The 144,179-nt window shown below is 44.6% G+C and overlaps 1 long non-coding RNA gene across 2 annotated transcripts; it reads left to right on the top strand.

Moving 5' to 3' along the window:
- The first annotated feature begins 34,482 nt into the window (after nt 1-34,482).
- On the top strand, nt 34,483-82,339 carry LOC146340060 (uncharacterized). 2 transcript variants are annotated; one of them, XR_014784457.1, is made up of 4 exons: nt 34,483-34,589; nt 44,408-44,557; nt 65,702-66,087; nt 81,993-82,339. It is a non-coding gene; the product is annotated as an uncharacterized LOC146340060 (long non-coding RNA). The 2 variants fall into 2 exon arrangements; XR_014784456.1 differs by lacking the exon at nt 81,993-82,339 and adding an exon at nt 67,239-68,316.
- Nucleotides 82,340-144,179: the final 61,840 nt, after the last annotated feature.

Here is a 144,179-nt window from a genome sequence, read left to right as displayed (position 1 = left end):
GAGTTCGTTATTATCCGAGGAAAGACCAAATTCACCTGGGTTAAGTTCACTCATCACTACACAGAACTACTCCAACACAAAACCATTGGAAGCACTTGTGACATTAAAAAAATTCAATCTGTCTTTGGAAAATACGTTTTATGAGTTGCAAAATGTGTGTGTGTGTGTGTGTGTGTGTTTGGGTACTAATAAAGAAATATATTTGATTCAGTTCACCAGTAGTGAGCTCATTGGTAGCTCATACGAATTACTGTATGAGAAGCATATCTCCTTCAGCATCCATGCCATAGGTGATTGTTGTTTATTCATTACATTTGTCTTGTGGTCTGTCTGGAGCCAACCAGCTACTTCTGGTACACCCAAACCAATATATTCTTACAATCTCACAAGACTACAAAACACATTAGGCAGTAAGTCTGCACTGAAAGCATTCATGCCCCAAAGGCTTTGAACCCATTACCGGAGGCTAGGAATTTATAATAGTAAACAAATGGCAGCATGAATGCAACTAGGTAGAATTCAAATGCGGGGCTGGATTTTGGTAGACAACCTCTGCTTCAGCTCAGGAAAGCAGATTTTTTTAAAAAAAGAATTCCTTCTGTGCCGTTCAAACAAGTCTCTTCTGATTTCTGTGGAGGTATTCTTAACATTATATGTAGTTTAAAGTACACCATATACTAAATAAATGTACTAAACAAATACAAATGTACTAAATAAATAAAATATGTCTTATCAATTCCTGTGCTTTTTATTGTTTTGCATTACGTTGTATTTTATTCTTTTAAAATAATTGTATTGTACTTTGCATTTTCAACTGTGCTTTTAAAATGGCATTTTAGGGGTTTTTTTAACTGGTTGTAATCCACCCAGAGAATATTACTTACTAGGTGGATTAGAAATGTCCTAAATAAATAAATAAAATAACGAATTCTTATCAAAATAAATTGCAACAAAACCCTTCTTACTGATAGCACTGCATGTGTTTTCATGTAAAAAAATGGAAAATATATTTTCAAGGTTGTAGCAATTTAAAGGCTTAACAGAAGCAATTATGCCAGGTCTGAAGTTCATGGGAGATCAACACTTTCAGCTCACGGACACAGGCAGCAAAGTTCCCAGATGTCTCCAGTCTTACATAAACTGAACTTCTCTTACAATTTAGTTGAGATTAATGAGACAAAAACACACTGCCAGCACCAATGCTGACACCACCACCATCATCTTAGTGGCTGGAAGGGTGAAATTCACCATTTGCTTCCCTTAAACTAAGTGTTCTTATTGTACAAACAGGCCATTACAAAATGTGTCACACGATTATAATTATTTAATTACAATGGCAAAAAAGAATATATTTCAAAGATCCCATGATGGATAGAAGTACTTATATGTGAAATATACACAAATATATCCCCCCTCTCTCTTTTTTGGCTCTTCTGCTTCCCTTGTTTTATTGTTGCCAGTTTGTTTTTATTATATTTTACTTATATTTTGTTTTAACATATCATAAGACACCTTGAGCAGGCATATTTCCTAGAAAGATGAGATAGAGATGTTAATAAAATAAATAAGGGGCAAGGCACCAAGAAACAGCTCAAAACACTATTGCGAGCAGAGATGGGTCAAAGAAAAGTCAGACAACGAGGCTTGGGTTGAAAATTGGGCCACATTTATTGAAATATCTGCAAAGGGGAACCTAGGACAGGCATCTGACTGTGCCAGCGACTAGCTGGCACTTCTCGGGCAAAAGCACACCCAGCCTGAGGGGTGGCGTCGATCTCGCCACCCCTCCGGACTGCCCCTTCTGGGGGAGGTAGACCTTCCGGTGTCACCCCCAACCCGGTGCCGTACAACACCTGGGTGAGTGAATAGGGTTGGTCTCCCAGGCAACCCTTATCCCCCCGCCGAGCCGCACAACCTGTTCGGGGGGGCCTCAGGCATCACCTGTCACCATAAAGTGCCTCTGCATGCACACCATCCCTAATCCCTTTCTGCTTTTGCCTGTCCTAGCCGCCACAGGAGTCACAAGCCTAGTGCTTGTGAACTCCCCCCACCTGTGCAGAAGAACTTCCCACAGGCCCCTTTGCAGATCAGACAGAAATATGCTATTCCCTACATTAGACAGGTGGACACCATCCTGCCTGTAACGCTCCCTCCTTGTCCAAAGAATTTCCTGTGGGTGGTGCATCCATCACCCCATTCACATAGGCCAGAAGCCCTTTCTTCGTTCACTTTCTGACGCGCCCTGCCAATGGCAACGTCGTTCCGAGCCTTCCAACTGATCCAAGTAGCAGTGAGAATCGTAATGGCTACTTCCGGCCAGGTATGCCGGACCACCTGCACATTCATCAAGGCCCGTTCGATCGGGTCCTTGCCCGGCTTACAGCCCAAGTCGTTCCCTCCAGCATGCAGCACCTGGACCTGCAGAGGAAGACTGACCAAACCTTGGTGAAACAGGGTAAGGAGGGGGGGGATCTCCCACGGCATGTTCCATCTGCTAAGCCACTGGATCGTAGTGTGTTGGGTAGCGGAAACTAAGATCCGAAGGCTGGCGTAGAACCATACGTGCAGCCCAAAACACCATACTGTGCCCGCATAAGAGCACCCGTACCAGCGTACGTCGAGACCGGCCGTCTGAGGAAGAAAACATTAGGGCAAGCAAAGTACATTCAATTGGCACTTGCCCCAATGTGTACAGCTAGGTGAATGGGGAAGGACTCTAGAAGGCTGGTCCTGACAAATTCCAGTGGTGGCCAACTCTGAGGCTGCTGCCCAGGGCACCACTAAACCAGCCGTGTGATTCTGAAACTCAGGGTACCAGCGGCACCCGGTAAGATCTGCGGGTTGGCATTGAGCATTAAAATCCCGCAATATTGAAGCCGCAACCGCATATCCAGACGCACAGCGCGAGTGACCTTGATCCGATGGTGCAGCCGCTGCAGTCCCTGTATTGTCGAACAGAGCCGGCACAGGAAGGCACGGCCAGGGGCCACTACCCTACTGGGAAGATTGAGAAAATTGCCCTACAACTTCATACAAGGGCCCCCGAGGGAGACCCTAGGGAGATGTAAAAAAAAAACCACCTGGAGTCGGCCTGAAGGCCAGAGATTTGTCCGGCGGGGGAGGTAGAGAACATTGCCCAAGGGGATCAAACTTGATTGCCCAGAATGTAATGCGGCATACAGGCCCACTGTCCTGTGGGCGAAAGTGACACCGAGGTCAAAAGGTAAGGGGACAAATGCTTTGATTAAGTGAGAACACTGCCCACGCTGCTGTACCCCATGTAGCAACATGCCCAGCAGGGACCAGGGGTCGGTCTACCAGACCGAGACAACCATATCTTCGGAAGAGGTGTTTTGAACAGGGCCCAGACACCCAGGGGGTCTCGTCAAGAACGGGCTGGCTTACAGGAAAGAGAGGCTATGGAATAGCCTGGACTCCCAAAGGGATGTCATGGGGAGTAGCATTTTAAAAAACCGAAGGAGTGGCACCCTTCTGACCAGGCTGGGGCACATTGGGAGGGGCAGTAACCTGCTACAGGCTTCCCGCAGTCTTGCCCCCCCCCCAGGGGGACCCTGCCACCCCCGGGCTATTGGACAGGAAATGGATGGGTGTGATCTGCTACCAAGGGAGCACCCCTGATGGAAAATGGCAATGGTTTGGGAGCATGTGACCATGGGGCTCTACTCACAGCTCAGCATGCAGTGCCGCATCACTGGGCCCGCAATAGGTGGAGGCCACTGTCAGACCTATTGCTGCAATCCGGCAGGGAAGGAGACGTAACTAGTAGCCCAAAGGCCCTGGTCTCTCAAGTCCCAGAGCATAGAAGGTTAGTAGCGACCCTTCCACAGACGACCTCGGCATAAGGCAGCTGTGCCACTCCTAAGGTGAAGGCCAATTGCAGAAGAAGCAGCCTGGATGGGCATTGCTCCTCTCACGGAATTAGCGAAAGGACCTAGCATTGCCACGTATGTGGGCATCTGGGCGTGTGGGGGTAGGGACAAGAGATCCTAAGTTTAACCCTGCAGGACTCAGCCGGACACTAACGAAAGGGGCATGAAGTGCTACTGAAGATATGACTGACGGAGCCGCATGTGGCCCAGGAGTCATATATAGGGGTGTGTGGTTGTCTCACCCATACCCGGGGCAGCCGTGCCAGGGTCCCTTATAAGTAGGGGGATGATGCCGCTAACGCTGCTAACAGGATGCCCCAGGAGGGTGAACCACCTCAAATGGTGGTGTGCCGGCTGGAAGACCCTGCGAAGACGGGGCGTAGCCTCGATAGTGTGCAGGCGCAATGGATCGGGGGCCGCAGCGCCCTGGTCCCCAGAGGACAAGATGAATGATGCTACTTGCGTCGCTGCTGACGGATCTGCCTCAGGTGGGTGGGCTGCCTCCAGCGGTGGTGTGCTGCCAAGGTGAGCCTGCGAAGAAGAGGTGGAGGCCGCAATGGCGCCCAGACGCGCTGCAGACAAGGTGGCTGGGTGATGCTTCTATGGCATCCAGATGCACTGAACTCGGGATGGCGGAGAATTTCTCCCCGAAACTTCGGGGGGCCGAGCGCCAACGTGTTCGGCTCCCCGAAGAAGTTTCGGGGAGAAATTCTCCGCACCCCCCCACCCCCCCCGGGACGGGACTTACCTTTCCCGAATGTCCCTCCCGGCGGCGGGTCCTGGCGGCGGTTCGTCAGGTCTTCGTCAGGGGCGGGGGAGGCAGCTGGTCTTTCGACCGGCTGCCGCCGCCGCCATTCCAATAAAAGTAAAAAAAAAAAAACGCCCCCGTGACAGGCTACGTGATGATTAACGTAGCCTATCATGGCTAGATTTGCAAAGTCAGCCATGATAGGCTACGTAAATCGTCACGTAGCCTAACACGAGTGACTTTAAAAAAAAAAAAGCGCGTACGGCTAATGGCGGCCCCCATAGGGAGCCGCCATTCACGTTCCTTATTTGGTCGCTGTAGTCTACGTAAAGATTTACGTAGACTACAGCGACCAAATAAGGAACGCGAATGGCGGCTCCCTATGGGGGCCGCCATTTGCGTACGCGTTTTTTTTTTTTTTAAGTCACCTGTGATAGGCTACGTGACGATTTACGTAGCCTATCATGGCTGACTTTGCAGATCTAGCCGTGATAGGCTACGTTAATCGTCACGTAGCCTATCACGGGGGCGTTTTGTTTTGTTTTTTAAACTTTTTATTTCGCGGCCGGGCAAGGCGAGGCGCCTCCTCCCCGGCCTGAATTTCGGCCGGGCGAGGTGGGAAGCCTCCCCCCCGGTCTGAATTTCGGCCGGGCGAGGCGGGAAGCCTCCCCCCCCCGGCCTGAACTTCGCGGGGAGAGCAGCGAAGCGCCTCCCCCCCACCGCGAAAAGCTGCGAGACCAGGTAAGTGGCTTTCGTGCACTCCTACACTGAACCCACTGTGACCAAGTTCTGATCCCCAACCGGCAAAGTGGATGGCGTCGCTTGGGTGACGGGGGATGAGGAAATCGCAGGAGAAAAGAGCCCCTCTGGGGGCAGTGGGCTCTCGAGAATAGCTGGTGAAGAGGAGGTGGAAGCTGCAATGGCATCAGACGTGCTGAAATAGAAAAATAGCAGCGTTGGGTCTGTTGACGCATCCTTTCGGATTGGACCGCCGTGGTTTTCCTAGGCCTGGCCAGGGGAGGGGGAGGAATTCCTGAGGAATGCTCAGCAGCCTCCAGGCGAGCAAGGATTAAGGTCAGAACTGGGCCCGCCTCTGCCTCAGACCAGGGGTTGGGCCCAGGCTGAGGTCTCTTGAAGGCGGGCCCTACCCTTCCCCCTCCTTGCACCATGGCCCTCCTTCTGGGGCATGATGCAAGAAGGTGGAGTCCAGGGTCAGTGCTTGGTATCAGGCTGCCAGAGGCCTAGCACCAGGGAAGATAACAAGGACCTAGGTCCCAGTGCAATACTCCAACCACTACTCGGCCAATCCCTGAAAGCACAAACGCAGGCAGGGGCGTAAACCCACAGGAGTCGAGATCCTAGAGGGCTAACCAGCAGGACCCCAGGTCAACCAAGGCAGCACCTATAGCCTTTTACTGTAGGGCGGAGGCAGGCCCAGGGTATGAGTGGGCCAAATGCCTGGCAAGTGCAGGCAGGTCACTGTCCACCACCCTAGGTAGGGCAACGCCAAGGATGAACGGCCAGTATAACTGCCAGATATGAATGATGGGGGGGATAGAGAAGGCATGCGCTGAGCACGTTGCTCACGGGAAAAAGTATTGCATTATATATATTTAGTAATTATCATTATTTATTGCATTTATATGCCCCCGTTTACCACTTACTAGGAGCCCAAGGCAGCTTACATTATCCTCCTCATCTACAATTTCACAACAACCACCCTGTGAGGTAGGTTGGGCTAAGAGTCTGTGACAGGCCAGTGAAGTCACTCAGTGAGCTTCCATGGCTGTGTGGGGACTAGAACTAGTATCTCCCGGCCCCCCCGGCAAATGCACTCGCAGCTACACCGCATTGGGTCTTGTTCGCTAATGCCCCTAGAGCAGCGAGAACAGCTGCTGAAAGGAGCAGGGGCCATGCACCGCGGAAGCCAGCGGGCGGGGAGGCAAGGGGCGTGTGCACTGCCGAGGAGGGCCAGCAAACCTGGCAGTGCGCAGCGAGCCGGAGGCAATGGACAGGCACAGCGCAGCAGCGAGTGCTGATGCCCCCGGAGCCGCAGCCAGACCCAGCGAGAGGCTGCGCCTCCCACCGCGCTGAAGGCGGGGGGCGCGGGCGCCGCAGCCACGAGCGTCGGCGCCCCCGGAGGCGCACCAAACACCACTGAGAGGGCCGCCCCTCCAGCAAAGCAGGAGTGGAGAGGCGCGTCCGCCGCTGAGGGAGGGGCCGGCACACCCGGCAGCGCAGCAAGAGGGCCGCGCCTCCCGGTGAGCCGGACGCGAGGGGCGGGCACAGCAGCGAGCACCGACTCCCCTGGATTCGCTGCCAGACCCAATGCGGGTCCGCGCCTCCCGGCGAGCCAGGGGTAGGGGGGGCGCAGGCGCCGCAGCCGCAAGCATCAGCGCCCCCAGAGGTGCAGCAAGCACTGGTGAGAGGGCCGCCCGCCCAGCCATTAGGAGGCGAGGGGCACGTGCGCTGCCGAGGGAGGGGCCGGCGCACCCAGGCGGCACGGCAAGAAGGCCGCACCTCCCAGCGAGCCGGAGGCGAGGGGCAGGCACAGCGCAGCAGCGAGCGCCGATGCCCCCGGAGCCGCAGCCAGACCCGGTGTGGGGCCGCGCCTCCCGCGAGCTGGAGGCAGGGTCGCGCGCGCCATAGTCGCAAGGGTCGCACCCCCTGAGGAGCGGCAAATGCCGGCGAGAGGGCCGCCCTCTGAGCGAGCCAGAAGGGAGGGGCACGCGCAACACAGCCGCGGGCGCCCCCTCCGAAGACGCGGCAAGACCCAGCGAGGGGCCGCGTCTCCCGGCAAGCCGGAGTGCCAGAGCCCCCCCGGGGGCGCAGCAACCGCCGGCGAGATGGCCGCCCGCCTGGCGAGATGGAGGCAAGGGGCGCGCCCGCCGCAGCATTGAGCGCCAGCACCCCCGGAGGCCCAGCAAGCGCTGGCAAAAGGGCCGCCCCGCCGGCGATCCGGAGGCAAGGGGCGCACGCGCCACAGCGGCGAGTGCCAGTGCGCGCGCCACAGCAGCAAGGCCGGCACCCACGAGGCATGTGTGCCGCACCGGACAGGCCGCAGGCGCGCCGGCTGCAATCTCGGGGGAGCGACGGGACAGTTCTGCTGACAGCCGGGAGTTGGTTGTCGCTTCCAGGTCAGCTGCGAGAGCGAGAGACCTGGTTTGGAGGGGGCACAGAGCTTAAGAGGGCTCTGCTGACTCCTCCCCTGCTTGGTGGTGCCATGGGGGGGCACCCAATAGGCAGCAGCCACCTCTTCTCACCCCATCCGCCCACAATGTGTCCCCCCCCTTTTGCCAGACAAGCTGGCGCCGGGGTTAGGGTATTTGTGGGCAGCAGTACCCAGGGAAGAACCTCTGAAGCCGATCTCAGCAATCAGGCACGAATGCATTGATTTACGATGAGGGAAGTACGGACTGTGTAAAATGCGCTCCCTCTGTGTTTTGCGGATTGTCAGGCGCCTTTTGTTCCATCATCCACTCACAGATGGATGCAAATATTTTTTTCGCCATGCAGAAAAAATACGTAAATAATTATGTAAGTATTTACGTAAGTATTTACATATTTTATCTTGGTACATAACATTTAGCATATCGTCCCCCATTCCATTCAACAGTTTCTCTGCAGGAACTTACCTATTTTCCTATTAATTTATATGTGTAAATTTCAGGAAAGGAAAAATAATCATCCGAAAGTCCACAGACTCCGTGCGGCCTGAGGGAGTCGATCCGCAGCAGACTCTGCAGGTCAGATTCTTAGAAATCCGAGCTCATTTTAGTCCACCTCTAATTTCTCCAGCATCCCTATTTAGAATGGTATGATCCTGAGTTGCAAATACCTCATTTAAGTGCTGCTTTAGCTAACAATGTATATTATAAATTGTTTTAATTTGTAACTGTTATAAGCTCTGAGGGGCTGGTATGCCTGCACATTTCCTCCAATTCCACCCAAGAGTAAAAACGTTATAGCCATTTCAGAATTTCCCCTGGCTGACAGTCAATGGGAAGCACGCACCAAGTATCAGATTTCTGAACCTCAGCTTGGGCTTGATATGGAGTTGAAGCAGACCAACCCCCAATTGGTCTGAGCAGAAGTGGGCCATTTTCCAAAGCACCAAACTGGAGTCTGAGTCAAAGCAGACAGTCCATTAACATCCCTAATTGTCTGGTGGGCTCAGTTCCATTGTCCTTGTCAAGTGCCCAGCCTCAGGTCTCTCTTTGTGACTGATCAGAGAAGTTGAAGTGCAAAACAATTGCTTTTATAATGCAATTATAAACTGCAATTTGATCAGTGGTGCCTCATGTTACAATTGGAATCCATGAACAGCTGCAAAGTCTCTAGACAGCTTTGCATAACGCAGGACCACTTAGGCTACAGCAACTCCCTTTGCTTAATGCACTATGTTAGATAGTTGCAATGAAAACTGGTGCCAGCCATCTCTTGGACAACCTGAATGGCTGGTTAAGCCCCTCCCTTAGGTGGGTCTTTCCAGAGGGAGCTTCCCTGCACAGCCACCCTTTTGGAATGCCTTACAAGTTGACGTTGTTCCTCTCACTTAACCCAACATCTCACACTGGGATCTTGTACTTGTAACTCCTCCCCTCCTCCCCCTGCTCTGGCATTCCCATGAGGGCCCTGGATGGCTACTTTACAGCTGATTAGCTTGCACCTGGACAACCTCCATTTTGGGACTACCAGTCTCCTGCAACCTTGATGACTCAGCAAACCTGTCCACTGCCTCTGCCTCCCCCTTCAGTTCTGAATCACCCATGTCTTTTGGGATTGCCTATGCAGAGGTGCTGTCTAGCCACAAAAGCAGAGCAGGAGAAGCGTGGAGGAGATGATCCCCTCCGTGCTTCTCCTGCCCTGCATTGGATAGGTGGTCACCTCCGAGTTCAGAGGCGGTGGCCTATCCCCATAGGATTGTGCCCTAAGTCAAGAGGGAGAAAACCACCCATTGCATGAAGAGTGGAGGACGGAGTGAAGGGGAAATTGTTTTCCCAACTCATTACCCATGTGATATGGCAGTGTAACATCTTCACCAGCCTGGTGAGAGATAGAAATAAAGTGACATGAAGCAAGGAGAATGCTGGTCTGAATGCATTATGAATGCCAAGATTTCCCACGAAGAATGTAATACAATGCAAACTTTTTTCAGCTTAATAATATATGGCGAAATTACATGAAGATTGAATTCCCTGTGATAGCTCTTCCAATATATTTGGGTGGTTATACAAGTACATATTTGCTGAGTGGGAAGATGAAGCAATATATCTAGTCCTTTAGTTTACGGTCCAGCTTTTTCATTGGCCAAAACAGAGAATCAAAGAAGAGGCGAGAAAGGAAACATAAAGGAAAGTCCACTTCTCTGTTAATTATTAACTGCAGATGGCCAGCCTCTACAAACAAATTAGCCTATAGGCAACCATTTTCAAATTCAATTAAACGTGAATCTAAATATTATTTAGGATTTAAAAGCAGAACCTAAATATTAATTAGGATTTAAAAGCAGAAGCTGAAACCTCATGAAGAACATGGCACTGAAGCCCTGGCAAATCCAACTGCTGAGCCCAGAGAGCTCCGCTGAAATGCAAGGAGTTCATCCATGTGCCACACTGGGATGGGTGAGCTCTCCAAAGCACTCCTTGGTTTAACTTGGAAATGATCTGCATTCTTCCCATTAAAAATCAGAAGAACTTGGATCCCTTATCCTAAAGTTATTTGAGGGCTCAGGAAAAAATGCACCCCTGCCAGCCCCCAAAAACCTTCCATGCAAACCCCAGCTCTCCAAAACACGCTTCCCCTTTCCCAAGGCCAGCCTTGCCATCAGGCCAGCCTTGCTACTGTGTCTGACACAGGTAGGTGCTAGGCAGAAAAATCAGACAGATGTGGTCACCAATAGGCTGGAAGTCGAATACTGAATTAGGAAAACAGGAAGTAAAGGCCAAGGCAGGAGATATGGCCATGGACAGGTTGGAAGTTAGACACCGTATGAAGGTGAGTCAGTTTGCATTGTTACTCAACAAAGCACTCAGACTGAGAAGCTGGCTTGGAAGGAAAGGTTTTATAGGACCCGGTGTGGCTCCATTAGCTTGTGAGGTCAACTGACTATCTTCGGGATGTTGGGTCAGCTGGCAGCACTCATGGCACCAGGTTGGGGGACACTGCTGTAGATTATTCTAGGATTGTTCCAAAAATATCCCAGGCAAGTCTCCCCTCGTTTTAAAGCATTTATTTATTTTTCATTACATTTATACTCTGCCTTTTTTCCTCTTGCAAGGAACGCACAGTGGCTTACATTGTCCTCATCCTCTCCATTTTGTCCTCACAACAACCCTGTGAGGTAGGTTAGGCTGAAAGTCAGTGATGGCCCAAAGTCACCCAATGAACTTCATGGCTGAGTGAGGACTAGAACCTGGATCTCCCAAGTCCCAGTCCAACACTCTAACCACCACACTACACTGGCACTTTCTTCTGATACATCCAGTTCTGCGCTGAAATTCTTAGTTCTGTGAAGGCAGAACTTTTTCTTTGTTCAGGGTGCTATAGGTGGATTTAATAAATGTCTGCTTCATGCTATATTTTATTTAAGAACAAGTCAGGTGTGTTTCCAAAGACTAATGGTTCATTAAGCTCTACATTAATTTGCAGGAGGGTAAATGGCAGTTTTCTCTGGAGTACAGACACAAACGATGATGTCTTGGCCATATTCTGAAGTGGTAATTACAGTCTACCTAATTACATTTCCTCTACTGATTACATCTCTCTCCCTCTCTCCCTCTCCCTCCCTCCCTCTCCCTCCCTCTCTCTCTCTGAACATATATGAACGTATATATTGTGCAATATAGTTCTGCACTATTTAACTGCTGATGAGGTTAGAATAATTCAATACATTAAAAAAAACTTAGACATTGACAAAAAAAGTTAAGAATAGACTATTCAGTTTTCAATGAAGCACCAAAAAGCAGAAAAATTGTGAACCTTACAACCTCACAAACCTTAACACCTAAGCAGGAAGAAAGTGCAAGTGAAATTCTCATTCTCCCAAAGCAGATAAACCATGCGGGTAGGATGAAGAATATGATATGCACGAGTGACTGTGGGATTGTGGAAAACTGATGACAAACACCTTAGGGAAACCTCCTTCTCTTGGTTTTACAGCATCCTTCTCCAACCTGGTGCCTTCCAGATGTGTTGGACTGCACCTCCCATCATTGCCAGCCAGCATAGGGCATTGGCATCCTCTTTTCTAGAATTAGGATAGAACATATGCAATCCATCAAGGAACTCCAAAACAGGTGCAGCATCTTAAGGAGACTATCTGAAATCAAATGAGGAGAAAATTATGAATTTTGAATACCTATTCAAGACTGTTCTAAGGCAGCCTCTTTAAAGCACTGCACTTGTTTTAGAGTTCCTTGGTGGATTGCATATGTTCTGTCCTAATTCTAGAAACGAGGGTGCTCTAGAACAGCCATCCCCAACCTGGTGTTCTCCAGATGTTTTGGACTTCAAGCATTCCTGACCATTGGCCATGCTGGCTGGAGTTGATAGACATTGATGGCACATTTGGGGGAATGCTCACAAAAATGCATATGAATTTTCATGCGAACAGGAAAAAAAACCCAAAAGTTTGTGAACTGATATGGACATGAGTCAGAACGAGCATTGAGGTGGAATCTGAAAAATCTCAATGAGCTTGGATCTTGCTGATTCACACATCCTATTGCACCCATGAGCACTTATTGTGCTCTGGATAATGGTTGTTTCTAGAATACCAGTATATGATGATATCTAAACATTTAACTATGAAATTCAGCTTTGGCTGAAAATGTTCAGTTTCCATGTTGTAAGAAAATGTTTTACCAAGTGTAATGATTAATCTGTCCATTTGAGCTAACTGAATTATTGAACTGAATAATAGTATTCAGATACATCTGACTGGTTCAGTCTCTATTAATTTAAATAGGTTAAAGCAGGATAACTTCTCTTTCATTTTGTCAGCTTGCGAAATAAACTTCTAATAGGTACTGGACATTGCCAAACAAGGTGGATGAAACATCCAAATGACTAACTGAAACATACTGAAAAATTACATCTCATTGGTTAGGGTAATACTATTACCTGATAGGGTCCAATGAAGCAGTAACTCTATTGCAGAAGATCAAAAAGATGGTATGAAGCTGGCTAAATTTTACTCTGATAATCCATCAAAGTATCAAAAAAGTGCCCAAAGGTGTCCAAAAGTCAGTTGTAATACAATCTAATTTAAGTAAATAACTTTGGCTAGGTCACTCTTTCTTATTGAAATTTGTGAAACTGCTAAATTAGCACAAACATGTCTACTCAAAACTATGTCCCATTCAGTTAAATGGGAGTTACTTCCGCCTTAAAAAAATTAAGGTAATTTTTAGGGTCATTTTTCAATGTAAAGGCTAAATGTAAGGTGAGGATCTAAATGCAAAGTGTTATGAATGCTAGCCTGGCCATATGTTTTATCAGGAAAATTAATTATTAATTAATGGCCATGGAAATGAAAAGGAACAGAAAAAACATCAACCTTGCAGTCTGAGGCAGAGATGCAGAAGCACAGTGATAGGAAGGCATCTTGAGGTGATGGGGTGTCTGTTTTGATTTATCTCACTTTCTCAATCTTAAGTTTGGTTCATCTTTTTAAAGTATGCATAAAAATGTGTACATATTTCTGTGCACATTTCTTCTAATATATGCATTTTGGCCTATGTACACATTTTTGTAAGCAATAAATAGAATGCATTTACCCATTTTTGTGAGCATTTCCCCCTAATATGTGCAATTTTGTACACATTTTTAATTCAAACAATCAATCTTTATTTACAGTCAACAGACTTTAGTACATCATATTGAATATAAACCTATTAACAAAACACATATTAGTAAAATGGAGGAATACAAAATCTGTAAAGGACTGAACAGAAAATTTGTCTCCACAAGGAGTATAATCAAACAATCATAAATGGTCTAGTGAGGATAACCAGATTCAGGAATTTAGCCACTTGCTCAGTAATTAACTTGTTGTTACCCTGGAGCAAAATAATCATAAGGGACTCAAAAGTGCAGCTAGGGAAAAACTGTGCAATAGGATATATTGGGTCTTTTCTAGCCTCTTGATAATAGCTACAATGAAATAGAACATTCAAGATGGACTCTACCTCAATGTTGTTACAGGGGCAGCATCTGTTATTCATTGGAGTTTTGTTAAATCTGCCCTCTAATAGTTTGGAGGACAGAACAATAAACCTTGCCAAGGTGAATGCCTTCCTATATTTAGGAATAGTTAGGCATTCTAAATAGGGCATTCCATCTTTACAGGGGAGGCATGACAGACCCCAAAACTGAGGGCAACATGGTCCCCAAGCTGCTCCTTGGAGCTCCTGATAATCTATGTCTGGTAGTCTCTGTTTAACAACTGATTTGGCACTTTCTAGGTCCAGAGATAACACAGTGGAGGAGTGTGTGATAAACCTAGTGAGGTGACTTTTTTTTAATTGGAGAACTCCTCTGCAAAATTCAGTAAAGTACCAATTTCAAAGGATAACTGAGCTTCAGTTCGTGTGTTGGTTCAAAAGTGCTAAATTAGATAAATTCACATTAAAATGTGAGCCAAGTGAATTTCTGCCCCATCCCTAGTCTCTCTCAAGATCTGATGTGGAGCAGTAGATGTGGTGCTTGTAGAACCATATGCTACCAACTATTCTCTACTTATTCATTTTTAAACAAATCAAATATTACAAAAAAAACGTGGATTGGATCCAGAATTTGTCATACCTAGAGCAGACTCATTGAAATCAATAGGGCCTAAGTTAACCATGATGAGTAAGTCCAGTTTATTTGAGTGGGTCTACTCTAAGTATGATTCAATCTGGATCCAACCTCATGCCTTCAGTGCTGTCTCCTGCAAAAGAAACCAAACCTGGCTAAGCAATGTCCCTACCTGACTTTTTTCACCATCTAAACAAAATATTCTTTGGCTCTACAGTTAAACTGTACAATTATTCAAGCTGAGTCTTGTGATAATCAGGTAGAAAATCGGTAATTGATTTGTGCTTGTTTTACAGACTCCAAATAAACCCACAGTATTTCCTATGTATCTCTCTCCCACACATTTTTTGTGCACGTTCTCTTTAGCCATTAAAGAGGCTATTGCACTTAAGTGGAAAATCAATAGGAAACCAGAGAATGAAACACAAACCATGTGGAAGACAGAGCTGTGGAATTAATCTATATAGCAATCTTCTCACTTGTTATATAGATGTAGCGATATAACATTACTCTAAAGTCAGAGCATGTTGGAAAAACATACTTCTTTTTATTCCAAAATGGCAAATGTACACCACATTCCTATACATGTTCACTTAGAAGTAAGTCTCATGGAAGTCAATAGGGCTTTCTTCCAGATGTGTGCATGCCTGTGTATGCATAGGTTTGTAGCAATACTCTAGCACTGACATTAGTTGAGTTTCACCTAGGAGACGTGAGCAAACCATAACAACACAGATCACAAAGTATTTCTCAGACTAAACAATTGAACAGTATCTGCTCTAAATTTAGGAGATTTTACATGAAGGTGTTCAAACAGTGCAGGGCAGCGGTGTGCTCACCTGAAGAGTAACTGAACCAGTTCTCCAGTTTCCCAGCTCCACAGTGGTTTGAATTAGGGGATCCTATTTAGCATGCTAGCTACTACTGGCCCACATGTAGAAGGAACAACACGTAGACCAAGGATGTGAAACATGTGGGCCTCATGACATTTTGGCCCACATCTCCCATCATCCCTCACCATTGGCTATGCTGGCTAGGGATGATGGGAGTTCATTTATTTTATTTATTTATTACATTTATATCCTACCTTTTTTTTCTCCTTAAGGAACCCAAGGTAGCATACATACTACTATTACTCTATTTTATCCTCACAACAACAACCCTGTGAGGTGGGTTGGGCTGAGAGTCAGTGACCAGCCCAAAGTCACCCAGTGAGCTTCCATGGCTGAGTGGGGACTAGAACCCAGATCTCCTATCTCCCAGTCCATCACTCTGGCCACTACACCACACTGAGTTGTAGGCCAAAACATCTGGGGGACCACAAGCTGCCCACCCCTGCTGTAGAAATATCTCTTCATAGCCATCCCAACTTTCCCCAGTTACCATACATTGAACATTCTACTATACAATGTCTGTATGGCTCATGTAGAATGATATGTAGAACATTGTCCAGCCTTTAGATGAGAGGCTGAGCTGGATTTGGCCTCTGGTCCCTTCCAGCTATACCTACTTTATTATTATTTTCCCTCCCTCAGGTCAGAAACTACACATTATCATGGCACAAACACATGTTACTAAATCCACATTTGTCAAGATGATGTGAATGAGGAGATGGGCACCCAGAGAAGGAATAGGTAGAGGGGAGAAAAGGGCAATGAACCTGTCCTATACCCACTGAAACTCCTCTGAAAATATCCATTACCCCGAAGCCATTTTTTTCCAGACAGTGGCGTGGAAATGACTTCAACGTGATTAAGCATCTCCTCCTGCCTACCAATTACAAACAGAGTTGGCACAAGACATTTTGCTCCCTGAAGCAAAAGATAAGATGGTGCCCACTTCCTCCTCCTCACAGCTCCACATTCAGAAGCCACATTCAGAGGTGGTATCCCTATGTACACAAGTTCCTGGGGAACAAAAGGGGAAGAGTTTTATTGCACTCATGTCCTACTTGTGGGTTTCCTGTGCGCAGCTGAACAAAATGCTGGACTAGATGGACCCTTGGTGTGATCCAGCAGGGCTGTTCTTGCATCCTTAAGCCAATCGGACTGGTATTTGAATCTTACTTCAACACTGGTGATGGAATGATGCTCCCTGCACTGCACCTTAGGGAAGCATGCTAGCTTAGGGGCTGTAGGGCAGGCTGTGTGGAGGAAAATGGGCAGTGGAGCTCAGGAAGAATGGCTGGGGTGGGCTGCTATCGCTGACTCCCAAACCCCTGCATCTGACACCTGAGGCAATCACCTCCCTCTGCCTAGGAGGGCCAGCCCTGCTTGCAAATACCCACATTCCCTTGCAATGTGTCATTTCACCCTTTGTCCATTCTTTTGCCCAAGAAATTTGAACCCACAGTCACAATTCCCCATTATTATTTTTAATTCATTCAGCAGAAATGAAAAATGTCTCAAAATACTGTTCCACTATGTTAAAATATATATCTATTTATTTAAATTTATTTTTAAGCCACCTTCAAGGGTAAAAATATACATGGAATGCATGTATAGGTCTGATTATATTTCTGGGAAAGCAGGCCACCATGTGAAATTTCTCCCATATAATCTCAAGTTGGGAAGTTACTACTGAGGAAAGTTTGCTATAAGACAGGCTATTTAAAACACACACATACACATACACAGTGACTTGTCTAAATAATAGCTTTGCCCACTTCTTTGAAAATTGTTCTAATTTTCATTTCTGTCACCCAAATGTAACAAATTGCATAAGCAATCAGTGGCAAATAACTCACAGAAGTTGCCGGAGTGATAAAGTTTCATTATTTTAACAATATCTTCACTGTGGCAGCTATACTGATATGTTCATCCAGACCCAAAGGGTGTTATTCAGTGATCACTTACACTGCAGTAATCGCTCTAGAGTCAACGGAAGTGAAAGTAATATGACTGCAGCAGTGTAAGTGATCACTGATGAGCCCCTTAAGAGTGTCATGCGCAACAGAACATTAGACATAGTTCATTTCCCCATGATTTTGATTCTAGATACAAAATATATTGGCACAGGGGTGGGATCTAATATTTTGTTGAAAGATGGCTCATTTCAGGAATGTACCAGTACATTTGTCAGCATGGAATAATGAAAGATAACATTCCTGTCTCTATTATTGTGAAAAATGTGGCACTTTTTGTTGCAGTGACTGGGAAATGTAGGTTTCAGGTCACAGCAGAGCAGGTCTTATAGACCTTGGGGGTAAGTCACACTTCATAGCTTGCACTCAGGTCTGGATCCCTGAGTACAAATGTGCAGTGTTTGTCCTGTGAATAGTGCATGCCCATTTCATTGGTTGCTTCCCTCTGAAACCAATAGGCAAGTGGAGGAGGATTCTTTCCATATTATTGTTTTCACAAATTGCAAAGAACAGCAATCACTTAAAAGTGCATGTGCCATTACAAATGCACATGAATGTTCTATCCAGGTATCCATATGTGAGTACGCAAAATTAAAGTGTGAATCATCTTAAAAGATTCAAGGTGATGATTTGCAATATTTTGTGTTCTGTAACCCTGCCTTGCTTCCCCTAGTTAATATTTGGACCTGGTTAATATGTTCAAATGTGTATTTATTGGGGCTATGCAAATGCCTCAGATGATGCATGAATCCAAGGCAAGTATCCCTGCTTAGGTTTTGAATTGCTTCCAAATCTAAAGTGACTTGGATCTGAAGTGGTCAGGTGGCATAGTGGTCAGGTGCCAAGTCATTGGTGGTACAATCTGATTTTTGAACCTCCCACAACTTCTGCAAGTTCTCCTCCATAAATGGAAAATGCCAGGCAAGGGATGGCAGTAGGGATGGGCATATGTAGCACGGTCTGGGTCGCGTGCTACTCACCAGACCCCCACCAGTCACCTGCCCCGGCTTACCACCCACGGCAAATCACCAGGTGATCCGCAAATGCCCAGTGAGCAGCACACAGCTGCCCAATCCCTCATCGAGTCATCATTTTTATGCAAAATTTGCATAAAAATTTTATGCAAAATTTGCATAAAGTGGCCATTTACATCTGTAATCTTGGGTAAATGGTGGCTTTATGGCTGCCATTTGTGTAAAACTTGCCTTTATGAAAATGGCCAAGTTGCCATTTTGCAGCTCGGCAACAGATCAAGGTTCCCCGAATCTTGCCCAACTCGGCACACGCCAAGTCGGGCAAGCACAGAGATGTGCAGATTGGTGTCCAGGCAGCCAAGCTGGTAATTTCTCGGGGGGGGGGGAGAGAGAAGAAAAGGGGGCTGTAGCTTTGCGACTGACAGTTCTAGCTTCAATCAGGGCTCTTCAATCACTTGGAAGGGATGTTGAAGGAACAGAAGCTGTTTTAGCGAATTCTCTACTCTTTGCAAGTTGTGGCTTACAAACACAAATGTACTATTGGGACTTTCTTTCTTTCTTTCTTTCTTTCTTTCTTTCTTTCTTTCTTTCTTTATAACATTTGTATCCTGCCCTATATCATTAAGATCTCAGTATACAGATGGTGGGTAGAATCCAATGTTTACTCCTCCACCGATTCCATTACACTCCACCAACTCCTGACCACAAGGAGGACCCACCACTTGTGGAAGGAAGATTTTGTCCTTCTAGGACAACTGGAAACAAGCAAAAATGCTCATTTCCAAAAAGGGGCAAGTCAGGAGAGCTCACATAAGGGAGCTCGGCCAACCTGCCCCAATTGAGAAATGAGCAATTCCATTTGTATCAGAGCTTCCTCTGGAAAGCACTAAATTACTGTTGCACAAGTGGTAGGTCCCACTCACGCAACAGAATCATCAGGTTTCAAGAGAATCAGTGGAGAGTAAGTGCCCCATTGGATTCTGCCCTCTGTGTCCCACTTAGGGATGGATGAGAATTTCATTCAGCTCAGTTCTTTATAAGAACATAACAAAATCCTCATATTCCTGAATGAACAGGCCAGAAAGAACATGAGATTAAAAAAAAAATGTGGGACCAACCAAAGCTGACAGATTCATCTATCCAGGCGCAGGCTGAGTGCTCAGCTCTTTAAAATCTTTCCATCTCTGTATATTTAACCATGTTAGTGCTTAATTAAGGTTGCCCCTCTTTTTTCTGACATGCTCCTCATATTTAACAGCTGTATGGCAGGCAAGGCGGGTACAGCATAGTCCTCTCTGTGCTGCAAATAGCTGTATCTACTGAATTTGGCTGCAGATGGGTGAAAAAAATTTTTTCCTTCATATTTTTAATAAGACTTTACCAAACTTCAGAAATGTCTTCATATACAGGATGGAAATAACTTGAGATTATAAAACTTCAAATTAAGGAGAAAATGAAATGGATAGATTTGACCATGGTAGGCGGCAGTACTGCAACTGAAACTCTCCCCACAACCTGAGTTCAATCCCAGCAGAAGCCGGGTCTCGGGTAGCCGGCTCAGGTCGACTCAGCCTTCCATCCTTCCGAGGTCAGTAAAATGAGTACCCAGCTTGCTGGGGGAAAGGTAGTCATGACTGGGGAAGGCAAGGGCAAACCACCCTGCTATAGTCTGCCATGAAAATGCCAGCGCAAGCAGCATCCCTCTAGGGGTCAGTAATGACCCGGTGCTTGCACAGGAGGAGCCTTTCCTTTCCAATGTCTCTATTGAATGATCAGTGGGTGGCTGACTCCTAACTCCTCCCTCCCTAAACCTGGCTCTCTGTTGCTCAGCCAGCCTCTTGAGTAACAGGTATGTGGGGTTCCATTGAATCCCTCCATCAGGGTTGGACAACTTGTGGCCCTCCAGATGTTTTGGCCTACAACTCCCATCAGCCCTAGACAGCACAGCCAAGGGTGAGGGGTGAGGGGAGTTGTAGGCCAACCATCTGGAGGGGCACACATTGCCCACCCCTGCCCTGAGAGGGCATTTGGGTGTGCCTGCTCCTCCCCAGCAAGCTCAACAGGAGTGTTGCTGCTTATTGATCGGGGACCAGTGAAGGCTATGAAAGATCTCCCCCTATTGCCCATGGAGACTCTGCCCATGAGGGGTTCCTCAAGCATCCTGACCCAGTAGGCCTTATTCCTCTGGCTGGTGTCAAATGCCATTATTTCCCCTCACATCTGCAGTCTGAGGGCAACTGGCAGTCGGAGCCAAGTGTTCGTTATGGTAGGGAGGGGGAAGCTGCTCTTTCTCTGGCCAAAGGATGGGGACAGGCTTGTATTCAGCCTGCCTTCATATTCTTCTTCTTAGGAAGCGCAGTGTGCAATCCTCCAGTGGCCCTTGGTTCCCTGGCCAATGATAGACTGTGCTTCCCTCCAGCTCTGCAGTCACATGACAACTTGTATGTATACACCATTCTTCTATTAAAATATTCAAAGCAGTTTTCCTTTGAAAAACAACCCCATAAAACAGGGATGGGAACTTCTGGCCCCACTGGGCCAGCAGCTTCTTCCCATGGCCCCACTCTCTCTGTCACAGAGGCAAAAGCTCTTACCTCTGATCAGCAGCTGATTGGAGCGAAGTGCTTTCCCCTGCTTAGTACTGAAAAAGGCTCCCTCTCTCAGCACAGGGAACAGTGAGTGGTGCTTCCTCCTGAGCCTTGTCCTGCAAAGGCCTGTCCTTCTTACTTCTGAGTAGTCATGCAGAGCCTTGCCCTGCTTACTTGTGGGTAGACATGGTGTTCATGCTTGCTTTGAGTAGACATACAAGGGGTTGGTGTTTGGGATGCTATTTGAAAGTGCTGCTGAGTGATTCTTTCCTGCTTACTTCTGAGTAGACATGCAGCCCTGGAGGTCCTTGCCAAGGGAAGAAACATGGCATGTAATAAATAAATAAATAAACAAACAAACAAACATTTTCAGCAGAAAATCAGTGACTGTTGGAAGTGTTCAGTAGCCTTATCTCCCACCTACCTTTTCATATTGTAAATTAACTCTGTGTAATAAAATAGTAATGATGAACAGATCTATTCACTTCTTTGTAATTTGAACTTTTATGTTCTGGAAACACTGGTACAGATAACGGACAAATAGTAGGAATACATTTGAAAAATGTTTACCAAATAGAACAGAAACAAAGACAAAACTATTAATATGCACAATCTCAAATATTCTAATGGCCAAGAGGGAATGAAATATATTAAGTTAAATATAGAAAGGTAAGAATTACAATTCCAAATAATATGAGGAATTGATTCATCCCTCTTATTGATTCTTCAGACTTAAACTTTGCTGCATACATCAATATGCATCTATAGTTACTCCATTCTATCCTGTTACCTTTTCTGAATATAGAAAAAGATTTCTGTCCTGTCATCCAGTTTTGCTCTGTTGACTTTGCACACAGACTCAGAGATTCATACAAATAATGCTGAAATAGAATGAAATCTTCTATTCCAGAAGCCTCATTATGTTTTTGTAGTAACCCAATGCTCCCTACTCTTCAAAGCCAAGTTTAGTAATACTAGTATAGGCAGTAAAAATGTTGCTCAACCCTTAAGTGCTGATCAATTTAAAAAAGCATTCAAATGTTCTCTTCATTTTGCACATCCCTCAGTTGTCCCTATTATCAGTTCTGCTGCACTGTCCTCTATCACAGAAGTGACCTTGATTGATTCCTCCCTTAAAGTTCTTTACTTCAGCATAAAATGCCTCACTTTCTCTTCTGTATGCTGTTGACTTAAACTCTATATCATCCTTGACAAGCACTATTTTTTCTCTCTTGTTATTATTCTACCTGACTCACTCTTTGCTCCACTTGAGTCTGAATATTGCACCTCCACTAGGTTATGACAATGTAAGCAATAGCATATATAGAATGAAAAGAATCTTCACTGACATATACCAATGGGGCATGTGCCTTAAAACCTGGGGATCTCTACCTTGACAGGGAAAAGTCTGCTTCACATGTAACAGAAGGAAGGGCTGCATCACATCATCATGACAGCGATACCATTTCAGTTTTTGGAGGTGAGGGAGATCCTCAGCACAGGTTGAAGGACTACTGTTGTTGGATATCTTCAAGATTAAATTTCAGAACAACAACGGTATATTTGTTGCGGTTATTTTTAACACCTAATAATTAAGTGATGGGCAAACATACCCTGGTTGAATTTGTTATTTCCTCAGATAATAACAAACTCACTCATGTAAGCTTGGATGAGAGTTCTCCCTTAAAATGAACTCTCTGTAAATAGGGATGTTGGAGAAATCCACCACGGACTCCAGTGAGGCTGGATTCTTTGGAATCTGCCCCACCCCGAGTCCGTGGCACAATGGACTACCCCCCCACTGCCACCCCATGAAACCCCCCAGGACAGACCCTACCTGGTGGTGGATGTTCCGGGTCGGGTCGTCCTCCTTCCACAGCCGACCTGTGGAACGAAATGGCGGCCATCATAGTGGCTGCCATTTGCGTCCCTGCCCATGAAATGGCTATGTAAATATTTACATAGCCTATCACGGCAAAGAGCAGGGACGCAAATGGCATAATGGGTGCCATTTGCATCCCTGCTCTTTGCCGTGATAGGCTACATAAGTATTTATGTAGCCTGTCGCGGCCTAAGACAGGGATGCAAATGGCGGCCAGCGTAGCGGCTGCCATTTAGTCTCCAGCACGGAAGCAGCGGTCAGAAGTCCGGCTGCAGCCGGCCAGGGAGAATTCCAGAGGGGAGGGATGGATCACCTCCCCCCGCAGCAGATGCCCCAGCCAGAACCAGGTAAGGGATTTTAACATCCCTATCTGTAAATGATCTTGGGAGCTATAGTTTGAAACTTTGTAGTGTGTAGAGATGTACAGATTGTGTAAAATCCATTCCATCTGTGTTTCGTGGATTATCAGGACCCTTTCATTCCATTGCCCACCCATCAGATTTCTTTTGTTTCTGAATTTGCACAAATATGCATTTGTGCAAATGCACATTGTACAATTTTGCAAGTGTGAAAATGCACAAATTCCCTCAAAATGTGTATTTTCATGCTTTAGCCTATGGGGGAAATATGCATTTTTGGTTGGGCTTTTTCTATTTTGCATATTTTTCTGCAACCAAATTTACTCAAAATTCAAGAAAGTTAGAAATTGGTCCATGAGTCTGCAGAATCCACCGACAGGGAAAAAGCTAGTCCTCTGTGGAATCTGCGGGTCAGATTCATGAAAATCTGAACTCATTTGGTTCCATTGCAGATTTTTCCTACATCCCTGGTAGTGTGTCACCACATTATGTAGCCCCTTCCTGATTGGTTGTTTTCACATGGCCTTCCGGGAGATGTTTACTCACCATTGCTGATCACTAATATATGGAGGAGATAAGAAGAGAGACCCACAAAGTCCTTCCCCTTGTGGAGCCAAAGCTGTGATGATGGGAAACAGCAATGGGCACACCAGATCATTCAAAAGTTAAACCAACCAACTCAACACATGCACAGAAATGGCACTGTTTAGATAGAGATTGTGCATGCTCAGGATCTCGTGATCAATTCCAGACTTAATAGCGAATTAATAAACACTGGTCCAGGCTTGTTAAAAAGGTGAGTATTAAGAACAGCCCCTTCATGGATCACTGCCTTGTTGTGGCGAAGGGGCTTGTGTAACTTAGTGAAGCCATAAGTTATGGCGTGCAGGGCCACCCAAGACTGACAGGTCACGGCGGAGAGTTCTGACAAAATGTGGTGCACTGGAGAAGGAAATGGCAACCCACTCCAGTATTCTTGCCAAGAAAACCCCATGGAACGTATCACAAGGCTAAAAGAGATGACGCTGGAAGATGAGCCCCTCAGGTCGGAAGGTGTCCAATATGCTACTGGGGAAGAGCAGAGGGAATTTCCAAGTAGCGCCAGAAAGAGTGAAGCGGCTGGGCCAAAGCCGAAAGGACACTCAGCTGTGGATGTGTCTGGTGGTGAAAAGAAAGCCCGATGCTGTAAAGAACAATATTGTTTAGGAACCTGGATTGTCAGATCAGTGAATCAAGGTAAGCTGGAGGTGGTCAAACGTGAGATGGCAAGATTGAACATTGACTTCTTGGGAATCAGCGAACTAAAATGGACAAGCAAGGGCAAATTTAATTCAGGTGACCATTATATCTACTACTGTGGGCAAGAATCCCTGAGAAGAAATGGAGTAGCACTCATAGTCAACAAAAGGGTGGGAAAAGCAGTACTGTACAATCTCAAAAACGATAGAATGGTCTTGGTATAAATCCAAGGCAAACCATACAACATCACAGTAATTCAAGTCTATGCCCCAACCACTGAGGCCGAAGAAGCTGAGGTTGATCAGTTCTATAAAGACCTACAACACCTTCTAGAACTAACACCAAAAAAATATGTCCTCTTCATCCTAGGGGAATGGAATGCTAAAGTAGGAAGTCAAGAAATCACCGGGATAACAGGCAAGCATGGCCTTGGTGTACAAAATGAAGCAGGACAAAGGCTAATAGAGTTTTGCCAAGAGAGAGAACACGCTGAGCATAGCAAACACTCTTTTCCAACAGCACAAGAGACGACTACACATGGACATCACCAGATGGTCAATATCGAAACCAGATTGATTTTGTCCTTTGCATCTTCTCCAAAGATGGAGAAGCTCTATACAGTCAGTAAAAACAAGACCTGGAGCTGACTGTGGCTCAGATCATGAGCTGCTTCTTGCAAAATTTCGGCTGAAATTGAAGAACGTAGGGAAAACCACTAAACCATTCAGGTATGACCTAAATCATATCCCTTATGAATATACAGTGGAGGTGAGGAATAGATTTAAGGGATTAGACCTGATAGACAGAGTGCCTGAGGAACTATGGACGGAGGTCCGTAACACTGTTCAGGAGGCAGCAACTCAATCCATCCCAAAGAAAAAGAAATGCAAGAAAGCAAGGGGTCTGTGTGATGAGGCTTTACAAGTAGCTGAGGAAAGAAGGGAAGTATCCAACTGAATGCAGAGTTCCATAGAATAGCAAGGAGAGACAAGAAGGCCTTCTTAAATGAACAATGCAAAGAAATCGAGGAAAAATAGAATGGGAAAGACTAGAGATCTCTTCAAGAAAATCGGAGATCATGGCATCTGACCCCATTACTTCCTGGCATATAGAAGGGGAAGAAATGGAAGCAGTGACAGATTTTACTTTCTTGGGCTCCAAGATCACCGCAGATGGTGACTGTAGCCATGAAATTGAAAGACGCTTGCTCTTGGGGAGGAAAGCTATGGCAAACCACAGCATAGTAAGAAGCAGAGACATCACCTTGCCGACAAAGGCTTGTATAATCAAAGCTATGGTTTTCCCAGTAGCAACGTATGGCTGTGTGAGAGCTGGACTATAAGGAAGGCTGAGTGCTGAAGAATTGATGCTTTCGAACTGTGGTGCTGGAGAAGACTCTTATGCGTCCCCTGGGCTGCAAGGAGGTCAAATCAGTCAATCCTAAAGGAAATCAACTGTGACTGCTCATGGGAAGGACAGATAGTGAAGCTGAAGCTCAAATATTCTGGCCACCAAATGTGAAGAGAAAACTCACTGGAAAAGACCTTGATGCTGGGAAAGATTGAAGGCAAAAGGAGAAGGGAACGGCAGAGGATTAGATGGCTAGGTGGCATCACCAATGCAATGAATATGGACTTGAGCACACTCCGGGAGAGAGTGGAGGACAGGAAGGCCTGGTGTGCTATGGTCCATGGGGTCATGAAGAGTCGGACATGACTTAACAACTGAACAACAACAATTACGAACAGGCAAAGTTCAACCAGCAAGCTGACTAATTATTAGGGATGGCGGAGAATTCCGCATGGATTTCAGTGAGGCCGAATGCACTGGCATTTGGCCCCCCGAAACCTGTGGTGGAACGGCCTCCCACCCCCCACCACCCTGCAGAATCCCCCCGGGATGAAGCTTACCTGAGGCAGATGCGGAGGCGGTGGCGGCTCCGCCGGCGGCAGTGGTGGCGGCGGCTGGTCTCTCAGCCGGCTGCTGCAGCCGCAAATGGTGGCCGTCGTAGCGGCCGCCATTTGCATCCTGCCAGGCTTACGTGATAGGCTACGTAACTATTTACGGAGCCTATCACGGCAAAGAGCAGGGACGCAAATGGCGGCCACTACACAGTTTGTGCCCCCTTTCTTTGCGTAAGTATTTACATAGCCTATCACGGTAAAGGCAGCCATGCAAATGGTGGCCACTACGCCATTTGTGTGGCTGCCTTTACTGTGATAGGCTATGTAAATACTTATGTAGCCTATCACGGAAAGAGCAGGGGCGCAACCGGTGTAGCAGATGCCATTTGCGTCCCTGCTCTTTGCAGTGATAGGCTACATAAATACTTACGTAGCCTATCATGGCAGCCTGGCAGGACGCAAATGGTGGCCGCTATGAATGCCGCCATTTGTGGCCGCAGCAGCCTGGATGGAGCCGCCATGGAGCAGAGCCAGCCAGTGAGTATTCCGGGGGGAGGGATGGAGCACCTTCGCCCCCACCGCGGATGCCCCTGCACAGAGCCAGGTAAGGGATTCGTACATCCATACTAATTATGAAATTTGGCAATATCACTACTCATAACAACTGTAGTAACAACAACTCAGAACCATTTACTTTAAAAAAGAAGAAACAATTTGTGCCTTTGTCTTTGACATGCACACCTAGTAGATAAGTTCATGCATCTGTTTATGTTAATAGTCATTCGGTGTGTGGGACCAGAAATACAGTTTCTATGTGCTCTGAAACACAGAAAGGGTGATGATATTATAGGAATGATACAGTGCAGACTCAGTCATGCATATGCATGCATACATCTTTAAATGGGAGGGTATTATTCCTCTTAACCTTTCCATTCTGCTCTGAGAATGGGGCTATGGGGAACCAGGGGAATGGGGAACCAGGTATTCCTCAAGTGAGATTACTTGTTTCCTTGGGAAGGATGCAAAATTGATATCATGATTGGCTAGTTTGAGTAAATTTCAAATTGGTTAGTTGGGGTTGTTGTTCAGGACTTAATTAATTAATTGTTAATGGTGACAAACCCCTCCTTCATTTCCCAGCTGACTGAATTTATTTTTTATAAAGGTTGTGTTTGATTCTGTAGTTCCCCTGAGGCTAGTAGGGAAAGCTGGTAGTATCCAAGAGCAGGCAAAATGAGGCAAAATAGAAAATAGGACCTTGGAGAGTTCCAAGTGGGCCCCTCTGGCTGGAACACTCTCCTACTAAAACAATAGGATGCTGTTGTCTCGGCAGCGAGTTAAAGCCAACTGAAGGCTGACAACACCTGTAGTGTGGTCACCTCCACACTTCCTGGATGAGCTGATTGGGTTGTTAAAGGGTTCTCTCTTGATTTTGTAACCTGAGACTTCTGTGAGGCTGTGGAGATGGAGATTCTGCTGGGGACGCATCCTCTGAGCCAGAGAACGATGGCAGGGCTGTGTCCTCTAGCCAGCCTGGCCCTTACTGTCCTACTTCTAAGTAAATAGCCTGTGCCTTGTCCTCATCAGAACCATCTACTGCACACGAGAAGGCTTGGGATTATGATGGTTTGACTGTTTACATGACGGAGATGCATGCCCTGCTGTTCAGGCATGTGTGACTCTGCTGGGCTTTCATGTGAAAAGGAATAGCCAGGCCATTTAAACAAATCTTAGGAAGGAACAACAGTTGTGAGTGAGGAGTTCAAAAAGTAATCTAGTTCTGAGCATACACCAACAACTTCAGCTGTCCTTATCTGATCAATGCCACCTACGTAGGCACAGAAAAGGAGCACCAACTCAAAATGTCTCATAATTCATTGAGAATGGGATCTGAGCATTTAGGTGTGGGATATGTACATTACATTTTTTTATTTTTAGTATTGTGAGCAGGTAAAATTTGCATTCTGAGTGCATTGTTTGTGAATCTGGTTGACATCCCTAACCCAGATAAAGCTTACAATGGTACAAAAGACTGGGAGAGGAGAGGCAAGATATTACTAGAGCATAAACTTTAGTGATTCCTTGTTACAGACTAGCCCCATGAACAACTGTAAATCTTCTCTGAAGAATCTGTGTAATGCTGTGTTTCCCACATATAACATTCTGAGGGCCTTGGATGAACATATATATCGTTGGAATTACAAACATAATAAATAAAAAGAGATACAAAATGCAGAATTTTGTCCTGCCTTGTTGGGGGATCTGCCAGGGACTCATCCTCTGAGCCAGAGGACAATGGCAGATTAAATGGCCATTAGCTGCTTTCCACTGCTATGAATCCATATGCGACATCTAAAAGTATAAATAACATTTCCTAATATCATGTATTGCGAAGAGGATCTAAAGAGCCTCTTGTTGAGGGTGAAAGAGGAGAGTGCAAAAGCTGGTTTGAAACTCAACATTAAAAAAATGAAGATCATGGCATCTGGCCCCATCACCTCCTGGCATATAGAAGGGGAAGAAATGGAAGCAGTGACAGATTTTACTTTCTTGGGCTCCAAGATCACCGCAGAAGGTGACTGTAGCCATGAAATTAAAAGACGCTTGCTCCTTGGGAGGAAAGCTATGGCCAACCTAGACAGCATAGTAAGAAGCAGAGACATCACCTTGCTGACAAAGGTCCATATAATCAAAGCTATGGTTTTCCCAGTAGTAATGTATGGCTGTGAGAGCTGGACTATAAGGAAGGCTGAGCGTAGTAGAATTGATGCGTTCGAACTGTGGTGCTGGAGAAGACTCTTACGAGTCCCCTGGACTGCAAGGAGGTCAAATCAGTCCATCCTAAAGGAAATCAACCCTGAGTGCTCATTGGAAGGACAGATACTGAAGCTGAAGCTCCAATATTTTGGCCACCTAATGCGAAGAGAAAACTCCCTGGAAAAGACCCTGATGCTGGGAAAGATTGAAGGCAAAAGGAGAAGGGGACGGCAGAGGATGAGATGGCTAGATAGCATCACCGATGCAATGAATATGAACTTGAGCATGCTCCGGGAGAGAGCGCAGGACAGGAAGGCCTGGCGTGCTATGGTCCATGGGGTCACGAAGAGTCGGACACGACTGAACGACTGAACAACAACAACAATATCATGTATTAATTTGTTTGTTTTAAGTTACCCATGCTCTCCAATAATATGACAATTTACTATGTCTTCTTTATCCTTCCATCCCAAAACCATGACTCAGATGAGGAAAACAGCAAGATAGCATCCATAAATTGAAGTATTATTGGTGCTGCTATAATTGATTTATTGGTCAAGTGACTGATTGCAAATCCAATTCTACTCTCTCAGCATATCTCAAGACATTTCTTTACCAAATCTCTGTGCTGCGCCATTTTGTTGGCTCTGCATTCTAATACGTGTGCCGTTTCTGTATTGGCAATGCCTTAACAAACAGCAAGTTGCTGGGATTTCTGTAGCAATGTTTCAGGAGGACTTTTTTAAAAGAGTGAAATATTATTTTACAAGTAAAAGAAGAAGGAAGTTAAATTTATGGCTAGCTTTATGCAAAGTCATGTACCATGTTCTGCTTGTATAACTTTATGCGTATTATATGGGAACCATAAAAATTAATCAATTCCCCCCTTAACGTTGACAGAACTTGGAATTTCTTGCAATTTCACACGTATTTTTTAAATGCTCTTTGTGGAAGCAGGTGTCAGAAAAAAGCCATTGTGAGAAAATATAAGGGCAGGAAGAGGAAGCATTGTACTTGTATTACATTGTATTTGTAATGCATGTATTTGTAATGCATTACTTACATTGCTTACATTACTTACATTAAGTAATGCATTACTTACATTGTATTTGTAATGCATGTTTTTTATACATGCTCTGGTGTGCTGAATATTACTAGAATGCAAGAAATAAAGCATTTTCTGGGTAATATGAGCATGCCAAAAGCAATGGTTTTACTTTCTGATCATTATTTATTACTTCTTCTAAGAAGTTATTAAAAAATATATACTCTGGCATTTGGACTCCATTTCGTCTCCTTCTGGTCAATTTGTTAGTGTCACTTTAGGTTCTGATCATTGACATACTATCTTAGTATGTCAATGAAAGTGCAAATGTTTAGAAAAAGTACACATCAGTATCTCGAGTGTACCATCTCAGAGTGTCATGGGGAGGCTGTACATCAACTTTTTCTCACGATCAGCATTGTTGTTCAGTCGTTCAGTTGTGTCCGACACTTCTTGACCACATGGACCATAGCACGCCAGGCCTTCCTGTCCTCCGCTTTCTCCTGGAATGTGCTCAAGTCCATATTCGTTGCATCGGTGATGTTATCTAGCCATCACATCCTCTGCCATCCCCTTCTCCTTTTGCCTTCAATCTTTCCTAGCATCAGGGTCTTTTCCAGTGAGTTTTCTCTTCACATTTGGTGGCCAGAATATTTGAGCTTCAGCTTCACTATCTGTCCTTCCCATGAGCAGTCACAGTTGATTTCCTTTAGGATTGACTGATTTGACCTCCTTGCAGCCCAGGGGACGCATAAGAGTCTTCTCCAGCACCACAGTTCGAAAGCATCAATTCTACTACGCTCAGCCTTCCTTATAGTCCAGCTCTCACAGCCATACATTACTACTGGAAAAACCATAGCTTTGATTATACAAGCTTTTGTTGGCAAGGTGATGTCTCTGCTTCTTACTGTGCTGTCTAGGTTTGCCATAGCTTTCCTCCCCAGGAGCAAGCATCTTTTAATTTCATGGCTACAGTCACTATCTGCGGTGATCTTGGAGCCCAAGAAAATAAAATCTGTCACTGCTTCCATTTCTTCCCCTTCTATATGCCAGGAAGTGATGGGGCCAGATGCCATGATCTGAGTTTTTTTCATGTTGAGTTTCAAACCAGCTTTTGCACTCTCCACTTTCACCCTCAACAAGAGGCTCTTTAGATCCTCTTCACTTTCTGCCATTAGGGTGGTATCGTCTACATATCTGAGGTTGTTGATAATTCTCCCGGCAACCTTAATTCCAAGCTGTGATTCATCCAACCTGGCATTTCTCATGATGTACTCTGCATATAAATTAAATAAGCAGGGTGACAATATATACAGCCTTGTCGTACTCCTTTCCCAATTTTGAACCAATCGGTTGTTCCATGTCCGGTTCTTACTGTTGCTTCTTGACCCTTGTACAGGTTTCTCAGGAGACAGGTAAGGTGGTCTGGTACTCCCATCTCTTTAAGAATTTGCCACAGTTTGTTGTGATCCTCACAATCAAAGGCTTTAGCGTAGTCAATGAAGCAGAAATAGACGCTTTTCTGGAATTCTCTTGCTTTCTCCATGATCCAGCAAATGTTGGCAATTTGATCTCAAGTTCCTCTGCCTCTTCGGAACCCAGTTTGTACTTCCGGTAGTTCTCGGTTCACATACTGCTGAAGCCTAGCTTGTAGGATTTTGAGCATCACCTTGCTGGCATGTGAAATGAGCGCAATTGTGCGGTAGTTTGAACACCCTTTGGCATTGCCCTTCTTTGGGATTGGAATGTAAACTGACCTTTTCCAGTCTTGTGGCCACTGTTGAGTATTCCAAATTTGTTGGCATACTGAGTGCAGCACTTTAACAGCATCATCTTTTATTTGTTTATTTATTTATTTATTTATTTATTATTAAATTTATTAATCGCCCATCTGGCTGGTCACCCAGCCACTCTGGGCGATGTACAACATACAATAAAACAGTTTAAAACAATAAAATTCTACAATAAAAACATTTCCTAAAATACCCTAACCCACCCCCAAATGCCTGCCTGAACAACCACGTTTTTAATGCACGACGGAAGCTCATTAAAGATCTTAAATAGCTCAGCTGGAATACTGTCATCTCTGCTAGCTTTGTTGTTATTACTGCTTCCTAAGGCCCACTTGACTTCACTCTCTAGGATGTCTGGCTCAAGTTCAGCGACCACGCTATCATGGCTATCAGGGACATTCAGATCTTTCCTGTATAGTTCTTCTGTGTATTCTTTCCACCTCTTCTTAATCTCATCTGCTTCTGTTAGGTCCCTGCCTTCTTTGTCCTTTATCATGCCGGTCTTTGCACAAAACATTCCCTTGATATCTCCAATTTTCTTGAAGAGATCTCTAGTCTTTCCCATTCTATTTTTCCTCGATTTCTTTGCATTGTTCATTTAAGAAGGCCTTCTTGTCTCTCCTTGCTATTCTCTGGAACTCTGCATTCAGTTGGATAGATCTTCCCCTTTCTCCCTTGCTTTTCACTTCCCTTCTTTCCTCAGCTACTTGTAAAGCCTCCTCAAAGCCACTTTGCTTTCTTGCATTTCTTTTTCTTTGGGATGGATTGAGTTGCTGCCTCCTGAACAATGTTACGGACCTCCGTCCATAGTTCCTCAGGCACTCTGTCTATCAGGTCTAATCCCTGAAATCTATTCCTCACCTCCACTGTGTATTCATAAGGGATATGATTTAGGTCATACCTGAATGGTTTAGTGCTTTTCCCTACGTTCTTCAATTTAAGCTGAAATTTTGCAATAAGAAGCTCATGATCTGAGCCACAGGTCTTGTTTTTACTGACTATATAGAGCTTCTCCATCTTTGGCTGCAAAGGACATAATCAATCTGGTTTCAATATTGACCACTTTATGATGTCCATGTGTAGAGTCACCTCTTGTGCTGTTGGAAAAGGGTGTTTGCTATGATCAGCGTGTTCTCTTGGCAAAACTCTATTAGCCTTTGTCCTGCTTCATTTTGTACACCAAGGCCATGCTTGCCTGTTATTCCGGTGATTTCTTGACTTCCTACTTTAGCATTCCAATCCCCTATGATGAAGAGGACATCTTTTTTTGGTGTTAGTTCTAGAAGGTGTTGTAGGTCTTCATAGAACCAATCAACCTCAGCTTCTTCATCATCAGAGGTTGGGGCATAGACTTGAATTACTGTGATGTTGAATGGTTTGCCTTGGATTCGTACTGAGATCATTCTATCAGTTTTAAGATTGTACCCGAGTACTGCTTTTCCCACCCTTTTGTTGACTATGAGTGCTACTCCATCTCTTCTAAGGGATTCTTGCCCACAGTAGTAGATATAATGGTCACCTGAATTAAATTCGCCCTTGCTTGTCCATTTTAGTTTGCTGATTCCCAAGATGTCGATGTTCAATCTTGCCATCTCATGTTTGACCACCTCCAGTTTACCTTGATTCATTGATCTGACATTCCAGGTTCCTAAACAATATTGTTCTTTACAGCATCGGGCTTTCTTTTCACCACCAGACACATCCACAGCTGAGTGTCCTTTCGGCTTTGGCCCAGCCGCTTCACTCTTTCTGGCACTACTTGGAAATTCCCTCTGCTCTTCCCCAGTAGTATATTGGACACCTTCCGTCCTGAGGGGCTCATCTTCCAGCGTCATCTCTTTTAGCCTTGTGATACGTTCCATGGGGTTTTCCTGGCAAGAATACTGGAGTAGGTTGCCATTTCCTTCTCCAGTGGACCAGATTTTGTCAGAACTCTCCACCATGACCTGTCCGTCTTGGGTGGCCCTGCACGGCATAGCTTATGGCTTCAGTGAGTTACGCAAGCTCTTTCGCCACAACAAGGCAGTGATCCATGCAGGGGCATGATCAGCATGCAAGATGCTAACTCCATGTCTGGGCTGTACTGTCTGTTTCACACTGCAGCTGGGTGTCCACATGATAGAATGCTCCTCCACAAAGAAATTCCCTTTATTATACTACTCCAGAACCCTATTCCTGACATCTAGTTTTCAGTACACAGGAAACATTTTGGGATGAAAGAGAATTTAATCATGTGAACCCCCCACATGCAACCTGAAGTGGTGCAGCCAAGCCATGTATTTACCACCTCTGATTCAAATGATTAGAAAAGACATGTAGCTCAGACCTCACAACACCATACCACCTCAAAATTCCACTTCATTTCTCCTTTGAGTTACCTGTATTTTGAAAAACAACAAAGTCATTGTGAAGGTTTGAGGCCTACAGAAGCAAGGGGGGAAAAGGTCAGACTTAAGAGGCCTGGAGTTTTCTGTGGGGAACGGGTAACCTGAGAGGAGTATTTTCATTTATCCAGAGTAGCATCAGTTTCATTTCTCCACTTTAGTTTCATTTCTGCAGGTCTGAAGCAGTACTTTGGGTTTTGAGGGAGGAGGGTATATAAAGAAGGGAGAGAGCCAGTAAGAAAGGAGAAAGACCAGGCTGCATCTGGAGTAAAAGCAGCAGCAGAAAGAGCAAAAACAACAATAGTGAGAGCCTGAAGAGAGAGCAGGAAAAAGCAGCCTAGAAAAATCTAAGGACAGCTAGGGTAAAGGAACTTGCATTTTGCAACTTTTATTCACTTTTAAGGCCTTTTGTATCACTCATATGTATTGTGTAAATACCTTTAGTTGTAATTTGTTTGCTTTAAATCTACTAGTAAACTGTTGCAGTTAAACCCTGTATCTAGAGTGTCATTTACCCCACGTCTACAGCCTAAACCCTACATTACTTGGAAGGGGAAGTTTAAAAGTAGGAAGGTGGGACTCTTAAGGAGGCAAGAGATCCTTAAGGGGTTGCTCAGGGGGTCCAGGTCATAAGGGGAACCTTGACACTCATCTGTTACTCTTATGTCCATGTCACCATGCTTTAATAACTTAAGTCAGTCATATAACTTTTTTCTTTAGCAATCAGCACTGAAATGATGGAATGCATAGATGTGCAGATACACAACATAAAACCATTATGGTTGAGGCCAGGAAAGCTGAAAGACCACTTCCTCCCACATGAGGCTGCCCATTATTTGTGATCTTCATCAGAGGCTCTGTTGTATGGCTCACCACAGAGAAAGGCTAGGCTGGTGTGTGCACGTGTGTGCCTCTTCCATATCAGCACCCTGGCTGTAGAACTACCCACCTACGGAGGTCATGTTGGCTCCACCTTTAGCGAAGTGTAGATGGGCTGCAAAAACTGCAGTGTTGTGTCAGGCCTGTGATCGCAATGCTGCTCTCAGGCTTGTTTTCAAGAAGGTTCCACTTCTGCTTATCTTTTGTTGCAATGTTATTGCATTGCTCTTCTAAACTGCATTGCTGTGAGGGCCCTGGTGGGCAGAAAAGTGATTTATAAATACTTTTACTACAATTAGTCAATCAGTAATGATAACCAAAGCATCTGTGGCTGGAGAAACAAACCCAGGGCTACATCCTAGGGTAATTTCTTCACCCTCCACTACAGTAACGTTACAAAAATTGTGTTCTATCCGTGCTGGCACTCATCCAATTCATTTACCAAGAACAAGAGGAGGCAGAGATCTGGTCCAACACGATTTTGTTCTGCAGAACAAGGCAACCTTTGGGGCTAACACTCCAACAAAGATCACAATCAAGTAATGTGATCCAGAAGTGTATATAGGCAAAGTCTTTGGGGGCTGTCTTACGCTTGTGCTCTATTAATCTCTTTGTCTAGCTGAGAAGGAGACAGGAAACAGGCAACGTCTTTCTCATACTCAGGCATGCGCAGAGAGAGGTAGCCATGTACTCTAACGTATATACATTCTTGGCATTCCTTCATCTCTGATAAGCCACTGTGTCTTTGTCTGGCATGATGGTCTCACACAAAGGTAGAACAGACATAGCCTAGCTTATAAAATCATGGGCTAATAAACATATTACAACTGAAATTTCTATAACAGTAACTCACCCCTTAACAGAATAATGTGTGTGTGGGTGGGGGTGGTGGGAAGGGTATTTCTTTCCTGGCTGCCAGAGTGCTTTGAGGGGGCAGTGGAGGCCACCAGCAAGAGCAGGCAGTGATAGTGATGGTCATAGAAACAGATATGCCTGGCCCCACATTTTTTCCCATTTGAAGCTGAACGTAGAAGCGCATAACTGGGTGGCTACAGCAGCTGTCATCCTAGCACCACAGGGGGATGCTACATTGACATTTGGATCCAGAAGCATTTGGGAGAAAGTTGTTGGTGGACGCTACAGCAGCCTGGTCCAGCACTTCTCTTATCAGTGTGCAGTTGTTGTTTTTCTTTTTAAACTGGGCCCCAGCACTTGCCCAACTATGTCATGTGACACCTGAAGCACTTTGCTTCACCCACATCACCTTTGATATGTGCATGTGTATCCCATGCTAGTTCTACATTTTTGTGGACCCTTTGGCTAGACACCCCTCATTGGACCCCTCTCACTGAGTCTACCTTCTCACCACCATTATCACCAGCTGCTGTCACTCCTCCTCCTCTCTCTCATCATTGCTGCCACTTGCTTGCTTGACAGGCAGAGAGCCAGTGAGCAAGCAGGCTGTGGCATCTCCTGCTAGTCCTTCTCACCCCCACTGTTGTCTGGGTCAGAGCAAGAGGCAGGTGAACAAGGAGGTCGCCATGGTGAAGAGGAGAAGCAACTCCAGCGGGCTCTTGTCAGTGGGCTTTTTCTGGATTGTGGGCCCTCAGCAAGTGCCCAACCATGCCTACCCTGGACACCGGCCCTGTCTGTATCTGCATTTATACACACATACGCATTGCGACTCACTTTCACTATAGATTTTTGAAAAAGGACTTGTACATGCTCTAGACAGCTTTTGCTTACTTCATGGTTCACTGAATCACAACATTCACAGTGCGCTTTGTGCTTTGATGGAACAATTCTAACAACTCAGGCATTTCTTGCTTTGTTAATTGGATAGGGAAGCTTTAAAATAAAAATCAAGGTGACTTTTCCACTCTTCCTTTGAAATCCATCATTTCAAATTCCTCAGCCATTCTGCCTCGTATTGCAATGTCCAGCCTAGCTTGGAAAGCACCATGGGTAGTATTCATGAAAAGAAAGGGACTAGGTTTCTTGTCAATCTGTCAAATATATTAGCAACATCTTCTCGAGAAAATGTTCAACTAATGAACAGCAGTAGCTTTTCTTTTCTTTGCAAGGAAGTCGTAATAACCTTTGAGCATTTATAAAATCTTGAGAAAGCAGAGTTTATAAGCACTTATATTTGAATTTTTAACTGAGTTTAACATTTCCATTTCTGTTATCATAATTTAATTTTCAGAGCTCAAACACTGTTTGGGCCTGCCCATTCCCCAAAGTTTGTTCCCTTAAATGATTCTAAGGCCATTGTCCTTAAACCACTTACTGGTGAACAGGACTGACAGCAGTGCAGCTTGAGCCTTAACCATATTTGTTGTTCAGTCGTTAAGTCGTGTCCGACTCTTCGTGACCCCATGGACCATAGCACACCAGGCCTTCCTGTCCTCCGCTCTCTCCCGGAGTGTGCTCAAATTCATATTCATTGCATCAGTGATACTACCTAGCTATCTCGTCCTCTGCCTTCCCCCTCTCCTTTTGCCTTCAATCTTTCCTAGCATCAGGGTCTTTTCCAGGGAGTTTTCTCTTCGCATTAGGTGGCCAAAATATTTGAGCTTCAGCTTCAGTATCTGTCCTTCCAATGAGCACTCAGGGTTGATTTCTTTTAGGATGGACAGATTTGACCTCCTTGCAGTCCAGGGGACTCATAAGAGTCTTCTCCAGCACCACAGTTTGAAAGCATCAATTCTTTGGTGCTCAGCCTTCCTTATAGTCCAGCTCTCACAGCCATACGTTGCTACTGGGAAAACCATAGCTTTGATTATATGGACCTTTGTCGGCAAGGTGATGTCTCTGCTTCTTACTATGCTGTCTAGGTTGGCCATAGCTTTCCTCCCAAGGAGCAAGCATCTTTTAATTTCATGGCTACAGTCACCGTCTACAGTTCACCGTCAAGAAAATAACATCTGTCACTGCTTCCATTTCTTCCCCTTCTATATGCTAGGAAGTGAGGGGGCCATGCTTACCTGTTATACCAGTGATTTCTTGACTCCCTACTTTGGCATTCCAATCTCCTATGATGAAAAGGACATCTTTTTTTGGTGTTCATTCTAGAAGGTGTTGTAGGTCTTCATAGAACCAATCAACCTCAGCTTCTTCAGCATCAGTGGTTGGGGCATAGACTTGAATTACTTTGATATTGAATGGTTTGCCTTGGATGTGTACTGAGATCATTCTATCATTTTTGAGATTGTACCCGAGTACTGCTTTTCCCACCCTTTTATTGACTATGAGTGCTACTCCATTTCTTCTAAGGGATTCTTGCCCACAGTAGTAGATATAATGGTCACTTGAATTAAATTCTCCCATGCTCATTTTAGTTCGCTGATTCCCAAGATGTCAATGTTCAGTCTTGCCATCTCATGTTTGACCACCTCCACCTTACCTTGATTCATTGATCTTACATTCCAGGTTCCTAAACAATTATTTATTATTATTTATTTATTGTATTTATACCCCACCTTTTTTCCTCTTGCAAGGAACTCAAGGTGGCTTACATTATCCTCCTCCTCTCCATTTTATCCTCACAACAACAACCCTGTGAGGTGGGTTGGGCTGAGAGTGTGTGACTGGCCCAAAGTCACCCAGTGAGCTTCCATGGCCGAGTGGGGACTAGAACCCGGATCTCCCAGCTCCTAGTCCAACACTCTTGCCACTATACCACATATTGTTCTTTATAGCATCGGACTTTCTTTTCACCACCAGACACATCCACAGCTGAGTGTCCTTTCGGCTTTGGCCCAGCCGCTTCACCCTTTCTGGCACTACTTGGAAATTCCCTCTGCTCTTCCCCAGTAGTATATTGGACACCTTCCGACCTGAGGGGCTCATCTTCCAGTGTCATCTCTTTTAGCCTTGTGATACATTCCATGGGGTTTTCTTGGCAGGAATACTGGAGTGGGTTGCCATTTCCTTCCCCAGTGGACCAGATTTTGTTAGAACTCTCCGCCATGACCTGTCCATCTTGGGTGGCCCCTCACGGCATAGCTTATGGTGCTTCACTGAGTTACGTAAGCCCCTTCGCCACAACAAGGCAGTGATCCATGAAGGGGTAACCATATTTACTTAGGAGTAAAACCCATTTGTTTTAGTGGGACTTACTTTCAAGCAAACATGCTTGCAATTGCAGCCTTAATAACTTCATAGGTATGATTATCATTTAATAATAGTGTTTATGTACACTGTGTCCAACCTAAGCTCAGTCACAGCACTTGACACGTGCAAACACACATACTGTCTCTCAGTTAATCCTTAATTGAGTCTGTAAAGTCAGTCAGTGTTATTATCCCTGTACAGATTTAGGAGGGAGGATGTTGTGGTACTGTGCGGCTGTGCCTAAGGCCCCCTCTACCTGCACTGAGATTTGAATCAGATTTCCAGTCCGGGGCTTAACCTCTTAATCACTCTGCTGCACCAACTCACCGTAATTCCCAACTAAATGCTTGAGGCTGGTTAAGTGATGGTGAGCAAGAAGGGGCTCTTTATACCAGCAAGTCTCAGTTGAGAGGGGCCATTTGAGTCAATAAGGTATCCACAGGAATGAGGAATTCCCTGGTATTACAACCATGCCTCAGATCTTGCTTGAGGTTGTTGAATCCCTTTCAGATCATTTCAACCCTGTGAGTCATGCCTGAACATATAAAGAAATGCAAAGCTGAAGAGAGTCAAGGGAGCTATATATAAACTGGTGTGTGTGTGTGTGTGTAGGTCATGAGGGAGGCATCCACTGAAAAGCACCTACTGTCTATTGGAGCTTTGCTGCATGGTGGACTATAGAGAAGAGAGAGTTCTCAGTTGTATTCTGAAGGTTCCCCCCGCTGACTGAGGCAGGGAAATCTGAAGGAGACTGCCATCAGAGATCAAGGAAAGCAGGTACCAAGATATGGCCCAGGACATTTCAGCACCTGAGATGGACCACGCTGGTAGCCCATCTCTTCCCCCTTCTCCAGCCATCATGTGGACCCATTGTTTTATCCTTTTAGTTTCTTTGTTTTTCAAATAGTTTAAGCAACTGTTTCTTATTATTAGTTGAGGGGGTCTTTATTATCTTTCTATAAAGGGAATACCCTATTCTAGGTCTCCCTTTTTGACCCCATACCCTGGTATAGTTTAGCTGGGATGTGGACCCATTTACACATACCCAACTGCCTTGCTTTGAGGAGGCATGCTAGTATATGATGTATTTATTTTTAGGGGTAAATCTTTGTAAGCCACCCAGAGAGCTTCATCTATTGTGTGGTTGTTGTTGTTGTTCAGTCGTTCAGTCGTGTCCGACTCTTCGTGACCCCATGGACCATAGCACGCAAGGCCTTCCTGTCGTGCGCTTTCTCCCGGAGCGTGCTCAAGTTCATTGCATCGGTGATGCTATCTAGCCATCTCATCCTCTGCCGTCCCCTTCTCCTTTTGCCTTCAGTCTTTCCCAGCATCAGGGTCTTTTCCAGAGAGTTTTCTCTTCACATTAGGTGGCCAAAATATTGGAGCTTCAGCTTCAGTACCTGTCTTTCCAATGAGCACTCAGGGTTGATTTCCTTTAGTATGGACTGATTTGACCTCCTTGCAGTCCAGGGGACTCGTAAGAGTCTTCTCCAGCACCACAGTTCGAAAGCATCAATTCTTCGGCGCTCAGCCTTCCTTATAGTCCAGCTCTCACAGCCATACATTACTACTGGGAAAACCATAGCTTTGATTAGACGGACCTTTGTCGGCAAGGTGATGTCTCTGCTTCTTACTATGCTGTCTAGGTTGGCCATAGCTTTCCTCCCAAGGAGCAAGCGTCTTTTAATTTCATGGCTACAGTCACCGTCTGCGGTGATCTTGGAGCCCAAGAAAGTAAAATCTGTCACTGCTTCCATTTCTTCCCCTTCTATATGCCAGGAAGTAATGGGGCCAGATGCCATGATCTGAGTTTTTTTAATGTTGAGTTTCAAACCAGCTTTTGCACTCTACTCTTTCACCCTCAACAAGAGGCTCTTGAGATCCTCTTCCCTTTCTGCCATTAGGGTGGTATCGTCTACATATCTGAGGTTGTTGATAATTCTCCCAGCAATCTTTATTCCGACCTCTGATTCATCCAACCCGGCATTTCTCATGATGTACTCTGCATATAAGTTAAATAAGCAGGGTGACAATATATACAGCCTTGTCGTACTCCTTTCCCAATTTTGAACCAATCGGTTGTTCCATGTCTGGTTCTTACTGTTGCTTCTTGACCCTCGTACAGGTTTCTCAGGAGACAGGTAAGGTGGTCTGGTACTCCCATCACTTTAAGAATTTGCCACAGTTTGTTGTGATCCACACAATCAAAGGCTTTAGTGTAGTCAATGAAGCAGAAATAGACGTTTTTCTGGAATTCTCTTGCTTTCTCCATGATCCAGCGAATGTTGGCAATTTGATCTCTAGTTCCTCTGCCTCTTCGAAACACAGCTTGTACTTCCGGTAGTTCTCGGTTCACATACTGCTGAAGCCTAGCTTGTAGGATTTTGAGCATCACCTTGCTGGCATGTGAAATGAGCGCAATTGTGCGGTAGTTTGAACACTCTTTGGCGTTGCCCTTCTTTGGAATTGGAATGTAAACTGACCTTTTCCAGTCTTGCGGCCATTGTTGAGTGTTCCAAATTTGTTGGCATATTGAGTGCAGCACTTTAACAGCATCATCTTTTAGGATTTTAAATAGCTCAGCTGGAAGACTGTCATCTCCACTAGCTTTGTTGTTAGTAATGCTTCCTAAGGCCCACTTGACTTCACTCTCTAGGATGTCCGGCTCAAGTTCAGTGACCGCACTATCATGGCTATCAGGGACATTCAGATCTTTCCTGTATAGTTCTTCTGTGTATTCTTTCCACCTCTTCTTAATCTCATCTGCTTCTGTTAGGTCCCTGCCTTCTTTGTCCTTTATCATGCCTGTCTTTGCACAAAACGTTCCCTTGAGATCTCCGATTTTCTTGAAGAGATCTCTAGTCTTTCCCATTCTGTTGTTTTCCTCGATTTCTTTGCATTGTTCATTTAAAAAGGCCTTCTTGTCTCTCCTTGCTATTCTCTGGAACTCTGCATTCAGTTGGATATATGTTCCCCTTTCTCCCTTGCTTTTCGCTTCCCTTCTTTCGTGAGCTACTTGTAAAGCCTCATCAGACAGCCACTTGGCTTTCTTGCATTTCTTTTTCTTTGGGATGGATTTCGTTGCTGCCTCCTGAACAATGTTACGGACCTCCGTCCATAGTTCCTCAGGCGCACTGTCTATCAGGTCTAATCCCTGAAATCTATTCCTCACCTCCACTGTGTATTCATAAGGGATATGATTTAGGTCATACCTGAATGGTTTAGTGGTTTTCCCGACGTTCTTCAATTTAAGCCGAAATTTTGCAAGAAGCAGCTCATGATCTGAGCTACAGTCAGCTCCAGGTCTTGTTTTGACTGACTGTATAGAGCTTCTCCATCTTTGGCTGCAAAGGACATAATCAATCTGATTTCGATATTGACCATCCGGTGATGTCCATGTGTAGAGTCATCTCTTGTGCTGTTGGAAAAGAGTGTTTGCTCTGATCAGCGTGTTCTCTTGGCAAAACTCTATTAGCCTTTGTCCTGCTTCATTTTGTACACCAAGGCCATGCTTGCCTGTTATCCCGGTGATTTCTTGACTTCCTACTTTAGCATTCCAATCCCCTATGATGAAGAGGACATCTTTTTTTGGTGTTAGTTCTAGAAGGTGTTGTAGGTCTTGATAGAACCGATCAACCTCAGCTTCTTCGGCCTCAGTGGTTGGGGCATAGACTTGAATTACTGTGATGTTGAATGGTTTGCCTTGGATTCGTACTGAGATCATTCTATCGTTTTTAAGATTGTACCCCAGTACTGCTTTTCCCACCCTTTTGTTGACTTTGAGTGCTACTCCATTTCTTCTAAGGGATTGTTGCCCACAATAGTAGATATGATGGTCACCTGAATTAAATTCGCCCATGCCTGTCCATTTTAGTTCACTGATTCCCAAGATGTCGATGTTCAATCTTGCCATCTCATGTTTGACCACCTCCAACTTACCTTGATTCATTGATCTGACATTCCAGGTTCCTAAACAATATTGTTCTTTACAGCATCGGGCTTTCTTTTCACCACCAGACACATCCACAGCTGAGTGTCCTTTCGGCGTTGGCCCAGCCGCTTCACTCCTTCTGGCACTACTTGGAAATACCATCTGCTCTTCCCCAGTAGTATATTGGACACCTTCCGACCTGAGGGGCTCATCTTCCGGTGTCATCTCTTTTAGCCTTGTGTTACGTTCCATGGGGTTTTCTTGGCAAGAATACTGGAGTGGGTTGCCATTTCCTTCTCCAGTGCACCACATTTTGTCAGAACTCTCTGCCATGACCTGTCCGTCTTGGGTGGCCCTGCATGGCATAGCTTATGGCTTCACTGAGTTACACAAGCTCCTTCGCCACAACAAGGCAGTGATCCATTAAGGGGATTGTGTGGTATAGAAATGTAATAAATGAAATCCTAAAACACAGGAAGGCTTGCATGGGAGTGTGCAGTCTTTCAGATAGTTGTGCAGACTTGGGTCCAGGCCACTAAAGGTACAGAAGTCCTGCCTTCTGTTTTCTTTAGGCATCCTGTCCATTAGGGTTTGGAAAGAAACTGCCTGCAGGATGCTTCATAATCCAGTACTGACAGCACAGCCCTGCACATGTCTACTGTGAACCACCCAGAAAACTTTGGCTATTGGCAGTATAGAAAGGTAATGAATATTTAATAGTAAGCCCCATTAGCTTCAATGGGACTTAAAGTCTACAATCCTACACCTACTTACCTGTGAACAAGCACTATTGAACTCAATGTGGCTTACTTTTGAGTTGACATGTATAGGATTGTGCTGTTACTTCTAGGTAAGTGTGCGTAGGATTGCTGCCTGAGTTATTCAAATCAAATGACCATCTGATCAGTTAAAAGACCATGGCTAATACAGCACCAATGGCTTTTCTTTCTTATATTTTACTCTGGGTTTGGCAAGATGCTACTTAGAGGCTTATTATCCTTACATAAGAGCAATAGCTTGGAGGCACAATACAAATTCGGCATCCATATCCTTATAACTTGCATTTTTCATTTAAGTATCATACTATGTACAAATGACAACACTATGCATGTTTGCATCTACATAGTCCTCAATTTACAGAACTTTAAAAACCGCTGGAGGCCACATTTCTCAAATGCATTTGGTATTACAACAGGAAATACATTTAAAAAATAAAAAATAGATCTTAATCCTTGTCTCTGTTTTGATATACAGGATGCCCCCGCTGCTGGATATCTTGATTTATCAGCTGAAACGTTTCAAATCCCAGGACATATTCCTTAAAAGCCTTTGCTTCAGCTAACGTTAGTGGTCTGCATCTTCAGCTCTTTGGGTTTACAGCCACAAGTGCCGGGTCCAGTTCCAGTATGTCTATTTTTATTGTATTTATTTGCAAAATGGGAACATGTGTATGTATCTTTTTCAGCAACACAGTAGCTTCAGAGCTGCATTTCATCAGGGTCTGCATTTTTAAAAACCTCTTTTCCACACTAGGGATTCAGGACAGATAAAACAAAACACTTCTTCACATAGTGCATATGGCATTTGCCAACACAACATTTAGTGATGTTAGAAGATCACTTCTACACACCCCTCTGTCTCCATCTATCCTTTTCTTTCCAAACCCAGTTGGCTGTCATGAACACTCTGGGATGGTTCACATGATACTTATCCCCCAACTGGCTCAACCCATGAAGGCGAGTGAGTGCACACAGCTCCACCCAACCACTTACAGTGCCAGCCCACCGCCAACATTCCTGGCTGTACAGATGGGTGGATAGTCCAATAAATGCCAACACCTATGCAAATTTCATGGATCATGAGGCTAATTTTCCTGGTTTATTCAGGAAAATCAACCACACCATCAACAGGATTGTACATGCAGCCCAGGTGGACATTGGGTCATCCCCATGTGTACAGGCAAGGTTGGTGGAGGCAGAAAGTCACTCAATGTGGGCAGACATGAGCTGCTCACATTTGTCATCCTCCACATGGTGGGGAATTGGAGGACAAGGACCAGCCACTGCCTCTCTCTGAGCTAGAATCTTGAAAGTGAAGAGCTGTTATTTGGAAACTTTGTTATATATGTTACTGGGACTGCTAACCATGGTGATGTCCCTCTCAGAAAGATTGTACAGAAAAAAATGCTGTCCCCTTGGGTCTGTACATTCTTGCAGAGGAAGTTGGCATGTCAACACATACTACCACTTCCAGAGTGATAGTATCATTTCCAGTACCATTAAATACACATGGCAGGGCCCACACCTCCTAGCTGCTCCAGGTTTAAAAAAATAAATAAAACTAGTGCTGTGCTGAAAATTTCTCCCACATTTTTTTTTTACCATTCTCATTCAATTTGAAAGAAGAGAAATTGCTTTCGAAAAGAAATTCAATGGTGAAGAAATTTCAGAGACATTCTCATGGGTTGGGTCTGGGTTTCTTGGTGTTCCTTACTTAGGAGGTGGCCAAGGAGTGAGCACAAGTGTCCTGTCTTTCATTGTACAATTATCTCTCTGGCTTTCTGTAGCCTCCTCAGCTCCCTACACTTCTATTGAAGCCCAGTTTAAGGCACCATGATGTAGTTTCTCCCATAAGGCTTTTGCAGATCAGGACATGCAGGCAGCCTGGGAGGCCAGCTGTGGTTAGGTAAGCTCAAAAACACCACAAAAATAAATCATAAATCCTGAATGAGGCAAAACAAGGGAAGCCTCTTTCGTGGGGGAGAAAAACTTTGAGGAAATAGGAGGACAGGTTTTGGCAGAGCACTACCTCCACCTCTTCCCTGGAGCTAGACACACCCACCTGGGAGCCAGCCTGCCAAGACAGTTGATGGTCTTGCAGCATAACCCACCCCCCTTACCAAAAAAGAAAGAAGCTGCGCTACAAGCCCTGCCAGTGGGGACCCCTACCTGGGAGTAAGTGTTGAGAATTTCTCCTCCCTCTGGAGAAATTCAGTGACATTGTCTCCCACATTTCTCTGCCCACAAGCAAGATGGAGAATGCCAAGAGTCTATTTGCATACAGCTCTAAATAAAACACCTTGCAACCCCTCATGGAATGTGGTGACAGTGCAGATTCTAGAGAGGGCCATGGTCCAATTGGCTATTTGTCCAGGAGGTACAGATCAGGTGAGCCTGCTTTGGAATTTAGACTCAAGGATTTTAACCCCATTCTCTCTCTCTCTCTCTCTCTCTCTGTGTGTGTGTGTGTGTGTGTGTGTGTGTGTGTTTGAAGACTATATTCAGTTGGAGCTATAGCAAAAGCTTGGCTGGACTGCTTTCATTCAATGAAGTGTGCCATATTTCATGAATTTATCAGAGTCTGGCTGCCTCCCCCAACCCCTCTATTATTAAAAAATGAGGGTGGCTTATTGACAACACATCTGGCATCCCAGAAAAGGCAAGAGTTACTATGTGCTCTAAGCAAAACACAGCAAGACCTTGTATGTTCCTAAACAGGCCATGTGGTCTGTCCATTATAAAATCAAAACAAAACAGTTTTTATGGGGTTTTGTTCCTTTTGAGTGTGTGTTAGGCTTCATTCTTTGTACCACTTGAGAACTTTTAATCCCGTCCTCTTCCATGCTTTATTTAGCATCTTCTTAGCTTCCATTTGTCTCTTTCCCCCACCTGGGGAATAGAAAATAATATAATTGATGATGCCACCTTCTTTTTTTAGAGTACTGGGAGCAAGTAATGTTTTTTGGCAAGCTGGTAGCAAAATGTATTTCTGCACCATGGAGTAAACACCCCTGTTTAAAATGTGTCCAAATGACAAATCCAACTGAGTCCAGCAGAAAAAGAGATCTATGCTATTTTTAAAAAAATAAATATTGAGCATTATGGATGCTGAGCTGTATTCATCTGTCAGCATTATCAAGGTATGGCCAAGAGTGGTATGACAGCACGTAGAATGTACTGTATACCCTGAAGCAAGACATGTTCCCAATAGAACACCCCCACACATCCTGCAACGTTTGATCCCATTCCAGCCATGCTTCACAGCACGCGGCATATTGCTCTTTTAAAAAGTCTCTATCAGGACCCTATGGATCAACAGCAATGGGCATATATATACAGATAGATAGATAGATAGATAGATAGACACACATCTTTTTTTCCAGCTAAAGTGAATGGGAGGGGGATTTCTCCTCCAGTGAAACATGATCCTAGGAATTTCAAAGGATGATACAAGAGACTTAGTTCAACTAGCCCCCCCTCCCCCGCCAATGTTCAGGGAGGATATGTTGTATCCCTAATAAAGTAAATTAACTGCAAAATCTTTTTATTTCTTTATTTATTATATTTCTATGCCTCCCAATAGCCAAAGCTCTCTGGGTGGTTCACAAAAATTAATACAGCAAAGTACATAATAAAAACAATATAAAATATAAAAGCTTAAAAGCTACAGTTTAAAAATACAACCAGAATAAAACCTAGAATGCAGATATTTAAAATACAGTAACAGATTTAAAACAGCAAAGTTAAAAGACTATAACGCTAAAATGCTGGGAAAATAAAAAGGTCTTCATGTGACACCTGAAAGAGTACAGTGTAGGTGCCAGGTGAATCTCTCTAGGGAGCTCATTCCACAGCCATGGTGCCACAGCAGAAAAGGCCCTCTTCCTGGTAGCCACCCACCTCATTTCCTTTGGCAGGAGATCCCGGAGACGAACCTCTGAAGATGATCTTAGTGTCCAGGCAGGCACATATGAGAGGAGATGATCCTTCAGATAACCTGGCCCCAAGCCATTTACAGCTTTAAATGTTAAAACCAGCACTTTGAACCAGGCCCAGACATGGACTGGCAGCCGGTGCAGCTGGAAAAGTACTGCCATGATATGATCAGATCGGCCAATCCCCATTAACAATCTCACTGCCCTGTTTTGGATCACCTGAAGTTTCTGACCATTTTCAAAGGCAGCCCCACATATAACGTATTGCAGTAATCTGGATGAGAGGTTATCAGAGCATGGATAACTGTAGCTAGGCTGTCTCTGTCCAGAGATAAGGGCATAGTTGGTGTATCAACATAAACTGATAAAAGGTGCTCAGTGCCACTGAGTCCACCTGTGCCTGAAGTGACAGTTCTGGATCCAAGACACGCACAAACTACGAATGTGATCCTTTAGGGGGAGTGCTGAGTGCAACCTCCTCCAGAACAGGTTGAACATTATCTAGCCGGGCAGACGAACCACCCAGTAACAGTGCCTCCATCTTGTCTGAATTGAGTCTCAGTTTATTGGCCCTCATCCAGTCCACTACTGTGCCCAGGCACAGATTCAGAATAGCCACTGCCTCACCTGGATTTGATGAAAAAGAGCAGTAGAGCTCAGTGTCATTCGCATATTATGACACCTCAGCCCACACCTCCAGATAATATCCCCCAGCAATTTCATATAGATGTTAAACAGCATGTGGAATAGAACAGAACCCTGTGAAACCCCGCAGCATAACTGCCAGGGCACAGAGCAATAATCCTTCAGCACCACCTTCTGGAATCAGCCATCCAAGTAGGAGAAGAACTACTGCAGCACAGTGCCACTAACTCCCAGCCCAGACAACCTATCCAGAAGGATACCATGGTCGATACAATCAAGAACCACTGAGAGGTCCAAGAGAATCAATAGGGTTGAACTCCCCCTGTCCCTCTCCCAGCAAACAGGGCGACCAAGGCAGTTTGCATACCATAACCAGGCCTGAAGCTCAATTGAAATGGATCTAGATAATCCATTTCATTCAAGAGTACCTGGAGTTATCCTGTAACCACACGCTGAAGCACCACGCCCAGGAAGGGGATGTTAACCACCAGCCTTTAGTTGTTAACATCCTAAGAGTCCAGGTTAGGCTTTTCAAGAGTGGCCTAATTACCATCTATTTTAAAGAGGCCAGCACCACTTCCTCTCTCAAGGAGGAATTTACAACCTCCTGGACCCAGCCAGGCATCCCCTCCTTATTTGATGTGATAAGCCATGAAGGGCAAGGGTCAAGCACTCATTGTGGAAATGTGGGCAGTTAGGATACTTTGACCTAACTGACTTTCAAAACTGTAATAAAATCATATGTCAACCTGTTTATAGAGATGCTCTATATTGACAAACCGATGAGTCACAACAATATCCCACCTTTTTTCCTCTTGCAAGGACCCCAAGGTGGCTTATATGGTCCTTCTCTCCATTTTATCTTCACACCAACCATGTGAGGTAGGTTGGGCTGAGAGTCTGTGACTGGCCCAAAGTCACCCAGTGAGCTTCATGACCAAGTGGGGACTAGAACCCAGATCTCCCGAGGCCCAGTCCAACACTCTAACCACTATACCACACTGGCTCCCAAAACATAACAATGAGATTAAGGCTGCATTTCTTCACTCAACGGGACTTACTTCTGAATAGACATGCCTAGGGTTGTGCTACAATGGCTTTGCATTTTTTTCTGTTTCTCTACAGCCCTTTAGGCATGCAGAAGGTCATGGTCCTTAACATTTCACTGTGTACACACACAATGAAGTTCTTCATCACACGAAGCAACTAACCTCCCAAAGGAGATGAAACAGATTCAGAGGTTCCTCCTGTTCCGACACTTTCTGCTCCATGATGCAACTCAGTACCATCATTAGTCCGCTCAGTTTTTGACAGGAAGACAAAGCTCTGATCACAAAATGCTTATTTACTGGGTGACAGGGGTGGATCCTCAAAGGCAGCTAGCTGGCTGAGTTGAGCAAGAGGGAAGCCTCCATTTAATCAGTTTTGCCCTCATTACTACAGTCAGTGGAAATTATTATAGTTGGCTTCAGGGGACATGCAGATAATTTGTTCAGCCAAGAAAAGAAATGAAACACAAGGAAAAAGAGATAACAGTACATTTTGATTTGATGGGAAAGTGATCATCTCAAAAGGTTTTCCAGTAAAATTGTCTACAATTATGAAAATACTAATAAACTGCCATATAAAACAAGACCCAAACCGAAAAATATGTATGCAGTAAAAAGGTCAGGTTTTACATAATATTTCCCATCTGCGAGGTGGAAGTCTTTTGCAAAAATGGTGTGATCTTATTCTGAACTTTCTTGTGTGTGTATATATATATATATATATGCTTTCTTTTTTTGCGTTACCAGTATTCAGCACCCTATTATGAAAAGCATTTATCAAGCAGATACTGTTTGTACCATTTTCAGACAAACTAAAATGCCTGAAGCACTGAATTCTATTTGGTGAGTACGTAATAGAAAGTGTTCTTTAATTTTTAAATCTACACCACCTAACCCAGCGATTTAAAATGCAATCGGGATTGATCTATTGTCAAAATGTGCCTTTCAGATAGACTCATTTAAGAAATACTTGTGCCATGTAAACAGAAGGATTTCTGATATGATACTGAATCATCAAAAGCTATCTTGAGATTTCAGTGGGGAAACGGTGTTTTAGAACTGAGGTGGAAACTCCAAATCTGTAATATTATGATAGCTCTGAAATGCCTTTGACACTAGAAGGGTGCAATATTCTAAAGCAGAAAATTGAATTTGTTGTTCAGTCATTAAGTCATGTTTGACTCTTTGTGACCCCATGGACCATAGCACGCCAGGCCTTCCTGTCCTGCGCTGTCTCCCAGAGCATGCTCAAGTTCATATTCATTGCATCAGTGATGCTATCTAGCCATCTCATCCTCTGCCGTCCCCTTCTCCTTTTGCCTTCAGTCTTTCCCAGCATCAGGGTCTTTTCCAGAGAGTTTTCTCTTCGCATTAGGTGGCCAAAATAGTTGAGCTTCAGCTTCAGTCCTTCCACTGAGCACTCAGGGTTGATTTCCTTTAGGATGGACTTTGACCTCCTTGCAGTCCAGGGGACTCGTAAGAGTCTTCCCCAGCACCACAGTTAGAAAGCATCAATTCTTCGGCGCTCAGACTTCCTTATAGTCCAGCTCTCACAGCCATACGTTGCTACTGGGGAAACCATAGCTTTGATTATACGAACCTTTGTCGGCAAGGTGATGTCTCTGCTTCTTACTATGCTATCTAGGTTTGCCATAGCTTTCCTCCCCAGGAGCAAGCGTCTTTTAATTTCATGGCTACAGTCAACGTCTGCGGTGATCTTGGAGCCCAAGAAAATAAAATCTGTCACTGCTTCCATTTCTTCCCCTTCTATATGCCAGGAAGTGATAGGGCCAGATGCCATGATCTTCGTTTTTTTAATGTTGAGTTTCAAACCAGCTTTTGCACTCTCCTCTTTCACCCTCAACAAGAGGCTCTTTAGATCCTCTTCGCTTTCTGCCATTAGGTTGGTAGAAAATTGAATAATATTACAGAATTTGGACAGTAAATAAAAGAGAAAAGCCATCTGAGATGCTTGCTTCAAGCTGCAAAATTCATCTGGAACCCTCCAACTCCATGAAATTAAAGCAGAGGCCCTCACTGCTGGGTCTCCAACATCATGTCTGCAAGTATCAATGTGCGTATGGACACCTCTCTTCCCACCCCCCACCCCCGCCCCTGCTCCTTTCCCCTGCTGATTTTTTTAACTGGGAATTGTCATGCTGCAAAGTAAAGTGCTGCCCTCCAGCACCACCTTTATCTGGGTTCAAAAGAATAGTTTTGTGTTTTGGAGCCTAGACCCCCACCTCTGCCATGTCCTTAGGTTTTTGAGCAAGTTACTTTTCCTATAGTCTCACCTGTTTGTCTTCTGGGAAATGAGTGTTTTGTTACCAAACATGCCCACCAAGGTAGTCATTTTATGAATGGGCAAGGCCCTCCAACAACAGCCATTTTGTCCACAACACCTTCCCAAAATTCCAGATGTGCCCACTGACACAGAATAGTTAGGGACCCCTGTTCTACTCCACTGCCAGAGGAACAGTGTGACACAAATTCATCTAATGTGGACACTGAACTGAATATTCAGTGAGTTTTGCAGTTTTGAAGTGCTAAGCATCTAGTTCAGCTAAGGTGTAAAGGGTCCGAGAGGGAGGACTCATTGAGTATCATGCCTGACTTGTTTGACTCACCTGGAGAATCTATGAGGACTATAAGTGTTGCCTTATACCAAATCAGACCGCTGTTTTATACAGTCTTGTGTTGTTTTTATCTTGTACGTCCCACCTTGAGAGGGTTCCGCCCTTGAAAGTGGCCTAAAAACCATTACTAAATAAAACAAAGTGGAAAGCAATGCTAGAAGCAAGAGCGCTTGCGTGTGGGAGCTTCTGGTTCCTAGCACAGCTGCTGAAGCAAGGCCCTTCACCTGGGTGTAGCCTCAACTTGTTCACCTGGAATTGGTGGAGCTTCAGGGCCAGCTATTAAGGCCTTCTGTTGTTGTCTGGATGTTGCTATTCTGACTAACCCTTTGCTTTAGCTCCAAGTACCTGGTTGAATAGACCTCTTGCTGCTTGCCCTGTGGGACAGCTTCTATGCCTTGCTAGTAAGATAGGGAATCTGAGCCACATGGCCCCAGTGCTGGCAAGAATGGGACAATATATATTTATTTATTTGTTTGTTTGTTTGTTTATTACATTTATATCCCACCTTTTTTCCTCTTTGAGGAACCCAAGATTGCATACATAATCCTCCTCCTCTTCATTTTAGCCTGACAACAACAACCCTGTGAGGTAGGTTGGGCTGAGAGTCTGTGACTGGCCCAGTCACCCAGTGACCTTCCATGGCTGAGTGGGGACTAGAACCCAGATCTCCTGGCTCCCAGTCCAACACTCTAGCCACTACACCACACCAATATGGCACATGGGGGTCTCCCAACAAAAGCAGAGGGTTGCTATATATAAGCCTTCCCCAACCCGGTGTGCTCCAGATGTTTTTGGACTTCAGTTCCCATCAGCTTCTGTCATCATGGCTGGTGGTCAGGAATGCTGGGGGCTGAAGTTCGAAACGTTGCACCCATCCTTCCCAAGACAGTTATGTTTTCCATCACTTTCACACAGTGGCTATAGGGCAAAGCATACTACTGGCCCTCTACACAGGGGACCAGAAGCTGGTGTGTAAGAGGGTGGAAGTTAATGTGTGCACATACACTTCCTGTGCTCATCATCTTTTTAGCAACAAAACTCCCCTAGTACTCTAGTTATTTGAAATAGATCTAGAAGGAGGAATCAAGTTTGAATAATTTAGAAGTCTACAGTCCTAATGCACAGTCCATGAAGGGAGCAGGGAAACTTGCCCTGAATAAATTGTGGGTATTTTTGTTCAAATTGCAATTAGCAGTTTGAGAGAAAAAAGGAAGAAAAAAATGAAGAACATTCTCAAAAGGTACAAAATGTTTGTTGTGGCACTGAGAGTACTAAATATATGTGTGTGTATATATATATATATATATATGCATGCCAGAGAACTAGATGTACCATAATTTAAATATGTACTGGAACTAACAAACTGAGAATCATTCATCCTTTAAAAATGCAAGCTAATGTAGCTCAGGCAAAATAAACTGAAATACAACTATTCAGTGGGATGGAACTTGAACTGCAACAGAGCATTAAAAAGCCTTACTGAAATAATGGACAGCTAGATAGATATCATTAGCAAACCCGGTGCTGTGATAAAAAGAAGTTTAAATTATTAGGAGCTTTATAGGCAGACATGCACTGGGCTCTTTATACCCTGTTTAAAGAAAATTAGGGCTACAAATTTAAAATCAGGTTCCTACTGTACCAGCAAAAAAAAATAAAAATTTAAATGACGCGGGTGAATTTCGATGAGCTTTCTTGGTTTGTTTTTCTCTTTGGCCACTTATCAGGGTCAACATACTTCCTTCTCTCAGCCATTGTTTAAACCTTAGGTAAATAGACTGCTTTTTGCTGGGCCCTTAGACTCTCCAAAAATTGCTGGATTCTGCCCTCTATCTCCATGGGCAGAATACAATGCTGCCCTTGTGCTTTTGGCCAGCCCCGCCAATTCTGGTCTGCAAGGGACCCCTACTGCTCATGGAACAACAATTTAGTGCTTCCAGAGGCAAGCGGAAATGAGTGGAAACGTTCATTTCTGGAAGGGGCAGGTTGATGGAGGTCACATAAGTGAGCTCCGCTGACCTGCCCTCTTCCAGAAACTGGCATTCCCGCTCATTTTGGGGTTTGCCTCTGGAAGCAATTGTCGTTCTGCAAGTGGTAGGGGTCGCTTGCAGATCAGGGCTGGCTGCGCGTCAACCAGAATCAGCAGCCCACTCCACTAGGGGATGGGCAGCATTGGATTCTGCCCCATGACTAGACTTGTTCTGATCTTCCCTCCCCTCCTGTTGATACCAGATGTTTAATTTTTATTTATTTATTTCAAGGGTTGGCAACCCTTATTTAAGATCTGGGAGTGCTCCCATAAACTGGAGGTTAGACGCGTACATTGCAAAATGACCAAAGCTGTGCAGCAATGATGCATAGGCCTGATGTGGAGCTAGTTATGCATAGGAAACATTCCTCCCCCCCCCCCCAGAACAGGGGATGTCTCTTGTGGGATTTTACTTTTGGCTCTACAACCTAATGTTACCTAACCTAACATAAGGAACTTCACAGATGGAAAATTCCCATCCTCTGCAGGCACCCGTGACTCCAGAAAGCCTCTCTTGGAAGGCCTTCCCGAGTAATGTGGAATAGGGTGCTGCAGGAGGGATGGAAAACTTTTATTTTGTGATCTTCACTAAGTTGGCTTATTTTAAGATCCAAGCCCTTATGTTTCATATTGTGATGTTTGAGATGAGCTTATTACACTGTCTAGATCAGAGGTTAGGAACCTCAGGCCTGGGGCCAAATCTGACCCTCCTAGAGTCCTAATTTCACTCTCTGAGGTTCCCCAGATGGCCATACCTATTATTATTATTATTATTATCATCATCATCATTTATATCCCACCTTTATTCCATTGTAGAACTCAAGGTGGCTACATGTGGTTCCCAGGTGGTATGCCCTCCAAGCACTGACCAGACCCAGACCTACTTAGCTTCAGCGAGGTAGCTGTCTCATGTGCCTTCAGACCATGTCTGGGACCACTTCCCACTTCCCCTGGCCTCACCCCTTTCCACTAACCACCAATCATTTGGTGGTTTCCTGCCTTTTGCACAGTTCTTTTTCCCGTTCTGAAAGGCTGAAATGCTTCTCTTAAGGCTCAGTTACTGGCAGTAGGTGCTTTAAGCATAGTCCTATGCATGTTTAGACATAGGGATGTACGAAAATCACTTACCTTTTGCGGATTATGCTGATGGTGGGGGGGAGGCTTTCCGTCCCTCCCCCAGGAATCCTGGCAGGTGGGGGAGGCGCTCTGTTCCTCCCCCCTGGAATCCTCCGTAGCCGACTGTGCTCTGCGGCAGCTCCATGGAGCAGCCAGCCAGGCCCAGCCAGGCCAGAGCCGCTGGAGGGCTCTGGATAAAAAAAAGCATACGCAACCCCCCCCCTCCGCCATTTGCGTTCCTTCTTTTTGGCCGTCTTAATCTACGTAAATATTTACATAGACTATGACGGCGAAAATAAGGGGAACGCAAATAGCTTAGCGGGCGCTATTTGTGTTTCCCTTATTTTCACCGTCTTAGTCTATGTAATTATTTACGTAGAGTAAGATGGCCCAAAATAAGGAACGAAAATGGCGGCAGCCATAGCCGCCGCCATTTGCGTACGCCTTTTTTTTTTTTACCCAGACATTTTAGGCGACGTAAAAACTTACGTAGCCTATCACGTCTGTGTAAAAAAAAAAAAAAACTGCAAATGGTCAGAAGACTAGCCGCCGCAGCCGCCGCTGCCGAAGCCGCCGCCCGAGCCGCTGCCGCCCAGAAGATCTCCCCGGGTAAGTCTCATCCTTAGATGAGAACAGCAGGCTGTTCCGCCACAGGTTTCAGGGGCCCGAATGCACTGGCATTCGGCCTCCCCAAGATCCGTGGCGGAATTCTCTGCCATCCCTATTTAGACAGAAAAATGTCCTACAACTCCCACCTTTCCCCAACGAGCATAGACTTTTTTCAGTGAAAATATGCATAGACCCTTAAGCTACAGTGTGCTGGTAAAAAAAACAAAAAGAACCCCGCTCCATTTGCCTTTGGCTCCCGTCCTTTGTCTTCAGCCTGACCTACCACTGGAATGTGGCCCTCCAAAATGGAATTTGGCCTTGAGGCTGAAAGACGTTGCCCACCACTAGCCTAGATTATGTTATCTCTGTGGTAGCTCTGTACTTTCAAGGCAGATAGAGAGGTTTTCTTTTTGCCCATCCCAAAAATGTGGAACTTCATTTGTCAAAGTCAGGGCCTGAGAGTTTTTTGGAAGACCAAAATCCAAACTGTGTTCTACATTAACGGGCATGATATTATTAACTGGACTTATTAGACTGTTGTTTTGGTATGGTTCAGTGAAGCCAAACCCTTGAAATGGAAGCAAGCTAGGACCAATTCACACATTTCCATTACAGTGTAAACCTCATTTAGTAAGTCATTTAAAGAGGAACTAATTGGGCAGGGTGAGCTTCTGAGAATTGGAATGCTGGCATGGGAAGGAATCATCATAATTCTCGTGACTCACATGTTTCACCCTATAAATGTTACCACCTTGGTAGAGGATCAGACTATGCTGACATAGCTTCAGGAACGCAAAGGCAACATATCAGTTAGGCCACTAAAATTTAAATAAATGCATTTTTAAAGAACTGAACTGACTTATAGTCTTATTGTGATTCTTTGTATTTCATAAGACTAGAGAAAGGGTTTTTTTCTCCATTGTCATGGCAACAGTGCCTTGGAAATATAGTATTTACAATGCTGTCACCCCATTATCAGATAGACAGAAGCTGACAAACTCCAGGGCATGCAGAGAAAAAGCAGCAGCAAAGGAATATTGCGTGTGATACAGGATGCCTTTTTGCGGCCAACTGAAAATTGCCTCCCAGTTGCTACACCGGTGGAAATGTCACAGTGCCAATTCAAACATCAAGGCTGCAATGCTATATGATATATCTGCTTTCCCCATATATTTAATGGGGTAAGCCCCATTAAACTCAGTAAGACTTACTTCTGAATAGACATGCACAGGCTTGTGCTGCAAAGATCTCCTGTGAATGCCACCCAAATGCTTCAGGGTGGAAACTCTCCACCCAGAAATCATGATGCTCATGAACGATTTATTTTATGATTGGGGTTGGTTAGATGAAATATTCTGCAAGGGTGCAGAAGAGAAGAGTCTTTGGGTGAGGGACTGGATTATCCCCCCCCCCACGGTCCTCCGTGGGTTAGATATGTGTGGCTGCATCCAATGATGTCATTGCCCAGCCCCTGGCCATTTTAGCCTCTCTCTGTGCTGGGAAGGAGGAAGGACCTGGCCAGTATTTGGAAGAGTAGCTGCTCCTCTTAGCACTGCCACTGGCCAGGTCCCTGTCTTTACACAGCACCTTTTAGCGTCTCTAAATCTGGATAGCAAAATGATTCGAGATGTAGACCTGGGCCTAGCATCATAACAGGGCAGGCGGGGGGGTAAGGTGATGGCAGATGCCACCAGAAATGGTGGAGAGTATTCAGAGTAAATTCTGCAAATTGGACTTCTTTTTCTAAAGGAGGGGGTGAGAAAAAGAAAAATCTGAGAAATGTTATCCAGAATTTTCTCTCAAAATGTCTTCAAGGACATTTCAGCTCAGCTCTGACCATACTTCCACAAGGAGCCATTAGCAATTGCATGTATGAGAGAAGCACACGATCAGCTCCAGCTGTGCAGTAAAGCTTTACGACACATTTTTACAAATGTCACAGCTTATATGTGGAGCACCATTATACAGGAGCATTTTTCAGTGGTGCTAACTCACATGGGAGCTTTGTGTTCACTCTGCCCTGAATTTGCACTGCCATACTGCTTTAAGACAGGACTGAGACAGCATCCTTGTTGATGACTGAATTATTTTAAACAAAGTTATGCAATGCCTTATCTAGGGTCAAGAGATGCACAGGGGCACTCCTTTCATTAAGGTGAGTCACACAGATGTGAAGGTCCCACCATCATAAGCCTCAGAAGTCTACTGCTTATAAAAATGACAGCTGCTGAGCTAATGCCTTGAAACTTATCCATGAACAACCTGCAGTCTACAGTTGTGCTAAATTTCAAACCAATCCAATACAAACTGCCACAGCTACAAGTTAAGAAGTGCTGAGATTGACACATTTGTACTTTTTACTCCAAGCTCGGCATATCATTTATTCATTTCAGATTCTGGTAAAACTACTGATATATGTTATTCAGGCTTGTTGATGTGCCTTTCATTGATTTGGTGAGATTCTGACAGGAGTTCAAAAGTTCTTAAGATCTTTCTGTCCCAGAAAAGCCTATAGCAGCAACTGCTGGCAAAGTTATTTCAGGCATGCTCAGTTTTACTCTGAAGTTAGAATGCTGCCAGCACTCCAGTGTTTTTAGAGGAATTCTGTTAGAGAGGGCTTCTGTGTGCCATGCCTGTTCCTTTAGTTATGGAATGTAGGGATGGCGCAGGTGCCTGGTTGGGGCTTGAAGCCCAGTGAGAAATTGCCGGCTCAGCCCCTGAACACCAGTCCATGGCCCCCAGCACCTGCCTGGCTCAGCGCATGCTGTGCTGGGCAAGCGCACAGGCATCTACTCCCTCATCAAGCGCCATTTGCCATTCAAATGGCTGCTCATTCTTTTCCATAAGTATTCCGTCTACACAAATGGGGGCCTTAAAAGGGCCAATGTCCTCAACATTACAGGCATTACACCTCATAAACCACCCAGCAGCTCACCCTGCACTGCTCGCCTGGGTGAGGTAAGTGTTGGGGGTTTGATGAGTGCTGTGCGGGGTGGATGCAGGGTGATCCATCCATCCCTAATGGAATGTGACCTCACAAGGTCATGGATTGGGACCCCAGCTCAGGCTGAGGTAGGGAGACTTTAACTCTTTGCCCTCCCCCTCCCCCGCTGTAGTCCCAATCTGGATTAGGTGCCCCATGCCTCCAATTTACATTGCCAAAAGGCAAACAGCCTTAATGTAAATGGCAGGCATAGGGCAAAGCATTAAAGCCCCCTGCCTGCCACTCCTGGGTCCTCCATCTGAGGTCTCATGAGCTTCCTTTTGATTAAAAAAAATCAACCTCCTGAGATAGAGAGCAAGATGACACCCCCTCCCATTCCATGTACAAAATCTGACTGGACTGGCAGCTAAGTCTCTTCCACACTGGCAATGACAGCATCCTACACCACACCTAAAGTCTGCAGGCTAGCTGAAGGGACACAGGGGAGAACGCATGACACACAGCTCTCTCCTCCAATGCCTTGCCACCACCAGAAGTTGTTCCCTGATGCAACTGCCTTACTCTGCCTAATGGTAGGGCTGGCCCTGCGTGGCACACACAAAAAAATATGCCTTTCTTTTTAATATTGATATACATTTTGCTATCCAGATTTAGAGACGCTCAAGTTCCTTATCTCATTTCTTTACAATTTCTATCAGATGAACTTGTCAGATTCTCCAAAGTAGTAGGATTAATGTACTGAAACTGACATATTTTATCTGCCTCAGCCTTGCCTTCACAAAGAACACGTTGCATTTGATATCCAATGTATTTCAATAACTGGTCTTCCAGTACTCACACTCTTTCTTTCCCCCTGCATCCTATGATGATTTCACTGCTTAGCAAGTACTATTACCTATCACGAAGGCTGCATTTTTGCCACAGTCATTGTGGATTTCCAAGGAGAGAGCAATCCTACGGCCCCTGGACAGCGTCTGGGCAAAACAGGATTTCTTGGTTTCCCAGCTCCGAGCTCATAGACAGAACCACAAGCTCATAGCCTGGAAACCGTGCTCCCTGCCCCCCCCCCCATAGCTGAGGTGGGGAGAACTGCAATGTCTGCCCCTCCATGCCTGTCTGTGCTCGTAACACAGAGTATGGACAGGGTGAAAAGGAGGCATTCCTGGGGGTGGGAGGGGAGGAGACCACAAAAGCTGTTGTAGATAGCTTCCTATGCCACTCCCTCCCTGAAGCCACACTTAGAAGCCACACCCAAAATCAGGTATCTGAGGCAAACTGCTGGGCAGCCAGAGCACAGAAGGAATCCTCTCCTCCATGCTTCAGCCAGCATTGGATAGGCAGTCGCCTCCAACTTCTGAGGAAGTCTGAGGCTACCATCTATCTCAATAGGATTGTGCCTGAACCCACTCAATGGTGGTTGTCTAGCTCTCTACCCAACACTTATGGCAAGTTTAGCAGTAAAATATCCAAGCTGAGGTGGTAGGGATGTACGAATCCCTTACCTTGCTCTGCTGAGGGGCATCCGCGGTGGGGGGGAGAAGATCCATCCCTCCTCCCCGGAATCCTGCCCAGCCGGCTCCACTCCACAGCAAGGATGCAGAGCCGCCGGCCAGGGCCAGCTGCCGCTGGACTTCTGGCCGCTGCCGGGCTGCAGCCGCAAATGGCAGCTGCTACACCGACCTCCATTTGCATCCCTGCCAAGCCGTGATAGGCTACGTAAGTATCTACATAGCCTATCACGGCAAAAGGAGGGACGCAAATGGCGGCTGCTACATCATTTATGGCCGCAGATGACCCGGAGCCACCGCCAGAGCCAGGTAGGCTCCATCCCGGGGGGATTCCACAGGGTGGCAGGGGGGGTTGCTGCATTCTTCCATGGACTCTGGGGGGGCAGATTCTAAAGAATCCGGCCTCACTGGAGTCCATTGTGGAATTCTCCAACATCCCTAGGTGGTACATAGATTTTTACATTTTCAGCCTCTGCAAGCATGGTCAATAGCCAAAAATTATGGGAGTACTAGTCCAAAATGTCTGAAGGGCACCAGGTTGCTTGCCCCTACCCTAAATCAATGTAGGAAATGTGAAGAAGTAGATTTAAGTAAAGCCAATTGATGTAGCTTACTTTAACCTTGCATTAATTGCATAGCTGATAATGCATTCATATATGGATCTTATAATTTCAGCAGTTACTCCTCTGTAGCACTACTGAGTGGCTGGTTGGAACGGGGTTCCGGTATATATCCCAAGCACTTAGCATCCTTTCTCATGTATTGCTAGAATCATGAGTGAATTGCCTACAAAGCTTTGGTAACTGACTGCTCTTTCCCCAATCCACCACTGGAGAATCATTTCTTTATTAAAAAGCCAGGATACTTTAAAGATGAAATTACCAACTGAAATTTCATTACTGCTAACCTAGTTTCAGTAAGAGCAAGAGACCTGAACCCAGGAGGTTACAGATGAAAGTCTTAATTAATACTGTAAAACTCTAAAGCTCAAAAGTGCCAAAGCTGTGTTTTGGAAAATCCTGACTTTGCTGTTAACAATAATTATGATATTGTATTATGCTCAAGGCAGAGTAATTCAGATTTGAAAGTGAGAAAAGAACAATCACACTTTTAAAAACGGATTATTCATTGTATTTAGCTATGCCTTACAAAACAGGTCATGTTCAGAATTTCAAATTAAGCTTTTCCCAGGACAAAGACTTCCGGTAAAATGCTTAAAGGAAAGAGGTTGTGTAGTCATGCACACAAACTCACACACACTCCCCTACCTTTAAATATGCATGATTAAGGAAAGGCACAAAACTAGCTGGAAATAAGATGTTAGGGACCTCTTCTCGGTTCTGTCACATTCAGCCTGCATGGTAACCTTTTCTTTCTGCCTCAGTTTACTTATCTATTATGGGAATGACTATGCGAACATAAGCTGTGCTTATGTTTATGAATGCACTTAGGCCTTTTCACCCATTCCCTACATATGTAAATTGAATGGTTCAAGGAGATCAGGACCATACTTGACTGCCCTGTCCTGCCCTTTGCCACATCTCTCTAGCCCACTCCTCAAAATCTTCATATGTCTGAAAAGGGGTCTCTATGGGTATACAGTTGTACAGGCATAGGTGCTCCTCATGATCAGGAACCTTCATTGTGTAGGGTTCCAGGTGTGCCAAGCGACTATGTACATACTGTTCTCCATGTCATACCAACTAGTAATGCCACCAAAATTTGAAATGAGTCAGCAAGTAATTCTACTCAAGAAGTTCATAATTTGCAAATGCATAATGAGCTATAACTTAATTCCAGTGAATTTTCATCATTTAAACCTGGATTGATTACAATTTAATTTCTGTTTTCTGGGCATACACATTCTACATGATAACGCATCCAAACTCCACCATCTTTGTGCATACTCAGATCTTGATTGCTATAAATAAGCATGAGTGATTACAGCCAATCAGAAGGATGTGCTGTGCTGTGCTGGGGCAAAAAGGAATAAAACATTACAGACATTATGTTTCCATGGTGCACTTTGGTGATGCATGTGCACATAAATTCAAAGATAATACAAGCATTTATAATAATAGGAGACTTTAATCTGCATGTATGATCTTGGATTTATAACTCCAAGATCAGGTTAAAAATGATAACAGGTCAGTTTGTCCATCATTAATACATATTGGAAAACTGTGGTGTGGCTTATAGACTAAAATATGAAACCAAGTTGTGATATTACAGTTTGTTCACTGTTTGTGTGTGTGTGTGCGTGCAGGCGTGCATGTGAGTGTATGCGTGCATGTGAGTGTGTGTGCATGTGTGTATGCACAACTCTTGTATGTTTAATTCTGATGGGAGGCAATGCCCATTTAATTAGATGCTTGCCAAAGATCACGTAACCCAAGTCTTACTACTAACAACCCAGGCAGTTAATCCTAGTCACACATCTAGACAAGGGCAAGTTTAATAAAATACATTAAACATAATTCACACACCCAGCAGAATATCAAGTAAGTACCCCATGAGTCCTTTATAGAATAGTCAAACACAACTGAGGGGATTAGCATAATTCCTCCTATGTCCATGGATGGATGAGTCACAAACATCCCAAACCAAAGTCTCATAGCAGTTAACAAAAGATAGCAGAGTTCACTGTCAGCATTGGCTCAGGTGGCCACCAACTACCAGACTTCAGGTCTGTAGCAACCACCAGATCCCAGGCTGTAGAATGGGTTCTTACTCCTTGAAAAACCATTCTCTCAGCTCCTCACTGCACAGTAGCTTCTGGCCCAGGCTGGTTTAGCCCAGTAGTCTCTTTCTTTCAGAAGGCAAAAAAAAAATACAGCTCTCAAGAAACTGCAACAACTTCCTAGTTCCTTGTTGAAGTCAACTACTATGTCATAATACTCTTCTTCTTCCAAATGTCCTTTGAAAAAGAATTAGCAACAATAACAAATACTTCACCTTCTCCCTCCATCTACCCTTGGGGCTTTCGCTCAGATACCCACCTGGTCAGGGTGAGCACACCCACGTTACCCCCAGTTAAGCCATATTCACTCCCAGTTAAGCCATATTCACTCCCAATTCACACTCTCCAAACCATGGCACCACATAGTATGTATAACATTATTTATATTATACATTTTCCTTTACACTTTTATAAACCAAACACTTAAATCTTTGAATATACAATATTAACTCTCATCAAGCTTTGTGGATTTCCTTTCCTGCTTACATTACTTCATTACATGACAAACTTCTGAGGCCCATTCCGTTACATTCATATAAGGGGGAGAGGGTGTATTGCCTTTTAGTCTGTCTTTCATTTTGTTTTAGTCCTTTAGTTTTTGTTGTGATCATTGTTAGATTATTATTGTGTTGCTGTTTTTAAGGCTTTTATTGTAAGCTGCCTGCAGGACAATATAAAAAGGCAGGATAGAAATTGTATCAATCAATAAATAAAATGGGTAAACATCTGGATTTATTTCTTTTAAATGAGAGTATGCTGCTTTACATTTGGGATATCACTGGGTTGGATCCAGACTTAGTTTTGCTAAGAGTAGACCCGTTGACATCAGTAGCACTTAGGTTAGTCATTATTAATTTGCCCCATTGATTCAATGAGTCACCTCTAAAAATGACTAAGTCTGGATCCAATCTACTGTTTTGGGTTGTGGTTGTGTATGTTTACTGAATCTTCATTAAACTGCACATTCAGGGAACAGTTCAATATTGCTGACTATGAATCTACCCCAAAAGTCTGCTTTCTGAAAATCATATTAACAGCTGCAAACATTCTTCTAAAGAATGGCAATACGTTTTTAAAAGCTGTCCTTTTTTTTTCAAAACATGGAAGCAAGATGAATCAAATGATTAATAAGTTTAAAAGATTCATTTATAGGACAGATGACAAGACAATTGTAGATTTATGAGTTAGATCTACGCTCCACATTATTGTGCCCATTATCTTGCCTATTTCAAGCATCTGACAAAAGGGATGAAAACAGAGGACAATGTCTGCATCAAATAATTTTTGACATAAGTATTATTCAATCAGTTTAGAAGACTGAGATGTGGCAGTGATAGATGCTTGCAACTAGGGATGTTGGAGAAATCCACAATGGAACCAAATGATTTCAGATTTTCATGATCCGCCGACCAACCCACAGATTCTACAGCAGACCGGCTTTTGCTCTGCTCGGCGGATGCCACTAAGTTGCTTACTTGGTTTTCTAACTGTCCCAAATTTTGCACAAATTTTGTCATAGAAAAATATACATTTTTTAAAAAAACTGACCAAAATGCACTTTCCCTCATAGGCTAAAATGTGAAAATGAGCATTTGGGGGGGGATTTGTGCATTTTCACACGTGTGAATTTGTGCAACTGCACATTTGCACTAAAAAGACTTGAAAGTCCTTTTGGAGGGATTTAGTTTATTGAATTTGTTGGTACCATAGAATATCTTCAAGCTCCAAAGCTGAGATCTGATTATTTTCTGTGAGTGTGCATTGCATGTATATTTTTATGAGACAAGTTTATAATATGTTGTATAAATTTTTAATAAAAATACAATTATTTTTTTTCTAAAAAAAGCCAAAAATGCACATTCCCTCATAGGTAAAGCATGAAAGTGAGCATTTGGGGGTATTTGCGCATTTTCATTTGTGTGGACTAGCACAACTGTGCATTTGCACAAATGCGAATTTGCACACATTTGGAAACAAAAAAAATCTGATTCCTTTGATGGGTGGACGACTGAATGAAAGGCACCTGACATTCCATGAAACATGGATGGAACGGACTTTACACAATCTGTATATCCCTAGTTGTGACACAGGTTGTCAACATAGAGTAAATATAGAGAAGGAAAGCTGAAGGAGTGTTTGGAGTTCCTAAAAAAAATCCCCTTGGTTCTGACTAAGTCCATAAAAATAAAGGAGTTAATCCCCTTGTACAGGTTTGAAGTGGTTACACATTACAGAATCTCTGATACATTCATTTGATTGCTAAGAGCGAGCTTCCTATATTCGTCTGTCAAGTTTTCACCAAATTGATGGCTGGCTGGGGAGCACTTGTTTTAAGAATTCAGGACTATGTGAAGGATGTACTTTAAGACCCTTGTTTTATCTACTTTCCTTAAAGCCTCCTGCTAACATAGATTAGAAAAAGTAATCTGATATGTGGAATTTCCACAGATTCAGAGGGAAGAAGAGATAATAGGGTTATTAACATTTTCCTGACATGCAAATGCAATAATATGAGATGGCTCATTTTCTCCCACATGCATTTTCTACTTTCTCTTCAGTGCTGTAGGAGGAAAGCTCCAATACGTTGCTGTTTGAAATGAATGAGAATTCAGATTCTGCTGAAACCAATGATTACTTCAGAAATCCCCACCACCACCACCAATCTGGAAGATTTATTTCCACAGGGGCTTCTAAACTGCAGACAGTTGTTCCAAAAGGAAAGTTTCATGGGTGAATTGCAAGAAAGGTTTTAGTGATTCATTGATCTGCAGGACCAAAGCACTGCTATTTGCTGCATATTTATTTATGTTTCTAATTTCCATCATACTCATTGGGGTGCCAGAACTTTAAATTAATTAACACTGAGGAAATGGAAAGACCAGCCCAACTAGAAGGAGAGGCCAAACAAAAACTATCATTTTCTGAAAGGAGCCACACAGTCAAGGTAATCTTCTTCTTCTCAAATACATTGTTCTTTTTTTCTTTTTCTTCCACCTCTGGGAAAGTTGGTATCAAGAATGATAAGATTTGGAGTAACTTGGCCTTGTTTCACATCCTCAGAAGTGAGACTTCTTGTCCCATTTTGAGCCCTCACACTTTCTTTGGAATGTGTGAATAGGGATTCCAACACTTAGTTGACCAGAAAGGTACTAACGAATTAAAGGATATTAATGTAGTAAGAAATGATGAGGAGTGAATGGTTATCTCTTCTGTGTAACTATGGACATGAATGGTATGCCTTCTTGACATCAAGCAAGAGGTGGGGGGAAATTAGTAGGTTACTACTTAGAACTAACCCACATCAAGAGTCCTTCCTTTTTCTTTGTACTGAAAGATCAGGAGGTGTGACAAGGATTAGGCCGCTATTGAGGTAGCGAAGACCTCAATGAGAGGAGCCCAAGGGATTCAGGGCACAGAAGAGGCAGAGCCAGCCCTGTCTGAGACAAGAAGGCTCACTTTTGAGGATGTGAAATGGGGCCAGTTACTCCAAATCCTATCAGCCCACAAAATGGAAGTACGGAGAAGCTCAGAGATCTAGTGCTAGATACTAAGCAGTGGAGGCTAATGGCTCTGATGTCAGTGGGGTGGTGAATCCCTTCTGGGTTTCAATCAGAATCAGTCAGAACTCTGAAGGACTATCCAAGGTGCGAAGCTCCTCTAGGCTTCTGACTGGTTCTGACTGAAACCTGGAGCAGATTCACTGCACCACTGACATCAGAGCCACCAGCTTCCACTGATACAAAGGTGTGGGTGTTGTGGGAGGGGCTGCAGTATGGTGCAGCAAACCACAAATCATTGACCCCAGGGAAGATCATCTTAGGTACCAAGATTATAGACTTAAATGCCTCTCTAGGCTAGGCATCCAATAAAGTCCAAACTGTGTCATGGGTTATACCATGCTGGTTGGGAAGATGAGAGTTGTAGTCCAACACATCTGGAGAGTGCCAGGTTGGAGAAAACCCAAACATCTAGACCTATCATGCAGCAATCTCCAACACTTCCGTAATGCTAAAATGAATGTTAAATCTCTCTCTCTCTCTCTCTCTCTCTCTCTCTCTCTTTATCTATCTATTTCATTTCTATACCGCCCAATAGCCGAAGCTCTTTGGGCATTTCACAGAAATTAAAACCAAAGAGCACACAATGAAACAATATAAAACATATAAAACATTAAAACCACAGTAAAAAATACAACAGAATAAAACCAGAATAAAACCTAGCAGCAGTGTAGGGATCTAAAGTATGGATTTAAAACAGCAAAGCTAAAAGTCTAAAGAGCTAAAATGCTAAAATGCCTGGGAAAATAAAAAGGTCTTCACCTGGCGCCAGAAAGAATGCAATGTAGGTGCCAGGTGAACCACACTAGGGAGCTCATTCCAGCCGGGGTGCCACAGCAGAAAAGGCCCTCCTCCTAGTAGCCACCCGCTGCACTTCCTTTGGCAGTGGCTCATAGAGTAGGGCCACTGAGGATGATCTTAAGGCCCGGGTAGGCACATATGGGAGGAGGTGATCCTTCAGATAACCTGGCCCCAAGCCATTAAGGGCTTTCAATGTTAATACCAGCACTTTGAATCGGGCCCAGAAATGGACTGGCAATGGCAGCCAGTGCAGCTGGGAAAGTACTGGCGTAATATGAGTTTGTTGGCCAGTCCCTGTTAACAGGCTTGCTGCCCTATTTTGGACCAGCTGAAGTTTCCTTACCATTTTCAAAGGCAGCCCCACATATAATGCATTGCAGTAATACAGATGAGAAGTTATCAGAGCATGTATAACTATAGCTAGGCTGTCTCATTATAGATAAGGGCGTAGTTGGTATACCAGCCTAAGCTGATAAAAAGTGCTCTGTGCCACTGAGTTCACCTGTGCCTCAAATAGGGATGTACGAAAGTTCCGCCAGGGATCTCGGGGAGGCTGAAAGCGAGCGCATTCGGCCCCCCGAAATCGGTGGCGGAATGGCCCCCGCCCCCCCCCGGACGGGACTTACCTTAGGCGGATCTTCCTGGCGGCGGCGGCTCCGGCGGCAGCTCCAGCAGCGGTTCAGCGGCGGTTCGGCGGCGGCGGCCAGTCTTCCGACCGGCTGCCACCGCCGCCATTTCCAGGTAAAAAACCAAAAAAACAAAAGAACGCGATAGGCTACGTAAAAATTTACATAGCCTATCACGGCTAGATTTTTAAAAAAACACCATGATAGGCTACGTAAATGTTTACGTAGCCTATCATGGCTGATTTTTAAAACAAACAAACACGCGTATGCAAATGGCGGCGCCCATGGGCGCCGCCATTTGCGTTCCTTATTTTGGCACATCTTAGTCTACGTAAACATTTACGTAGACTAAGATGGCGAAAATAAGGGGAATGCAAATAGCGTAGACACTTATTGCCATTCCCCTTATTTTTGCCATCTTAGTCTACGTAAATGTTTATGTAGACTAAGACGTGCCAAAATAAGGAATGCCATGGCAGCCACCATTTGTGTACGCGCGTTTTGTTTTGTTTTAATCAGCCGTGATAGGCTACGTAAACATTTATGTAGCCTATCATGGCTGACTGCAGGGACGCAAACGGCGGCGGCTACGGCCGCCACCATTTGCATCCCTGCTAGCCAGCGGCTGGATGTCCGGCTGCTGGCGGAGCCGGCCAGCGGCTCCACAGAATCGCTGCGGAGCACAGCTGGCCGGCCAGGATTCTGATAGGGATGGATGAAAGTCCCTTACCTGTTCTCGAAGCTTGCTTCGCAGTGGGGGGAGGCTCTTCGGTTCTCCCCCCAAAGTTCAGGCGCGGGGGGGAGGCACTTCGCCTCACCCAGCCGAAATTCAGGCTGAGGGGGAGGCGCCCCATCCCTCGCCAGCGTTATTCAGGCCGGGTAGAAGCACCCCGTCTACCCGGCCACAAAAAAAAAAGTAAAAACACACACACACCGGCAGTTCGCCGGTGGTTCGGCGGGGGCGGGGTGGCGGCTGGTCTCCCGACCGGCTGCCATCACCGCCATTGCAAAAAAAAAAAGTAAAGTAAAAAAAACAACACACCTGTGATAGGCTACATAACGATTTACATAGCGTATCACGGCTAGATTTCCAAAGTCAGCCATGATAGGCTACGTAAATCATCACGTGGCCTATCACGGGTGACTTTGAAAAGAAAAAAAAAGCGCGTATGCAAATGGCGGTGGCCCATGGGCGCTGCCATTTGCATTCCTTATTTTGGCACGTCTAGTCTACGTGAAGATTTACGTAGATTACGACGAACATAAGGAAACACAAATAGCATTCCCTTATTTTTGCCGTAGTCTACGTAAATGTTTACGTAGACTAGACTTGCCAAAATAAGGAACGCAAATGGCGGTGCCCATGGGCCGCTGCCATTTGCATACGCGCTTTTTTTTTTCTTTTCAAAGTCACCCGTGATAGGCTACGTGACGATTTACGTAGCCCATCACGGCTGACTTTGGAAATCTAGCCGTGATAGGCTATGTAAATCGTTACGTAGCCTATCACGGGTGTGTTGTGTGTGTTTTTTACTTTACTTTTTTTTTTGCAATGGCGGAGACGGCAGCCGGTCGGGAGACCAGCCGCTGCCCTGCCCCCGCCGAACCACCGGCGAACCGCCGCCGGGACCCGCCACCGAGAGGGACATTCGGCCACAGTAAGTCCCATCCCTGGGGGGGCGGGGGGCCGGCAGAGAATTTCCCCACCAATTTTGGGGGGCCGAATGCATTGGCATTCGGCCTCCCGAAGATTCGGGGAGAAATTCTCCACCATCCCTAGATTCCGGGGGGGAGGAACGGAGCGCCTCCCCCCCCGGCGAGGATTCCAGAGGGAGGGACAGAATGCCTCCCCCCGAACCATCAGCATAATCCCCAAAAGGTAAGTGTTTTTTGTACATCCCTAGCCTCAAGTGACAGTTCTGGGTCCAAGAGCACCCCCAAACCATGAACCTGATCCTTTAGGGGGAGTGCAACCCCCTCCAAAACAGGTTGAATATCATCTAGCCAGGCAGATGAACCACCCACTAACAGCACCTCCATCTTGTCTGGATTGAGTTTCAGTTTATTGGCCCTCATCCAGTCCATTACCATACCCAGGCATCTATTGTTTTGCCTCTTTCTGGTTGCTTCAATTTCCTCTTTTGTAGGATAGGTCTGGTGTTTGGCTTTTTGACCACGACCAAGCTACAGAGATTCAGCTTCAGTTTGTTGACTTTCCACTCATACCTACACCAGAATATTATTATTATTTTTTGTTTCTTATACCAGCAATTTTCTGACTTGCTGAACTCTAACCTGGCCCTTCTCTAATAACAGCTTCATGATGATCCTATTCATGAATGTCTACGCTTGAGTTATGCTCCTGACAAGAGTATTCTATTTTTGCTCTTTGGGGCTTGGTGGTTCTAAAATGTTTTATTCATTGCCCCACTGCATATTTTCCACTACCGTGAATACGATTGCACTATGTACAGTATATTTCATAAGGTCATAGAATATGCAGACTTTGAAAAACTCTTTCAGATAAGTCATCACTTCAAAAAAAATCATAATAATTTCTGCATTGTAGAAAAAAATACTTTACAGGAAAAATAGTGTTTTTAAATGCAGTTTAAAATACTCTCATAATAAAAATATAGGCTTGGAGCCAAAGTTTCCCTGCGTGAACTGAAAAGCACTTCTACTTCAGCAAAAGGAAGGGTGTCCCAAACTTCCACCAATATGGATTCTTCCTAAATTTGATAATTCAGTGTATTGTCAGTCAGTACCTATAGGGAAAAAAAGAATAACCACACTAGCTGATACAGTTTTCATTGAAATGTACTTTAAAGTTAGCTGAAAACTGCAATCATGAAGAGATTGTGAAAAATAAAATCCCCCACTGGCTGGCAGGATTATGACACCACCACTCTGTTCCCTCAGCTTCTGCTGAGAAAGTTTGCAACTACTCAGTTGGACTTTCATCTCTTTTCTTCCATTGATGATAGATCTGCCATCACCCAGCAAGCTCCAGAATCCCATCACACAATTTAGGTGAGCAAGTTGAAGCCTTTGGGATGGGACATGGGAGGAAGATTGGGTATCCCTCACTCCATCTACTGGTACTAAGCTGGACTTCAGTGTGTCTCTCCTGGTCAATTTGCTGACACTTTTTATGGTGACAGACACCTTGTTTTGACAGAGCAGGCTTTTTTTCAGGATCAGATGGCTGAAGCCCTTTTTTGGTAGTGGATTGGAGGACAGCACTGAGAAACTCTTTTCCAATGATCATCTCTAGAGACCCTGGGAAAGAGAATGGAGTGGTAGAGAACAGAGTCTAGCATCCAAGGAAATGTATTAATAGCATCCAAGGAGAGATAATAAATCTGAGTGAAAGGCCATGGATGGTATGTAATCTGATATCTTGATTGCCTCCTATGTTGCAAGGGGAAACCCTGGAGTGGGGGGCAAATGAGATGGGACAGAGCAGGAGAGCTTTCTCTGAACTGTGGGGAGATTGATGCGGTGAGTGGATTGAAGGTCCTTTCACTTAGGGAGCAATCCTATGGCCGCTAGTCAGTGGCTACATGGCCATAGGATATCTGATTTTCTGGGAATCGGCCTTCCCCCTGCTTCCACGCTGCCTCACAAGCAGCGTAGAACAGCCCTATGTGCCATGCTCCAAAGAGGATCACGGAGCAGCCAAAATGGGGCATTCCAGGGGGCATTCCAAGGCAGGGAAGGCGAAAATGCTGGTACAGTACATCCTATGTGTCGTCTGGCAGCCTCTTCCCCTGCCTCACCTTCCCATGGCTACTAGACAGCCGAAATCAGCTGTCTAGCTGCAAATGTAGGGGGGCTGAAGCGCGGAGGGAACAATCCCCTCTGTGCTTCTCCTGCCCTGCATTGGATAGGTGAGGTCACCTCTGAGTTTTGAGGCGGCCGCCTATCCCCATAGGATTGCACCCTTATAGGCTTAAACCTGAAGAGGAGGGGGACAGTGGTAATGTTAGGACACTTCAATTGGGACCCCAAACAGGCACCAGACAGGCCTTGACCAGTAGTCATAATCCAATCAACCAATAGAGAGTATTTTCATTCTCTTGCTATCTCAAAAACTGTAACAGTTCCAGTAACAATTCTTCCTTGTCTACCTATGTAGTGTATAATTGAATGTCATTAAGAACTGCCAGAAACTCATAGTGGTAGTGGGTGTTTGACTAGTGCATTACAGAAAAGCTGCTGTCTAGGGGGTTAGATATGTTTAGGGGCTTGGATGGAAGGAGGCATTGGTGCCACCACTCATTGGAAGTGGTGGCACCAATCACGCATTGGAAGAAATGGTGGTGAGTATTTGATGTGCCAGATGAAGGGATGAAGGTCAAGTTGACTGAGGGCTATTCCCTCAGCTAGTTTTCCACCCAGCCTCGGCCCAGAGTTTATGGGCATCATCTAGAGGGCACCAAGTTGGGGAAGGCTGATCTTTATGAAACCACTGGGTGGTAATCTAGAGAACTGGGCTGTGGAGTTATCAATATGCTGTTGATTACTCAGCTCTATCTATGCATCCGATCCCAGGGAGGCAGCGCAAACCCTGCACATCTGTGTGTCTGCTATGAAGAACTTGATGGGACATAACAAGCTGAACTTCATCCAGGCAAGAAAAAAGTATTGGTGGACCATCTGATTCAGATGTGTGGTGGTGCCACCTGTCTTGTATGAGGTGTCACTCCCTCTAAAAGATCAGATATGTATTTTGAATAGGGGTGCACGAAAGTCACTTACCTGGTCTCGCAGCTTTTCGCGGTGGGGGGGAGGCGCTTCGCTGCTCTCCCCGCGAAGTTCAGGCCGGGGGGGGAGGCTTCCCGCCTCGCCCGGCCGAAATTCAGGCCGGGGGGGGGAGGCTTCCCTCCTCGCCCGGCCGAAATTCAGGCTGGGGAGGAGGCGCCTCGCCTCGCCCGGCCGCGAAATTAAAAGTTAAAAAAAAAGAACGCCCCCGTGATAGGCTACGTGACGATTTACGTAGCCTATCATGGCTAGATCTGCAAAGTCAGCCATGATAGGCTATGTAAATCGTCACGTAGCCTATCACGGGTTACTTTAAAAAAAAAAGCGCGTACGCAAATGGCGGCCCCCATAGGGAGCCGCCATTCGCGTTCCTTATTTGTCGCTGTAGTCTACGTAATCTTTACGTAGACTACAGTGACCAAATAAGGAACATGAATGGCGGCTCCCTATGGGGGCCGCCATTATCCGTACGCACTTTTTTTTTTTTTTAAGTCACCCATGATAGGCTACATGACGATTTACGTCATGTAGCAATGATAGGCTACGTTAATCGTCACGTAGCCTATCACGGGGGTGTTTTTTTTTCTTTTATTGGAATGGCGGCGGCGGCAGGCGGTCAAAAGACTGGCTGCCGCTCCCGCCCCGGACGAAGACCCGACGAACCGCCGGCCGGACCCGCCACCGGGAGGGACATTCGGGAAAGGTAAGTCCCGTCCTGGGGAGGGGGGGTGCAGGGTGCGGGGGGGTGCGGAGAATTTCTCCCCTAAACTTGTTCGGGGGGCCGAGCACGTTGGCGCTCAGCCCCCCGAATTTTCGGGGAGAAATTCTCCGCCATCCCTAATTTTGAAGGTGTTCCTTGACTCGAGACTTCTGTTGCATGTGCAGGTGGCATTAGTTGTAAGGAGTATGCTTTTCCAGCTTCAGGTGGGATGCCAGCTGTGATCTTACCTGATGAAAGAGGACTTCACCACAGTCATTCATGCCCTAGTTAGATTATTGTAATATGCTCTACATGGCCTGCCCTTAAAAAATGTTGAGAGATTGCAACTAGTTCAAAATGCTTCCAGTAAGCATAGAGTTACATATTGCATCCACTTTGTTTGACACTGTTTGCCAGTTCATTTCTGGGCATAATTCAAGCTGTTGATTTTAACCTTTAAAGTCTTGTTCTGCCAGTAAGCAATGGTTCTTTGGGGATATTCAGAGGCAATAAGCACACCAATGGGTGAAGGCAAAAAGAAGTTTATCTAGCAAAAATAGACTAATAAAGCAAGAAAGCAAGACAATACATTAAAAGCATAAGAGCACACATCACTTCAGCGACTGGGAGACCTGGCATCTTATCAGATCAGCAAATCAGATGAAATCAGTGGCAAAAGTGATTTCAAAGGCCTGGCTGCGCAGCACTGTCTAGTCTAGATCAGCCCAGATTCTGCCCCTTGGGAGGATCCCAGGGAATCATATACTTGACCCTTCCCATTCTGGACAAAGTCCAGTCCTTCAGACCAGAAGAGCACCAGCCTCAATAACTGGCTGGTAGCCAGCCCAGATAACTCCCATCTCAGCTAGGGATGTATGGATTATGTAAAATCTGCTCTGTCTGTATTTTGTGGATTGTCGGGTGCCTTTTGTTCCATCATCCGTTCACAGATAGGGATGGCGGAGAATTTCTCCACGAATCTTCAGGAGGCCAAGCGCCGATGCATTCGGCCCCCCGAAAGTGTTGGGGAAATTCTCCGCCGGCCCCCCGAATGTCCCTCCCGGCGGCGGGTCCCGGCGGCTGTTCATCGGGTCTTCATCAGGGGCGGGGGCAGCAGCCGATCTTTTGACTGGCTGCCGCCGCCGCCATTCCAATAAAACTAAAAAAAAAAACGCCCCCGTGATAGGCTACGTGACGATTAACGTAGCCTATCACGGCTAGATTTGCAAAGTCAGCCATGATAGGCTACGTAAATCGTCACATAGCCTATCACGGGTGACTTTAAAAAAAAAAGCGAGTACGGATAATGGCGGCCCCCATAGGGAGCCGCCATTCCCGTTCCTTATTTGGTCGCTGTAGTCTACGTAAAGATTTATGTAGACTACAGCGACCAAATAAGGAACGCGAATGGCGGCTCCCTATGGGGGCCGCCATTTGTGTACGCGCTTTTTTTTTTTTTAAGTCACCCATGATAGGCTACGTGACAATTTACGTAGCCTATCACGGCTGACTTTGCAGATCTAGCCGTGATAGGCTACGTTAATCGTCATGTAGCCTATCACGGGGGCGTTTCTTTTTTTTTAAAAAAACTTTTTATTTCGCGGCCGGGCAAGGCGAGGTGCCTCCTCCCCGGCCTGAATTTCGGTCGGGCAAGGCGGGCAGCCTCCCCCCCCGGCCTGAACTTCGGGGGGAGAGCAGCGAAGCGTCTCCCCCCCACCGTGAAAAGCTGCGAGACCAGGTAAGTGGGTTTCGTGCACCCCTATATTTCATTTTATTTGTTTATTTTATTAAATTTATATCTCACTTTTTTCCTCTTGCAAGGAACCCAAGGCAGCTTACATTATCCTCCTCCTCTCCATTTTATCGTCACAACAACAACCCTGTGAGGTAGGTTGGGCTGAGAGTCTGTGACTGGCCCAAAGTCACCCAGTGAGCTTCTATGGCTGAGTGGGGACTAGAACCCAGATCTCCCAGCTCCCAGTCCAACACTCCTGCCACTACACCAGCCTGGCTCTCAAATACCCCTCCAAAGAAAGGGCAGTGACTGAAACAAACAGTCACTGCCCTTTCTTTCCATTTCCATGCAGGAAATGCAGGAAATGCAGGAAATTCCATGCATTTCTTTCCATTTCCATGCAGGGCAGTTGTTGTTCAGTCATTCAGTCGTGTCTGACTCTTTGTGACCCCATGGACCATAGCGCTCCAGTCCTTCCTGTCCTGCGCTCTCTCCCGGAGTGTGCTCAAGTTCATATTCATTGCATCGGTGATGCTATCTAGCCATCTCATCCTCTGCCGTCCCCCTTCTCCTTTTGCCTTCAGTCTTTCCCAGCATCAGGGTCTTTCCCAGAGAGTTTTCTCTTCGCATTAGGTGGCCAAAATATTGGAGATTTAGCTTCAGTATCTGTCCATCCAATGAGCACTCAGGGTTGATTTCCTTTAGGATGGACTGATTTGACCTCCTTGCAGTCCAGGGGACTCATAAGAGTCTTCTCCAGCACCACAGTTCGAAAGCATCAATTCTTCGGCGCTCAGCCTTCCTTATAGTCCAGCTCTCACAGCCATACATTACTACTGGGAAAACCATAGCTTTGATTAGACGGACCTTTGTCGGCAAGGTGATGTTTCTGCTTCTTACTATGCTGTCTAGGTTGGCCATAGCTTTCCTCCCAAGGAGCAAGGTCTTTTAATTTCATGGCTACAGTCACCGTCTGCGGTGATCTTGGAGCCCAAGAAAGTAAAATCTGTCACTGCTTCCATTTCTTCCCCTTCTATATGCCAGGAAGTGATAGGGCCAGATGCCATGATCTTCATTTTTTTAATGTTGAGTTTCAAACCAGCTTTTGCATTCTCCTCTTTCACCCTCAACAAGAGGCTCTTGAGATCCTCTTCACTTTCTGCCATTAGGGTGGTATCATCTGCATATCGGAGGTTGTTGATAATTCTCCCAGCAATCTTAATTCCGACCTGTGATTCATCCAGCCCAGCATTTCTCATGATGTACTCTGCATATAAGTTAAATAAGCAGGGTGACAATATGCAGCCTTGTCGTACTCCTTTCCCAATTTTGAACCAATCGGTTGTTCCATGTCTGGTTCTGACTGTTGCTTCTTGACCCTCGTACAGGTTTCTCAGGAGACAGGTAAGGTGGTCTGGTACTCCCATCACTTTAAGAATTTGCCACAGTTTGTTGTGATCCACACAATCAAAGGCTTTAGCGTAGTCAATGAAACAGAAATAGACGTTTTTCTGGAATTCTCTTGCTTTCTCCATGATGCAGCGAATGTTGGCGATTTGATGTCTAGTTCCTCTGCCTCTTCGAAACCCAGCTTGTACTTCCGGTAGTTCTCGGTTCGCATACTGCTGAAGCCTAGCTTGTAGGATTTTGAGCATAACCTTATTAGAGCAGAGGTGGGTAACTCACAGCTCATGAGCCACATGAGGCCCCCACCATCCCAGTGCCGACCCTGTCACCTGCAACCGAGCCCTGCTGAACTCCACCACCAAAATTAGTAGCAGCAGCAGCAAAAAAAAAATAAATAAATCCATTTACTACTATGGAGTGGTAAAACGATCAAATTTAGCATGTTCTCAAGCTAAATATGACCCAAGTACTGCTCCGTAGCAGTTTGCCCCGGAATCTCAGTTGCAAACTGCCAACTTTTTTTGTTGTCACTGCAAGGCATAGAGGAAAATCCATGGGAAACCAGCAGGAGTGTACCATGGAGGTGGGGTTCTGGGGGCAAAAATGGCCCACCCCTGAATTTTTATCTGTTTTGTTCCTTCCCAAGCCTTCCTTTATATTGCTGCCACATTGTAAATTTCAATTGTATTAGAGACATCCCTTAAAGCAATTACCTGTCTTATTTCCCTTCTCAGCCCACACATTACTATCTCTCTAAGAAGCTTACAGAGAAAAATCTCCATCATAAGTTATAAGTGGGTGTTCTTAAAACACACACACAGAGATGTGATACTCATTCAGAAGGAAAGAATGACTGGAGCATGCTGGGAATTGTAGGACTTTTTTCTGTCTAAACATGTACAGGATTGCACCCTTACTCACCTGTTTTCAGAAACACAGTCCTTGATTTCTAAAGCAAAAGGTACATAGGATCCACAACATGCAATGTCGAAGCCCTTCATCTTAGTTTTAATATGCATGAAGCTGGTTGTACTTATGTTTAGTGAGTACAACTTTAACAGTATGAAGGTGGGAAAATAACATTGTACACCAATTCTAAACAAGTGATTTCAATGGGGCTTACTTTCAGGCGTCAATGGCAAGGTGTTACGTACAGAGAACAAAAGAAACAACATACATATGCAGCTATGTGCTTTTTCCTGCTGCTTATTTTTGAAATCTTTTGGCAAAAGTCATAGGTTTGAGATGATAATGTATCAACGATCTATCCCATTAGCTTCTTCTATGTGATTTTCTCATGGCACATTGCATTAATGTACTTGTTTTGCTCCCAGTCAAAATCATCTGGCGTGCTATGGTCCATGGGGTCACGAAGAGTCGGACACGACTGAACGACTGAACAACAACAACAACATTTCATGATTTCCATTCCTTTCTTTTAAAAATGTTTTAAAAAAAAGAACAAAAAAACACCCAATCATTTCTATATAGGATGGTTATTATTTCTCCTTATATCATGGTGGGCTGACTTGTACAATTCATTATGGTCATATCCTCACATTTTCATAATCCACACACATTATATAGTACTTTTTCTTATTAGCATAACACCCAAAGACGACAAAATGAAAGTGCTTTAATAAACACTGAATCGTGGAAGTAGTAAAAAGAAGTAAAAATACAGTTAATATTCAAATTATTTTTAAATACTCACTGCATCCACACCTCAATGGGTTTTCAACCTTACAAGAGGCCACTGAAAGTTGTAGGTCTTTGTAAGCAATTACATCAGGTCTAGACACAGACCTGGCCTACTGACCTTCTGCCATGATCTCTCCAACATCTTTTGCTATCCCATCTTACTCTCTTGCTCCTGGTCCTGGCACCATGTTTTCCTATAAGGCAATATGGTAGCTGGGAGTTGAGCATGGATGGCCCGAGAGTGGCAAATGTAGGCCAAGTCAAAAGAGGGACAGAAATGCCCTGATTACAATTAATTTGAGTAATAGTGCTATACAGGTTATGCGTAGGTAGCTGCGATGGGGGTGGGGGAGGCCTACGGGTATATGAGCGGATCATTGTGCAGAAGCAAACAGCAAAAATAGAGATAAAAAGAGTCTGATACAATTACATTATTACTTAACTTTGTTCAGTAATTTCACAAGCATCCCATGTGCTTGTCAATCATCCTATTTTCTTTGTACTAATTGGCTACAATACTGGAACTGGAAAGCACCCAAGCAATTGGGTGGTGAACTGCCTGCACATAGGGTAGGGACAAAAAATAAAACAAAAACTAGAAATACACGGAAGGGGCCTGGAACATTTATAAGATGTCAAAGTCCCAGCAAGTTGTCAATACCCAATAAAACACTGTGCTTTAAAGAACATGGAATGCGGTCCCAGCTCTCTACCACTCTCTTCTCGCATCTGTCACTTTTCTCTTTCTCCTCTGCTCAGTGTTTAATCCTACCTTACTGACACATTTCACCTTGCTTTTCCATGTACGTATTCAACATGGATAAAGTTTGAATCTTCCAAATTCCTACATGGGGCTGGGCTGGGAAGAGGGGGATTGAGATACAATGTGGTAATAACAAGTACAATTGTCTGTGATTTCAACAGCCAATTTATAGAAAGGAAGTTACATTATTCAAATATCATAGTTAACACATCTATTACTCCTACGCCTATATGAAGTGAACAATGTGCAGTTTCAAAGTGGTTGCAAAGAAACCACTGTAGCTGAAATGAGATGGCATAAATTATCTAGAGCAACATATTTAATTAATATAAATTAGGAATTTGAGATATTCAATGAAACATGTGCATTGACTTGGAGGGGGGGGCGTTACTACCAGTCACAATCAGATTGTATCTCTGGACTCATGCTTTCCAGGGAGGTGTAAAAACGCAGCAGGATACAATTATTATTTTCCTCTCATGCACAGTACTCGGCTTTTTGCCAGTTTCACAGTTGGTGCTAATACAGGGCGAGTGGCTGTTATCCAGCTCTTTATCAACATGTTTAGGGATGTTGCAGTGAATTCTGCAGAAAATGATGGGTAGATTTTCCCAGATTTATTCCCAAGTTTCTTTCTAGAGATGGTCCATGCCAGCCTTCCACAACATGATGTTTTTGAGATACATTGGACTACAATTCTCATCATCCCTTGTCAGTATGGCAAGGATGATGGAAGTTGTATTCCGACATATCTGGAGAGCACCAGTTTGGGGAAGGCTGCATTATTCAAACAACCACTATCCTGAGAAATTTTAGCAACATTATTTTGGCTTCCCTCAAAATCCACCCCAGGTATTTTGCTTCAGGAATCTCAAAATTCACTTCTAATTTTCTGGTCCCACCCTAGGGGCTGTGCAGAACCTCTCCCACAGAAACAAATGTTGTTGAATTCATACAAATTCTTTTGGCTTTCCTTGAAATGTCCTGGATATTTCTCCTAAGGAGGATGTCGCGCCCCACATTCACTTTGAATTTTGCTTCAGGCAAAATTTTGGTGGCAACTCTAGTTCAAACCAAGGGCTTGAATTTACATGAGAAGACAATATTTTCTGTGAGATAGGTTCTGATAACAGCTTTTTTTAAAAAATCCAGCATTTGCTTTTCCAGGCAACCCCAGGATGCATACAGTGTAATTTATAATATCTACATAGGTGGATATCACATGGAAAATATCACTTTAATCTTGTGACTTTTCCTAGTCATGGCCAGAGGATATAGTGTAATCTACAAAACCACATGAGTCAATATCAAAGATTGCTCACGAAACAAACAAAATTCTGTCTTCTTAATTTTGCAGTTGTTATTTCTACCTTTTATTTTGTCTGTCTTTCCAAAAGAACTGCCCACATCAAGGAACATTTGTCCCTTAATCTTGATAACGTAAGACTTAAGACCTGTGTCATACAGGGTTATGCATTATAATGAATGATATATAATGAATGATATCTTGAACCAAAGGGGGTCAATTTTTCATTTATTACAAAACAAATGCCGTAAGTAAAGAATGGGTGTCATACATATGAATGTAATATGTATTGTTGATAAGAATTCATTGTATTTCATAAGTGTTATCCATTATATTCTGTGTGCACTGACTGTAAGCATAGAGTGATAAGCTATATATGCTATATGCTAGTTTTAAGGGCAAAACGAATTCTTGGAACTGGGGCAAGTATAGGGCTGTCCATCACTGGGGACTCCAGCCCTTTTTGGGCTTCCCAGATTTCTGCGGTGGCCCAACTTGTCTTGCATTTGTGAACTGAGCTGCAGAGATTTTTTAATTTGCATAAACAGCAATTTGCAGGAATTTGGGGCACAATTTGTGCAAATTCCACAAATTACAGCCAACATTTTTGCAAATTTGGCAAATTACAGCTTCAATTTGCACAAATTTCTATTTATGCAAATTTTAAGAAGCAGAAAATCTGTGAACTGGCCTGACTCAATGCAGATCAAGGTGGGACAGCTTGCAAGAAATGAGTCCAAGGGAACAAATGAATGTTTGATGAGCTCCACCTGCTGGACAGATTCTTCCAACATCCCTAGGAAAAGGAGCTTGCCATAGGTGGGTTGGTTAATCCTTGGAAGCAAACAACTTATTGATTTAGAAGATGGACCTTCACAAAAGTGCTTCTGAAGTCAGCTATAAATCTGGCTTGGTTAACAAGAAGCACTCTTAGAGTTATGTACAGAAGTTGTGTGCAGGTGCTGTGTGGAGGAGCTATGGCTAGGCCTGAAGCTACTGTTTGAGTCAAGGTGGAAAGATGTATGTTAAGACAAAAAACTGAAGATAATGTTAGGTAGAATGTTATAAAAGCTAAGATTTTGACATGGTTGAACAGAGAGAACCTGGGAGAACAAGAACACTACCAAACACAACTATCTTAGCTCTGACAACCATGTCTGCCAGATAGGTAACTATAAGATCTCAATTATTACTACTTTTCTGGTTATGAAGAATAAAGCTGTAATTTTTAATAAAAAATGTGCTACCCACTGTTTCTAATATGCTTCTAATCACCGTAATAGTATCATATGCGGTGATGTGTTTAGCTTGTTTCATCATTTCGAAGTTTTGTTATTCTCCAATACCATTTGAGCAATAAATATATATTTTGTTGTACCACTTTGTGGTATTTGGCTTGAGGGATGCCTCAGGGACCACAACTCATCAGTTAATTCTTCAGCTGCTGAGCGAGGTCTGTCTATATAACCACTGTTTTCTCTCTTAGCCAGGTGACTCACAGACACACCTGTTCAGGTAAGGAAAGTAAGATAGTTGGAAGGAGCAGGAATGTTTTACTCGTCTCATGAGTTAGCGCAGAATTCATTTTTGTTACCTCATTTATAGCCATCCCTCTCTCGTTCAGGAGATGGGGCTCATTTAGTTTTCCAGAACACCTCAGACACTGTGCCATTCTGAGGCATTCTGGGAAAATAAAATGACTGTTGCCCAGATGCAGCTGGCAAGAAAACTTTTGTTGCCACCGTCACCACAGGCAGCAGCAGAAAACAAGTAAAGAAAAAATAATATGAACAATGAAATTAATGTACACTTAGTGAATGAATAATGAAACAACTGTGATTTTAATGAATAGATAAAGAAATGAATTAGGTCTTTAATAATGAAAATGAGTGGAATTATGAAATAAAAAACATCTCCCCTCTCCCCCATCCCCAAGTGTCATGTTCCTGGGTTCCTGGTCTCCAGAATTAGGATGAAATTAGTCTTATTTGGGTTTGGAAACTGTCACAGGTAAATTGTAAGTCTTAAGAAGGATATTTTAAAAATGCAGAGAGACTATGTGCGCTGGGCAAAATGCTGGAAGGTTTATGCCCATTAAACATTAGTTCTTCCCAAGCTTAGCTATAGCTTACTTCAAACCTTAGTTGTGCATAAATGAATCATAGATACAATACAAATCCTCTTTTGTGATGGCTGGTGCACATCGCAGAAAACCCACTTCTGGAAAAAGAAATTCTATCAGGTTTGTTCCCAGGGTAGATTCAGAAAGCCATGTGTGTTCTCACATATTAAACATCAAATCAGTGATAGATGGAGACTCATTCATTCATTCATTCATTCATTTCTATGTCACCTTCTTTGCCAAAAAGCCACCAAAAAGGTACACAACCAAGTTAAAATAACACAACAAATCCATAAAAACGAAACAAAAATATTAAGGGAGCAATCCTATCTAGATAAGTGGCCGCCTCTGAACTCGGAGGTGACCGCCTATCCAAAGCAGGGCAGGAGAAGCATGGAGGCGATTGTTCCCTCCATGCATCTCCTGCCCTGCTTTTTCTGTTAGACAGCCAATTGTGGCTGTCTAGCCGCAGGAGCATGGAGTGGGGAGGAGGCTGCTGTATTGGATGTGTCATACAGACAGCTACGATCTCCCCTCTCTGGAATGCCCCCAGCAACACCCCTCTGGCCCTCCTCGCTCCTCTTGCGAGCACGGAGGATGGGGCTGCTCCACGCCTCTGAAGCAGCATGGAAGTGGGGGGAGGTCCGTTTTCCAGGAACCGACCTCGGAGCATGGGCTTCAAGGTCATTTCCCAGAAAACGGCATATCCTATGGCCTTGTAGCCACTGTCTAGCAGCCATAGGATTGCTCCCTCCAAACATTAAAATAATTGCATGTACAAAAAGATTTTAAAGAGTAGGTTAAATACACATGCACACGTGCGTGTGCGCACACACACACACATATATACACACACACATCTGAACCAAACCCCATAGACAGCTGATTGGTACGGGCAACTAGTGGACTTCCAAATGTTTTGGCCTACAATCCCCAACAGTCCTAGCCAGCATAGCCAATGGAAAGGGATGATGGGAGTTGTAGCCCCAAGCATCTGGAGGACCACAAGTTACCCACCCCTGTTCTACTGCAAGCACCATATTATCTCACTACCTTTAAAATAAAATAAAAACTTTTCCAGTGAATGGACTCAGGAATGTAATGTATCATGTATGACGTTCATCTGTTGGCTGAAATGCCATGGGCCAGTTGTGATTTGGAGGGTAAATTCCTATGTTTAGACAGAAAACAAGTCCCACAATGCTCGTCTTGTCAGAACACTTTGCTGGGAGTTGTAGGACTTTCTTCTGGGTGTTATAGAGCTTTGGGGTGGGGGTGGGGGCTAAACATGCATAGGATTGTGCCATTAATTGGGATAAACTAAGGGCAAAACTAGATATGATGTGAGAATATCTGTGATCAGGAACACCAGTATTTCTTGCTTTTAAAGTAAATAGCCACAGATAGGTGGATAACTGCTTGGAACCAGAACGGCAATGCTGGAAGAGGTTATTGTTGTTGTTTTTAACATTTCTGACAAAGAAAATTACCCCTTACCTGAAATTGTTGCCTGCCTTGCAGGTAGAAGAGACTGGCACTCATATAGTCCCTCCCTATCCCCTACACTCATGCAGGACAAAGAGCAACATTGGGAGGAGTATTTTTCACCATTTGCAGGGAAATAGTGTCAGAAATGGTAAAGGAAAAAGGGAAAAAAATGCGCTGTGGTCCTGATCCAATCCCAATCCTATGGCTGCTATGAACTTTTTTTTTTTTTTTTTAAAGGAGGAGTGTTTCTGATCAAGGATGGTCTGCATCACGTTTAGTTGCACCCAAGCACCTTTTTCCCCTGGAAAAAAGCAGTCCACACATAGGATGCCACTTGGTGGCAACATGGGCCAAAGTAAAGCTGTTGTGGGCAGTATTTAGCTTCTGGGCTTTATGTTACTGGTTTCTGCCTTGTCATTACACAATTATATTTTAGTGTAAGGAGGCGATGTCTGTGGATCTAATTTTTATAAGCTGTTTTGCATGTTGCCGTTTCCCTTCACCAGGGGTGAAGAACTCAGGCCTAGGGGCCAAATCCAGCCTTCCTGGGCTCCCAAATTTTAGCATCTCTCAGATTCCCCAAGTTGCCACACCCCCTTCCCCTGGCCCTGCCTCCTTTCCCCCAACCACCAATCATTTGGTGGTATCCTAGCTTTTTCTACATTCTAAATGGTTGAAATGCCTTTCCTAAGGCCTAGTTACTGACAGCAAGAGCTTTAAGCTAAAATATGCTGGGTGGTTTTGTGTTGTTGTTGTTGTTGTTTTAAAAAAATGTGCCTCACCTCTTTTCTATTTGGCTCCACCTACCACTGGAATGTGCCCCCCAAGGGCTTCTCCAAAAATGAATCCAGTCTTCAGGCTGGATATCAGGATCCAGCTTCCCCACTGCAGTGGGCCTGGTAGTTTATTGCTAGAATTTAATCAGAAGTGGTCAGGAAGGGCCTGGGCCTGTTATGTGTAATATCATAATCTGTGTGAGTTTATCTCTGTCAGCATTCTCAAAGCAGAGCTGAGGGAAGTTATCCTGCTCCCCATCCACCTGCTGTTTCAGCCTTGGCAAGGAGGGAGGCTGGAAAAAGGCTCCATGAGAACCTGACAGGGGTGGGGTGGGGTTTGCAGAAGGTAATCCAGGTTGAAGCATCACTGCTGGAAGCCTGAACGAGGGGGCCTCTCTGAAAGGCCAAAAGCCCATGTCTGTTAAGGGGTTCGGAGGAGGTGTCTTACAGTCATGCTTTCCACTTTTAAGTTGATGCAAAGGCGAGCAGCTTTTTCTAGGAACATTATCATCTTCATTGCCCAAAACCCTCTCTGTTTGGATCTACTATCATCTGAGATTCTGGAGGCACTCTGCACATGGATTCTCTTTGGAATTGGAACTTTGGATTGCTGAGGACTTGCCATTAACTCAAGCAAAGGGCTGGATGTACCCAATCTCGTCTGATCTCGGAAGCTAAGCAGGATCAGCCCTACTTAGTACTTGAATGGGAGACTGCCTGGGAATCAGGCTTCCTGCATTGAGAAGGGAGTTGGACTCGATGGTCTTGTAGGCCCCTTCCAACCCTATGATTCAATGATTCTATGAAAAGTGCCAAGATGCTTTTCATAGACTTTGAGCTCTTATTTGCTGTGGATTGTCTGTCTTTCTTGTCGTTAACCCAGAGTGCCATCAGGCTGGGTTTGATCTTGACTCTTGGACGTTTCTCTGTCTGAACTCATGCAGTGTGGAGTAGGGATGGTATGGGAACCCATCTTGGTCCAGGATTCCAGTGGACCGCCCACACCCATGCCCTCTGAGCCACTCCCACTGAGCTCCTACTCGACCCCCTCCCATGTTTGCTGAGCTACCCACAACTTACCCAGGCCCCGTCTGCCTGTGCCATGATCTCCATGTTTTGAAAAAACGTGGTGATCGCAATACTGTACCCATAGACTCATATGCAAAATGGCACTGTGAATCACCAATATACGCAAGATCCATGGAGCAATCCGTGAAACCAAGTTTTGAGGATCTCAGTCACAGTTGTGGAGGCTAATGGCTCCATTCAGTGGAGGCTGATGGTTCTGATATCGGTGGGGTGGTGAATCCATTTTGGACTTTAGTCAGAACCTGCCAGAACTCTAGGGGAGCTATCCAAGCTGCTGGACCCTATCCCCGAAATACGTTCAGCACCTTGGATAGCTCCTTTAGATTTCTGGCTGGTTCTGACTGAAACCCAGAATGGATGCACAGCCCCTCCAAAATCAGAGCCACTCACCCCCACTGTAGTGATTAGCTTTGGACTGGTCTGGAATCACATAGGGTCTATAGCTACTGGCCATCAGCTGTATAATTTCTAAAGAGTGTAACCATTAAACTTTTGCCATGGGATTTCCTACAAAAAAGAAGTCTCATGATTTGAGAGTCCTGTGTCAGATTGCCAGAGTGTGCTTGAAGGATCGGGAGCCCAACACTGAAAAAGGTTCCCTACATCTGTCCTATGCCTATTAAAATACAGACTCTGTGATGTTGGGAGCTGTATGAGTTTCTTATGTCTGATAAGATAGTGGTACCTGCACATAATGAAGAGAGCTGATGATGACAGGTCTAAGGCCTACAATTACTGGTCATACTTCTCCCTACATCCAGATATATGTTCTTGCTGGGAAACTAGCCTGAGAAACATCCTTACATTTATATATGAACTGACAACGCTTCTGCAGTGAAACCCCTCTGAGAAATGATGCTAGTCTTCTCAGACCACTTTTAGCAACCCTGGAAATAGCTCACATATTTTGCCTGAGCAGGAACCTCCAAATTTGTGTTGAATTTTGCTTTAGGCATTGGAGGTCACTTTAAGAACTTCTAAGCTGAGGAAGCTTTTAAACTTTTCAATGATTCATGACTCCAATAAATCTGTTAATAAGATGGCAAAGACGGCATTACTGCCAGCCTTCTCATATCATCTCCAGTAGTATAATGTAGAACTTACAGCTTTCTAAGCAGAAAAGACAGGGGATGCTAGGATGGTCATGTGTCCCTTTTTTTCTTTTTTCTTTTTACAGAGGGCAGTCCTCTATTTGAAGGGCTCTCAGAGAACTGTCCTCTATTTTAAAGGTGTCCTCTATTTGAACTCTTTCCAGTCCCATTCTGGCTTAAAGACAAAGAACTATCTGAAGGAAGAGCTGGGCCTTGAAGCTGTCCATCAACACCAAGTGGACAGCAGACTGAGGAGTTAGGCACACAGGTCACCTTCTCACAGTAGTATTTCTACTTAAATTATAATAGTAATCACTAAATTTGCATCTATACATATAAATTAGCGTATGCACATTTTATGCAAATCTGTATCCTCCTTTGTCTTCTTTTGGGGTGATGCATTTCCTCTTTGGGCAATTTGTAAGTGGCCTAGTGCTGGTAGTCCCATGCAGGAATTCTGGACCAGCCATGCTTGAATTACTGGGGGAGTTATAATCCCTTAATTAAATCCACAATCCCACCCCTGCTTTCTCCCAATTTTAGCCAAATGCTCCCATAGCCTTCAAAAGAAAAAAAAAAAAGTAGCTAAGGGGGGGCATCACAACAATGCAGGGTCCCATCCATTAACTGAGAATTTTACAGTATTAATAAATCTCATTTCCAGATGATATGATGGATTGTGTCCATTCTTTAACTGCTCTGTTATCACCATAAATATTTCCCTGTGCATGCTTCCAAGCTCAATTCAAGGTGCTAGTTTTAACCTATAAAACCCTACACAGCTTGGTACCACAATACCTGATGGCAGGTCTCTCCTGAAATGGACCTACCCCTATGCTACATTCAGCATCTAAGGTCCTCCTCCGAGTCCCTCCTCCAAGGGAAGCTTGGAAGGCAGCAACAAGAGAGGGGGCCTTCTTAGTGGTGGCCCCCCATCTGTGGAACAAGCTCCCCAATAAGGTCCACCTGACACCAACATTATCTTTTTGGCTCCAGGTTAAGACCTACCTCTTTTGCCAGGCATATGGCAGCACATGATGAGTTTTAATTGGTCCTGGATGTGTTTTTTTGTTATGACTGATAGTTCAATGTTGTTTTTAGTTATATGTTGTTTGTGTATATTGTCTGTGTGTTTTTATGTGCTTTTTCAAAATGGCTTTCAAACTTTTTTATATTGTATGTAGTGTTTCAACTTCTGTAAACCACCCAAAGAGCTCCAGGGCGATATAGAAATGCAATAAATAAATAAATAAATTTCCTAATCTTTGTCCTCAACAACAAGGAGCTCAGTCTGGGGCCTGGGATCTCAACTGATAATTGCTCAGATTAAATAAGAAGCTCCAAAAACTCTTGGATGAGACTGATTATCTGGATCCATTTCAGTTGGGGTTCAGGCCAAGTTTTAGCATGGAAACAGCCTCGGTCGCCCTGTATGATGACCTATGTCGGGGGAGAGATGGGGGAGTGTGACCTTGTTGATTCTTCTTGATCTCTCAGTGGCTTTTGATAACATCGACCATGGTATCCTTCTGATTTGGGAGCGGGAGGCACTGCATTGCAGTGGTTTCGCTCCTACTTGGATGGCCGGCTCCTGAAGGTGGTTCTTGGGGGATATTGCTTGTCCCAGTGGACTCTCCAGTAAGGGGTTCCACAGGGGTCAGTTTTGTCCCACATGTTATTCAACATCTACATGAAACTGTTGAGCGTAGTCAGCCAGAGTTCTGGAATGTGCTGTCATCAGTATGCTGATGACACGCAGCTCTATTTCTCCTTTTCATCTTCTTCAGGTGAGGCTCTGGATGTGCTAAATCAGTGCCTGGCTGTTTCAGTGGACTGGATGAGGGCTAATAAACTGAAACTCAATCTAGACAAGACTGAGATGCTGTTAGTGGGTGGTTCTGCAGACCGGATGGAGGGTGCTCAACCTGTTCTGGATGGGGCTGCACTAGGGATGTCGGAGAATTCTGCCATGGACCCCAATGAGGCTGGATTCTTTTGAATCCAGCCTCCAGAGTCCGTAGTGGAAAGGATCCCTTTCCTCCGCCACCCCGCAGAATCCTCCCCGGCCAGATCCTCCCCACTGGTGGCTCCGGAGCACCAGCAATACGGCCACTGTATTGCCATGCTGTTTCGCTGGCTGAGGCTGACTCTGGACGCAAACGGTATCCACTATGCCATTTCCGGCTGTAAAGCTCTTAGATTAAGCTAAATGCAGTGACACATGGCTGCATTTAGCTTAAACTAAGGGCTTTACGTCCGCAAATGGTGTCTGCTACGCCATTTGTGGCTGTGGTTTTTCACATGATAGGAATCGCCATGGAGTGGAGCCAGCCGGTGAGGATTCCAGGGGGGAGGGATGGATTGCCTCCCCCCACGGAACCCCCCCCAAAAACAAAAGGTAGGGGTTCCACCCATCCCCAGGCTACACTCCCCCTGAAAGAGCCGGTTCATAACTTGGGGTCCTCCTGTAGCCTTCTTTGTTACTAGAGGCTCAAGTAGCCTCAGTGGCATGGAGTGCCTTCTAATAACTTCAGTTGGTGGCCCAGCCACACCTCTATCTGGACAGGGATAACCTGGCTTCAGCTGTTTATGCTCTGGTAACCTCCAAGTTAGATTACTGCAGTGCACTCTACGTGGGGCTGCCACTGAAGATGGTTCTGAAGCTGCAGCTTGTGCAAAATGTGGCAGCCAGACTGATAACACAGACCAGAAGGTCTGAACATATAAGAGCGATTCTGGCCCGCTTGCACTGGTGGCCTATATGCTTCTGAGCCAAATTCAAAGTGCTGGTTTTGACCTATAAAGCCCTACTTGGCTTGGGACCACAGTACCTGACAGAACGCCTCTTCTGCCATGAAGCAACCCATATACTATGCTCCACATCTGATGCCCTCCTCCAGGAGCCTTCTCCAAGGGAGGCTCAGAGGGTGGCAACAAGGGAGAGGGCCTTTTCAGTCATGGCTCCCCATTTATGGAATAATCTCCCCGCCAAGGCCCACCTGGTGCCAACATTGACATCTTTTCAGCACCAGGTTAAAACTGCTCTCTTCTCTCAGGCATTTGGCAGTGTATAATGAGTCTCTTGATTGTCTCTGGCTGATTGTTTTAAACTGTTTTAGATATATATTGCTGTGTGTGTTATTTGTTTTATGTCATTATGTGAATGGTTTTTATATTTTATATAATGTATTTTAATGGTTTTTAATTTTTGTGAACCACCGAGAGAGCTTTGGCTATGGGGCAGTATAGAAATATAATGAATGAATGAATGAATGAATGAATACTTTACAGCCAACTCCAGCCCTGCGCCATCATACTCAAGCTTCATTTCCTCTGCACTCGTCTTTTCTCTCCAGGTAACAAAATCAGTAAAGTACTTCTGGCTTTGACACATGCAGAGAAGTATGGGAAATATTCCCCACCTCTATCTTCTCAGACATCTTCTAAATCAGCCCTTAAAGCTGTAAATCCAAACATGTTCACAAGCAATAAGTTAATTAAAAGTATAGTCTGTAACTCTAAAAAAAGAGTAAGAGCTAATGTGGCCCAGCACACTAAATTCTAATATCTTTGAAAAATTAATATAATAGGCTGAAGAAACACAGAACAGCAAAGCAATAATTCAGTTTTAGAGCTGTAGATATGTAGCTTATTAATCAAAGACATAAATAATCTCCAGCTGTAAATGAAGTTGCTGTCAGTGTCAGGCACAATTCTGCTGTTTTTCCTATTGTTTTTTTTTTCTTCTTTTGTAGTCCAAACAGAGCTCACACTCATGCTTAGATGACAGAAGCAAACTTCTGTGTCACCGGGCATGCTCCTGTGGTATAAAACTGACACATTATCTCTGGACAGGTTGGTCGTTTCGATGTATCAGTGAGGGGTGAATTCCCTTCATATAATTTCCACTTGCTTTTCATGATTTTTCCTTGTGAGTGCTAAAAACAGATACCCCACCCTAGAGTATAGGGACTACAAACAGAAGGGGAAGGTCAATGGTGATGGCCACAAGGTCTTTCTAGTCTCTTTCCACCTCTTCCCCTCCCTTGCATCTCTCCTTTGCTCCCTTCTTCCCTGTTTCTGGTATCTAGAATTCAGCAACAAGATCCTTTTTCCCAGAGATCCTTTCATCTGGGTGACTGCTGCTGCTGTTGCACTGCAGGCAAGAGCTAGAGGGAGGAAAGAAGTATGGGACTGAGAAAGGAAGGAAAGAGAAAGAGAACTTCCTGCCATCACCACTGCTTCCCCACTGCCAGGTAAGACTGATAGAAGTGACATGAAAGGAGCACCAGAGAAGAAAGATGTCTGGCTAGCAGCAGCGAGGGGCAAATCCCAATAAAAATAGGGATGTATGTCACTGGGAAATGTGGTTCTATTTTGGCTCAACAGAGATCTGCGGTGCGTATGACTCATCTGCAAGCCAAGCTGCAGACTGTTCCCTGAACTCTGGGAACTTTTTTATGCAATTGGGGGGAGGGAGTTCTGCCATTTGCGCAAATTACAGCCACATTTGTGCAAATTGTGCAAATTCGGCCATAATTTGTATGATCTGTACAAACTCAGCCATAATTTGAGCAAAATCGGCAGTAATTTGCACAAATTCACCAGTCATTTCCACAAATTGCAGAACCTCCCCACCACCACCACCCCATGCAGAAAATTCCCAGAAAATCCATGAACTTGCCCAACTCACTGCAGATTGAGGCAGGCGCCATAGCGGGAACCAAAATGAAGTCTGGGGGGTTGCGCCAAAGCAAGCTCATCAGACTCCACACACACCCCAAACAGATTTCTCAAACATCCCTAAATACAAAGCAATACAAACACAGGCCCAAATTTAGAAGTGTCTGAGTTTGCTTCATATTAGCAGCAGGTATGTTCTGAATTCCCCCATTTTCAATTTTGCTTTCATAACCACTCTGTATGCACAGGTGGGGCATTCTGTTGGAGAATATAGAAGGGAACAGTGCCCCATGATGGTGACATTCAGCCATCACAGCCAAGGACTGGTGCACATTTTACACCAGCATTCTTCAATGCAAGGTCCAAGGGCCACTGGTGGCTCTCAATCACCTCAAATGAGGCTCTTCACTTCTCTGTCATTTGCTGTGCACTGTCTGTTTTTGCAGTAGATACTCACTCTGTGCAGGAGCTCCCTGGCTTTGCCTTGTTGCTTAGCAGTGGGGAGGCTGCTGTGATCTGGGCTACCAGAGGTAGTTTTGAGGAGGGAGGAGTCAGAAGAGCTGCTGCTCATCTGCTGTAAGGCAGCTGAGGGGGAGAAGAGCATGTTGTTGTTTATTTGCTCAGTCGCTTGCGACTCTTTGTGACTCCATGGACCAGCCCACACCAGAACTTCCTGTTGGCCCCAGCTCCCCCAAGGTCGAGTCCGTCACCTCCAGAATATCATCCATCCATCTTGCCCTTGGTTGGCCCCTCTTCCTTTTGCCTTCCACTTTCCCTAGCATCAGCATCTTCTCCAGGGTATCCTGTCTTCTCATGATGTGGCCAAAGTACTTCAGTTTTGCCTTTCATATCATTCCCTCAAGTGAGCAGTCTGGCTTTATTTCCTGGAGTATGGACTGGTTTGATCTTCTTGCAGGCCAAGGCACTCTCAGAATTTTCCTCCAGCACCACAGTTCAAAAACATCTATCTTCCTTCGCTCAGCCTTCCTTATGGTCCAGCTCTCGCAGCCATCTGTTACTACAGGGAATACCATTGCTTTCACTATGCGGACCTTTGTTGTCAGTGTGATGTCTCTGCTCTTCACTATTTTATCAAGATTTGTCATTGCTGTCCTCCCAAGAAGTAAACGTCTTCTGATTTCCTGGCTGCAGTCAGCATCTACAGTAATCTTTGCACCTAGAAAGACAAAGTCTGTCACTGCCTCCACGTTTTCTCCCTTTATTTGCCAGTTATCAATCAAGCTGGTTGTCATAATCTTGTTTTTTTTGAGATTTAACTGCAACCCAGCTTTTGCACTTTCTTCTTTCACCTTCATCATGAGGTTCCTCAGCTCCTCCTCGCTTTCAGCCATCAAAGTGGTATCATCTGTATATCTGAGATTGTTAATGTTTCTTCCAGCGATTTTAACTCCAGCCTTGGCTTCATCAAGCCCAGCATGTCGCATGATGCTGCATACAGGTTGAATAGGTAGGGTGAGAGTATACAGCCCTGCTGTACTCCTTTCCCAATCTTAAACCAGTCCGTTGTTCCATGGTCTGTTCTTACCATTGCTACTTGGTCGTTATACAGATTGGAGAAGAGCATAATGAATAGTAATCAGCCAATTAGCAATGGTGGAGGAGGACACCAAGAGACAAAGAGCAACATGATTAGTTAGCTGCAGCAGTCACTGCACAGTTGCTGGAGGTGGAGGATAAATTGAATGTGTGTAGCAGTGGCTGGTGCCCTTTGGGGCTGGTAGGGCAGAAGACAGGGAAGATGTTCAATATTCTGTTGAGATTGCCAGAGGAGGACAGGAGAAGATCATGTGTGGCACTCAACAGCTGCACACATACCTGGTTGTGGGTAGGGATGGTGGAGAATTCCACCACGGACTCCAATGAGTCCCCGGAATCCATGGCGGAACAGAACACTTACCTCTGCCTCCCTGTGGAATCCTCTTCAGCCCGATCCTCTGGCTCCGGATTGCGAGCGATACAGCCGCCATGCCGTATCGCTAGCTGAAGGGGATTGACTGCAGATACAAATGGTGTCCAGGACGCCATCTGTGGCCATAAAGGTCTTAGTTTAAACTAAATGCAGCCATTTATGGACACCATTTGGACGTCCTGGACACCATTTGCGTCCGCAGTCTATACCCCTCAGCCAGCGATATGGCATGGCAGCCGTATTGCTGGTGCTTTGGAGCCAGCCAGCAGCTCCGTGGAATCGCCGCGGAGTAGAGCCAGCTGACGAAGATTCTGGGGGGAGGAATGCATTGCCTCCCCCCCCCGGTGGGCAGATTCCCCATGGACTGGCAGGTAGGGAATCCGCCCATCCGTAGTTGTGGGGGGATCTCTCTGTCACAAGTGAGTGGGGGACAGGTGGAGAGTCACAGCCCCACTTGCCCCCAATAGAGAACCATCCCTGAATGCAATGCATGCATGTGCATGAGCAATGTAGGGATTTGCAGCACTGAGCAGAGCAGAGCACTCTCTCAGTGATGAGAAAGCGGTCCATCCCCATCCAAGGGCCAAGTGGAATTTGCCTGTTAGGTGGCTAACAGATGACCTTGCTGGTGTGGAGGGGGACAGGGGAGGCAGGCCCAGAAAGGCCTCCAGCTGGATCTGGGGCACAGTGTCACCATTTGACCAGGGCTGGAGAGGAAAGGTCCCCAAGTGGTCTCAGCAGCAGTAACTGCAGCCAAAGTTGCTCCTGCTTGAAAAATAGTGAGGATCACTGTTTTTCACTCTCATATACTCTCGCCATGAGGATGCTACCAGAAATAACCTCCACACTGCAGGTGATCACTTGGTCATAATGTTTAGAACTTCCTTTCTCCAATGGAGGCTGGTGGCTCCGATTTTGATGGGGCTGTGATTTCGGAGTTTGGGTTTCACTCAGAACCAACCAGAACTCTACAGGAACTATCCAAGGTGCTGAACCCTATCCCCCAAAATAGGCTCAGCATCTTTAGAGTTCTGGCTGGTTCTGGTTGAAACCCAGAATGGATTTTCAGCCCCACTGAAATCGAAGCCACCAGCCTCCACTGCTCTTCTCATCACATGGAACTAGGGAGGGACTAATCTGTCATTCATTTTTCTATTTTATTTCCAAAGTTATGTTCACTCTGTTCCAATTCTGTATCAGTCTGCAATTTTTTTGCAAGTTCATATGGAGATGTGTACATATTTTTACACATACACATTTTTCAGTCACTTGTCCCCCCAGATTTCTACACCCCTAGTCAAAAGACCAACAGGTTGACTACATATGCAGGACTGCCAAGGCAGTATCCAGGCAGGAGCTCAGTGCTTCTTCTCTAAGGGCTGGAGGGGTACAATTAACAAAGCAGTGTGAGGCATGCTTAGACACATGGTTCACCTGCCAATTACTGTTACCAGTAAGCGTTTCTTGTCTAGGCATGTTAGTAATGCATGGAATATTCAAATATTATTTTGTTACATTTAACAGCTAGAGACTTCCTTTCTGAGCCATAACTAAACTTTGACTGGGTTACTTTTAACTGTAGGTATCTATAAATCCCTTCATGATTGGTTTACGTCCATATGTTACTGGCATATCATTGTACTTTGGCCTGCACCTGTTTTTATTAGGGATGGCAGAGAAATGCGCCATAGACTCCAATGAGGCTGGACTGGTAAGTGGGGTTCATACACCCCTAGTTTTTATAAAGGTGTGCAGAGGCTTCTTTGTGTTCATGTTTCGGGCTTCAGGCCTGGGCATGGGACAGAAATGGCCTTGGTCGCCTTGGTGGATGATATGAGCAGGGCTCTGGAAAGGGGTGAATGCTCCTTTCTTGTTCTCCTCGACCTCAGCGGCTTTTGATACCATTGACCACGGTATCCTCCTGCACCACCTTGAGGGGTTGGGCACTGGAGACACCATATTGCAGTAGTTCCAGTCCTTCCTCTCTGGCAGGTACCAGAGGATAGCACTGGGAGAGGAGGTTTTGGACCCATGGCCGCTCACTTGTGGGGTGCCACAGGGTTCCTTCCTCTCCCCGATGCTATTTAACGTCTATGTGAAGCCGCTGGGGGCTATCATCAGGAGGTTTGGGGTGCGGTGTCATCAATATGCGGATGACACGCAGCTCTATCTCTCATTCAAATCTTCACCAAGGTTGGCTGTAGAATCCCTGTCCAAATGTCTGGAGACAGTGAGTGGCTGGATGGGGAGGAATAAGCTGAAGCTGAACCCTGACAAAACCAAGGTACTTTTGGTGGGAGACAAGAGGAGGCTGGGGGAAGTTGACCTGGTGTTGAATGGGGTACGGCTACCCTTGAAAGACCAGGTCTGCAGCCTGGGGGTCATTTTGGACTTCCACTGTCCATGGAGGCTCAGGTGTCAGCTGTGAGCCGGACAGCACTGTATCAACTCCATCTGATACATCTGAAGGTTGCACCCCTTCCTTCCCGACCATCTGCTCCCATCGGTAGTACATGCCCTGGTCTCCTCTCGTTTAGACTACTGTAATGCGCTGTACGTGGGGTTACCCTTGAAGACAGTTCGGAAGCTGCAGCTGGTACAGAACTCGGCGGCTCGCCTGATTAAAGGCAACCGCTGGCGAGATCACATCACTCCAGTGCTGGAGGAGTTGCACTGGTTACCAGTTGTTTTCCAGACCAAATTCAAAGTGTTGGTTTTGACCTTTAAAACCCTATATGGTTCCGGCCCAGCCTATCTTAAGGAGCGTCTCCAGCAGCACCAGACAGGCCACTTAACAAGATCAGCCTTGGATGGCCTTCTCTCTGTCCCATCAGCCAGGACAGCTAGACTGGTGGGGATGAGGAAGAGGGTCTTTTCTGTGGTGGCCTCCACTCTGTGGAACTCCCTCCCTAGGGAACTCCGCCATGCCCCCTCTTTAATGAGCTTCTGCTGTGCATTAAAAACATGGTTGTTCAGGCTCAGGCAGGAATTTGGGGTGGGTTAGGGCATTTTAGAAAATGTTTTTACTGTAGAATTTTATTGTTTTAAACTGTTTGTACATCGCCCAGAGTGGCTGGGTGACCAGCCAGATGGGCGATTAATAAATGTAATAAATAAATAAATAAATAAATATTTCATTTTGCTCCGATTTCCAATTGATTATGTTTGTTTAATTACACATGACATTTTTATATTAAAAATAAAAGTTTTCAGTACATTATTATGTAGCCTAATTCTTTTTTTAAAAAAAAACGTTTATGAACATAAATAAACTCCTGACTTTGAATTACAGTAAACGATTGCTATACATGGAATCTGCAAGTCAAGAGCTTTCCAATGAAGTATGTTTCATGAAAATCAATCAGTGGGAAGGCAGTCAAAAAGGGTTGTTGTTGTCATTGTAGTTGTTGTTGTATTTATATCCCGCCTTTTTCCCAATACTGGGACACAAGGCAGCTTTACAAAATTAAAACTTGTACAATTAAAACCTATAAATAGAAGTATAAATAGAAGTATACAAAAGTTTAAAATATAATTAAATCATCAATAATATAAAAACTGTATAGAATATCAAAACCGCCCCCCTCTTTTACTATCTCCTTTTTGTTCTTGAAGAGCCTCCCATAACTTGCACCATGTCACCCATGAGCTTCACAGATTTTAAGGGCAGGCATAACTCTATTAGCTGTCTCAGGGGTAGGCAACTACAGGGGTAGTGCCTGTGACATTTTCTTACGGGGGCAAGTGAGTCTGCTGTAAAACAGGTTTCCTTTGGAGCTGTAAATTGTGGGTTGAAAGCAATTGCTCAGTGTGTTGCAACTCAGACCCTCACCTCTGCCTTGTATTCAGTCTTTGGGGCAGGTTACTTGTCCTTTGCCACTCCTCCCATGGCAGCCATTTTGTGGTGTTGCCCAGGACAGTTTCTCAAATTGCCAAGCATGCCCACAGCCCCAAAAGGTTGCCTACCTCTGAACTACCTCTATATTCTCCTCAGCTGGTCCATGCACTGACCCATTGCCTCCAGCCACCACTCACCAAAACTTTAAAAGTCAGAAAAACAAAGATATGCGAGAGAAATGAGGTGTGTGCAGCCAGTGATAAAGGGAATATGTTGATCTTTTATCCTGGTCCATTTGGCATGACTATGTCCCTACACGGTGAACAAATGTCAGCAGCTGAAGGCAAAACCTGAGAGGAGTGGACTCCATAAAGCCATTTCTGCCTAATTCCAATTGCATGCTAATGTAATTTCCCATGAGCATTCACTCACAGATATCCTCCATTATTATACATGCTTTATTGCTGGCTCCTAAGTCAGCCATTCACGTAATGACAAAAGATGCTCATTTTATTTGCTAATGAGGACAGGCTGTTTTGGTACAACTAGAGTTCAATAGATATTGATGGGTCCATTCAAGATTAAGTAAGAGAGGCCTCACAAAGCTGCATTCACACCAAGGGTATAGATTCCTAATGCTAACAAAGCGAAGCCTCCACGACATCTGTATTGCTGGGATTGGACCAATTTGTGCACCATCTGGCTGCCAAGAGATCAGCTACTTGGAATCATAATGGAGCTATTTTGGCTCCCTCTGTAAACGAGCAGTTTAACAGCCATGTTATGGTTTAAATGTTTGCTACAAATATCCTGATAGAATTATGTAGCACTACAGGGGAGATGGGGTGGTACATCACGTTCTGTAATCTGTTTGTTCGCTGCACATATTGGCAGCCAAGTCCAATGCAGAAAAAGAAATGGAGAGCCCTTTCGCCAAGACAGGGAGAACCCAGCAGCTTGTGTCTTTCATATTTCTCTCTGGGAGTGAAATAAATCCATTTTTTATTTAGCTAGTAGAAACTCACACAAAGAGCCCATGGATTTTAAGCTTAGAAAGGCAGGGAAACATCCTTGCAAAGGGACAGCACATTGTTCCTCTTAAGTAAGAGTTTGCGAGGAAATTACAGTCATTAGGGTGCAACGGTAAATGATTTCTCTCCCCCGCCCTACACCTTCTGCCCCCTGTTTAGTACAAATTAAATCTGATTCAGCGTACATAGGGGATTGGTGATAATTTTTATTGCCAGGAACCCTGTTAAAGCATTAGCCCATCTTGTCTGCAGACCTTTCATTAGAACAAGAGATGCTTCCCAGCACCACGATTAGGCGTTCTCTTACTTTCAAAGCAGTACTGAAAGAAAGTGTAATGCTGCAATTAAGGGAAGACTTTGATGGGTTTTTGACTAAGTTCCTGCTCTCCTGATCAATATTGAAACAGCTGTTAGATGCAACTGCAGCAAACATATTCATCAAGCTATCCACGAGTCTCTTACAACAGCGGTTCAGCTTGTGCCAAAAAAAGATGATCTATTCTGGAACATTAGACAATTCAGAGCACCCCAAGGTGGTGCCCTCCAGAATATGTTGGACTGCAATTCCCATAATTCCCAGCCAGCAGGACCAATGGCCATGCTGGCTGGCAATTATGGGATTTGCAGTCCACCACATCTAGAGGGCACCGACTTGGGCAGGGCTGATTCAGAGCAAAGAGCTGAGGAGGTTTTATGTGGTTGATTGCTAAGTCCATCCCATCAGATGTGGCCTGAAGTTATTAACTATGTGCTTAAAGTACGAGACTGTGCTGATACTAAAGGCCTATTTCTCCAATCATTTCAGCCACATCTCTTAGTAAATGTATGGTGGCTTTTAACCATCCTACCACACGCTTAGCAGGTTGCTTTGACACATGATCTTGCATTCTTCACTTGTTTAATTCATGATTCTGTTCAGGGATGACTCCATATGGGTATACATCTTAATTCCTGTCAACCGGTCTCATGAATGATCTTACACCTGCTAATATTGTTGCCACTTTCACATGCTTTTTGTTTCATGCAATAAGCATATGACAACATTCTGAATTTGTGATCCAATGGATGGGGGTAAGCTCATTGGTGGAGCATGCATTCTGCACATGTGTACAGGTCTCAGGCTGATTTGTCAGCATCTATGGATAGCACAAGACATTGTTCTAACTGACAATGTCAGTTGTCAGTTGGTGGAAGGACGTGCTACTGCCTCCATGTCCTCATCCACCCCCTGGATTTTTTTCTTTTCTTTTTTGCTATTGCATTAGCAGCAGCAGTGTGGGTAATTTCACTCATCACTCTGAGGGATCCTTCCTCAGAGAAAGGCATTGTGGGTGAAGTGGACATGGGGACTTCCTGTGCCGCCACCACTTTGCTGCAATGGCAAAGTAACTTTAAACAATATCTGTTGCCATTGCAGCAAAGTGGCAGTGGTACAGGTGGTCTCCAGGCCACCTTGCCCACAATGGTCCACTCTGAGGAAAGACCCCTCAGAATGAGGCATTGGGCAGGCACTTCAGAAAATCCCACTGGCGACTCTCCTGTGCTTCGTGCCACCCAGTGGCAGAGGCCACACCAGCCACTGAAGCCAGCCAGGAAACATAGTAATGGTGGTGGTGGGCAGCCCTCCAGGCAGTGAATAGGATTGTGCCCTACTGCCCCTTGCAATCTGTCTCTGGAGCCATGACTCATTGTAGCTCATGGGAAGGCTGACCCTTTTGGCGTCAGGACTAAGAAAGATCTCTGAGAACCTCCTAGAAAGCCACAGCTAGGTAATGGACAACACTATGCTAAGTAGACTATTGCTCTGACACAAGACAACAGTTCCTTATATCTTGCAATGGACCGTTCTGTAAAAACAACCATGGAGTACTGACCTCCACATAATCACCAAGGGCCAAAGGGGGAAGGGATATGGCTCACTGGTAGAACACATACTTTTCACCTGAAAGATCGCAGGTTCAATCCTTGGCATCTCCAGGTAGGCCTTGGAAAGACTCCTGTCTGAGACCCTGAAGAGCTGCTGCCAGTCAGCATAGACTGTACTGAGCTAGATGGACCAATGGTCTGACCCAGGATAAGGCAGTTTTCTCTCTTCCTGTGTTACCAAGAAGCCATTGGCTAGCTATTGATGAATTCACAAAACACAAAACCAGTCTTCGGTTGACCCTATATCAGGCTAATCTAGGGCCAAGAATCCATAAGATGGATCATGTGGCCGTACTCCATGAATGAAATAGAATGCTCTATCCTTGAGACTTCCAGAGGAGCATGTGACATTAGATTCAGGATCCACCTAATAATGTGCATAATGTGCACTGCAGCACCTTAAAATTAAGCATTAACATCTCTTTTCCCAGGCATTTGGTAGCACATGACGAGTTTTAATGAATTTCCTGGATGTGTCTTTAGCTATGACTGACTGTTCAAAGTTGTTTTTAGTTATATATATGTTGTTTGGGTATATTGTCTGTGTGTTTTTATGTACATGGCTTTTAAATGTTGCATATTGCATTTTAATGTTTTAACTTCTGTAAACTGCCCAGAAAGCTTCAGCTATGGGACAGTATAGGAATAATAATAATAATAATAATAATAATAATATCACAACACTGGAAATTGTAATAAGGGTGCAATCCTAAGTGTGCTTAACTCCATCAAAATCAGTAGGACTTACTTCAAAGAAAATATTTTTAGGATGGGAATGTTAATGTTAAAAAATACCATCATTTTTTCCCCCAGAAATCTCATATGTGAGACAAAGCTTAGCTCACCCTCCCTAAAATGTTGTTGTTGTTGTTGCATTTATATCCCGCCTTTTTTCCTCTTGCAAGAAACCCAAGGCGGCTTACATTATCCTCCTCCTCTCCATTTTATCCTCACAACAACAACCCTGTGAGGTAGGTTGGGCTGAGAGTGTGTGACTGGCCCAAAGTCACCCAGTGATCTTCCATGGCCGAGTGGGGACTAGAACCCGGATCTCCCAGCTCCCAGTCCAACACTCTTGCCACTATGCCACACTGGCTCTTTGCCCTTTCTGTGGCTCCTCTCCAGTATTTTTTTTTTTTTCTGGTGCTGGCACTGTGTTTACATTTGGGCTTTGCAGAAAAATGTCATGGACCTAATGTCACAGACCTTGTATTTTATGGATCACAAAATCCCTGGTATCTATCTGCCAACTGAATTCATGCATCTGACAAAGTGGACTCCCTCCAATCCATTGAAAGCTCATGCAACACTAAGGCTTACCTGGGCTGGGAGAAAGTCCCATCCAACTCAATGGGATTTGTGTCCAAGTAGATTTGCATAGAATTGCACTGTAAATCGGTTAGCATTTAAGGTGCCATAAAGCCAGGGGTAGGCAACCTTTGTGGGGCCATGGGCACACATTTGGCAATCTGAGAAACTGTCTTGGGCACCACTATAAAATGGCTGCCATGGGAGGCATGACAAAGGATATGTAACCTGCCCAAAAGTCTGAGTACAATGCAGAGATGGGGTCTATGCCTCTAAACACTGGACTCCTTTGAACCCAGTTTTCAGCACCAACAAAAAACTATTTCACAGCAATCCCAGCTGCCAGTAAGAAAACGTGTTAATTTATTTTATTTTATTTTATTTTAAGTGGGAAAGGAATGACTCCTTAGCAGTATCCAGGAAATATATTTGGGGCCTAATTCACCGATTAGGCCCCAAATACATTTCCTGGATCCTGGATTCCCAGGGGCACCACATTGCCTAGCTCTTGAGTAAAGCATTTAGTTGTTTCTGCTGTGACTGGCTATCATGGCTACACCTCCAGTAGCCCATGCATTTTAGAAATGACATTCAGTACCAAAAATATGAACCCCACAGCTTTACATCAAGAAAGTTTCTTCCATTAAGAAATCTAATACACAGTGCTGCTTCATTTCACCTTCAGCGACTTCAGTATTCCCCTAACAACTGATGTACAGCTCTAAAACTAAATTCTTGCTTTTTTACAGATCTGTGATTAGATGTGAATGCAGCCAATAGCACAGGGGCTTGAATTAAAAGCCACTGCACCCCTGTGGCCCACAGACCAGTCACAAAGTCAATATCCCCTGCTATGCTTCATTCATTTTACACTTTTACCTGAAATAAGAAAGAGGCCTCCAGCTTTCAAGTTTCTAGTTTGAAATCAATAGTTGATTTAAAAAAAATTATTTGAGCTTCAGAATCCCTCAGTGCTGTTTTTCAAGTGCCAACCCATGATGTAGCTGATTAGATAGATAGATAGATAATAAAACTAAAATGTACAGTTAAAAATCACAAGCATCCATGCAATCACTTCTCTTTTAAAAGCTGATCACATTTTGATTCATTACACTATCTAATTATTCCATCTCGTTGCTTCTAACATCAAGTGACACCTCCTAAAGATATTTATTTGTATGGGTTATGTTGAAAAACATCTTCTCAGGGAGATAATGCAAAATGGGCATCGGTAATTGTCTATAAAAATAGCATCAAAACATCTTAATCATGGGTCTGCCTTCAAAGTAGAATATTTCTTATTGCTGTTAAATTAAATGGAGAAATGGCTTCCTATATCAAGATGTGATTTGTTTGAAATGCAGTTCTAATCATATGCACACACATAGTTTCAAACTATGCACACACATAGTTTCAAACTATTGGGGGGGGGGGTTCTCCCACAGTGCACCACCTATGAGGAAACTGCTCCATCACTGGGCAATCCTACCTATGAGGTTTCTTATTTTTATCAAATGCTTATATTTCTGGGCTTAAGGAACTTTCTACCACCATAGCTCAGAGGTTCACAAACTGACCCTTTTCTGATCTTATGACCCCTAGACAGTGGCTAGGTGGCCATAGGATTGGTCAGTTTATGGGAACCAACCTTGGAGCCTGCTCTCCAAGGTCAGGTCCTGGAGAACTGCCTCCCCACCCCCACCCTCACTACCTCATTGGTGGCGCGGGTTGTCCCCGGGCTCTGCACTTGTAAGAGCAGTGTGAAGTGGGGCAAAAGGGGATGTTCCTGGGGGCAGGGAGGGGCGGGGAGTGCAGAAGTGCCAGTATGATGCTTCCTCATCCAGCCTCCCCACCCTGCACTCCAATGTCCCATGGTTAAACAGCCAAAATTGGCCATCTGGCTGTGAATGCAAGCTGGCTGAAGTGCAGAAGAATGGATCCCCTCCACCCTTCTCCTGCACTGCATTGGATAACTGGTCACCTCCAAGTCTGGAAGCAGGCAGCTGCCTTTCCCCATAGGATTGCTCCCTCTGAATACTTTAAAACCTCCTAATAGCTGGTATAAGGGGCTTAGGTGTGAGATGGGCACCAACACTAGAAACAAGATGAACTATTAAACAAGTTAATTTATTAAGGGGATCTTTTGTACATAAGGGAATACTAATATTTACTTTGGGGTTTTAGGAAGACTGCTTACTGACAATTCCTAAGGACTCAAGAGGAGACACTGTTGCTAATACAAGCCTCTTAGTAACTTTATTTTTTTTTTTACATCAGGCCAAATTCCCTAATCCTCCATCCAAGCCAAATACACTAGGGATGTACGAAAGTCACTTACCTTTTCAAAGGGTGACATTCACGGTGGGGGGAGGCACTCTGTCCCTCCCCCCGAAATTCTCTCCGGCCGGCTCCACTCCACAGTGATTCCACGGAGCCGCCAGCCGGGGCCGCCCGCAGCCGGACATCCAGCTGCTGGGCAGCCTGCAGGGATGCAAATGGCAGCTGTCATAGCCACCATTTGCATCCCTGTATTTTGCCGTGATAGGCTACGTAAATATTTACGTAGCTTATCACGGCAAAAAAAAAAAACAGCAAATGCAAATGGTGGCAGCTACGGCAGCCACCATTTGTGTTCCCTTTTTTTTTGGCCGTGAAAGGCTACATAAATATTTACGTAGCCTATTACGGCAAAAGAGATGGGCACAAATGGTGGCCACTACGCCATTTGCGCCCCTCTCTTTTGCCGTAATACTTACATAGCCTATCATGGCAGCCTGGAAGGAGTCAGGACGCAAATGGTGGCTGCTACGACGGCCACCATTTGCGGCTGCAGCAGCCAGCCAAGAGACCAGCTGCCGCCACCACCGGAGCCGCCACCAGAGCCTCCGCCACCTCCACCTCGCCCCAGGTAAGCTTTGTCCCGGGGGGCGATTCCATGGGGGGGGAGGCCATTCTGCCACGGGTTTCGGGGGGCCGAATGCCAGTGCATTCGGCCTCACTGAAATCTGTGGCGGAATTCTCCGCCATCCCTAAAATACACTCATAAGTAGGTCCAGCTCTTGGGTACAGTCTTTCTCTGGCACTGAAGCTCCTCCTGTTGTATTTTTTACTGCTTTGCCAGTTTGTCTGGGTTTTAATGCCTGCTTGTGAATCCTTCTTCTGGCAAGATCTTAGGGCATGACACAGTGTAGTAAAAATGTAACCTAAAAGCCATTGTATGTGCCTTAAGCACCACGTAGCATTGTAAGAGCTGCGCATGCCTGGAATGAGCGGACAGTAACCCTAAGATAAGGTTGCTAAGCAAACCTCTGGCAACCAATCAAAAGTAACACACTGGCTGAGGAATGCAAGCTAAGTGATAAAGCAGTAGCACGGGGGTTGCCGGGGTTCGACTCTGCTTTTGAGCGTGAGCTCCTTTGTCGAACTGTTTGAAAACAATAAAATCGAGTTGGACCCAGCCTGAAGTTGACTCTCCTCTTTGGGGCAAATTGGACTAGCCTCCAGGGGGCGAAACTAGCATTTTGTGCAACAAACTGGCGAGCAGTCAGGAGTCCCTTGGACCACCCTGGGGTCAAATGACAGAACCGGCAAAGGTGCATGTGGGGCGCGCCGGACCGCCTTTGAGGTCTGCCATGGCACCAGAGAACGGGGGTCGGGACACCCAGGAGGTTAAAGGCGTGGACTCCATTGATTGAGTCAACCAGGCTGAACGGGTCTGAAGAGACGGCACTAGGGTGTTGGGCAGAGTAAGTACTTGATTTCCCTTCTGTCTTTCTGTTTGAGTTGCCTTCAGAGCGTCTGAGGTTTGTCAGACTCTGTGTAAACGTCTGAGGTTTGTTAGACTCCGTGTAAGTGTCGGAGGTTTGTCAGGCTCCATGTATGGTTTCAAATAGAGGTAGGTAGCTCCCGTTTAGAAAGCTCTGCCACTCCCTTGGGATGCATGCTAAAGAACTTTAGCAAAGTCAAAGAAAATTATGGCACTAAGATGTCAAAAGGCAAGCTGGTTACACTCTGTCAATTGGAATGGCTGTCATTTGGAGTCAACTTGCCAGATATCGGCTCCTTTAATGAGGCCACAATTAGAAAAGTGCATGTTATTGTTGTAAATGATGGGCACTGGGATCAGTATCCCTATATAGACTCATGGTTGAGTTGCGCTTTGAGCAACCCTTCCTGGGTGAAACAATGTAAAGGAGAGATGTGCAAACAAATGCTGGCTGCAGACCCTCGGAGAAAGAAGGGAAGGAAGGGAAAGCCAATCTTAGAGGGAGAAGACGAGATAGACTTGGCGCAAGGTTTGACGGGGCAGGATCGTGATCGTGCAATTCCGCCTCAACCTCCAGTAGAAACTACCCTAACGGTGGCCACAGCCTCTCAACCCCGGCCAGCCGGGTCCACATCGCAAAGTCTCTCTCAACCTCCACCCTATGATGGAGAGTATAACGTGACTCCCTTGTGCCCTGCCGACTCCTCTTCTGACCAAGTCCCAAGACAAGTGGCCCAACCCAGCTCACCAAGACCCCTGCGGGATCCATCCCAGTTAGCAATACATTTTTCTCCTCTGGCTGAGCCTAGGGCTACCCGAAACCCGCACCCTAAATACCAGTGCCTGATGCGAGAGGTAATGACAGGGGAGGGGCAGACTGCATTTGTATATGTGCCCTTCAGCACCGCTGATCTGTTCAATTGGAAAAATCAGAATCCTTCCTTTAGAGAAGACCCTGATAAGATGCAAAGTTTATTTCGATCTGTGGGGCAGACGCATCGTCCCACATGGGCAGATGTGCAGATGATGTTGCAAACCCTACTAATGTCCGAGAAAAGGCGCCTAGTGCAAGGCACCGCTAACAGGATCGCTGAGGAGCGAGTAGCAGGAACTACTAGGGACCCCCATGAATTATGCCCCCAAGTAGACCCTGAGTGGCGTCCCAACGACCCCAGGGACCAAGAGCAGAGTCAGGACTATTTGGGAATAATAGCGGAGGCATTGGGGAGAGCTGTGCCACGTGTGACTAACTTTTCAAAGTTGTGTGAAGTCCGCCAAGAGAAGGATGAAAATCCCTCTGTGTTCCTAGGATGGTTGTTTGATGCATTTAGGAAGTTTAGTGACCTAGATCCTGAAGCCTCAGAAAACCAGCGCATGGTAAATACAATGTTCATAGGGCAAGCAGCACCAGATATAAGAAAGAAGCTGCAGAAAGCTGAAGGAGCCGTGGGCAAGCCACTCTCCGAGTTCGTAGAGATTGCATATAAAGTGTATGGCAACCGAGAGCAAGTAACAGAAAGAAGGGAGACAAAATGCGGCGAAAAGCAGCTGGCAGCCGCCTTGAGTGGCAGCTCAAGATGCATAGAGCCTCAGCAGAGGCAAGAGGGGGGGCAGAAGAAGGGAAAGGGCCGCCCGAGGTTTGACAAATGTGCATATTTGCCAAGAGAAGGGACACTGGAAGAAGGACTGCCCTCTGAGAAGGCAGAGAGAGAAGAGCCAGGGGGAGGGGCACCAATTGAGAGCAGACTCCTCTGAGGAATGTAGCTGAAGGAGACCGGGATCTAAAGCCACCACCCTACGAGTAAGTACTCGGGAAGATCCCATGGTAAAGATAAGGGTCGGTGGCAGAGACTATGAGGCTCTGGTAGATACTGGAGCCACCTTTTCCATGATCCCTGCAAAACCCCCCCTCGCCAAAGAAAGCGGATGACACGTGACAATAGAAGGAATTGAAGGAAGAAAGGCTAGATTGCCTGTATGTGAGCCCTTCCTCACAAAGATCGGAGACAGTAGACTAGAACATGCCTTTGTGGTCTCGTCCACATGTCCGGTTGCCCTTCTGGGGCGGGACTTGCTGACGAAGCTGCAAGCTGAGATCTTCTTTCGTGGGGATCAGATTGTAGTACAGCTACCAGTGAAGCAGAGCTCAAATTACCAGATGGCCCTCCAGGCAACTGAAACTGTGTCAAAGGCCAAGGGGATTGAGCTCTTAGAGAATGTTGACCCGTGTGTATGGGCAGATGGAACCCCAGCTCGGGCAAGGTATGTAACACCAATCAAAATTCCCCTAAAGGAAGGAGAGCTGCCTGTGTGTGTGAAACAGTATCCTTTGAAGAGAGCTACTCGTGCAGGCTTAAAACGGCTTATTGAAAAGTTTAAGAAGTATGGCTGGCTAGTAGAGGGCTCATCCCCCTTTAACACCCCAATATTGGGGTTGCTCAAACCAAACAGCGCCTCCTACAGGCTGGTGCAAGACCTGAGAGCCATAAACAAGAAAGTTTCAGTGGATCATCCCCTGGTTCCGAACCCCCACACCATTTTGACCCAAGTTCCAGCAAATGCAAGGGTGTTTTCCATCCTAGATTTAAAAGATGCTTTCTTCTCTATCCCACTGCACAAAGACAGCCAGAAAATATTTGCATTCGAATGGGAAGACCCAGATACTTATCATAAAACTCAATTGTTATGGGCTGTGTTGCCCCAAGGGCTCGTTTCAGCCCCCCAACATTTTTGGATTAGCATTGCAGAAGGATTTGGAGCAGTGGAGAGACAAGCACCAGGAGGTGGCGCTGTTGCAATATGTTGATGACCTGTTGATAGCGAGCCCTAGCATGCAAACGGGGAAGACAGCAACAGAGTCTTTGCTGAACACCTTGGGAGAAAGGGGGTACAAAGTATCACGAGAGAAGGCTCAAATATGCCAACCAAAGGTCACTTTCTTAGGCTATGAAATTGAAATGGGAACAAGAGCCCTGAGCAAAGATCGAATTCAAGCTATACAAAATATGCCTGCTACTAAAAGCCCAAAGGAGCTCCGAGCCTTTCTGGGTCTGACAGGGTTTTGCAGAATGTGGATTCCTGATTATGGGGGAAAGGCTAGGCCCCTGTATGAGTCTCTTACCAAAGAGGGCCTCGCAAGTTGGAAATGGTCCAAAGAAAATCAGCATGCATTTGAACTATTGAAGACTGCCCTCTCGCAACCTCCAGCACTCATGATTCCAAATGGGCGCAAGCCTTATAGACTGTAAGTGCATGAGAACAAGGGAGTTGCCTCGGGAGTCTTGACTCAACCAGTGGGCCCGACATGGAGGCCTGTGGGCTATTACTCCAAGGTCCTGGACCCTGTAGCAAAAGGGTGGCCAGCATGTCTGAGAGCCGTTGCGGCCACTGCTACCCTTGTAGAGGAGGCACAAAAGGGTGTCATGGGAGCTAACATGGAGATACACACCCCACATGGCGTGCCCCAAATCCTTGGAGCAGAGGGAGGAAAGTTCTTAAACCCTTCCAGACAATCTAGATATGAGATCTTTTTGTTATCTAATCCAGGCCTCACCTATAAGCATACCACGGCCCTGAATCCAGCCACCCTTCTGCCAGAACCAGGACCCCCATGTCATGATTGTCTAGAAGTGTTAACTCAAACAGTATCGATTCGATCCGACTTGACAGATGACCCGCTTGAAAATCCAGAAGAAGAGTTCTTTGTAGATGGCTCAAGCAACGTAATCGATGGCACACGACATACAGGATGCGCTGTGGTAATGCTGACTGAAACTATGTGGAAAGAGAAACTCCCCGCAAGTTGGTCAGCGCAAGCAGCAGAACTCACTGCCTTGACACGTGCACTAGAATTGGGGAAGGATAAAAGAGTGAACATATTTACAGACTCACGCTATGCCTTTGCCACCGTACATGCCCATGGACTACTGTGGAAAGAACGTGGGTTCATCACAGCCTCTGGACAGAAGATTGCAAATGGACCGCAGATTGTGGCACTACTGGAAGCTCTCCAACTGCCAAAGGAGGTAGCTGTGGTGCATGTAAAAGCGCATGGCAGAGCCACAGATGAGCACCAGAGAAGGGGAAATGCAAAGGCTGACATGGCAGCCAAAGAAGCAGCGCAGATGGGAGGAGAAGTAGTGTTTCACGGCTTAGCCCATGAGATACCCCTCCGCTTGGAAGACTATAAAGCAAAATACACCCAGGCTGATGACAAAGCTGCCGAGGAAAACAAGGCCACAAAAAATCCCCAAGGGTGGTGGATAGTCCCAGGAGGAAAAGTCATGCTACCCGATGGCTGGCAGAAGAAGTGGTAAAACAACTTCATGCGAAGACCCACATGGGAGGCACTGCAATGGAAGACTTACTAGGTCGACAGGTTGTGGCACCAGGATTGTATGTAGAAGCCCAACGAGTCACAGCAAGATGCCCCACCTGCCAGAAGGTAAATCCAAAAGGGGCCCGAGCGCCACCGCCATTGGGAGGACGACAGTGGGCGCACTACCCTGGACAAGACTGGCAGATTGACTTCGCAGAGCTTCCAAGGTCAGGCCGACACCAATATTTATTGATACTGGTGGACCAGCTAACGGGATGGGTAGAGGCCTACCCTACAAGCTACAGCATCAACAGTGGCACGCTTCCTGCTCCAGGAACTGATACCCCGGTTCCTGTTGCCTGAGTCTATTGAGTCGGATCAAGGGAGCCACTTTGTGGGAAAGAAGTGTCCAAAGCTTTAGGCATTAAATGGAGACTCCATACCCCATGGAGGCCTCAGAGTTCAGGTCAGGTGGAGCGCATGAATAGGACATTAAAGACAATGATAACAAAAATTTGCATAGAGACCCACTTAAAGTGGCCCCAGGCGCTCCCACTGGCTTTAACTCGCATTCGTAGCACTCCACATAGAGGGATAAAATTGTCACCTTTTGAATTAATGTTTGGAATGCCTCCTAGGGTTCTGCCAGCAGGGTGGAAGGAACAAGTCAATTTATTTGAATTTTTTTTTTTTTTTTTGGTGTTTGGGGGTTTACCTAATCTCTGCAATGTGACTATGGTTATGTGGTGTGTGTTTCCTTTCTATTATACATCTCGCCATTGTTCATCAGCCTCCCAGGCTGCCTGCGCTTTCTGATCTGAAGAAGCCCCATGGGAGGAATTACCTCATGATGTCTTCCTCATGATGGTTTTAATTGAAGTGTGGGAAGGCATGATGGCTACAGGCTGCCAGAGATATGATTGTACAATGAAAGATAGGACACTTGCACACACTCCTCAGCCACCTCATAAATAAGGTAAACACACTGAATCCAACCGATGAGAATCTCTCCAAAATATTCTTCTCCTTTCAATTTCTTTTCAAAAGCAATGTCTTCTATCGCGTTGAATGAGAATGGTAAAAAAAGGTGGAAGAAATTTTTAGCACAGCACTAGGTGGGACCCTCAGGAATTGCCTGGTGGCAGCCAGCAGCCCTGCAATCTGTGCCAGATCATTTGAATCTGTTGCAGATGGGTAATTTTACTTACCCACCATGCCCTGGCATAGCCTCATTCTCATGCATTGTGGGATATTAAAATGTCAGCATCCATGGAGGGTGCCATTTCAATTTCTCATGATGCCCCAAGAGTGATGCCATTCAGCCACTCAGTACAGATATCCTAGCTGTCTGGTGTGGGAAGCCCAAGGCATATGTCAGTGCAGTGGTGGCACCTACTGGGGCCTTGGCAGCTGCCAGAGGATGCCATGCTCTGATACCATGTGTGCACATCATGCAGTCCTCCTTCATCCTGCTGCTGCCAGTGAAATTTAAAGAACTGTGCTTCTCTTTATACCATAAAACTGTCAATAAAAGATGTTGAAATAGCTCTGCAGGACTAATGGAGAATGCTTTGCACATCCTTACTTTGAACCTATACTGAGCATGATGTCACTATGCATGACAAGGAAGGAGAGGACCTTCTCAGTGGTGACCCCCCCCCATCTGTGGAACGAGCTCCCTGATGAGATCCACCTGGCACCAACATTGTCATCTTTTGGGCACCAGGTTAAAACCTATCCCTTCTCCGAGGCATTTGGCAGCACATGATGAGTTTTAACCAGTCCTGGCTGTGTCTTTCGTTATGACTGACAGCTCAGAGTTGTTTTTAGTTGTATGTTGTTTGTGTATATTACCTGTGTGCTTTTATGTAAATGGCTTTTAAATGTTGTATATTGCATTTTAATGTTTTAACTTCTGTAAACCACCTAGACAGCTTCAGCTATGGGGCGGTATAGAGATGATGATGGCGGTGGTGGTGTGGTAGATGTGTTTATTGAAGAAGAGAACCCCTGCTCCCAGATGCATTCAGTCAGACCTTTTTAATAAGGCTTTCTTGAAGTCAGCCTAGGTTATTCTGTTTTTTGTTGTTTTGTTGTTTTTTTTGTTTTGTAAAGAAAAGATAAAAAGGAGGTCTTCCAATGGAATCTTCAGCCACTAATTTGCATTGGCATAACACACCATCATCCCTTTGTACTTATCTATTGCAGGCTTTGCAGCATAGAGCACACTAACACAGATAACTTTTTTTTCATAGAGTGATGATTCACCCAGCTCTAATGATTAATCCATTATGTTGTCTGTGCATGATTTCCTTTTATATTCCAGTTAGCCCTACACTGCAAGAACTTCAGAAGAAGTCATTAAAGGGTCGTTTGTATGCATTACAGTATATATGGGGAATGACACTGTTTGTTGCACAATGTTGTTAATGTCATAGAAAATGAATTGGTATAAACCACTATGTTTTATTTCCTGAGTTTGCAAATCTGTCCAGAAAAGTTTCTCACACTTTTTTTTTTGTTTTTTTTTTGCAAAGGGAGTTAACAATGGGCTTCATGTAATTCTGCCATCTTTTTCTTTGGTAACAAATGCCACAGTATTACTAAATCAGGGCATATGGTGCCTGCCACCATGCACATATTGTGGCTCCTGCTGCTCCCCAAATTTGGCATATATATATATATGAAAAAATGGCATCTGCCGTGCCTACGAAGCACCTGAACGGTCAAGATTAGCTTGCAAACAAGCTGCACTACAGCCAATACGGGTGCCATTTTTTAAAAATTGTGGGTTTTTTTTTTGTTGTTGTTGTTGTTTTATTTTTTGGCACCTGTGTGTGGGGGTATTACGGCCCTCAGGTTGTGGGGGCAGTCCTGGAGCAAAACTGGCACAGCCCTGCGACATATAGTGTATCATCTAAAGGTGAAAATTTTCCATTACAGCTGAAACTAATAAATGAACTCATACACTATTGTGTATGGGTACTCAAAGGTAAGCAACTACCAATTTCAATGGGTTGGATCCAGAGTTAGTTCATTGCACTTACATCACAATGGATTGTATCCAGTGGTATCATTCTGCCAGTGGGAAAGAACCGGTGATGGAATGGAGTTTCTCCTCCCCCCTGCAGCCCCCCACATGTTCCTTAAATCTGCTCCAGAGGCTTAAAAGATCCTCCTGAGCAGATTTTCAGTAGGGTGGGCTTCAGGGGGAGGAGAGGATCGGGAAGTCCTGTTGCATGAGCAGGAGTTCTGTTGCACAAGCAGAGTTCTGCTCTCATTGGATCCAACCAAATGCAATCAATGTGAAAAGTTGGTCATAATTGAAGTTGGTCATAAATGAACGGGACTAAATGAAGACCCATTCATTTCCATGGGAACTAAATTCAACTCATTTAGTCTGAAAGCAATCCAGTGGCATTTACTCTGAAATAAGCACACATAGGTTTGCAGCCTAACAACCCTACAAGAAGGCTAGGGCTGTTTGTCCCTGATGCTAATCCTCTGCCTTCCCCCATTTCTACCCTAGCACTTCTACAGATTTGGATAATTCTGTACACTCAATGGGTACGGTATGTCCTGAGAAGCATCACTGGGCCCAAACTTCCCATAGCCTTCCATCATGGTTTCTTTCATCCATCAGAGAAAGCCAAAAGTAAAATCAATCTTTGCTGTAAATAAGCAATTGCACCAGCCTGTGCTATAAATATAAACAGCCAAGTGAGTTGTGGTAACTCTGTTTGTAAAAGTACAGCAGAGGTTGACCTTAAATCATTGGAAGTGGCTGTATATGCAACAAGGAAGATACTACTTAACAAAATATATATGTAGTATTATTCATCCTAAAATCATCCAGAAGAGCTATAATAGATGGAAAGGCCAGCAGCTTGAAAGATGAGCCCCAAAATAAATGATTTCAAGCCTGTTGAAAGCATGGTATATAACGAAGGCATTAGGAGACCATGATTCTTTCCCCCAAAAGCTGCATAATGGATGATCTTAGGACACAACTCTGTTGTGTGAGTGATTGCACTTGGAATAGCGCATTCACAACCAACTAATAAATGCTTAATTTCCACTTGGTGGTAAAGCATTTTAGACAGTCCCCAAGGTGATGTGGTCAAAGAAATGTGAACAAAAATGGCCTTTTAATAGCTCCATAATGAGTGTTGTGTGTGTGTTTTATAATGTCAAGACAAAACCATTCTTTTTCAGTGACTGTTGTTTCAATCAGCGAGAAGAAGCAAGAACAGCACAACTTTTCCTTATTTCTTGTTGCTGCTCTCAACTGCTAGCATGAGTCCACTGATGGGAGGGAGGGGCCATAGCTCAGTGGTGGAGCACCTGCCTTGCTGGCAGAAGGTCCCAAGTTTGTTCCCGGCATCTCCAGGTAGGGCTGGAAAAAAACCTGCCTGAAACCCTGGAGAGCTGCTGCCAGTCAGTGTCGACAATACTGGGTAAGATGGACCAATGGTTTGACCCAGTATAAGGGAGCTTCCAGTGTTCCTATGATGATCACATGGCACTGCCTTAACCATGTCAAACTTTTAGTCCATGTAGCCCAATATTGTCTGCTACAATCTGAAGTGTCTCAGCCCTACTATCTAAGATTTTATTAGCTGAATCTACTGGGACCTAACTTGTATATGCATCCGCTCCACCAGTGAACTATGGGACCACCACAAAAGTACAGCCCTCATTTTCTTGGTTACATGAATTTGCCCAGAATGTAAACTCAGAGAGTAAAATCTACCATAAATTCTACTTAACTTGTTGAAATGAATGGGATTAAGTTAGTCATGACTAACTTAAATCCCGTTCATTTCAATGGGTCTACTCTAAGTAGGATTTATGTTAGATTTTACCTGGAAACTCCAGCACCCAAAGCAAGAATTGTACCAACCAGGCAGCATGTGGTGGCAACTCACAAAATGATGCCTTGAAACTTGATTAAAAACTAAGCACTGAAATTATGTTGCCCCCGAAACTAATACCTTACTACATTGCCTGAAGTCATCAGTGCAGAGTTTTAGGAATGCCAAGTCATATTCAATCTTACACGTACATTTCAAGAAGACTTTCTTGATTGATTTTTAATTAGGATGCATAGGTAATACAGTTAATTGTATCTGAACCTCCAGGTAAATTCTACTAAATTAGGGACTCATTAACATTTTCATTAAGTAAGGTTATTTGTTCCCAAATTAATCCTTTCCTCCTTTTATCATCCTTCCACCCACCCACCCCGACTGCCCTGCAAATTTATTTTTAATTACAACATATCACCATGAATATAAATACTTTAAACAAAGTTTAGGGTCATCGTCCATTTCAGGCATATCGTTTTCTTATAAACTGCCAAGAACATATTTATCTGAACAATGTATTTTTAGCCAAAGGTATCAGCTGGTCCAAAGGCAGTGGATGCACAGGTTATTTTTGTCGTTTTGTCTCCATCTATAATTCGAATGTAAAATCTACAAAAGCTTGAGTGTGCATTCAGTTTTAAAATGTCTATCTTGCTACCTATCCCACATTAACAATATTGGGAAGTGACACATTCCAGGCTATAATGTGCTTTGTAATATCACTTGTGAAAATATCCTTTGATCGAAAGCAATTTAAGCAGTCTTATCATCACCTCACCTTCTGATCCCAGTAGTGTTTTATTGTCCATACTCATGGTGGTCAACATAGTCCAGACAAGAGAGAAAGGGGGGCTAATGTCACAGGGCTATCTAATGCCACTAGTGCAAGGGGCATCAGTGGCCAGGCAAGGAGGCAAATATTTATGGGTAGAGATCAGATATAACTAAGTGAGTAATGGAACCCAGAGGACCAAGTTATGTTTGTTCACATAAGTATTTAGGGAAGGGCGTAAGGTGGCCATGTGTCATCTTGGTGGCCATGTGTCCTCTTTTACAGTGCTCTCTATGAAGGGCTGCCAGAGGAATGTCCTCTATTTTGAAGCCTTCCTCTATTTGAAGGGCTGTCCATTCCAAGCCCAGTTTAAAGGTAAAGAACCATCAGAAGGAAGAATTGGACCATGAAGATGCCCATCAACAGCATTTGGACAGCTGACTGAGCAAGTCACACAGGTCATCTGGTCACAGTCTTCCACTCTGTACTAAGATTTCTCTTTACATTATAATCAATATATGTATGTATGTATACTAGCATATGCAATTTTTATGCAAATCACAATTCTCTTTTGTCCTCTTTTTGGGAAATCCACAACTGAGCTCTGATTCAGTACATCAAATCTAGTGCTGTGCTGAAAATTTCTCCACATTTTTTTCAACCATTCTCATTCAATTTGATAGAAAAGGAATGGTTTTCAAAAAGAAATTCAGAGGAGAAGACATTTTGTAGAAATTCTCATGGGTTGGGTTCAGGGTTCTTGTCCTTACTTTACTTATGAGGTTGCCATGGAGTGTGCAGGTTTGTCCTGCTTTTCCTTGTACAATAATCTCTGTGGCAGCCTGTAGCCTCCTCAACTTCCTACACTTCAATTAAAGCTATCATGAGGAAGACATCATGAGGTAATTCCTTCCATGGGGATTTTTCAGTTCAGGAGGTGCAGGTGGCCTGGGGGGCTGCAGAGCAATGGGAAGATGTGCAATACAGAGAGAAAACACACACAGCACCCTTGGCCACCTCGCAGTGATTAGATAAGCTCAAAAACCAAAAGAAATTCCAAATTTTGCCTCAGAAAAGTGGAAGGCTCAACATAGCTGATGCTGTTGCCCCTTGCAGGAGCAACACAATAAACCAAAAACCTTAGGAAAAAAGAAAGATTCTGTGCTACAACCCCTGCCAGTAGTAAGCCCTATCGAAACTGCTGTAGAATTTCTCCTCCTCTAGGAAAAATTTGGTGAAATTGTCCCACAAATCTCTGCCCACAAATAGGCTGGAGAATTTTGAGTGGCCATTTGCACACAGCTCTAATCAAACCTCCACAAGTCACACACTGATGCATTTGTTCCCCTTCGGTTCACGCAAATTAAGTGCATTCCACAAAACTTAGGTATGCACAAGATTCCACACAATGTACTTTTTATTCTGGGCTGGAAAGTATACTTCTTCTCAAATTTCTACTTGGGGGGAAGGCCATAGCTTGGTGGTGGTGCATGTGTTTTAAATGGAAAAGGCCTCAGATTTTTCTCCACATAGGAGTGGAAAAATTCCTGCCGGAACCCCTGGAGATCCGTTGCCAGCCAGTGTCAACAATACTGGGCTAGATGGACAAAGGGTCTGATTCGTTATAAGCAGCCTTTTCTATTCCCACATTTCTGTTTAAGCACCAAAATTGGAAGGTTGGAAACTCCTATGAAATGACTAACCATGACCATCAAAGGGAAGTATACAAGCCCCCGTCTGTGGAATGCCCTTCTCGGAGTGTATGCATTTAGACAGCAGGTTAAGCAGGTTCCTCTTTCAGCAAGCATTTAATCTTTACTCTGTTGCTCTGATTATTGATTTTACTGCTGGCTCTTTAGAGTTTTTAATATTTTTAACATTTTGAATTTTTAATATATTATTTTGATATTTTTATAGTTGTATTTTTTCTTTTGTTACTTCATTGTTTGGTGGGTTGGGGGGGTTTATGATTGTAAACCACCCTGAGGGCATTTGTCAGTTGGGTGGTATATACATTTATCAATTACAATAAAGTTAAATTAAAAATACAAAATCCCTTGCAGCTGTTGAGTAAGATGATAAAGCCACATCACAGCAGGACACACAAACTCTAAATCAAGCAAGATGTGTGAGGAAAGGCCTCTAGCTCAAAACACCAGGATGTGGAATAGTTGTGAGACAGGAAGTCCACTTTTCTATCAATGTCACCTGACCCCATTCTCTAAAGTCAGTAAAAACTGGACTGCATTGTGTTTGTTCATTTTGAGTATCCCCAAGACTTTGAAATCCACTTTGAAAATCAGATGTTTTATAAGCGGCCATTACCCACATGCAGTGTGGCCCATTATGAAATGGAAACAACTCCAAAATACTGTGAATTCCCAGAAACTATTCACTTGGCTTTAAGGTTCCAATGAGTGCTTTTCTAACAGCCAGACAGGTAGCATTTAATTTCTACAGGGAGTTTTAAAGTCATTTAATACCTACACAAACTTTGCTGAAAATATCAATGATTCTTTAAGAGAAACTTGCTTGCATGGTATGTCCATATCACAGTGAGATCTGAGATGAGTTCTCCTGAGTAATAACAGCAAGCAACATCATGATTGAATTAGCTGGAAACACATTTAGCACTGCAGCAGAATAGCCTTTGGCTTGCTGTACATGCCGAAGCCTTCTGGTTTGTTTTATTAATACCTATTCCTTGAATCAGTTGGGTACCTCTCACAGAGCACATCTTGTTTAATCCTGCTCTCTGTTTGTGGTCCACTATAATCAGAGTATTGTTGATTCATCTGTATGGTATTGATCTGAGTTGTGGATGTGGGGAACATGCCAACAACAAGAGAGTGTCAATACTGCTGTAACAGTGAAAGAGTTGTGGGTACACCATTAGGAATGTACTCTCAATTGTTTGCGTTTTTTAAATTCCCAATGTCTAGCTAAGGCAATGTTTACCTTTACCAATACAATTGGAATGAACAGTTTATCAGTCAATTGTAGGGATGTCCGAGAAATCTGCAATGGAACCAAATGAGTTCAGATTTTCATGAATCCGACCCATGGATTCCACAGAGGACTGGCTTTTCTCCTGTTGGGTGGATTTTGTGGACTTGCGGACCATTTTTCTAACTTTTCTGAATTTTGCACAAATTTTGTTGTAGAAAATAACAGAATTTTATAAAGGCCAAAAATGTGCATTGCCCTAATAAGCTAAAGTTTAAAAATGAGCATTTGGGGGGAATTTGTGCATTTGCGCACATATGAATTTGCACAAATTTAGAAACAAACAAAAAAATCCAATTCTATTGATGGGTAGATGATGGAATGAAAGCCACCTGACAATCCATGAAACACAGATGGAACAGATTTTACACAATCCGTATATTCCTAATTAATTGAAAGGACCCATCAAGATGGCTTAAGAGACTCAGCCAAGGATCAGTTGTATGACCTGTCATCTGAAATAGAGTTCCAGTATTTTTCTCCAACGGTCTTTTACCAAAGCACAGTTCTACCAGACATGGAGAAGAATTTGTGATTTTTGCTTGACATGTCAAGCCTATTAATTAGTTTAGTCATCTATAATTATTAATTATTATTATTATTATTATTATTAATTAGTCATCTATAAACATGTTTAAAAGAAAATCAAGTATTTACAATAAGGATACAATAAACTGCAAATCCGCTGGGGGCAGTCTGATTGCCAACATAGCTATTCTAAAAAACAAAAAACCCTGTGTAAATTGAAACTGCATCAAAGATAGTCTGTCCCCATGGTAGCCTATGCCCATGAAGAAATAGTGTCCCCCTCACCGATCTGAGGCCAGATGGCTAGGTAATCCCATAATGCTGCCAGCAGGCATTGCTGCCCAGTTGTGGCTGTCTTCAGAGTCACTACTTGACCTTTTCCCCTCAGATCAGTCATAGATTTCTGAAATAGATGCTTAGCCTACTGGGGTCCCATGACAAGTCTTCCTTGGTGAGTGCTCCCCAATCCTCATTGCCCCCCAAAGGTATGCCTAGAAGGAATACTGCTTAGAAATGCACCTCCTCACCTGTGCACACAGGTGGGACAGTCTCGAATAGCATAAGGCAGCAGAGGAGAGAAGCAGCCTGTTATCCACCTTGCCTGGGGCCCCTCTACCTCATCTCTCTAGTGACCACTGGAACTGGAAGTCTGCACAAAGCCAGCAAAGTATAAAGTCATCAACTTCCTGACAGTGGTCTCTGAGGCAACAAACTGAACTCCTCAGAAAATCAGAGTACTTTAATACATCCACAAGTACACCAGCCAAGTGGGGGTTACTCCCTACTGTTGCAGAAAGCTCCCAAATGCCTGGAGATTTCTGGTGTACATGGTGTGTGTGGACAGGCCTCTTTTACCTGCCTAGGTTCCAGAATCCCTGAAGCACTCCCAGTGGATGCCTGTTGGCCTCTGGCACTAGTTCTCAGAATCTACAGAGCTGGAAGCAAGACAAAACATCTTTCATTTCCAGGAATGTGTCATACAGATGTCACGCCAGAATAGTGCTATCTTGTTGCTGAAATCTCATACATGAATGGCTGAAAGGATATGTGGACAGCTGCATGGATGGGAAAATATTCCAAGAAGGTCAAGTCCCAGATTACTCTGGATTCTAGCCTCTCTTGAGTCCACTGCTCCTCCAAAATACTGCTCTCAGCTCACAGCTGCATCAGATTGTACCTGCAGTTCAGTGTTGAGCCTCAGATTCCCTGCAAACTAAGACCCCATTATAGTTTGTGTGAAAATTCAATTGTTCCATACCACCTAGACCTCCCTCAGTCTTGCATTATGCAAATGAAGTGATGTGGGCATTGATTTGTTTGGTGGCTGCAGACAGGCAGGTGCAAAATGCCAGAGTTGCCACCCTGTCAATATTCAAAAATCTCTTCAGGTCACTTTCCTATGCACCTCCATCTCATGAACCAGTTCTCTCAAAGAACTTAGCTTGTTCTGTGGAAGTTGGGAGACCCCTTTTACCATGTCTGACTCTGCACCAGAAAGGTCCACCTAGTTACTGTCTCCTTAGTCTTCTCAGTTCTTCTGATAATTGGTGAAAAGCCAACATGTCACAGACCTTGATCCCTCTTTCCCCTGCTAACCAGAAATCATCTGAGCAGTAGTCTGGGCAACTATCTGGTTAGTGGGTCCCATCTGGAGATCCCATTTTAAGTAGGGATGTTGGAGAATTTCTCCATGAATCTCAGGGAGGCCGAATGCATTGGCATTCGGCCACACGAAATTGGTGGAGAAACGGTCCACCACACACACCCCGCCACCCCCCGGGATGGGACTTACCTCGTGCGAATGTCCCTCGCGGTGGCAGGTCCTGGCGGCGGTTCTGCGGTGGTGCGGCAGAGGCGGCGGCCGGTCTTCCGACCGGCTGCCATCGCCGCCATTTCCAAGTAAAGTAAAAAAAAAAAGTGATATGCTACGTGAAGATTTACGTAGCCTATCACGGCTAGATTTTCAAAAAACACCATGGTAGGCTACATAAATCTTTACGTAGCCTATCACGGCTGACTTTGAAAGAAAAAAAAAAGCGCGTACGCAAAAGCGCGTACCCCTGCCCAAATAAGGAACGCGAATGGCGTCGCCCACGTGATAGGCATACGCACTTTTTTTTTTTTCAAAGTCAACTGTGATAGGCTACATAAAGATTTATGTAGCCTATCACGTAGGGATGGTGGAGAATTTCTCCCCGAATCTTCTGGGGGCCGAGCGCGAACGCATTCGGCCCCCTGAAATCAGCGGTGAAATTCTCCGCTACCCCCCCGCCACCCCCCGGGATGGGACTTACCATAGCCGAATGTCCCTCCCGGCGGAGGGTCCCGGCGGCGGTTCGGCAGGCTTTCGGCGGGGGCGGCAGCTGGTCTTTCGACTGGCTGCCGCCACCGCCATTACAGCTGAAGTAAAAAAAAACAACACGGGTGACTTTGGGAAAAAAAAAAAAGTGCGTACGCAAATGGCAGCCCCCATGGGGCGCCGCCATTTGCGTTCCTTATTTGGTCCCGGTAGTCTACGTAAATCTTTACCTAGACTACCGGGACCAAATAAGGAACGCAAATGGCGGTGCCCATAGGCCGCCGCCATTTGCGTACGCGCTTTTTTTCCCCCACAGTCACCCGTGATAGGCTACGTAACGATTTACGTAGCCTATCACGGCTGACTTTGGAAATCTAGCCATGATAGGCTATGTTAATCGTTACGTAGCCTATCATGGGGGGGTTTACACTTTCACAGCCGGGGAGACGGGGCGCTTCTCCCCGGCCTGAATTTCGGCCAGGCGGGGCGAGAAGCCTCCCCCCCCAGCCTGAATTTCGGCCGGGCAAGGCGGGATGGCTCCCCCCCCTCGCCTGAACTTCGGGGGGAGAAGCAAAGCGCTTCCCCCCCACCGCGAAGCATCCCTGCGAAAAGGTAAGTGACTTTTGTACATCCCTACTATCACAGTGTTTTTTGAAAATCTAGCCATGATAGGCTATGTAAATCTTTACGTAGCCTATCATGTTGTTGTTGTTTTTTTAACTTTACTTTTTTCTTTCGCGGCCGGAGAGGTGGGACACTCTCCCCCGGCCAGAATTTCGGCGGGGAGGGACGGGGCGCCTCCCCACCCACCAAGAATGTCGGGGGGAGAAACGGAGTGCCTCCCCCCCCAAAAAAAGCTGCGGCACCAGGTAAGGGACTTTCGTCCATCCCTAATTTTAAGAATTTGCTATGTAGGGATGACACATTTTAGGCTCACTGAATTTCCCTGGAGCCTCCAACTCAGAGTGCATTTGTGAGTGAAGCCGTAGGCTTTCCCCCCAAATCTGGGAACTCTTCTCGGGGGAGGGGGAGTCCTTAAATTGACATTCATGCAAATCGCAGCTGCAATTTGTGTGATTTGCTCAGATTACAGCTGAAATTTGCTTAATTTGCACAAATTGCAGCCATGATATGCTCAATTTGCCCAAATTGTGCCTGGGATTTGCACAAATTGCAGGTGCAATTTGCACAGATTAAGGATATTATGGCTGCAATTTGTGCAAATTAAGCAAATTACAGCCAAAATTTGTGCTAATTATGCTAATTGTGGCCACAATTTAAGTAGGAAAACACACAGGTGAAAATCCATGGGCTGTCCTGACTCAATCTGCATCGAGTCAGGCCAGCTCTCAGGTAAGTGAGCCAAAGCCCAGAGGGCCGAGCTGATGAAAGCTTGGCGAACTTGACCCCCCAGACAGATTCTTCCAGCATCCCTAGTGCTATGGTATTACTGCAGATGGGTGGATGGGGAGACCTTTCCATTTTATTTTTATGCAAAATAAGAGACAAATGTGCACACCTGAAATTTGTTACATCTTCTGATCCTGACTGTTTTGTAATGGGGTCTCTATTATAATGTTTTGTGGGAGAAATCCTGAGTTAGCTTTGTTTCTGGAAACTGGGTTTCCTTCTTTTGTAAAGAGAATGACTTGTACTTCTGCTTGATTTAGCAGAAATAACTTCTATTGTCTCATAGGAGACTTCTTTTGGAAAGGGTCAGAGGACCTGTATATGAGATCTGCAGATAAAGCACAAAAAGATCTCAGCTAGAATTCATACTTGGACACCATATCTTAGGGTTTCATCCTACATTATGAGAGACAAAGACATGTTTTTGAAGGTACAGAGACATGAACCCTTTTCTGGCATTCAGTATAGGGAGAGGTGACAAGCTCCACAATCTGAACAGCCTGCATTAATTTGAAAATCTTTAAATGGCCTACACACATACAGCTTTACACATGGAGCCTTCCACAAATGTATAGATGAATGCATGTACTTAGGTCAGGGCAGAATTTGGTATCCATAGATACTAAATGCTTGAAATAAGTATGGTGGGGAATCCTGGCCATTCACAGCTCGTGTACAATAATGCACACATCTCACATCAGAGAAGACTTCAGAACAGCCCTGCTGGATCATGACTTTATCCCAGTAACGCCTACACATTGTTTAGTTTTAGCATATGTAACCACTGCAAGTGGATTACATGAAGTAGCCTATGGAACCTGAACTTGCCAGTTACTGCCAGTCTTCAATGCAACCAATTTATTCTCATAAGGAAATCTAGCTCTATGTGCAATACCATATGAGGTGTCACAGACTCTGTAGGCTACTGGAACGTATTACCTTGGCTTCCAAATGTGTGCAATTACTTGGCTCTGATCCACTGTAGACATCACCTCCATATCAGGTGACACTCAAAATGTTTGATCCAAGAACATAAGTCTGCAACGCTACAGTGCTCAGCATCCTATCTGTAAGGAATTCCTGCTGTCAGAGAATTCAGGTAATTCACGAAGTGACATTTTAAATTTATTTTTTAAAGTATGGATATCCAGTTCTTCTAGGCAATTTGCTGATGCATGCAAAAGAGCCACAGTCTTTTTAAAAATCAGTGTTCTACCAAATTATACAGATATGAATTAGAATTTCATGCTCTGCTGCTTACCATCAAGGGGAAACAATCCCTTCTAGAAAAATGCATTATGGGACATTTGATGCTATAAGAATGCAATTGAATTTCAGGTCACAGTGTGTGTGTGTGTGTGTGTGTGTGTGTGTGTGTATGGCACATTAATAGTTTGAGAAATAAAGTGACATCCATAGGAATTAAAATCCTATGGTAGGCTAGAGATCCTGTGGTTGGGCATGTCCTGGGTCTGGGAATTAGGCAGTTTGCCTGTTCTGGATGGGGTGGCTCTCCCTCTGAAGGAGCAGGGACATAGGACCCGGGTTGTTCATAGAACCATGATGATCACAAGAGGCCCAAGTGGCTGCAGTGACAAGGAACACCATTTACCAGCTTTGGCCAGTATGCCGGGTACACCCATTCATGGACACAGAAAGCTTAGCTATGGCAACCCATGCATTGGTCAAATCACATCTTGACTGCTGCAATGCCCTCTGTGTGGGGCAGCCATGGTGATGTGTGATGTGCTGAGCCCCTCCCATATAACACCATTGTTGAAAGAACTGCACTGGCTGCCAATCTGCCACCAAGCCAGGTTTAAGGTTGTGGTGCTAACCTATCAAGCCTTGAACAACTTAAGACTGGGGTACCTGAGAAAATGGCTTCTCCCACATAGATTTGTGCATCAGCGCCCTCCTGGCTGGGCCACAACCTGACAATGCCCATCTGCTGATAACTAAGAAGAGGGCCTTTCCCTTGGTTGTGCCCACTCTCTGGGGTACCATGCCCACCAGAAATAAAATATGCACTGACTCTGTTGTGGTTTTGGTGCATTATGGAAATTGCTTTATTCATCTTGGCATTTATCTATGATGCCTGTTGTCATGATTTTTAGCTTATGGCCTACTGATTTGTTATATTGTATTTATTTATCTCCCAACTCTTCTCCATGGAGCCCAAGGCAGCTCCATGCCACCTCCTCTGCTCTGTTTTTATCCTCACAACAACCCTATGAGGTAGGTTAGCCTGAGAATCAGTGCCTGGCCCAGAGTCACCCACAGAGTTTCATGGCCGAGTGGGGACTAGAACCTGGATCTCCTGAATATCAGTCCAACAGTCTAATGCAGATTTCCCCAACCTGGAGCCCTCCAGATCTGTTGGACCACAACTCTCATAATCTGCTGGCTGGGAATTATGGGAGTTGTGGTACAAGACATCTGGAGGGCATCAAACTGAGAAGGCTGCTCTAACTACTACATCACAATGGCTCTCTGTTGTACTCTGTTTTAGCTATATTTATACTGTAGGTTTATTGCTGTACACCTCTTGGATATGTAAATAAATAAATAAAATTAAAAGAAATAATACCTGTGTGTATGTGTGTGCATGTGCACATGTATGAACATGCAGAAGTGAGAGAGAACATCAATAGTGGATTCATATGACTTGCACACAAAAATCCTTAAATACTTTTCAACATTTTAAAATTGGTTCATTCCTTCATGCTCCAAACCCTCCATCGTTGCATTTGAAACTATTGTGGCCAAAATGCTAATGGATCAAAGTCAAGGACAAAGAGTCAATTAAATCAAGACCTCAAATCATATACTTCCTTTCCTTTATTTTTTTTAACTTGTAATGCTTTACTAAGACTTTTCAAAAGCTGCTTCAAGATAGGCAACAATTTCAGACCATAAGAACTTACCACAAGTCCACTAGCTGCAATGATATGCAAATGATATCTATTTATTTGAATGTCTAATTACATGCAAATTAGCTGCCATGCTCCATCTCATGCTACATTTCTGCCATGGAACTTGGTGCTAAACAAGTTGAGAACATTGAAATATAAACTTTCCAAGGTTTCTTTTCTTCTGCCGCCTTTTTTTCTTTTTCTTTTGATAGCTGAATGGCTCTGTGCAAAAAGGACAAAAGAAAAAAGGGCAGGGGAAGCTCTTAGCCATGACTTACAACATTCTCATTAGGATGACAGGCTACTTTTCTTTTATCCTTTCTGTTGGGCACCCACTATGGAAGAAACGTGGATTTGTGAAAAGCCAAGCATATCCTACTAGATTTTGACAGGCTTGCTGGGGTTTTCTAATATTTTATAATGATTGGTCCTGGGGCTTTTCAGAATCCCCAAGGTAAACAGACTCCCTCGTTGTTTGAAAGACCACTTTATGTTTCCCTCCAATTTCTGTTTCATCTCTACTTTTATACTGACTATATCTACTGGATAATAAACTCCTCCTGATCTCCTGAACAATTGTACAAAATGTGTTTCATTACACTTCTAATGTAAAGCATTGTATTCATGTATGCCAGAGACATTTATTTATTTCAGCAAGGTTTTGCAGAATTTCATTGGCAATCTGCTTTTATGTTCTGGACTTGCAGACTTGTACGTTTTAGACTGTTTTCATTGATGTTATTTGATATTGTTCTCTCTTGTCATTTTATTAGTATAGGGATGTCAGAGAATTCCGCCACGGATCTCGGTGAGGCCGAACCCCAGTGCATTTGGCTAGGTATGTACGAAAGTCACTTACCTGAACCGAAATTTGATTCGCGGTGGGGGGAGGCGCTCTATCCCTCCCCCCAAAATTCTGGCAGGGGGGAGGCGCCCGTTCCTCCCCCCTGAAATTATGGCCGGGGGGGAGGCGCCCCGTCCCTCCCGCCGCAAATCCTGGCTGGCCGGGAATGCAAATGGCAGCGGCCATAGCCGCCGTCATTTGTGTCCCTGCAGTCAGCCATGATAGGCTACGTAAATATTTATGTAGCCTATCACGGCTGAGTAAAACAAAAACAAAAAAACAGCGTGTAAAACAAAACAAAAAAAATGGGTGCCACCATTTGCATTCCTTATTTTGGCACGTCTAGTCTACGTAAACATTTACATGTAATGTAAATTTACGTGTAATGCTGTAGACTACAGCAAAAATAAGGGGAACGCAAATAGCATTAGACGCTACGCTATTTGCGTTCCCCGTATTTTCGCTGTACTCTACGTAAATGTTTACGTAGACTAGAAGTGCCAAAATAAGGAACGCAAATGGCGGCGCCCATGGGCGTCTCCATTTGCGTACACACCATTTTTTGTTTTTGTTTTTTACTCAGCCGTGATAGGCTACGTAAAGATTTACGTAGCCTATCACGGTATTTTTTAAGAATCTAGCCATGATAGGCTACGTAAATCTTTACATAGCCTATCACGTTTTTTTGGTCTGTTTGTTTTTTACTGGAAATGGTGGCGGCAGCAGCTGGTCGGAAGACCGGCCGCCGCAGCCGCCGCTGGACTGCCGCCGGACCACCGCCGGAGCCGCCACCACCAGGGAGATTCGCACAAGGTAAGTGCCGTCCCGGGGGGGCGGGGGGTGGCAGACCGTTTCGCCACTGATTTCAGGGGGCCGAATGTGCTGGCATTCAGTCTCCCCGAGATTCGTGGCGAAATCTCTACATTTTCTCTACATTTGGCCCCCCAAACTCTATGGCGGAACGGCCTGCCACCCCTCCACCCCCCCCGCAGATCCCCCCTGGGACGAGACTTACCTGGGGCAGATGTTCAGGATGACGGCGGCTCCAGCGGCGGCTGGTCTTCCGACCGGCTGCCGCTGCCCGTGGACCCCCCCAGCCAGAACGAGGTAAGCGATCCACCCACCCCTAATAAAAACCAGCAGCAACAACAATGGCAATAGCAGCAACAAGTTCTAGGGATGTACGAAAGTCACTTACCTGAACCCGAAAGTTGATTCGCGGTCGGGGGAAGGCGCCCCGTCCCTCCTGCCGCGAATCCTGTCCCGCCACCATTTGCGTCCCTGCAGTCAGCCGTGATAGGCTACGTAAATATTTACGTAGCCTATCACGGCTGAGTGGGGAAAAAAAACCACGCATACGCAAATGCATACGCAAATACGCATACACCCATGGGCGCCGCCATTTGGGTTCCTTTTTTTGGCACATATAGTCTACGTAAACATTTACGTAGACTACAGCGAAAATAAGGGAACGCTATTTGCGTTCCCCTTATTTTCACCGTAGTCTACGTAAATGTTTATGTAGACTACACATGCCAAAATAAGGAACGTAAATGGCGGCACCCATGGGCGCCGCCATTTGCGTACGCGCGGTTTTTGGTTTTTTGTTTTCACTCAGCCGTGATAGGCTACGTAAACATTTATGTAGCCTATCACGGTGTTTTTTAAAAATCCAGCCGTGATAGGCTACGTAAATCTTTACGTAGCCTATCACGTTTTGGTTTTTTTGTTTGTTTTTTTACTTGGAAATGGCGGCGGCCACTTGGAAGACCGGCCACCGCAGCCGCACCTCCACCGAACTGCCGCCAGCAGACCATTTGTCCACCAATTTCGGGGTGCCGAATGCGCTGGCATTCGGCTTCCCCGAGATTCATGGAGAAATTCTCTGACATCCCTAGCAACAACGGCAACAGAAAGCGGGGTGCTACTGTATGCTACATCCTGTTTTCTGTGTCAGAGAGGAGCAGTAGCTAGCAGCACAGCCATGAGCAGGATGCAGTAAACAGTAGTTAGCAGAATGTAAAGAGCAGGTTGCAGTAGAGGGGGAACTCTAACTCAAGAAGAAGGTGAGCCCCAGAAAATATATGAGGCCACAGATGTATGATGTGACACAAGTACAAAAAAAGGACAAGAAATATGGACAGAGCCAATCATTCAAGCACACGATCTCATCCTCAAACTACCTATCAAGTCAGAAATTGTATATTATGGCATATATGTAGCACAATATCAAGGAATTAATCATGTCTACAATGTGTGTTTTTTCCTAGCCTATCTTTTCTAGAGCTGTGCACAGACCCCCCGCTTTGCTTCAGATGCCACTTTGGAACTTCTGAAGCAGCTCCACTTCACTTTGGACTGATTCAGACCCCATCCGCTCGACTCGGGTCCAAATCAAAAGCACGTTTTGGACATCTGAATCAGTTGTGTTTGGCGTTTTCCCATTGACTTTCATGGGAAAACGCAAATAGCCATAACTTTTTCAGTTTTTAGGATAAATACATGAAACTTGGGGAACTCTCAGCCACTCTGGAGGGTATCCCTTCTGACAAATCTCAGACAGTTTAGACCACTCGTTTTTGTGCTAGGTGCAGGTGAAATTTGATTTTTTTTTCAAGGAAATCTCCCAAAGCAAAGAGCTATAACTTTTCACTGGTTGCACAGAAGTGCATGAAAGTTGGGGAATGCACACAGACCCCTGGAGGACATCCCAATTGCCACATTTCAGACAGTTTGGCCCATTGGTTTTGTGCAAGGCGCAGGTAAAATGTGCTGTTCTCAGAAACTCAAACCAAAGTTCATAAAGGGATAATCAAGTTAGGTATTGAAGCAGTGAGGCATGTCCCTAAACTCTGTCCCTGTCCCTAAACTCTGCTGTCGATTTCCTTGAAGCACAAATAGTACTACTTTCCTGTTCACAGTCAATAACCTCAGGGTCTCTTTGGCTGAACTGCCTGGGAAAGCACTGGCTGGTAGGCAGGAAGCAAACAAAGACAGCAACCCTCCCAGGTGGGCACATTGACTTCGATAAAGAGCAATGACAGTTATCTGCTGGACTGACAGAGGCAGGAAGCAACACAGCAACCCTGCCAGGAGGGCACAGCAGCACCTCGCCCACCTCTGCCCCTGCCAAGACCCCAAAGATGCTTCATATTGGGCTTGCTTGCTTTGTCGCACACCGTGTAGTATTATATTATTTAAATAATAGCTGTTAATGTGTGTAGTGCTTTGCCCACTGTTTTTGGAAATGTGGACTATGTGTAGTCATTTGACACACATTGTTTACTTCTCCAAACAGCACAAGCACACACACACACACATGAGCAAAACAAAAGCAAACACTAAACTACAAGCAAAGGGGGGGGGGGCTAACTATAATCCTAACAGAAGAGAAAGGTGTTTTGTTTTTGTTTTTTTTAAAGGGGGGGTAGGGAAAAGTTATCAAAAATGGGAAGGGAAGAAATACAGGAATTGAGAAGGGTGGGTGGAGGGGAGCCAAGAACAAGGAAAGTAAGTGTTTGTGTGTGTGTGTGTGTGTGTGTGTGTGTGTAGAATGGAAAAAGGAAGGAGAAGATAAGCAACTACAGTGAAATTTTCTGGATTTTTAAATGAACAAACAAGAAGAATGAACGGTAAACCTATTACAGAAGGTGGGGTTGGGTGGGGAGAGACTACCATAGCGCACACTTTCTGCTCAGCTTCATTCTGCCAAAGGAGAGTAGAAAGGGTTAATCTCCATCCCACTCTCCTTCCCACTCGCGTTCGGCAGGATGCCAGCTGCTCTAGTGCTGCAGCTTCCCCTGCCATGCCTGGCAGAGACTGGGGCAGTTGTTCTCAGGGGCCTCAGCAGAGGCAGGACTGGAGCTGAGAGAGAAATGCCATGGAGCTTCCCTCTTGGCTCCCATCCCATCTTGCTGCTGCCGCCATCAACACCATCATTGCACACAGTGGCAGCTCGTTAGGGCAGCGGGAGCCTGCTCAATTATCAGGCAGCTCACACACCCCAATGGATTGTCTTGTACACCCCACTTTAGAGACCACTGTTATAGCTTCTAGTCCTCTCCTCTCCAGTAACACCACCTCTCTCACTATGAGCAAATGCAGGCTGACTCACAGAAAAGCTCACTCCCTCCTCCTCCTCCTCTCCCCTTCCCCCCTCCCTCCTCATCTTCTGCCCCTCCTGGTGGCCAGCTCTCTCTCAAGCTGATACATTTGGTGCCTCCACCTCTTCTCCTCTCCCCTTCCCCCCTCCCTCCTTGTCTTCTGCCCCTCCTGGTGACCAGATCTCTCTGAAATTGATATATTTGGCACCTCCGCCTCCTCTCCTTCCCCCTCCCTCTTCCTCCTCCTCTTGCTCATGATCTTTAACAAGTTGATACATTTTGGAGCCAGCCTGTCTGGGCTGCTCAAAAGGCACAAAAAGAAAAAAAAAAAAAGAATATACAAGGCAGACTGAGGCACCTCATAGGTGACCCTCTTTGCTTTAGGGCACCTCAGTGCTGTTCCGATCTGCCTCGAATCACGCCAAGGCACCTCCAAATCAGCCCGCTTCACCTCATTGTTTGGGCTTTGGAACAAAGTGGTGCACAGCCCTAGTCTTTACTGAAGACAGGCTAGACAAATTTATCTATTTTACAGACAGAGGTCAGTATCCTGTGCTGCCACTGTGCTAGCAGGACACTCCGCTACTGCAATCAGAAGCTAGTGGTTCCTGAAGCTACTGGAAACTCTCATTTCTGGAGCAGGTCAGGTCAGCAGAGCTCTCAGAAGGGAGTTCCACTGACCTGTCATGTTCTGGAAACAAGCATTTCTACTCATTTCCATGGTTGCTTTAGGAAGCACTAGTTCCTATTGCACTAGTGGTGGGTCCCATAGACACAACAGAAAGAGCAGAGGTAGTATTACAGCATTACATTGTAATGCTGTATTGTATTACAATGTAATGCTGTATTGTGCTTCAAGTATTGTAGTATTACAGCAGCAGTATTAGTTACTGCCCAAAGTGCACGAGTGAAAAAACCCCCTCAAAGACCTCAGGGGTGCATGCAGTCAGTTTGTATCCGAATTTACAAAGTTCAAGTTCCTCAAGCAGCCACATGAAAATTTGTGTCCCAGATATATAAGGGCTCATAAGTGCACTACGCAACACATGCTTCTTTTGCTATTTTTTCGCTGTCTTTCTCTTGCTTGCGAACCACAATGAATGGATGTAGGACTCTTAGTCTGCTCTGCCTTATAAAGCACACAGTTATGGAGGAGGAGGAGGAGGAGCTATAGAGCTGAGATGTGTGCAGCACCAGCTGTACTCATATTTCTGCCTCATACCCAGATGTATACATAATTGAACACAAAGTGTTATGCTCCTATAAACATTTGAAGCCTTGAGTAATTTCTTTTGTTTCTAAATTATACCACTGTAAAGTTCATATAGCATTTGCCAAATGGGAAAAACTGGTTTTCCAAAATAGTTTAGGGAAAACATGAAATTCTGGGATTCTGCACAGAGTAAAATGCACATCATATACTCTGTGTAGATCTTACCATTAGTAGACCCTGAAAACGAGCAGACAACCAGACTATCATCAGCTGTATAGAGTGGAAACATAACTGCTTCTGTGAATTTAAGCTGTCTGCACTGCAGAAAAAGATATATTAGATGTTGAATCTAAAAAGCTGTGACAAAGAGATCACAAAGCAGGGTACATTACAATAAAATTGTGATAACGTAGCATAAGCAATTGACATAAATCCAGCTAAATGAAGCAATTCAGAAGCGAGCACTAGATATTAGGTATGACATTGCGTCATTATCTCAATTTTCCTTGTGTGTAGAAGCAGATATCCAGAGATATCCAAACAGTCAAATAGTGACTGCAGTATATGATAATTTATTTTAAGTACTGCTTTACTTTGTCATCACACACTGAGTGTTCAAAATGAGATCTAGTTATATCTTCAGTTCTGAACTGTTTATTTCACTGTTACAATCCAAAAAAGAAATATCACACATGGAGGAGACCTCAAACCACATTCTGACACTGGTAAGAAATTTGAATACAGGATAAAGTGAAATCCGTTATGTTCAGTCCAAACAAAAGAATCCTCTATTTCCTACCATGCAAAGGAGATCCAGTGTGGTGTAGTGATTAGAGTGCTGGACCAGGACTCCGGAGATCCAGGTTCTAGTCCCAATTTGGCCATGAAGCACACTGGGTAACTTTGAGCCAGTCACTGACTTTCATCCTTATCTACCTCACAGGATTGGTATGGGGATAAAATGAAGAGGAGGACTAAGTAGGACACCTTGGGTTCCTTCCAAGAGGAAAAAAGGCAGGATATAAATGTAACAATAAATATTGTCCAATTTCATTTAAGTGAAGAATCTCGAAGCTAGAAAGGTCATCCAGTGGCCTAGTCCTGGCTCCCATACCACCCTTCCTCAATATGGTGCCCACCAGATATTTTAGACTATAGATCCCATCAGCCTTGACCATTGGTCATGCTGGTTGGGGCTGATGGGAGTTGTAGTCCAAAACATCTGGAGGTCACCACATTGGGGAAGGCTACCCTATACTATGAAGGGATTCATCACAGTCAGTTCACTCACACTTTTTCCCAGCCAACCTTTTAAATCTCTGCAGAGAAGATGCCACAATATCCCCAGGCAATTGGCTTTAATATGCAGTTAATCCTCTGTAAATTACATTGTACATTAGAGGGGCCAGAATTTTTTTCACTTACAGCAACTTTTCCCACAGTGGCTCATAGCCAGGAACAGATGTATCTTGAAGCATAGTTCACTGAGTGGCAGAATACATCTATACATATTGACTAAATGCTAGCTATGGCCCAGACTTAATACTCCATGATGTACAAGAACAGTACACAAGTTAACCTGTCACTCAGGCAAATCTTGACCTGGAAGTATTTATACAAGGCAAATGAGATCATCCAAGTCCAATTACAGGTGGAGATGACGAAGTGGTTTTTATGGAGGAACAGGAAGGTCTTTGCTATAGAGCCTGGGCAGTTAATTGAGGTGTAATTGAGTTAATTGAGACTTGGCTCAAGATGACTGATCCAAAAAGGGTAGAATTCTGAAGCCCTCAAACTACCTAATTATTTAAAGTCTAAGAGCTTTGCTACATGATGCTGCTAATTGGCTAAGCTGCTGTAACTACTTTTGGTTTCATCTGCTCGAGGAGAGTTTCCTTCTTCCTGCTTTTCTGCTACATAATTTCTAGGTGGCACTGTGGTATAGCAGAATAGTGCAAATATATAAAAGGAAATTGCACTTTCTTTCTCTTTCGCAATTAAATGTCACATTTTGCCTGCTCAAAAAAAAACTCACCGAAAGTGCTTGTTAGACACAGAAGTGAAACTGGAGGATCACAACATAACCTGAAGCACCCATAAACAACCATAAGTAGGAAATGTCAAGCACATGATAAATGCCTCATGTAGAAAAGCCCAAAGTATCACTTCTACCCAAACCCAACATTTCTCTACCTCACCTGAAGATCCATCCCTTCTCCTGATCTTTGGAAATGCAGAGAAATTCAGGAGGTTGAAATGTTTGTAACAGCCCTAATTCCATGGGAGCACTAAATCAGTGCCTGATCATTATAATGGACTAGATGAAGGTCAACAAAATGAAGCTCCTTCCAGACAACAAGATGGGGTTACTGTTTCTGGGTGGTTTGTCTCCCCAAACTGGTGGTGCTCAAATTGTTCTGGAGAAGGCTGCATTCTCCCTAAAGAAGCAGATTTGTAGTTTGAGGGTGCTAATTTGAACCATCTCTGTCACTAATGGTACAAATTGGGATGAATGGATCTGTTGAGTTAGATCTCATTCAGTTTGTAATCTTTTTATTCTTTTACTGTTTTATCTTTTGTGTTCACAGCTCCCAGATCTGTTTTAGATATGGAGTGGTATACAAATACTGTAAATAAATAAATAAATAAATAAATAAAATCAGTTTTCCATGATTTCTTCTTCCATCCTGTTTGTGTGCATTTTTCAAATGTATGCATTTTTGTATGCATGCAGCCATTGATTAAACTGTATTTGTGCACATTTTGGAAATGAATGCATTTTTCTAATTGCACATTTTTAATTGCACATTCAAATGTGAACATCTTGTGAAATGTAGGTACAGTGTGCTTGCATATGAAACGTATCACTAACTCTGAAATGTATAGATTTTAAACCACAAATTGCTTTTGTCTCTACATTTGATTCTGGGAGGTGTGAACTGGGAAATCTTGCATTAAAATGTGAACCAAACAAATTTCTCGCCCATCCCCAGCCATAAGCGTCCTCCGTTACCTGGAACACCTTTTAGCAACTTAGGTTTCTACACCAGTTATGACCTTACCTGGACAAGGGTAGCCTTGATTCATTCATCCATGCCTAGGGATTGTATCCAATCGGTTGTATCCAACGTTAGTCTAACTTAAGTCCAATTCATTTCAATTGGTCTACTGTAAGTGGGACTAATATCTGACACACCCACAGCTAAGCTCCTGTTCAGATTACTGCAATGAATTGTATGCCTTTGAAAATGGTCTGGAAATGTCAGTTTGGCCAGACTGGCTGCAAGACTGCTAGCTGGGACTGGGAGATACAAAAACATTATGCCATGACTTTGTCATCTCTGCTTGCTGCCACTGCCAGTCAGTTTCTGAGCCCAAATCAAAATTTTACCAGCCACACCCATCCAGTTGCCAATGATGGCAGAAGCAGAACCCAAGCTGAATGGATTATGACTATAAATCATGGCAGATATTAAATAAAACTTTGATTTCTATGCCTTGTATAGGGCTTTGATGAACAGACCTCCTCTGTTGCAGTGTACAATTATTATTATTATTATTATTATTATTATTGATGAGAAACATTTATCTGTATAGCATGCACAACCACCTGTTGTTGCTAAGGATGCTTTACCTAATACAGTAAAATCCAGTTGATGCTTGCATGATCTGATCAGCTTATTATAATAACTGGCTACTTCTTCTCCACTTTAACTCGCTTTTTCCCCACAAAAGTCATTGAATTTGATTATTTTTATGAGGAACTGATCTCATGAACTAAAATCAGGAATACAAAATGAAGCAGACACCATGCAGTCCACCCACATTGTTCTGCATGCTCTTATCCAGCCTGACCTATGTGCCAATTTAAAAGACTAAATTCCACAAAAGAAATATTTACTGTAATGACCAGGAAGCCTGGATTGAACTTATGCAGTTTAATTTGCTTCTTTTATGTGGGCTGAATAAATTGAAATACTTAGAAGAACACATGTCTAACCTCAACAAAGACTTCTGGTTATAAAGATATTCTTTCTGAATTAATCAAGACACAGAGTTCATGCGAAAGAACCCCTTAATAAGATAATATACAATAACCAGGTAGAGAGGGAATACAGAATGTGAAGACATAACTAAGGGAATATATAAGCATTTAGAGAAAGTGATGGAGGAGTGGAGTTCTCAATTGCTTCCCGTCATTCACCTGCCATCTAGTGGCTATTTCAAATGACATGGATGGCAGCTCTTCCAATAGACCCCTTCACATGTTATTCACATGAAGGAGTTTCCATGTGAACAAGGAGAAGCACGGTTGCACTGCTGGCTCTGTCCCCAAGTTCTGCCTCCAGGACCCTGATGTCCATGCATTAGGTGTAGATGTTCATATAGGTGGAGCCTATAAATGTAGACCTGTACACAGGTAGGCTTTCTTGGAAGCTGGAACCCTGTGCAATCTATCTGCTATGCAGACCCCGATGCCTAACATGTGGTCACTGGAGACAGGGTAGGGAAAATCATGTGATCTTAGAGGCAGGCACACTGCCCCTTCATCACATGGAGAGTCCTTTATTCAAGTAATGCATCTGGAATAGCCCAGTGGAGGAGAAGGGAGAGGAAACATCTTCTGATTGTTCCTCCTTCTAGCTCACCCTCTATATGGCAGATTCCTGGCTGCTCTCATGGTAAACCATGTGGTTATAAAATGCTGTAGTCCAGCACCATCTCAGTAACTGAGAATTATTTTGTGGTCCTGGACTTTATCTTTTATGAAAAAGCTGATGTGGCATATGTGACTGAAGACTGGCCAGGCAAAGATGGCGGGGTCAATTTGACCCAACTATATCCACCACATTTTCAAGTGCTCCATCATGTATCCATCCCACAATTGAGTTGCCCTGTCCAGTAGGCACTAAGATTTGAGTGTCTAGCACTTGGTGATAGGGCAGCAAGGATACAGACTTCGTTGGTGTATCACCCACCCTGCTGACCAGACATCTCCTTCCTTGAGCTGGTGGAAGTAATTGCAGACATAGTGCTGATTTCCCCCAAACTGATTGTGTTGGGTGTTTTCAACTTCCACACTGAGGCCCTTTCATTGGGAGCACCTCAGAGGTTCATGGCTTCCATTGCAACCTGTGTTAATTAATAACTGGCCCTCCACATTGGCAGAGCGCACACTTAATCTAGATTTTGCTAGCCAGGATGAAGATGGTCTATGAATAGGGAACTTCAAAACAACCCTATTGTCATGAACAGATCGCTACATAATGGGATTTAGATTTTCTGAGATTCAAGATCTGCAGGGGTGGGAACCTATTAGATTAGTCCACCCTTGGAGAGTAATGGATTCTGAATGATTCCTGAATGTTCTGGGGGGTTTTCCAGAGCTAGAAGAGCTGGCAATCCTGTTGAAGCACTGGTTGATCTGTAGAATGGTGAGACGACCCAGGTGGTAGACACTATTGCTCCTAAGAATGCTCTGCTTGGCGGCAAAGGCACTGGCTCCTTGGTTTTCTGAGGAGATGTGGGCAATGAAAGACATGAGCAGATCACTAGGTAGAGAATCAGAAGGGTCTCCAGCTGCCATTAGATCATGTGCTCTGATTCCTAATGGCAGAGAGGACAATGCATCAGAAGGTCTAGGGGAGGAATGGCAAAAGAAGCAGGAGCTAGGAAAGGAGGAGGTAGATCATGAGAATGATGATGCAAAAGAGTGGAGGGATTAGAAAAGGGGGGATTTGAACAGAAAGCAGGAATGGGAACTATCTGGGAAAGCCAAACATGGGAATGTGATAAGGGAAAGAAAACTGAGAGAAAGAACTGGAAGAGAAGGAATATAAATGTGGCCAGGATGAGGAGTGAAGAGCATGTATTAAAGTTCATATATTGATTTAAATAACTAGCCAAATCTTTGTGTTAATAGAGAATGCTCAGCCAATCACTGCTAGAAACTTCATCATCATGACCACATTTCAGCACTAATTATAATCAGTCTCACAGAAATTATGGGCTCCAGTGGAAAGAGTATGCCACGATATTTGCCCATCTTTTCACAGCTGCATTCTATGAGCTTTCGCATTTTGACGAGCCATGCATTATAAATCGAATTAATTCCTGAACTCTGCAACCATAAGCAACAGCCTCTTCCCACTCTCAAGTCTGCATGGACTTTTCTTTTACAGAACTATTTGTCAGGCTTATAGTCCTACCAACCACGCTTACAGTAATTACTTTAATCTTTCATGTTGGGCTGTGGGACGAGTGATTGGGAGAAAGGCGCTAGGTTTCGAGCTACATTTGTACACTTGGTATTTCACCTTGGCAGTTTCAAGGTATTGATGTGGCTTATCCCAGCAAAGAATATCAGAAGTTGCTGCTAGGAAATCCTTGGGGTCATTTTAATGGAGAAAGAAGCATATCTGTCTGTGTTACATACTATTCTGGAGGCTAATGACAGGAGAGTAGAGTGAGAAGAGGAAACTGGAGGAAAGAGTTCTCTTGAAAACAGGTGGCTTTTGTAAATTATAACAGAAATGATTGCAATTGCTCTCAAAATACATTAGGAGTAATCATTTGTATTACACTCAGTGAAGTATAATAATGTTTGCCTTATATGTGCAACGAATGTAAGAACTTGCAAAAATTGCTTGCAAAAATGTGTGTATTAAGCAAAATCGCATACAAAATGCATGTATTTAGGAGAAATGCACACACAAAAATGTGCACAAATTTTCATGCAAACGTAAAAAGAGAGAATAATAAAAGAGAGAATAAAGAGAGCTTCGGCTATTGGGCGGTATAGAAATGAAATAAATAAATAAATAAATAAATAAAAGTTCACAAAGTTCAGTATAAATTGAAAAAAAAATGAAAAATAGAGAGAAACCAAAATCGGTAGACTTGTCCATCCCCACTTGCAGCTGGTGAAGCTTTGTTTTTTTCCAGTTTTAAAAGGGGAGGGCGAAAAACCCCTCAGCCACCTTGCCACTCACCCCCACCAGAGAATTCTGAGAATTCACCCTTGTGAAAGTCACTGATATCATAAGGGAATAAATAGTCCTGAGAAAATGGATGGGGGAAGATGTTTTGTCTGGCTTTTAACAAACTCATCCCAATAAAGATACTTTTAAAATTATTTTTAAAGGTTACAATCCTAAATACACTTGCTAGAAAATGTATGCACAATTAAGTGGGATTGACTTCTAAGTAAACATACTTCCAATAAGATTGCAAGAACTGGTTCACAAAGTGCATCTTTTGCATGTTCCATTACATTGTATATACCAGTACTTTGAATATGCATACACATATAACATGGAGTATATGAGGGTACAATCATATTCATGACTTTCAATTTCCTCCAAACTTCCATCCCTTTTTGGAGCATGTGCTACTGGAGTTCAGAATCTGTTTCAGCCTGTGGGCCAAATTCCATTTTGGAGGAGCTTTCAGGGGCCGCTTTCTGGTGGTTGGTATGGCTGAAGGCAAAAGGGGTGGGGTCAAAATTGCCAAAAACACCAGCATATCTTAGCTTAAAGCTCTTGTTGCCAGTAACTCAGGGATGGGGGAGAATTCCGCCACAGATTCCAGTGAGGCCGGATTCTTTAGAATCTGCCCCCCGGGATCCGTGGCGGAACGGCCTCCTGCCCCCCGCCCCCTAACACAGGGACACCTTTTGCATCCCTGCAGAGGCCGTGATAGGCTACGTAAGTATTTACGAAGCCTATCTCGGCAAGGTAAAAAAAACAAACCACGTACGCAAATGGCGGCAGCTCGGCAGCCACCATTTGCATACCTTTGTTTGCCATTTTAGCCTATGTAAATATTTACGTAAGCTATTATGGCAAAAAAAGGGGGGAACGCAAATAGCAAATATTTACATAGGCTAGAATGGCAAAAAATAAAGGAATGCAAATAGCGTCCACTACGCTATTTGCGTTCCCCTTTTTTCCGCCATTTTATCTTACGTAAATATTTACGTAAGGTAAATTGGCAAAAAATAGGGAACGCAAATGGCGGCCGCCGTAGCTGCCGCCATTTGCGTACACTGCGTTTTTTGTTTTTTTTGTTTTGAGGTTAGCCGTGATAGGCTATGTAAATTCTTACGTAGCCTATCACGGCTGTCTGGCTGGACGAACATGGCGGCCGCTATGGCGGCTGCCATTTGCATCCACACCAGCCCGTCTGCGGCTGGAAATCCAGCTGCGGACAGCCCTGGCCGGCTGCTCCATGGCCTGGCTGTGGAGCAGAGCCGGCCGTCAAGGATTCCAGGGGGGAGAGTAGATTGCCTCCCCCCCCATTGAGGATTCCGGGGGAAGGGATGGAGCGTCTCCCCCCACACACACAGTGAAAGATTCCACAAAAAAGTGAGTTTTGTACATCCCTACGAGTAACTGGAGTGGGAAAAAGTGCAGAAAAGGGCAACTAAAATTATCAAGGGGCTTGAGCAACTCCCCTATGAGGGAGGGTCACAGGCTTACAGCAGCTGGGATTGTTTAGCTTAGAAAAAAGGAGAGCAGGGGGAGACATGATAGAGGTGTACAAAATTATGCATGGTGTGGAGAATGTGGATAGGGAGACACTTTTCTTCCTCTCTCAAAATACTAGAACCCGAGGTCATCCTATGAAGCTCATTGGTGGGAGATTCAGGACAGATAAAAGGAAATACTTCTTCACACCACGCATAGCTGAACTATGGAACTCACTACCACAGGATGTAGTAATAACCCCAATTTGGATGGCTTTAAAAGGGGCTTGGAGAAATTCCTGGAGGAAAAGGTTATCAATGGCTACTAGTCTTGATCGCTATGTGCTATCTCCAGTACCAGAGGCAGTGAGCCGATATACACCAGTTGCTGGGGAACATGGGTGGGAGTGTGCTGTTGCGCTCATGTCCTGCTTGTGGGTTGCTGGTCGACAGCTGGTTGGCCACTGTGTGAACAGAATGCTGGACTAGATAGACTTTTGCCTCTTCTTTTGTTCTTATGTAAATAAGTCTTAGGAGAGGCATTTCAGCCTTTTAGTATGGGGAAAAATTGCATGAAGGCTGGGAAACCACCAAATGAACAATGCTTAGGAGAAAGGGTGTGGGGCCAAGGAAACTCCGGAGGGCTGGTTTAGGATCCTAGATGGGCCAGATTTGTTCCCCAGGCCTGAGGTTCTACACCCATGATGTACACTATTCTATATGACCCATGTCAAACATTACAGCATAAAAGAAGCACATTGATGGATCTGTTGGCTGACCAGTTATCTTTCCCCCCTTTAGTGAACATTATTTTGCTTCTTCAGCTAAAGGCCAAAAATGATTGACTATGTGCCTTTTGGGGGGATGTTTGAGGAACTTGATCTTTGCAAATTCCTGCGTGAAATGACCAGATCGATACATCTCAGACTAATGGGCAGATTGGACCATGGCAACCTACTGGATTTTGCACTGAATGTTGTGATGCAGTCCTTGTTGTTTTAAATATACAAATTTGAATTTAGGCATATAAATACATACTTTGAAGGGAAATACATTTAAATACATATTTTGAGATAAAATACATATGTAAATACATCTTAAAATATGGGTTTAAATATGTATTTTGAGATTGTTTTTAAAAAATGTTTAATATAGAAATTTAAATGGAATGGAATGATGTTCACCACTTAAGAATTACTTTGACAGTGGCTTGGACCCAGACTTAGTCCTACTTGGGTAGACCCATTGAAACCAATGGAATTTAAGTTAGTCGTGACTAATTTAAGTCCCATTGATTTGAATGGGTCCACTCTAAGTACGACTGGGTCCAAGCCTTGGTTCGTTGCTTTTGTGATACTGTTGGTTGTTTTATTTCTTTAAGAGAGCAATCCTATGGCCTGCTAAACACTGTCTAGTGGGCCATAGGATATGCTTATTTCCAGGAACTGACCTGGGAGCCGGCACTCCGAGGTTGGTTCCTGGAAAACCAACTGCCCCTTTCGTCCACACTGCCTCAGAGGCAGCGCGGAGAAGCCCCATACTCCACACTCACAAGAGGAGCACAGAGCAACTGCAAAGGGGCAGGGCTGGGGGGCATTCCGGGGCAAGGAGAGTGGAGCTGTGCGTACGACACATCCGGCAGCTTCCTCTCCCAGTTGCCCCCCCCTCCGCTAAACAGCCAAAAATGGCTGTCTACTGAAAAATAGCAAGGAAGGAGAGGCGCGGAGGGAACATTCCCTCCGTGCCTCTCCTGCCTTGCTTTGGATAGGCGGTAGCCTCCGAGGTTGGAGGCAACTACCTATGTAGTTAGGATTGTTCTTTTTTTAAAAAAATTCTAAAACACTAATAAAAACATTCTTAAAAAAAAAAAAAGAATTATGGGTAAAAACATGTGAAGCTAAAAAGGTCCAGAAATAGACAGGTTAGTATATCCCTACCTGTTCCTATCCCCACTCCCAAAAAATACACACTACTTTTCAGCCCATTTAAGCATATGGATGATGATACTGGGCATTATAATTTACCAATCTAATATTTTGACAGTGAAATTCTATGCACCTCTACTCAGAAGTAATCTCCATTCCATTAAGTTCAGTGGGCCTTATAGGGAAGTGTGTGTGGGCTTGCAACCTCAGTCACATCATTCTTTTATTTCATTTTATTAAAAAAATGTTTTTAAAGCCTCTTAGGGGCGAATACTATCAAATTTTAGTTACATTGCAGTGCTACAGTATGTGATTCTGAATTAGAGTAGCACCCACACACTCAGCATGCTGACGTCTTAGCCTGCACTGTTCTATATAAAAAGTATTCAATAAAATTGGGAGGGCAAAAATAGGTGCGTTAAGCTTTGCAGTGTTATTCACCTAAAGTTAATGGGATGGAACTATGAGCAAGAACTGGCTCAACCACCACATAAACCAAAAAGTTATTATATCCCACATAAACCCTAACTTAAAAAACAAAACAAACAGTTCAACAGAATGTCAGCCTTTGTGCATGGGCTCCTTCACACAGGGCTTTTATTGCATGCTCATGATTGGTCACTCATTGATGTTTGCAGGTTCTTTACACAATGTCATCAACCTCCAGGGCATCTCCCACGGTTTTTTACTTTTATCTCGCTTTTTAAAAGATCAGAGATAATGCAGTATTTAAATGTAAATCTGCTTTAATGGCCATGTGAAATTGTGCAGTTCTGCTATAACCACAGTGCCATGAGGTAAATATACAGTGGTTCCATATCTCTGTTCCTATTATTATCATCTTCATCATTGGACAGACCTAGCTTTACACAGGTTGGAATAGCCCTTAGTTCGATTACCGCGCAAAGCCTTCAAGCAAGTGCACACACCTGTTAGAGTTGGACACATGGTGCCTGCTACATTTAAGTGAAGTCATACCCACTGGCACCCTTAGGCCATGGTCCCTGCCATGCCCCATAGCCCTCTGACTGACAAGTTTGTCCACTCCATTTCCCTGTGGGTGCCCCACAGCAGGAGGGAGAGGGCAGGCATATAACTCCCCTGGCCAACTAATCTCCCCTGGCTCATGTGGACTGCAAAGAGATATACTGGTCAGGGAAATCTGCCCCCAGTGGTTAAAGCTGTTACTGCAGGCTTCAACCACATGGATACCTTTACATTAATTAACATTCATTAATGAGTTTTTAAAACAAAATAACCCTGAGGTGCACACCCCTAGCGACCCCTCAGTATGCATGCCAAGTTTCAGCTGTCTAAGTTTCACAGTCTTGGCGCTATGGTGCTGAGAGAGGGATGGATGGACACAGTCATCTCCTCTTTCATTAATATAGATGAAGATGAAGTTGATGATGAATTATTACTACTACTATGACAATGATGTCATAGTAGTAGTAATAATTCATCATCAACTTCATCATCATCTATATTAATGAAACAGGAGATGACAATGATGTCATAGTAGTATGCACTTTCTTCTTTCACCTTCGTCATGAGGTTCCTCAGCTCCTCCTCGCTTTCAGCCATCTGCATATCAGAGATTGTTAATGTTTCTTCCAGCAATTTGAACTCCAGCCTTGGCTTCATCCAGCCCAGCACGTCACATGATGTGTTCTGCGTACAGGTTGAATTGGTAGGGGTGAGAGTATACAACCCTGCCATACTCCTTTCCCAATCTTAAACCAGTCCGTTGTTCCGTGGTCTGTTCTTACCGTTGCTACTTGGTCATTATGCAGATTCCTCTGAAGGCAGACAAGATGACTTGGTATCCCCATCCCACCAAGAACTTGCCACAATTTGTTATGATCCACACAGTCAAAGGCTTTAGAATAGTCAATAAAACAGAAGTAGATGTTTTTCTGAAACTCCCTGGCTTTCTCCATTATCCAGAGGATATTGG

The sequence above is a fragment of the Heloderma suspectum genome, chromosome 7, assembly GCF_057233095.1.
Source record: "Heloderma suspectum isolate Gila_16-S chromosome 7, 16-S_ref, whole genome shotgun sequence".
Taxonomy (NCBI): Eukaryota; Metazoa; Chordata; class Lepidosauria; order Squamata; family Helodermatidae; genus Heloderma; species Heloderma suspectum.
The sequence above is the reverse complement of the archived record's forward strand: the minus strand, read 5'-3'. Positions and strand labels throughout refer to the sequence as shown.